The 144,179-nt window shown below is 45.0% G+C and overlaps 1 protein-coding gene, 1 long non-coding RNA gene and 1 pseudogene across 2 annotated transcripts; 1 reads left to right on the plus strand and 2 right to left on the minus strand.

Annotated features, from left to right (window-relative positions):
- The first annotated feature begins 7,438 nt into the window (after positions 1-7,438).
- Positions 7,439-7,839, plus strand: LOC118934453 (60S ribosomal protein L17-like; annotated as a pseudogene).
- Positions 7,840-11,992: 4,153 nt separating this feature from the next.
- LOC130681982 (uncharacterized) lies at positions 11,993-100,505 on the minus strand. Its single transcript, XR_008995290.1, has 3 exons — positions 100,181-100,505; positions 98,139-98,253; positions 11,993-12,803 (listed from the first exon to the last, which is right to left on the minus strand). It is a non-coding gene; the product is annotated as an uncharacterized LOC130681982 (long non-coding RNA).
- A 24,643-nt stretch (positions 100,506-125,148) lies between these two features.
- Positions 125,149-131,108, minus strand: LOC130681980 (uncharacterized). The gene is made up of 2 exons (XM_057495961.1): positions 129,767-131,108; positions 125,149-129,564 (listed from the first exon to the last, which is right to left on the minus strand). The coding sequence occupies exon 2, from the start codon at positions 128,746-128,748 to the stop codon at positions 127,765-127,767; it is 984 nt and encodes a 327-aa protein (XP_057351944.1). The 5' UTR covers positions 128,749-129,564; positions 129,767-131,108; the 3' UTR covers positions 125,149-127,764.
- Positions 131,109-144,179: the final 13,071 nt, after the last annotated feature.

Genomic DNA, 144,179 nt, shown 5'->3' on the forward strand with positions numbered 1-144,179 from the left:
TTTGTCACTTACTATTTATTACTAATTAAATGAAACAGATGCCAGGAGTATGGTCATTTATTCACCATTTGTATCTGCATCATGATGGCAAAATATTGTGTGTACCTCAGACCTACCCCAATACAATGTAGTTATGTATCCATAGGTAATAATACACTGTAACCTCACTCTGATGGAGTCTTGCAGGTACTAACAAGGCAGATCTATCTGGGATCACATTCAATAAAATCTACTTAATATTTTTCGGAAATAGCATCTTCTTTGGAAGCTTGGATACCTAAGCACCTTCACAGAAAGTACCAATGCAGCAAAATAAATAGCTAGATATTTGGAGAGGTGGAATGGTAGAGTTGGTTAGAGTTCTGGTGTCAGATTCCATCACTCACTAACTATGAAAATTTGGATGTTACCGAATCTCCCCGAGCCTTTAGTTACTTCATCCATTGAAAAATAACACCAATCTTGTAAGAATAAAGTGAAATAATGTGTTAAGCAACTAGCACCATGTCCTACACATAGTTGAAATAAAAAAGGGGTTATTTCCTTTCCTTTATCCTTGGGGCAATCAGATCAAAAATACAATTTCTATGTTAACAAGTGCAAATGTATTTTTCAGTATGCATAAGTTAAGATGATTTGTCTACTTGCATCACTGAATATGAATTTTGGAGACTCAAAGAATCTGTAAATGGAGTAATATTAACACAGAGATTTTACTTGTGAATCAGAAGGCTATTTATTAAAACAATATCTCAGAAGGACTGAAAAATTCTGTAATTATATAACTAAGTGGGGTTAATTGTAGAAGAGAAGCAACAATCCTAGTTTAATGTCGTGTCTAAAATAAATTGTAGCTTTAAGATTTCAGTTCTAGAACCCTAAAAGCCTCAAAAGTAGAGGTCTGTTCCATGAATGTATCTTTATGAATAACAAAAATAATAATAGCTAATATTTATTTAGTGGTTACAATAAAGGAGGACTGAGACAGTCCTGTGAGGTATGTCTGATCTACATTTTACATGTTTCCTCAGGTCATCAAATGCTAGGATTTAAAATAGAGTAGCCTCAGCAGTTTTCAATATAATTCTTTGACACATCACTACTCACTTTTGCAAGGACCTCTGGTCCTAAAAACATCAGCTCAATATTTGTCACTATTTATAATAAAAGTTTATTATGTGTCAGACACTATTTTATGTACTTTACATTCATTATATCTTGCAATCCTATTTCCATAGGAAATAATTTTTCTTATCCCAATGTCACAGATACAGAAATTCTAGTAAGAGGCAAGATCAAAATTGAACCCAGATGTGCTTGACCCCAAAGCACTTGCTCCTAACACCTACCTTGTCTTTAGATAAGTGTCTGTGTCTGTTAGAAAGGGCAGTGGAGGGGGAGGTAATGAAATCACATTGTTAATTGCCTGTCTTTAAAAGGATCTGTACAAAAGTGAGAGAGAATATCACATAGTCAAAGACAAAAACAAAAGCATGGCACAAACATTCACAAACAGTATCAACAGATCTAAATTTCTGTGTGAGCTGAAGCTAGAAAACATGTTAAAGACAAAAAAGGACCTCTTTATTTTGCTACATTTGGGACAAAAAGAACAAAAATTGGCAAGACTACTACTTAGGTCAAATAGTGTAATATTACCAAATGACAAAAAGCAAGCAAAATATTATTCAATTTCTATTTTTCTTCTTCCTTTTCTGTCAGAGTGGACTTCAATTTTAAAGAGTAGGAGAAATGTGGTTTAAAAGAGAATTTTAAGATAGAGAAATAATAAGAGAACTCCATGCCACTGTAAATTGGGTAAAATGTATGGACTCAAATGAATTCCATCTCAATGTGACAAGAAGTCTTATGGATGTAAACACAGGACTATCCTAGAAATCTCTCAATACAATTAAGCAAGCATATATGTACCAGGCATCATACTGGAATCTATATGGCAATACAAATGATGAAGTAAACAGTCTCTTCCCTCTAGGACTCATAATCTGGTTGATATATTTTCAAAACAGAACTATGAAGAGATTTGCAATGTATACAGGTAAAAATTGCTAGTTTTGGGTTATAGGAGAGAGAAGTTAATTCCTCCTATGAGATCTCAAGAGGGCTGATAAATGAATGTTTTATCTAATCCGGACTTTGAAAACAGGTAAGACTACAACAAGTAGAGATGGGATGGAAGAGTATTCTTAAGTCCATGAGAATGCCTCAGTCTTGTCTTTGGAGTATTAGAGTGGAGGAGTGCAGGGTTTACTTGGGGACTTATAAGTGGTGTTGGTTTTGGAGAAATCAAAAATGACAGAGATTATACAGGTCACTAGATAGTAAAACAGAGGTTGCATCTTTTTTCTATCAGTGTTTATCCAGCATGGTGTCTGGTAATGATTAGTACCCAATAAATACAATAAGGCACAGGAAATATGAATTTGAATATAAACAAATGTTGCCTTAATTTTCAAAACTGGAGAAAACTTAAATCATGGAACAGTTATAACAGATTTATTTTCAAACTTTTAAAAAGAAAACTAATATTCATGAAGAATGGGCATGGATTTATCAGTAGCTAATTCTGCTACAGTTTGCTCACTTCTTTTTTTTTTCCCTGACATTTTTATTGAAAAGTTGAAAAAATAATTCAGTGAAAACACATTTATCCTTCACTCAGATTCTCTAAATGTTAACATTTTGCCACATCGCTTTCTCCCTCTCTCAATGTCTTTCTCTCCCTCTCTCCCTGGTAGTCCCTCCTTATCCACGGTTTCACTTTCCACAGTTTCAGTTACCAGGGATCAATGGCGGTCAAGAAGCACATGATGCTCCTTCTGGTCAGAAGGATTGTCTTGCCAATGGGTGTCAGCCCCAAGCAAGTTCGCTATGGATTCAATGTGAACAAAGAAATTGACAGCAAAACGTTCTTGGGGTGAAAGGGTTATACCCAACTTTATTTCCAGGTGGCAGGTCAGTCACTAAAATCCTGTTCACTCAGAGCAAGTCTGCATGCAGCAAGCCGGTCTCTACCTCTGGGCCCTTCTGTATGCACAGCTGTCCTCTGGGCCCCTCTGCCTGCACAGCCATCCTCTGAGCCTCTCTGTCCCACACAGCCATCCTCTGGGCCTCTCTGCACAGTCGTCCCGACAGCCGTCCTCTAGGCCTCTGTCCTCAGCACTGCCACCACTCCAGCCTTTGCTCTGCTCTCCTGCAGCCTTGCAGCCATGCCACCATGTCACCCAGAGCACTGGGCGGAACTTTTTACAGAGTCAACAGCCATGTATTGCCCACAGGTGTGCAGTGAGCTAGTCAACCAGGGCCAGGTGAGAATTCTGGCCACAGGAACTCTCATTTTATCCACAAGGATCAATAGAAATTTAACACTATATAACAATGCCTAGGTCATTCACATCACTTCATCTCATACTAAGCATTTTATCACCTGCATCATCATGAGAAGGGTGAGTACAGTACCATAAGATATTCTGAGACACACATTCACATAATTTTCATTACAGTATATTTTTATAGTTGTCATATTTTATTATTAGTTATTATTATTAATCTCTTACTGTGCCTAGTTTATAAATTAAACTTAGGTATGTATGTATAGGAAAAACATTGTATGTATAGGGTTCAGCACTATCCACCATTTTAGGCATTCACCAGGAGTCTTGGAACATATCCCCAATATATAAGGGGGATTACTGTGTGTGTTTGTGTGTGTGTATATACACACACATACGTATGTTTTCCTTTTTTTTTCTGAACCATTTTAAAGTAAGTTTCAGATATCATCACTACCTTTTATAATAAGGTTACTAAATGGCAGTAATAAGTATAATGTATCTGAACTTTCCCAAAGCATTTGGCAAAATATTTCCTGACACCTTCATGAATGAAATAGAAAAATATGTTAGTTGATATAATCAGGTGAGTTCACAGTTAGTTAAATTAACATACTGAAGAGTGTTGATTACCATTAATCAATTTCACCCTGGAAGGAGGTCACTAGCATTGTACTACAAACCTCTGTACTTATTGCAGTTGGAGTAAACAGTTTATCTCCTATTGAGAATTTATTCCTGGATAATACATAATTCAGCTCTTTCCAGCTTTAGTTTATAGACATTTAAGGTTTTTAAAAATATATTTTTTATTGCCTAAGCCCAGAGATTCTGGCTTGACATGACTGGGGAAGGGCTCCCGGCATCTGTGGCACACATCTACGAATAAGAATCATTGATTTAGGCTAACTCTCTTCATCTGATTGAATCTCTAGTTATCCCTACCTCATTACAAGTAATTTAGATTTAAAAACCATCAGACACCTTACCACAAAGAATTGACTGAGCATAGTGTACTTCTGTTAGGCAGAAAGACAGAAATGAGTGGGATCAAAAAGGAGAAAGGGCCCCCCAAAGATGACTCAGGGAGTTGATCAAATAGAACCAGAAAGCCAGAAATGACTCAGAGTTAATCAGATGAAGCCACAGGGTCCAAGAGTGACTCAGGAAATGTCCAGGGTGCCCCCAGATAAGAAACATCAAAAGCACAGGCACAGCACAGCCCCTGTCCGCATTTCACCAATCAGAACAAGCCTAGAGATCTGACAGCTGTCAATCAAGGACCTCTCTGCCCTGCCAAAACCACATAAAAGGAGCCCCAGAATGAGCATTTGCCTGTCTTATCTTAGGCGGGCCTGCTCTGTTACTCTCTGCAGAGTGTATTGAAACTTACTTTCCTTTCTTGACTTTGGTCTCTCGTCGCACTGTGACTTCCCTGCGACACCGAGCTGAGTCCTTTCCTTCCTAACACTTTCACCTGAATGAAATAGATTTGCCAGTTTCAGGTCATCTCATTCAATCAGCAGCTATAGTTTCAACAAAAGACTAAAAGAAATTCATAGTTTTATCTTCTAGACAAGGTAGGCAGAGGCCTTTTTTTATATCTTCTAATGACTAAGTCTTTACTCCTTGAATGGGGCTAACCTGGGCCTTAAAACATAAAAATTCTATCATGAGCTTTTCCTATGAGTTTTAGTATAACATGTTTGAAAGGTAGATATATTTTATAAAATGAATTTATATCTTTTCAAGGCTTTTAGACATCTTACATTCTACATATAAGATGAAAATGTTAGTAGAAGACCAGACACTAAGTAGAAACATCATGGACTTGTGCAGCAAGAACCTTTTCATTCTTGTTGTGATTAATAAATAATATAATATAATTTAAGGTTGTTATTTTCTCCTAAGGGCCATGCTGTTTTTAAAGATCTGACTAAGTTTGAAAATTCTTTAATCTCTATGAACTCTTTGTAAATTATAAGATAATAATCAGATGACTTCAACGTTGTAGTGAGTGGGAACATATCAAGACCTTGCACATGCACTCTGTATGGGCTGGGAGGTTGATTTCCCTATAAATCTGTCATCTAGGGCTAGCTATATAAATCAGAATGGGACAAGAAAAAAACTACTGAACTTAATTTTAAAAGACAGATTATGGAATAAATCTGGAACAAACTGCACACTTATCTGGATGCATCAGGTCAGTATTATTGGATTACAGCTTGCCTTTCCCTGCCAGGGTAAAGAAAAGTAGACCAAAGTGGGAATAAATTGTGTAAATAAAACAAAATCTTAAATCTATTATACTATTGAGAAGTGGAAGTTTCTCAATACCAAGAATATGTGAAAGGTAGTTTTCTTTCACAGATAACTTTTCAATATTGTTTATGAAATACTAAGAAAACTATCACCCCAACTTCTGAAGACTATGATAGTAACTAACACCTACCAAATGCTTAATATTTGCCAGGTGTTCTTACAATTACTTTGCATCTGGGGTTTTTAATCCCTAGCCTCAAATAAGAATCATCTGGGGAGCTATGAAATTCTAGATCATCAGGCCTCAATGGAAACCAATAAATTAGGATATTTGAGGGTGGTGTCAGTCCAAGAATTAGTTTTTTAACCTCACCAGGTGATTATAATATACAGCCAAGGTGAGAACTATTGTTTCTGATACATCAACTTATTTAATCCTCACAACAGTCCTTTGGTGGGGGGTACTTCTTATCATCACCATCCATCTTTAAATTACAGGTGAGAAAACTGTGACAAAGAAATGTGAATTACCCAAGTCTATCAGCTCGTAAGTGACAGAACAGGAATTTGAATCCAGGCAGCCTGACTCTACTTTGCTATTCTTTTATTATTGCAACCCATATTAAAAACCAGAGATTAACAAAATTTTTGTCAGCCCCCAAATTTCCAATCATAAATGTTGCCCTAGTAGCCCTTAAATGATTTTAACTTGCTTGGTTGAAAGTTAAATGTAGAGAAAATAATATCTGTTGAAAAAATTAATTCCTCTTTGTCAACATAATACAATGAAATTATCTGGCTTCTAAAGCATACCTATTGTTTTCCAGCAATGCCAGGCCCTCTCTAATACAGTTGCAAACTGAGTATACAGAGTTCCAATTTAAAACACCCCAGAAACTTAAAATTTATAGAAGATTGAAGCAAGGACCATTCTTCCAGATATTCTATATGACGCCTTCAATTAAGTGAATCCGGATGAAACCTTACAATTTGACTTGTCTTATTTTAGTCCCTTGCAGAGTTACCTTCACTTTAGTACTATAACTCCGGAGAGAGGAAATCCCCAGGGCAAAATACTTCTAAAACCAAAATTGGTCAAAGGGAGAAATAAAGTTTAAAACCCATTTATTGCTTACAAAGTACGGTCCGGGGGCCGTCGCTCTCCTCCTCCGATAGAAGCAAGCAAAGCCTCCCCCAACTTCTCAGGTTCAGATAAGCCCTTGGTTGCCCAGGTAATTACCCATTGATGTGGAGATGAACTACCTCTCTCCACCCCTTAGGAATGCCTGTTGATATGGAGATGCACTAAAGCCAGGCGAGAGATTCTGGAAATATTAAAATTTTACCCACAAGTATTTAAAGATTCATATTTATGGACTAACAAACTATTTCATGGTTTTTCATTGCAAGATGCTTCAAAATTTTTGAGGCAGGGTTATAAATAAATAATCAGACATACCACTTATATCAATTACTTGGGTGAAGGTATATATCTTGCCAATGGGTTTTATGCCTGGGCAAATTAACTCTTGATTTGGTGAGACCAAAAAAATGACAGAGCACTGGGTGGAGCTCTTTATATAGAATCAATAACAACATATTGCCCACACATGTGTAGTGAGCAAGCTGACCAGGGTCACATGAGAATCCTGGGCATAGGAACTTTCATTTTCTCTACAGCATACAAGGATTATTATGAATTACATGAATTTGGAAGGTATATCTAAAACGTCATATGACAGAATCCGAACTGAAAACAACATTCAAAGATTTCAGCAATCTGCACTCTTCTCCTAAGTGGCCTGAGGTGATCCCTGAAAATGGTTCGCTAATCATTTAACCCAGAAAACCCCACAAAACCTTGCAAATCAAAAAGTTCAAATCTTCGTGTTCACTTTAAGAACACTCATGAAACTGCCCAGGCCATCAAGGATATGCTTATCCAAAAAGCCACGAAGTATCTGAAGGCTGACCTTAAGGGTTTAGATGTAGATTATCTGGTCCTTGAGCACCTCCAGGTGAACACAGCCCCCAGGATGCAGTGCAGAATTTACAGAGCTCATGATCCAATTAACCCATTTATGACCTTTCACCCTGCCATGCTGAGGCGATCCTTACTGAAAAAGAGAGATTGTTCCTAAATCAGAAGAGGAGGTTTGCACAGAAGAAAAAGATATTCCAGAAGAAACTGAAGAAACAGAAACTTCTGGATCAGGAATAAACTCAGATAAGATAAATACAAATAAAAGCAGGAAAAAATATCAGCAATTGGCTGAAGCAAATAAGATTAAAATTTAACAATAGTGCATTTAGCGTCTTGCACTGTTTAAAAAAATATAAGACACAATATAACACTTTGAGTCAACTCTATATTTGGACAGAACTGGTTGTTTTAAAGTCTCTTCTTGTATTGAAATGACACTGCATCCTTGTAACTTTTATCCACTGATCTTAGCTTTTCCTACTCTATCACACAGCAAAACATCAATGACTTCAAATCACACTGCATAACGTCAAATATTTGAATATATCCATCATCTCAGGGAAGCAGGAGAATGCAGCAATTAGGAACCTGAGTTCAGGCTACAGATATATTGGATTCAGGTTTGAGGAGGATGACCAACCATCCCAGTTCACCCAGAAATGAGAGGTTTCCTGGGATACAATATTTTTAGCAGGCAGTATGTGAACAAGCACCAATAAAAACCCTGGACACCAAAAGTGCCAGTCAGCTTCCCTGGTTGGCAATATTCTTTGAATATTGTCATACATTGGTGTTAGGAGGATAGTATGCCCCAAAGGAAGATGAAAGCTTCACGAGGAACCTTCCCAGACTTAACCCTATGTATTTTTTCCTTTGGCTGGTTCTCATTTATATCCTTTTGTTATAACAAAGCTGTAATCATAAGTATAGTGTTTTCCTGATTTGTAGTAAATTTTGAACCTGAGAATGATCATGGGAACCCCAAAATTTGTGGCAGTTGGGATTCCCAAACTTCTGCATCTCAAGTCAGAGCACTCTTTGGGGACCATTCTCTTAGACTGTGCAGGTTTGCCTAATTCTTTACCTGCCCTGTAACAGAGTTTCAGAATACAAAAAGACAAAATTGATATTGACAAAATCAAAAAAGAAAAGTTGACAAATTCACAGTCATCACTGTTGAACATCGTGCATACTATAATACAATCCCTCAAAACAGCTCATGGAACAAACAGGGGAAAAAAATCTATAAGGACATAGGAAATGTAAAAAACACAATTAACGAACGTGACCCCATATATAGATTTTATGTGAAAAAGAAATTAATTTAATTTATACTTCATAAAAACTACAACAGAATATACATTATTTTTAAGTACACATGAACTATTTTCCAAAATTAAAGAAATATGATTGTAAAATGAACCTCAGCAAATATTAAATGTTTTAAATCATTCAGAATATGTTCTTTGAACACAGTGGAATTAAACTAAAAATAATATAAAGTTCAATTAGAATACTACTAAATGTTTGGAAATTAAGGAATACACTTTTAAACATCTTATGCGTCAAAGAAGAAATCAGAATGGAAATTAGAAAATATTTTGAGCCCAACGACAGTAAAAATATGACAGAGTTTGAGGTATGCAGCTATAGCCATGTTTAGAAAAATATATATAGCTTTAAATGTGTATATTAGAAAAGAAGAAAGACTGAACTTTAGTTATCTAAGTTACCATCTCAAGATAGAAATAGCAGCAAATCATGGCAACCATAAAATAGAAGGGAATAATAAGTAATAAAGATAAGAACAGAGATGAATGAAATAGAAAAAGTATATGTATCAGAGGAAATCAACAAAGTTTAAAGTTCAATCTTTAAAAGATTAATAAATTTATATACTCTACTAAGACTGAGAAGAGAACAAATTACCGTCAGAAAAGGAATGGGAGAAAGCAGTACAGAAACCAGACATTAAAAGTATACTAAGAGGACATATCTACTTCCAAAATTTCAGCATATGGGGGGAAAAAACACAACTGGCAAAAAGTATGTTTTTATAAAGCCACCATTTAAAGTCTCTAGAAATTTTCCTAAGGGTATATGTCAAGTGAAAAAGCACTTATTCAAGAAAATCTACTGAATATACTTAAGAATAGTGGAGTCTGTGGCAATTGAGCCATGACTCACACCCTTCTGCCCCCTCCTCAGAGCTGCTTGACAGAAGCTCTGCATGGGAAAGGTGTAGCCAAGATGAGGCCCATCCCCCACAGCTCCCAATCCAAAAAGAAAAGCATAGGACTAAATGTTTTTACTGATGAATTCTACAAAACATTTCAAGAAAAATTAATATCAATTCTACACAATCTCTTCCAGAAAATAGAGGAGGAAGAAACACTTTCTAACTCATCCTGATATGTGGATCTGATGAGTATGGGCTTGGAGGCTGTGTTTGCAGGGCCTGGCCTGAAGACTGGGGTCTGTGGGGCTGATCCAATCCTGGGGTGGGTCTGGTACCTGGGCCCACAGGAATGGGCTTTGTATTGAGCCCACAGGGGCCAGTCTGGTGCTGGAGTCCACTGGAGCTCATCTGAAAGCTGAGTCTACAAGTTCTTGTCTAGTGCCTGGAACTGTGGAGGGCAGACTCTTTCCTCCCCATCTCCTATGGCCTCCTGCAAAGCAGATTCTCCTGCTGCCTCCTCCCTCACTGCTAATGTATCTTCCAGGAGTGTGACCAGCCTTCCCAATAACTGTCTCTCTCTTAAGGGCATCCCATAGATCATTGCCCAGCTCCACCAAGCAATGGTGAAGTGCATCTCTCTCCTGCTGAAGTCTCTCTCTCTCCTCAATAACCCTCTCTCTTTCCTTGATAACACTTTCCACTATCTCAAGGAAAAGGCATCCCACAATCCTGGCTGCTACATGGCCACTCAGGGCCTCTAAGCAGTCTTCTACCTCACGAGGGCTAATTCCACAGCTTCTGGTGTCTCCACCTTCCCCAATTCTGGGGAAGGCCCCACTCCTCTAGGAGGTGCTTTATCCTAGACCAATTCCCCACTAGGGGCTCCCCACTTGGAAGCTCCACAGATAGGGGCCTCCCGAGTGAAGCTGCATCCTCTACCACGGAAGCCACTGGAGCCTCCCCACCATCCACAGTGGGGGTTTCCAGGCATCTCCTCACCATCTCTAGAGGCAGCCTGCCCAAGGGTCACATCCATGTAGACAGATTTCCAGTTCAGAAGTCATGCTGACTACTGCCAGATGTAACTCTGCGGGAAAATACCAGGGGAAAATACCTTTGAAATGGAAATCAGTCAAAGGGAGAAGTAAAGTGGGAGAAACCCGTTTATTGCTTACAAGCGGTTGTCCATTTCTGCTCTCCTGTGTCTCTTGCGACCCGGCTGCAGAAGAAGAGACCCCACCAACCTCTCAGATCCAGATATGCCCTGGCTCACCATTGTAATTACCTACTGATATGGAGATGGACTACTTCTCCCCACCCCTTGGAAACACCTATTGATATAGAGATGCACTAAGGCCAGGTAAGAGATTCTGGAAATATTGATATTTTACTCACATGGGGAAAAGAGGTGGGAATAAAGCAAATTCATATACCACTGACCGAATGAGAGTCACCAGTTCTTCTCAACTAAATAGGCTTTGGATTTCTGCAAGCCTTTGGTTAATTTCCAGAGTTCTGAAAAGATATTTTTCAATTCCTACAAATGGACTTACGACTTTTATGTAGGATTGGATTCTCTGAGGTCTTTACTCTGACATTCTGGAAGTGCTCTTCCTTTAATTATTAATGCACAGAATATAATTTTGGAGATATGAATAAAATAAACATGAAATAAAATTATAAAATATCTCAGGGAATAATACATACCAACTCCAAATTAGTGGTTACTTCTGGAATAGGTGGGTCTCTTTAGCTTTATCTGAACCCTTTATTACTCTAAAAGAGAGAGAATGGAAATACAGAGAAAGCTCTGAAGCAAAAATGGCACCTATTTTAGTGTCTATGTTAATGTTTATTAAGTCTAGGTGGTGGAAATATTGATGACTGTTATATTATTTTCTATATTCTATGAATGCTTGAAATTTTCATAAAATAAAAGTTTTAAATTGTTCACCATAGGTGAAAAATAACAATGTACTGATATTCAGAAACTATTGTTTGTATTTTTCCCATATACCTTTGCTACTCAAAGTGTTTTCTATAAACCAGCATTATTAGTATCACATAGAATTGCAGAAAAAGGCTACATCCCAGACAACTTGATCAGATCTTTAATTTTAACAAAATTTCCAGATGATTTATGTACACATTAGAGTTAGAGAAAGATCATATATGCTATTTAATCATTTCTTCAAATAGTGGTGCCAAGGCTTTAAATAAGATAATAAATGTGAAAATGTTCTATACATTGTGATGTCCTTTGCAAATGTAAATCAATACAGCCTGGTTAGTAAATACTGGGATCCAAGCCCCAGAAGATAAGTACAAATCCAGTCTTGGCTATTTGCTAATCAGTGGTTTGGGGCAAGTTACCTAAGTACTCTGCAACTCTTTCCTCAGTTGTAACATGAAGTTAATATTAATACTTACCTCAGAGTTGCCAGGATTCAAGGAGATAGTGCATGTGCAGTGCTTAGCATAGTGCCTAGTTCCTAGAGAATGCTTAATACATGATATTTGTTATAATTAATATTAATAACTACCAAACCTTGACTGAGGGCAGATATAGACTTTATCTTGGATAACTGTTTTCACCTTAAAATCCTTTGGCTTATTGAAAATTAAGAAATAACAAAAGACAAATTATTCTAACGATGGTTGGAGATGTTAAATTGCAGTTTTTGGTTTACACTCTTTTATGTCTCTATTATTACCATTCTTTTACTGAATTTTCTTCGTTCTCTCATCCTGTGGATGTTTATGAAGACATTGACTCTTTCCTGATTTTTCTGTCTATGCTCAGCATTTTGTTGAGCTCATTTACTCCCATGGCTTCAAATACCAATATTATGTTGATGATTCCATGTTCTACATTTCTAGAGAAATCTCGTGTGTTCAGTTCTATAGCACCAAGTTCCTGAAGGATTCCTTTTCCAAGTTCCTTCTTCACATAGGTATTACCCATGACCTCAAACTTGCCAGATGCAAGGAACAGCGCAAATTCTTCCCAAAACTCCTCGTCCTAGGCATATGAGAATAACACAAATTATATACTTACACCAAAAAGACATTTAAGAAACAAATACAAATACAATTTATATAACAAAATGATACAAGTGATTTAAAAAATATCCCTCTCTTAATGAAATTTTGGTCTCATAAATGGAAAGATGAATAATAGATATTATAACATGTAATTAAAAGTATTAAACAAATTTACATGCTCTTTGGTTTACTAATTCTACTTTGAGGAATTTATCCTAACAAATAATCATTCACAAGTGCACATAAATTTTTTCAGAAAAGTATGTTCATCAAAAATTATTTATAATACCAAAAATTGAAATCAACCTAATTTCCAACAATAGGGATTAGGTTAATGGATACATATATAAGAAAAAGTAGTTTAGAGCTATATTAAATATATCATCAGATTGTATAATGGGAAAAAAACAATCATCAGATTGTATAATGGATGATATTGAATACAATGTCATTAAGGTTACCAATTTTAGTAAATAAAAATACAGGACTCCCAGTTATATTTGAATTTCACATAAAAAACAATTTCTTTAGAATATTGTATGTCCTGGTCCTAAGTCATTTATAGCCCAAATAGAGACAAATTAATATATATTATCAATACAGTTTTATGAATGATAATATAAAAGACGATATAGAGTACTATGAGAACACTTAAAAGAATTACCTAGCCTATGTTGGAATATTTCTGGGAAGGCTTAATGGAAGAGATAACACCTTGAAACCAAAACCAAGTATGAATAAAATATATTAGCTAAGCAGGGAGAAATAAGAAGAAACCTGAGGTAAAATAAAGCATGGCTCATATAGAAAACTAAACAACATGTTCCAAAACAAGCAATGGGTTACAGAAGAAATCAAAAGTGAAAAAATATTTCTTGAGAAAAATGAAAATAGAAGCAAAACATTATCAGACAATTAATACATGACAAAGGAATCATGAATATACAATGGAGAAAAGACAGCCTCTTCAACAACTGGTGTTGGCAAAACTGGACAGCTACATGTAAGACAATTAACCTCAATTACTGTCTAACTCCATATACAAAAGTAAAATCAAAATGGATCAAAGACCTGAATGTAAGTCATGAAACCATAAAACTCTTAGAAGACAACATAGGCAAAAATCTCTTGAACATAAACATGAGCAACTTTTTCCTGAACACATCTCCTTGGGAAAGGTAAACAAAATAAAAGATGAACATGTGGGACTACATCAAAATAAAAAGCTTCTGTACAGCAAAGGACACCATCAGCAGAACAAAAAGGCGTCCTACAGTATGGGAGAATATATTCATAAATGACATATCCAATAAGGGGTTAACATCGAAAATATATAAAGAATTCATACACCTCAACACCCAAAAAACAAATAACCCAATTAAAAAATGAGCAGAGGATCTGAACAGACACATCTCCAAAGAAGAAATATGGATGGTTGACAGGCACATGAAAATATGCTCCCCATTGCTAATCATCAAGGAAATGCAAAATAAAACCACAATGAGAAACCACCTCACACCAATTAGGGTGGCCAATATCCAAAACACAAGAAAAAAACAAATGCTGGTGAGGATGTGAAGAAAGAGGAACCCTCTTACACTGTTGGTGAGAATGTAAATTGGTTCAACCATTGTGGATAGCAATATGGAGGTTCCTCAAAAAATTAAAAATAGAAATACCATTTGACCCAGGAATTCCACTCCTAGGAATTTACCTGAAGAAAACAAGATCCCTGATTCAAAAAGACATATGCGGGGGAGGGGCGGAAGATGGCGGCGTGAGTAGAGCAGCGGAAATCTCCTCCCAAAACAACATATATCTATGAAAATATAACAAAGACAACCCTTCCTAGAATAAAGACCAGAGGACACAGGACAATATCCAGACCACATCCACACCTGAGAGAACCCAGCGCCTCGCGAAGGGGGTAAGATACAAGCCCCGGCCCCGCGGGAGCCGAGCGCCCCTCCCCCCAGCTCCCGGCGGGAGAAGAGCAGGCAGAGCGGGAGGGAGACGGAGCCCAGGGCTGCCGAACACCCAGCCCCAGCCATCCGGGCCAGAGTGCAGGGCCCTCGATACTGGGAAAACAGGGCAGCAAGAACAGTGAGCAGGCACTGGAGGCTGGGCGACAGAGGACATAAGAAAAGCGCGCGACCATTTTTTTTTTTCTTTTTGCTTTTTTGCTGCTTTGTTTTGGCGAGCGCTTTTTGGAAGTCTTAAAGGGACAGGGACCCCAATACTAGGGAAACAGGGCAGAAAGACCGGTGAGCAGAGGCCGGAGGCTGGCACCAGAGAATAAAGAAAAACGAACGACCACCTTTTTTTTTTAATTAAAAAAAATTTTTTTTTTTAATTAAAAAAAAATTTTTTTTCTTGTTTTTTTTTGTGGTCGTTGTTTTGTTTTGGCGGGTGCTTTTTGGAAGTCTTAAAGGGGCAGGGCGGGTCACTTAATCCAGAGGTAGGGAATCCGGGATCTCTGGGCACCCTAACCCCTGGGCTGCAGGGAGCAGGGAGGCCCCTTACGGAGATAAATAGCCTCCCAGCAGCTCCTGCTCCAAAGCGACTCCACCATTTTGGAGTAGCTGCCCGAGCCAGGCCACGCCCACAGCAACAGCGGAGATTAACTCCATAGCAGCCGGGCAGGAAGCAGAAACCCTGTCTGCGCACAGCTGCGCAGCACAAGCCACTAGAGGCCGCTGTTCTCCCAGGAGAGGAGGGCCACAAACCAACAAGAAAGGAAGTCCTTCCAGCCGTCACTCGTCCCAGTTCTGCAGTCTATTCCTATCATCATGAAAAGGCAAAGCTACAGGCAGACAAAGATCACAGAGACAACACCAGAGAAGGAGACAGACCTAACCAGTCTTCCTGACAAAGAATTCAAAATAAGAATCATAAACATGCTGACAGAGATGCAGAGAAATACGCAAGAAAAATGGGATGAAGTCCGGAAAGAGATCACAGATGCCAGAAAGGAGATCGCAGAAATGAAACAAACTCTGGAAGGGTTTATAAGCAGAATGGATAGAATGCAAGAGGCCATTGATGGAATTGAAATCAGAGAACAGGAACGCATAGAAGCTGACATAGAGAGAGACAAAAGGATCTCCAGGAATGAAACAATATTAAGAGAACTGTGTGACCAATCCAAAAGGAACAATATCCGTATTATAGGGGTCCCAGAAGAAGAAGAGAGAGGCAAAGAGATGGAAAGTATCTTAGAAGAAATAATTGCTGAAAACTTCCCCACACTGGGGGAGGAAGTAATCAAACAGACCACGGAAATACACAGAACCCCCAACAGAAAGGATCCAAGAAGGGCAACACCAAGACACATAATAATTAAAATGGCAAAGATCAAGGACAAGGAAAGAGTGTTAAAGGCAGCTAGAGAGAAAAAGGTCACCTATAAAGGGAAACCCATCAGGCTAACGTCAGATTTCTCAACAGAAACCCTACAGGCCAGAAGAGAATGGCATGATATATTTAATACAATGAAACAGAAGGGCCTTGAACCAAGGATACTGTATCCAGCACGACTATCATTCAAATATGACGGTGGGATTAAACAATTCCCAGACAAACAAAAGCTGAGGGAATTTGCTTTCCACAAACCACCTCTACAGAACATCTTACATGGACTGCTCTAGATGGGAGCACTCCTAGAAGGAGCACAGCACAAAACACCCAACATATGAAGAATCGAGGAGGAGGAACAAGAAGGGAGAAAAGAAAAGAATCTCCAGACAGTGTATATAACAGCTCAATAAGCGAGCTAAGTTAGGCAGTAAGATACTAAAGAGGCTAACCTTGAACCTTTGGTAACCACGAATTTAAAGCCTGCAATGGCAATAAGTACATATCTTTCAATAGTCACCCTAAATGTTAATGGGTTGAATGCACCAATCAAAAGACACAGAGTAACAGAATGGATAAAAAAGCAAGACCCATCTATATGCTGCTTACAAGAAACTCACCTCAAACCCAAAGACATGTACAGACTAAAAGTCAAGGGATGGAAAAACATATTTCAAGCAAACAACAGTGAGAAGAAAGCAGGGGTTGCAGTACTAATATCAGACAAAATAGACTTCAAAACAAAGAAAGTAACAAGAGATAAAGAAGGACACTACATAATCATAAAGGGCTCAGTCCAACAAGAGGATATAACCATTCTAAATATATATGCACCCAACACAGGAGCACCAGCATATGTGAAACAAATACTAACAGAACTAAAGGGGAATATAGACTGCAATGCATTCATTCTAGGAGACTTCAACACACCACTCACCCCAAAGGATAGATCCACTGGGCAGAAAATAAGTAAGGACACGGAAGCACTGAACAACACAGTAGAGCAGATGGACCTAATAGACATCTATAGAACTCTACATCCAAAAGCAGCGGGATATACATTCTTCTCAAGTGCACATGGAACATTCTCCAGAATAGACCACATACTAGGCCACAAAAAGAGCCTCAGAAAATTCCAAAAGATTGAAATCCTACCAACCAACTTTTCAGACCACAAAGGCATAAAACTAGAAATAAACTGTACAAAGAAAGCAAAGAGGCTCACAAACACATGGAGGCTTAACAACACGCTCCTAAATAATCAATGGATCAATGACCAAATCAAAATGGAGATCCAGCAATATATGGAAACAAATGACAACAACAACACTAAGCCCCAACTACTGTGGGACGCAGCAAAAACAGTTTTAAGAGGAAAGTATATAGCAATCCAAGCATATTTAAAAAAGGGACAACAATCCCAAATGAATGATCTAATGTCACAATTATCGAAATTGGAAAAAGAAGAACAAATGAGGCCTAAGGTCAGCAGAAGGAGGGACATAATAAAGATCAGAGAAGAAATAAATAAAATTGAGAAGAATAAAACAATAGCAAAAATCAATGAAACCAAGAGCTGGTTCTTCGAGAAAATAAACAAAATAGATAAGCCTCTAGCCAGACTTATTAAGAAGAAAAGAGAGTCAACACAAATCAACAGTATCAGAAACGAGAAAGGAAAAATCACGACGGACCCCACGGAAATGCAAAGAATTATCGGAGAATACTATGAAAACCTATATGCTAACAAGCTGGGAAACCTAGGAGAAATGGACAACTTCCTAGAAAAATATAACCTTCCAAGATTGACCCAGGAAGAAACAGAAAATCTAAACAGACCAATTACCAGCAACGAAATTGAAGCAGTAATCAAAAAACTACCCAAGAACAAAACCCCCAGGCCAGATGGATTTACCGCGGAATTTTATCAGACATACAGGGAAGACATAATACCCATTCTCCTTAGAGTTTTCCAAAAAATAGAGGAGGAGGGGATACTCCCAAACTCATTCTATGAAGCTAACATCACCCTAATACCAAAACCAGGCAAAGACCCCACCAAAAAAGAAAACTACAGACCAATATCCCTGATGAACGTAGATGCAAAAATACTCAACAAAATATTAGCAAACCGAATTCAAAAATACATCAAAAGGATCATACACCATGACCAAGTGGGATTCATCCCAGGGATGCAAGGATGGTACAACATTCGAAAGTCCATCAACATCATCCACCACATCAACAAAAAGAAAGACAAAAACCACATGATCATCTCCATAGATGCTGAAAAAGCATTTGACAAAGTTCAACATCCATTCATGTTAAAAACTCTCAGCAAAATGGGAATAGAGGGCAAGTACCTCAACATAATAAAGGCCATCTATGATAAACCCACAGCCAACATTATATTGAACAGCGAGAAGCTGAAAGCATTTCCTCTGAGATCGGGAACTAGACAGGGATGCCCACTCTCTCCACTGTTATTTAACATAGTACTGGAGGTCCTAGCCACGGCAATCAGACAAAATAAAGAAATACAAGGAATCCAGATTGGTAAAGAAGAAGTTAAACTGTCACTATTTGCAGATGACATGATACTGTACATAAAAAACCCTAAAGACTCCACCCCAAAACTACTAGAACTGATATCGGAATACAGCAAAGTTGCAGGATACAAAATCAACACACAGAAATCTGTGGCTTTCCTATATACTAAAAATGAACCAACAGAAAGAGAAATCAGGAAAACAACTCCATTCACAATTGCATCCAAAAAAATAAAATACCTAGGAATAAACCTAACCAAAGAAGTGAAAGACTTATACTCTGAAAACTACAAGTCACTCTTAAGAGAAATTAAAGGGGACACTAACAGATGGAAACTCATCCCATGCTCGTGGCTAGGAAGAATTAATATAGTCAAAATGGCCATCCTGCCCAAAGCAATATACAGATTTGATGCAATCCCTATGAAACTACCAGCAACATTCTTCAATGAACTGGAACAAATAATTCAAAAATTCATATGGAAACACCAAAGACCCCGAATAGCCAAAGCAATCCTGAGAAAGAAGAATAAAGTAGGGGGGATCTCACTCCCCAACTTCAAGCTGTACTATAAAGCCATAGTAATCAAGACAATTTGGTACTGGCACAAGAGCAGAGCCACAGACCAATGGAACCGACTAGAGAATCCAGACATTAACCCAGACATATATGGTCAATTAATATTTGATAAAGGAGCCATGGACATACAATGGTGAAATGACAGTCTCTTCAACAGGTGGTGCTGGCAAAACTGGACAGCTACATGTAGGAGAATGAAACTGGACCATTGTCTAACCCCATATACAAAAGTAAACTCAAAATGGATCAAAGACCTGAATGTAAGCCATGAAACCATTAAACTCTTGGAAGAAAACATAGGCACAAACCTCTTAGACATAAACATGAGTGACCTCTTCTTGAACATATCTCCCCGGGCAAGGAAAACAACAGCAAAAATGAGTAAGTGGGACTATATTAAGCTGAAAAGCTTCTGTACAGCAAAAGACACCATCAATAGAACAAGAAGGATCCCTACAGTATGGGAGAATATATTTGAAAATGACACATCCGATAAAGGCTTGACGTCCAGAATATATAAGGAGCTCTCACGCCTCAACAAACAAAAAACAAATAACCCAATTAAAAAATGGGCAGAGGAACTGAACAGACAGTTCTCCAAAAAAGAAATACAGATGGCCAACAGACACATGAAAAGATGCTCCACATCGCTAATTATCAGAGAAATGCAAATTAAAACTACAATGAGGTATCACCTCACACCAGTAAGGATGGCTGCCATCCAAAAGACAAACAACAACAAATGTTGGCGAGGCTGTGGAGAAAGGGGAACCCTCCTACACTGCTGGTGGGAATGTAAGTTAGTTCAACCATTGTGGAAAGCAGTATAGAGGTACATCAAAATGCTCAAAACAGACTTACCATTTGACCCAGGAATTCCACTCCTAGGAATTTACCCTAAGAACGCAGCAATCAAGTTTGAGAAAGACAGATGCACCCCTATGTTTATTGCAGCACTATTTACAATAGCCAAGAATTGGAAGCAACCTAAATGTCCATCAATAGATGAATGGATAAAGAAGATGTGGTACATATACACAATGGAATACTACTCAGCTATAAGAAAAGGGCAAGTCCAATCATTTGCAGCAACATGGATGGAGCTGGAGGGTATTATGCTCAGTGAAACAAGCCAAGCGGAGAAAGAGAAATACCAAATGATTTCACTTATCTGTGGAATATAAGAACAAAGGAAAAACTGAAGGAACAAAACAGCAGCAGAATCACAGAACTCAAGAATGGACTAACAGGTACCAAAGGGAAAGGGACTGGTGAGGATGGGTGGGTAGGGAGGGATAAGGGGGGGAGAAGTAGGGGGGTATTAAGATTAACATGCATGGGGGGGTAGGAGAAAAGGGAGGGCTGTACAACACAGAGAAGGCAAGTAGTGATTCTACAACATTTTGCTATGCTGATGGACAGTGACTGTAAAGGGGTTTATAGGGGAGACCTGTTATAGGGGAGAGCCTAGTAAACATAATATTCGTCATGTAAGTATAGATTAGTGATAACAAAAAAAAAAAAAAAAAAAAAAGGGCAGTTCCTGTGTGGTAACCTCCAACGAGTTCTACACAAGGGTATAAAGGGCATATAAAAGTGTAGGCAAAGGGTCTGTTTGTGTTTATACAGAGGATCAAAGCCTAATTGGGCTACCCCGAAAATGAACTAAGATACGATATGAAAAAGAACTTCCATCATCTGCACTCTCTGGAAGACTCATGCCAGAAGATGATCATCAAAAAACCCCAACAAAGATACACGCACTGCTACAGCTGTAGATGCACTCATCCCACCAGTTCCTGGACTTGCCATGGGAATGAGGAAGGAGATATCTAAGCTGGCCTGTGCATACAGTAAAACAACAAAATTGGACTGGATCTATACTGTTGGAACTCAACCAAGAATTTGGAGAAGTGCAAATTGTAGCGCTCCAAAGTCTTACAACTACAAACTATTTACTGTTAAAAGAACATATGGCATGTGAACAGTCCCCAGGAATGGGTTGTTTTAATTTGTCTGATTTCTCTCAGACTGTTCAAGTTCAGTTGGAAAATATCCACCATATCATAGATAAGTTTTCACAAATGCCTAAGGTGCCTAACTGGTTTTCTTGGTTTCACTGCAGATGGCTGGTAATTACAGATATGCTTTGGTTATGTAACTATACTCCTATTATGTTAATGTGTGTGTGCAATCTAAGTAGTAGCTTAAAACCTATACATGCTGAAGTTACTCTACAAGAAGATATGTCAAAGAAATAATCAATCTCCCCATGTTTTCTTCCGCCTGCTACTTCTATAGCTTTTCTTCTTCCTTCCTAATTACAACCCTTAAATAGAATTCGTGCCTCATATCAAATTTACCGAGTATCATAATTCTTCCAAGTGGTAAAGATACCTCAAGACAAATGCTGGGCATAGAAGCCACAGGGCATAAATATGCAAAGAAGTAAAAAGCTAACTTTTTCAAACAATAAGGCTTCTCTCTCACTTACCAACTTCACATTTCCCTGTATGGCCCCGGAAGATGACTGGTTAGCCAGAGACGGGTAAGATTCCTCAAGGGAGGAACAACCTAAGACAGGCACAGTCGCAGGGGGGCCATCAGGTGAGAAATTGGGGATCAACAGAGGTGAGGCTTAGAACCTCACCCCCCCGTTCTGAGAGAAATCTTCTGCATACGTGGATGTTTTATTGCCCTGGTCTAGTTTGGATTAACACAGAGTCTACAGGCACACACCTGATCATCTACATGTGCTCTCTTACAACACTAAACTATGTTTTCTACCTTTATCTTGTATCTACCTACCACTTCAGCATTTTATTAAAAATAATAATAATAAAGAGAGAAATGTGGTATCCACATATAAATCAAGTATAAAAACCAAATGAGTATTCATATTTGAACTGACTGTTTATAGTTCATAATGCATGAGCAAAACCGAAAGTTTCTGTGATGACTGCCCTTGTACTGTTCACTGTGTAACTTATTCATTATGTAAGAATTTGTTCTACATGTAAAAACTTGTTTGTTATGCCTCAGAAGATTGGAGACTGACAAAAATTAGGCTTGGGGTGGATTAATGATTGTGCATTGAGCACTGACTCCCCTATACAGAATTTTATTGTCGTTAACAACCATTTGATCAATAAATATGAGAGATGCCCTCACAAAAAAAAAAAAAAAAAAAAAAAGAAGGACAGACTTCCAATGGTAAAATAAATTAGTAACCGGGATGTAATGTATAGCATAAGGAATATAGTCAAGATATTGTAACAGCCTGGTAGGGTGATAGCTGGAACCTAGAATTATGTATATAAATGTTCTACCACTGTGTTGTACACTTGAAACTCATGTAATGTAATACTGTGTGTCAACTACCCTTCAATAAAAAATAGTTATTAAAAAAAAAAAAAAAAAAAAAAATAAAAGACATATGCACCCTTATGTTTATCACTGCACTATTTACAATAGCCAAGACATGGAAGCAACCTAAGTGTCCATCAACAGATAAATGGATAAAGAACAGGTGGTACATATACACAATGGAATATTATTCAGCCATAAAAAGAAATGAAATCCTCACATTTCCAACAACATGGATGGATCTATAGGGTATTATGCTCAGTGAAATAAGCCAGGTGGAGAAAGACAAATACCAAATGATCTCATTCATTTGTAGAATATAAAAACAAAGCAAAAGAGAAGGAACAAACAGCAGTAGACTCACAGACCCAGAGAAGGGACTAGTAGTTACCAAAATGGAGGGGTTGGGGATGGGGGGCAGGGAGAAGCAGATTAAAGGGCACAATAATTCACAATCACAATATAGGTAGATCACAGGGAAGGCAGCACAGCATGGAGAATACAGTTAATGATCCTGTAACATCTTACTACATTAATAGACAGTGACCACACTGAAGGGGGTGAGGCCTTGATAATATGGGTGAAAGTTGAACCACTGTGTTATGTATTTGAAACCATTGTAAGATTGTATATCAATGATACTTTAATTCAAAAAATTCCTAAAGGTGTAAGTAGGCATAATTGGTTGAAAATAAATTAGATATTTAAAAATACCAAAATATGTTAGAATAAATTCCAGCTTTTCTTTTAATGTTCTAAATATTATTTTTTCCTATTTATGATCATTGGACCAAAAAATATATTAAAAATAAAACACACAGAACGAGCATGAAAGAAAAACACTATCAGAGCTTATAAGATGCAGCAAAAGCAATACCGAGGGGTTTATAGCTTAACACTTACATTTTAAAAAGAAGAAATATCTCAAATAACCTAATTGCAAATCTCAAAGAACTATAAAAACAAGGCAAACTAATCCCAGAGTTACTAGAAAGAAGGAAATAACAAAGAGCAGAAATAAACGAAATAGACAAAAACATTAGAAAAGATCAAGAAAACTGAGAGTGGGTTTTTGAAAATATAAACAATACTAACAAAACATTAGCTAAATAAATACATAGAAAAGAGATGATGGAAGTAAAATCAGAAATGAAAGAGGGGAGTGATACTGTACAAATAAAAAGGATCATAAGACACTACTATAAATAATTACATTCCAACAAATTCAGTAACCTAGAAGAAATGGATAAATTCCTAGAAACATACAATGTACCAAGATGAAATCATAAAGAAATAGAAAATCTGAATACAACAATGAGTAAGAAGATTGAATCAGTGATCAAAAATCTCCCAACAAAAAAAAAGCCTAGGAGCCAATTCCTTTAGTGATGAATTCTACCTAACATTTAAACAATTAATACCAATCCTACTCAAACTTCCCAAAAAACTGAAGATTAGGGAACACTTCCAAATTCATTTGATAAGACCAGAATTACCCTCATAGCAAAGTCAGACAAGGACACTACAAGAAAAAGAAAATTATAGCCCAATATATGTGATGAACACAAATGCAAAAATGCTCCAAAAAATACTAGCAAAATGAATTCAGTGGCACATTAAAAGGATCATAAACCACACTCGAGATTTAGCCCAGGGAGGCAAGGATGTTTCAACATATACAAATCAACAAATATGATATGTCACATCAATAAAAATCATATAATCTTAAATGATACAGAAAAAGCATTCGACAAAATTTAATACCTTTTCATGATAAAAGTTCTCAAATTTGGTATAGAGGTAATATACCTCAACATAGTAAAAGCCAGATATGACAGGCCCACAGCTATACTCAATGGTGAAAAACTACAAAAAAACATTTTCCTCTGAGACCAGGAACAAAACCAGGGTGCCCACTTTCACCACTTCTACTCAGCATAGTACTGGAAGTCCTGGCCACAGCAATTAAGCAGGAAAAAGAAATTAAATATATTGAAATCAGGATGGAGGAAGTAAATTATTTCTGCAAATGACAAAACTTGTATAAAAATACTCTAAAAAGGGGGCTCAAGATGGCAGCATGAGTAGGGCGGTGGAAATCTCCTCCCAAAACCATATGTATTTTTGAAAATACAACAAATACAACTATTCCAAAAATAGAGACCAGAAGATACAGTACAACAGCCAGGCTACATCTACATCTGTGAGAAATCAACATCTCATGAAGGGGATCAGATACAAAGCAGAGACCAGGCAGGACCCAAGTACTCCACACACCCAAGCTCACTGGCAGGAGGAAAAGAATCAAGAGTGGGGAGGGAGTGGAAGCACAGGACTACCAAATAACCAGCCCTAGTAATCTGCACTGGGAGCACAGACACACATTGCATGGTGAACTGGATATTAGAGAAACAGAAAAGCAAAATCTGAGATGGAGACTGTGAGCAGGTCCCCACAGCCGGCGCCTGTGGGAAAAAAGAAAAGCAGGCGCTTTTTAGAAGTCTTAAAGGGACAAGGGCTCATCAGTTGGACAAAATTGTCCCGGCACACTCAGCCCAGCAGGCTGGAAATCTTGAGGAACTTTGGGCCCCCTAACCCCCTGGGGAGTAATGCAGCCTCAAAGCTGCTAACAGCAGTGATAAGAAGCCTGCCATTCATTCCCCCCAGCCGGGGCTGCAAGTGGACTGGCTGACCTGCCATAGCTGCGGAGTAGGTGGGGCACAGCCCCGCCCAGAGCAACCACACAGAATCTCTTCCTAGTGTGCAGCTAACTGGCACAGACAGAGGAAGAAGCCAGAGTAAGGTCTGGAAGGTATGAAGGGGTGCCACTCTCACAGGAGAACACACATGGCATGTCTGCCATCCCCCACAGTGTGCTACACTTTCCCAAGGGCCAGCCCAGACATGGCAGCTCAGGAAATTATCCCAGAAACTGCTCTCGGGGTGCGGGAAACTGGCACAGGCAGCAGAAGCCAGAGCAAGGTGCGGAAGGCAAGAAGGGGTGCTGTTCTTGCAGGAGAACACACCTGGGATGGCTGTGACCCCCAGCAATGTGCTGGGATATCCAGAGGGTGGCCCCACCCACAGCAGCACAGGAGATTATCCCAGAGACTGCAGCCGGTGTGTGGGTAGACAGCACATGCAGTGGAGAAGGGCAGGGTGACCAAAAAAAGAGGAGGAGACTTTCTTCTCCCAGCTGACAATTGCACCGCCTGATTGCGACCACTTCCATCTCCATGAAAAGGCAGAAGAATCTGGTCCAGTCAAAAATCACTTGGATAACTCCAGAGAGAGGGCCTGGTGAGACAGATATAACAAATCTTCATAAAAAAGAATTCAAAATAAAAGTCATAACCAAGCTGATGGACCTGCAGAGAAATATGCAAGACCTAAGGGATGAAGTCCGGAGGGAGATAACAGAAATGAAACAATCAATAGAAGGTCTTAAGAGCAGACTGGATGAGGTGCAATAGACAGCTAATGGAATAGAAATCAGAGAACAGGAATACAGAGAAGCTGAGGCAGAGTAAGATAAAAGGATCTCAAGGAATGAAAGAATACTGAGAACTGTGTGACCAATCCAAAAAAGAACAATATTTGCATAATACGGGTATGAGAAGAAGAGAGAGAAAAAGGGATAGAAAGTGTCTTTGAAGAAATAATTGCTGAAAACTTCCCTTCCTCAACCTGGGGGAGGAAATAGTCTCTCAGACCATGAAAGCCCACAGATCTCCAAGCACAAGGGACCCAAGGAGAACAACACCAAGACATGTAATAATTAAAATGGCAAAGATCGAAGACAAGGACACAGTATTACAGGCAGCAAGAGAGAGAAAAAAGATCACCTACAAAGGAAAACCCATCAGGCTATTATCAGACTTCTCTACAGAAACCTTACAGGCTAGAAGAGAATGGAATGATATATTTAATGCAATGAAACAGAAGGGCCTTGAACTATGAACACTGTATCCAGCACAATGATCATTTAAATTTGAAGGAGGGGTTAAACAATTTCCAGACAAGCAAAATTTGAGGGAATTTTCCTCCACAAACCACACCTACAGAATATTTTAAAGGGACTGCTATAGATGGAAGCACTCCTAAGGCTAAATAGATGTCACCAGAGAAAATAAAATCACAGCAAAGAAAGCAGACCAACAAAATACCAACTAAAGTCAAAAAACAAAATCAGGTATCCACAAAAGCAGTCAAAGGAAACACAAAAGAGTAGAGAATAAAAAACATAATATATAAAGAATGGAGGAGGAAGAATAAGAATGGAGAGAAATAAAGAACCATCAGACTGTGTCAATAATAGCTTAAAAAGAGAGGTAAGTCAGATGGATAGATAGTAAAGAAGCCACCCTTGAACCTTTGGTAACAACAAATCCAAAGCCTGCAATGGCAACAAGTACATATCTATCGATAATCACTCTAAATCTAAATGGACTGAATGCACCAATCAAAAGACACAGAGTAATAGAATATATAAAAAAGGAAGACCCATCTATATGCTGCTTACAGGAGACTCACCTCAAACCCAAACGCATACACAGACTAAAAGTCAAGGGATGGAAAAAGATATTTCACGGAAACAATAGGGGGAAAAAAAGCAGGTGTTGCAGCACTTGTATCAGACAAAATAGACTTCAAAACAAAGAAAGTAACAAGAGATAAAGGACATTACATAATGATAAAGGGGGCAGTCCAAAAAGACGATATAACCATTATAAATATATATGCACCCAATACAGGAGCACCAACATATGTGAAACAAATACTAACAGAATTAGAGGAGGAAATAGAATGCAATACATTCATTTTACAACACTTCAACACACCACTCACTCCAAAGGACAGATCAACCAGACAGAAAATAAGTAAGGACACTGAGGCACTGTACAACACACTAGAACATATGGACCTAACAGACATCTTCAGAACTCTACACCCAAAAGCATCAGGATTCACATTCTTCTCAAGTGCACGTGGAACATTTTCCAGAATAGACCACATATTAGGCCACAGAAACAATCTCAGTAAATTCAAAATGACTGAAATTCTACCAACCAACTTCTCAGATCACAAAGATATAAAACTAGAAATAAATTATACAAAGAAAACAAAAAGTCTCACAAACACATGGAGGCTTAACAACATCCTCCTAAACAATCAATAGATCAATGACCAAATTAAAACAGATCAAGCAATATAAGGAGACAAATGACAACAACAGCACAAAGCCCCAACTTCTGTGGGACGCAGTGAAGGAAGTTCTAAGAGGAAAGCATATAGCAATCCAGGCCTAGTTAAAGAAGGAAGAACAATCCCAAATGAACATGCTAAAGTCACAATCATTGAAACTGGAAAAAGAAGAAATGAGGCCGAACGTCAGCAGAAGTAGGGACATAATAAAGATCAGAGAAGAAATCAACAGAATTGAGAAGAATAAAACAAAAGAAAAAATTAATGAAACCAAGAGGTGGTTATTTGAGAAAACAAACAAAAGAGATAAACAACTGGCCAGACTTATTAAGAGGAAAAGAGAATCTACACACACAAACAGAATAAGAAATGAGAAAGGAAAAATCATGAAAGACCCCACAGAAATACAAAGAATTATTAGAGAATACTATGAAAATCAATATGCTAACAAGGTGAAACAGGTAGAAGAAATGGACAACTTCTTATAAAAATAGAACCTCCCAAGACTGACCAAGGAAGAAACAGAAAATCTAAACTGCCCAATTACCAGCAACAAAATTGAATAGATAATCAAAAAACTACCCAAGAACAAAACCCCCGGGCAAGATAGAATCACAACTGAATTTTATCAGACATATAGAGAAGACATAATACCCATTCTCATTAAAGTTTTCAAAAAAATAGAAGACAAAGGACTACTTCCAAACTCATTCTATGAAGGCAGTATCACTCTAATACCAAAACCAGGCAAAGACCCCACCAAAAAACAAAATCACAGACCAATATCCCTGATGAACATAGATGCAAAAATACTCAACAAAACTTTAGCAAATCGAATTCAAAAATACATCAAGAGGATCATACACCATGATCAAGTGGGATTCATCTCAGGGATGCAAGGATTATACAACATTTGAAGATCTATCAATATCATGCACCACATCAACAAAAACAAGGACAAAAATCGCATGGTCATATCCATAGATGCTGAGAAAGCATTCAATAAAATTCAACATCCATTCATGATAAAAACTCTCAACAAAATGGGTATAGAGGGCAAGAACTCAACATAATGAAGGCCATATATGGCAAACCCACAGCCAACATCATACTTAACAGCAAGAAGCTGAAAGCTTTTCAGCTAAGATAGGGATCAAGACAGGGATGCCCACTCTCCCCACTGTTATTCATCATACTACTGGAGGTCCTAGCCATGGCACTTAGACAAAAATAAGAAATACAAGGCATCCAGATTGGTAAAGAAAAAAGTCAAACTGTCACTATTTGCAGATGACATGATATTGCACATAAAAAACCCTAGAGACTCCACTCCAAATCTACTACAATGAATATCTGAATTCAGCAAAGTTGCAGGATACAAAATTAATACACAGAAATTGGTTGCTTTCCTAAGCGCTAATGATTAGCTAGCAGAAAGAGAAATCAGGAAAACAATTCCATTCACAATTTAATCAAAAAGGATAAAATCCCTAGGAATACCTAACCAAGGAAGTGAAAGACCTATACCTTAAAAACAACAAGACACTCTTAAGAGAAATTAAAAAGGACACTAACAAATGGAAACTCATCCCATGCTCTTGGCTAGGAAGAATTAATATTGTCAAAATGGCCATCCTGCCTAAAGCAGTCTACAGATTCAGTGCAATCCCTATCAAAATACAAACAGCATTCTTCAATGAGCTGGAACAACTAATTCTAAAATTCATATGGAACTACAAAATATCCCAAATAGCCAAAGCAATCCTGAGAAAGAAGAATAAAGCAGAGGGGATCTCGCTTCCCAACTTCAAGCTCTACTACAAAGCCACAGTAATCAAGACAATTTTGGTACTGGCAAAAGAACAGACCCAAAGACCAATGAAACAGAATAGAGAGTCCAGATATTAACCCAAACATATATGGTCAATTAATATACAATCAGGGAGCTATGGATATACAATGGGGAAATGACAGCCTCTTCAACAGCTGGTGTTGGCAAAACTGGACAGTTACATGTAAGAGAATGAAACTGGATCATTGTATAACCCGATGCACAAAAGTAAATTTGAAATGAATCAAAGACCCGAATGTAAGTCATGACACCATAAAACTCTTAGAAAAAAACATAGGCAAAAATCTCTTGGAGATAAACATGAGCAACTTCTTCATGAATATATCTCCCTGGGAGGGAAGGGAAACAAAAGCAAAAATGAACAAGTGGCACTATATGAAGCTGAAAGCTTCTGTACAGCAAAGGACATGATCAATAGAACAAAAAGACATCCTATAGTATGGGAGAATATATTCATAAATGACAAATCCGATAAAGGGTTGACTTGCAAAATCTATAAAGAGCTCATGCACCTCAACAAACAAAAGGCAAATAAGCCAATTAAAAATGGGCAGAGGATCTGAACAGACATATCTCCAAAGAAGAAATTCAGATGGCCATCAGGCACATGAAAAGATGCTCCACATCGCTAATCATCAGAGAAATGCAAATTAAAACCACAATGAGATATCACCTCACACCAGTAAGGATCACCACCAACCAAAAGACAAACAACAACAAATGTTGGCGAAGTTGTGGAGAAAGGGGTACCCTCCTACACTGCTGGTGGAAACGTAAATTAGTTCAACCATTGTGGAAAGCAGTATGGAGGGTCCTCAAAAAACTAAAAATAGAAATACCATTTGACCCAGGAATCCCAGTCCTAGGAATTTACCCTAAGAATGCAGCAGCCCAGTTTGAAAAAGACATATGCACCCCTATGTTTATCGCAGCACCATTTACAACAGCCAAGAAATGGAAGCAACCTAAGTGTCCATCATTAGATGAATGGGTAAAAAAGATGTGGTACATATTCACAATGGAATATTATTCAGCCATAAGAAAACGTCCTACCATTTGCAACAACATGGATGGAGCTAGAGGGTACTATGCTCCATGAAATAAACCAGGCAGATAAAGATAAGTATCACATGATTTCACTCATATGTGGAGTATAAGAACAAAGAAAAAACTGAAGGAACAAAACAGCAGCAGACTCACAGAACCCAACAGTAGACTAACAGTTACGAAAGGGAAAGGGATGGGGGAGGATGGGTGGGAAGGGAGGGACAAGGGGGAAAAAGCGGCATTACGTTTAGCAGAAAAAATGTAGGGTGGGGCACAGGGAGGGCTGTACAACACAGATAAGACAAGTAGTGATTCTATAGCATCTTACTACACTGATGGACAGTGACTGTAATGGGGTATGTGGTGGGGACTTGATGATGGGGGAGTCTAGTAACCATAATGTTGCTCATGTAATTGTAGATTAATTATACCAAAATAAAATAAAATAATGAAGAAAAAAAGAATACTCTAAAGATTCCATCAAAAAGTGTTCAAACTAAGAAATGAATTGAGTAAAGCAACAGGATACAAATCAAAATATAAAAATCAGTAGCATTTCTATACAACAACAATAAATTATCCAGAAAGGAAATTAAGAAACCAATTCCAAAAAAAAAGAAAGAAAACAGTTCTACTTATAGCATCAAAAACAATAAAATGCTTAGGAATAAATTTAAGGAGGTGAAAGATCTGTACACTGGAATGATAAAACCTTGAAGAAAGAAATTGAAGAGGTCACAAATAAATGGAAAAGATACTTTGTGTTCATGGATTGGAAGAAATATTGTTAAAATGTCCACTCTTCCCAAAGTGACCTACAAATCCAATGCAATCCTTAACCAAATTCCATGGAGTTTTTTAAGGAAATAGAAAAGCAATTATAAAATTCATATAGAACTACAAAAGTCCCTGAATCTCCAAAGCAGTCCTAAGAAGAAAGAACAAAGCTGAGGCATCACACAACCTAATTTCAAATTATATTACAAAGCTACTAGAACAGTATGATACTTGCATAAAAATAGACATATAGATCAATGGAACAGAATAGAGAACCCAGATATAAACCCACACATATACAGTCAGTCTATGTCAAGAGTGCAAAAACCACAAAGGGAAAAGGATAGTCTCTTCAATAAATGGTCTTGTGATAACTGAATATCCACATGCAAAAGAATGAAATTGGATACTTATCTTACACCACACAGAAAAATATCAACTCAGAATGGATTAACCACTAAACCTAAGACCAGAAACCACAAAACTCCTAGAAGAAAACATGCGGTAAATTTCTTGACATTGGTCTGGGCAATGAAATACTTTTACGAAGTCTGCTTTTTCTGCAAATGTAGCAATCCTGAGAAGGATGATTGTATTTATAGAATTTCCAGCTCTCCAGTCAGTGTCTTGAGACTTCTTGCTAGTAATCCAATGTATTCATCCTAAAGGAATATATCTAATATATTTATTCAGACTAAGATTTTAATGATAGACTTTTTTTTACCATTTTAAAAGAGGGCAAAGGATTGGGAAAGGACAATGCTTAACTTAAAGAAATTAATATTTTTGGAGAACAGATAAAGGTATTGTGAGGGACAGCTCAAATCATACCTCAAGGCACCAGTTTACAAATCCTGTGAGTGAGCCTGTCCCTTAGTAATGGAACCACTGCAAATCTAGAGGAAAGGAAGACTTCAGATGATATACACAATCCTCTGAGTTAAAAATGTTTCCAGAATGGCAGAATGAACCTTAACATTATGATCAATGAACACAAAATTGACTTATCCATTTAAAGGAAGTTAATAATGAAATGTATGCACTAGAATCAGATAAGGTGCCTTTGAAAATGCATGCCCATGATACTGTTGACTATATAACCATACTGAAGAGTATATATTATTGGATGAGAAGTCAGTAGTTCTATACCGTAGAGCTTTACATTGTATCTGTCATAGTTATTATTAACATACATTAATGAAGGCTTAGACCCTCAGGTTTCCCTTAAGAGTATCCAGTCCTACTTTCTCTGGATGTAATTTGCAGCAATAGTTCCTAGTATACCACATATATCACAATTAACTGTAATGATTTTTTCTATAGTTACCATGCAACATTATATTCTTTTTAGGTATATAACATAATGATTTGACAATTACATACATTATAAAATGCTCACAACAATAAGTATAGTTATCACATGTCACCATATGAAGTTATTAAAATACTGACTATATTTTTTGTGCTATACTTTTCATCCCCATAATTTATTTATTTTATACTTAGAACTTTGTATCTCTTACTCTCCTACAATTATTTGGCCCACATCCCCACTCCCATCTTCTGGCAACTACCAGTTTGTTCTCTGCATTTCTATGTCTATTTCTGTTTTCTTTGTTCATTTGTTTTGCTTTCTATATTTCATATGTAAGTGAAATCATATGGTATTTGTTTTCTGTGTCTGAATTATTATTTCACCTGGGATAATGCCCTCTAGATCCATTCACGGTGTCACAAATGACAAAATTACATTCATTTTTATGGCTGAAAAATATTCAATTGAATATATATGAAAGAAAGAAAGAAAGAAAGAGAGAGAGAAAGAGAAAGAAAGAAAGAAAGAAAGAAAGAAAGAAAGAAAGAAAGAAAGAAAGAAAGAAAGAAAGAAAAGAAAGAAAGAAAGAAAGAAAGAAAGAAAGAAAGAAAGAAAGAAAGAAAGAAAGAAAGAAAGAAAGAAAGAAAGAAAGAAAGAAAGAAAGAACGAACACTGGTAAAGAAAACTATGTATGTAAATAAAAAAGCTAGTACTATTGTACATTTGTAACTCCTCCTTTTTTACCCTATATGACTTAAAAGAAAAATAACACAACCATAAATCAATGTTAATGGACACACAATGTATAAAAATGTACTGTATCAGTAAAGTGGTGGCAATGGAATTTCTACTGCTCAACACACCTCCCCAAAGAAATATCAATTTGAACAAATATCTGTGCACAAAAATATCACCACAAGAACAAGAGATTCTAGGTGAAGGATTATAGCACCTGAGTGAAGCACAGAAATAAAAAATGATGTACCGAAAGACCCAAGTAAGGGGTGGCATAAGAGGTGAGACAGAGGCTACCTCCCCAAACCACATATAATATGAAAATACAGTTAATACAACTAATCCTGAAAGAGCAACAGGAAAGAAGGCTGTGCTAGACTGCATACACCTGGAGAAAAGAACAGACCTCATGGAACAGGGTAACATACCAAACCCATGATCCGGCAGGACCAATGCACTTTCCCACCACAACTCACCAGAGGGAGGAAGAGAAACGGAGCAGGGAGGGGATGGATGCCCAGGACTGCTGAACACCCACGCCTGGAGATCTGCTCTGGGAGCATGAACCTACATTGCATGGTGCTCTGGAGTTTGGTGGAGTTGGAAAGCTAAGACAGGCAGAATACCTGGAGAGACTGAGATTCCAGCAGCTTGTGGAAAACAGGGATCCACATCTGGCTGCCGTGGGACAAAAGAAAGGTGGGCAGTCTGACAGACTTCCTAACAGCGAGAGGGCTGCTGAAGGGGCAACGACTGCACAGAGCTTCCTGCTCAGGAGAAAGGACAGGTAGACAAAATTGTACAGGTGCACTCTGCCGAGCAGCTTGGGAATGTTCCAGATCTTCAGGCCCTCCATCCCCCTGACTGGCTATGTAGCTCCAAGGCCCCCCACCATGATACACAGCCTGCTGCACTTTCCTCCTGGCCAGCCAGCACAGGTTCACAAACCAGCAGCCAATGTTCTGGTGTCAGGCCAGCCAGAGGGAGACCCCGCCTATGGCAGCTACAAACACAAGGCATAGAGGCTTAAACAGTGTGCTCAGCCCACTGGTTCTGGCAGTGGAGACAGGCACAGCAGCCGGGAAGCAGGGAACAGCTCTTTCCTCCCCACAGGTACAAGTGCAGTTACCCTGCAATCCCCGACATCACTCCACGGGCTGATCAGCTCCAGAAAGCAGAGATTCTGGGCATCAGAGGGTGCCACATACAAATAGGAAATGTCAAAGGAAACTGGTTCAAACCAAAACCCCACAAACACAAGAAAGAGAGCCAACTGAAACTGAACTCATCAATCTTCCTGAAAGAGATTTCAAAATAAAAATCATAAACATGTTCAAAGAGGTTCAGAAAATATTCAAGAACTGAGGGATGAATTCATGACTGAAATTCAATCATTAAGGAATTCACTATCTGAAATAAAACATACAACAGAGGGATTTAAAAGCAGATTAGATGTAGTAGAAGAGATGGTAAATGGAACAGAAATTAGATAAGAGGAATACAAAGAAGCTGAGGCACAGAGAAAAAAAAGAATTTTGAGAGAACTGTGTGAGCAGTCCAAAAGGAACAAAATATGAATCATAGAGGTACCAGAAGAAGAAGAGAGAGAAAAAGACATAGAAAGTGTCTTTGAGGAGGTAATTGCTGAAAACTTCCCCAATCTGGGCAAGGAGATAGTCTCTCAGGCCATGGAGGTGCACAGATCTCCCAACACAAGGGACCCAAGGAAGACAACATCAAGACATATAATAATTAAAATGGGAAAGATCAAGGATAAGGAAAGACTGTTAAAAGCAGCCAGAGACAGAAAAAAGATCACTTACAAAGGGAAACCCATCAGGCTATCATCAGACTTTTCAATAGAACCCTTACAGGCCAGAAGGGAGAAGCATGATATATTTAATGCAATGAAGAAGAAGGGCCTAGATTCAAGAATACTCTACCAGGCAAGATTATTATTTAAATTTGAAGGAGGGATTAAACAATTTCCAGATAATCAAAAGCTGAGAGAATTTACCTCCCACAGACCATCTCTACAGTGTATATTGGAGGGACTACTATAGATGGAAGTGTCCCTAAGGCTAAATAGCTGTCACCAGGGGAAATACAACCACAGGAAAGAAAGCAGAACAATTCATTACTAAGCAGATGCAAAATCACATCAGCTATGCCCAAAATCAGTCAAGGGATAGACAAAGACTACAGAATATGATACCTAATGTATAAAGAATAGAGGAGGAAGAAAAAGGAGGAAAAAAAAAGAACCTTTAGATTGTGTTTGTAATAGCATACTAAGTGAGCTAATTTGACTGTTAGACACTAAGGAAGTTACCCTTGAACCTTTGGTAACCACGAACATAAAGCCTGCAAGGGCAATAAGTACATACCTATCGATAATCACCCTAAATGTAAATGAGCTGAATGCACCAATCAAAAGACATAGAATTACTGAATGGATAAAAAAACAAGACCCATCTATATGCTGCACTAAAGAGACTCACTTCAAACCTGAAGATATACACAGACTAAAACTGAAGGGATGGAAAAAGACATTTCATGCGAACTAAAGGGAGAAAAAAACAGGATTTGCAATAATTGCATCAGACAAAATAGACTTCAAAACAAAGAACGACATTACATAATGATAAAGGGGTCAGTCCAACATGAGTATATAACCATTATAAATATCTATTCACCCAACACAGCAGCACGTACATATGTGAAACAAATACTAATAGCATTAAAGGGGGGAATAGCATGCAATGCATTCATTTTAGGAGACTTTAACACAACTCACTCCAAAGGACAGATCAACGAGACAGAAAATAAGAAAGGAAACAGAGGCACTGAACAACACATTAGAATAGATTGACCTAACACACATGTACAAAACTCTACACCCAAAAGCAGCAGGATACACATTCTTCTCAAGTGCACATGGAACATCAGAATAGTTCATATACTAGGCCACAGAAAGAGCCTCAGTAAATTAAAAAAGACTGAAGTTCTACCAACCAGCTTCTCAGACCACAAAGGTATGAAACTAGAAATAAATTACACAAAGAAAGCAAAAAGGCCCACAAACACATGGAGGCTTAACAACAGGGTCCTAAATGATCAATGGATCAATGACCAAATAAAAACAGAGATCAAGCAATATATGGAGACAAATGACAACAATAACTCAACACTGCAAAATATGTATGATGCAGCAAAGGCCATGCTAAGAGGGAAGTATATTGCAATACACACCTACTTCAGGAAAAAACAATCCCATATGAACAGTCTAAACTCACAATTAACAAAAATAGAAAAAGAATAACAAATGAGGCCCAAAGTCAGTAGAAGGAGAGACATAATAAAGATTAGAGCATAAATAACTAAAATCGAGAAGAATAAAACAAAAGAAAAAATCAATGAAAGTAGAAGCTGGTTCTTCAAGAAAATAAACAAAATAGATAAAACCCTAGCCAGACTTACCAAGAAAATAAGAGAGTCTACAAACAAAAACAGAATCAGAAATGAGAAAGGAAAAGTCACTACTGACACCACAGAAATACAAGGAATTATTAAAGAATAACTGTGCAAAATTATATGCTAACATACTGGATAACCTAGAAGAAATGGACAACTTTCTAGAAAACTATAACCTTCCAAGCTGACCCAGGAAGAAATAGAAAATCTGAAGAGACCAATTACCAGCAATGAAGTTGAATCAGTAATCAAAAAAGGTACCTAAGAGCAAAATCCCTGGACCAGATGACTTCACTGCTGAATTTTATCAAACATTTAGTGAAGAACTAATACCCATCCTCCTTAAAGTTTTCCAAAAAGTAGAAGAAGAGGGAATACCTCCAAACTTATTCTATGAGGCCCGCATCAGTCTAATACCAAAACCAGGCAAAGACACCACAAAAATAAAAAATTACAGACCAATATCGCTGATGAATATAGATGCAAAAATACTCAACAAAACATTAGCACATCAAATACAAAAGTACATCAAAAAGATCATGCAGCATGATCAAGTAGGATTTATTCCAGGGATGCAAGGATGGTACAATATTCAAAAACCATCAACAAAAAGAAGGGCAAAAACCACATGATCATCTCCATAGATGCCGAAAAAGCATTGGAAAAAAATTCAACATCCATTCATAATAAACACTCTCAACAAAATGGGTAAAGAAAGCAAGTACCTCAACATAATAAAGGCCATATACGACAAACCCACAGCCAACATCATACTTAACAGCAAGAAGTTGAAAGCTTTTCCTTTAAGATTGGGAACAAGACAAGTTTGCCCATTCTCCATGCTTTTATTCAACATAGTACTGGAGGTCCTAGCCATGGCAATCAGACAACACAAAGAAATAAAAGGCATCGAAATTGGTAAGGAAGAAGTCAAACTGTCACTGCTGGCAGATGACATGATATTGTACATAAAAAACCCTAATTAATCCACTCCAAAACTAGTAAAACTAGTATCTGATTTCAGCAAAGTTGCAGGATAGAAAATTAATACAGGGGCTCTCTTGTCCCCTCCTGGCATGAGCCGAGAGCTCTGTCCTTTCACCTTATCTCTAAATAAAAGCCTTCACCTTGCTCTCCTAAAAAAAAAAAAAAAATTAATACACAGAAATCTGTTGCATTCCTATACACTAATGATGAACTAGCCAAAAGAGAAATCAGGAAAACAATTCCATTCACAATTGCATCAAAAAGGATAAAATACCTAGGAATAAACCTAACAAAGGAAGTGAAAGACCAAAACACTGAAAACTACAAGGCACTCTTAAGAAAAATTGAAGAGGACACTAACAAAGGGAAATTCATCCCATGCTCTTAGGTAGGAGGAATAAACATTGTGAAAATGGCCATCCTGCCTAAAGGAATCTACAGATTCAATGCAATCCCTATCAAAACACCAACAGCATTCTTCAACCAACTAGAGCAAATAGTTCTAAACATCATATGGAACCATAAAAGACCCCGAATAGCCAAAGCAATCCTGAGAAGGAAGAATAAAGCTGGGCTGATTATACTTCCCAACTTCAAGCTCTATTACAAAGCCACAGTAATTAAGACCATTTGGTACTGGCACAAGAACAGACTGACAGACCAGTGGAAAATAATAGAGAGTCCAGATATTAACCCACACATATATGGTCAACTAATAGATGATAAAGGAGCCATGGACATACAATGGGGGAAAAGACAGCCTCTACAACAACTAGTGTTGGCAAAACTGGACAGCTACATGCAAGAGAATGAAACTGGATTATTGTCTAAGTCTATGCACAAAAGTAAACTCTAAGTGTATCAAAGACCTGAATGTAAGTCATGAAACCATAAAACATTTAGAAGAAAATACAGACAAAAATCTCCTGAATATAAATATGAGCAACTTTTTCCTGAATGCATCTCCTCGGGGAAGGGACACAAAATAAAAAATGAACACATGAGAATACATCAAAATAAAAAGCTTCTGTACAGCAAAGGACACCATCAGCATACCAAAAGGGCATTGTACCGTGTGGGAGAATGTATTTGTAAATGACATATCCGACAAAGGGTTAACATCCAAAAGAACCCACATGCCTCAATACCCAAAAAGCAAATAATCTGATTTAAAAATGGGCAGAGGATATGAACAAACACTTCTCCAAAGAAGAAATTCAGATGGCCAACAGGCAAATGAAAAGATCCTCCACATCGCTAGCCATCAGGGAAATGCAAGTTAAAACCACAATTAGATATCACCTCACAACAGTTAGGATGGCCAACATCGAAAAGACTAGGAACACAAAATGCTGGTGAGGATGTGGAGAAAGGGGAACCCTCCTAACCATTGGTGGGAATGTGAACTAGTTCAACTATTGTGGAAGCAGTATGGAGGTTCCCTAAGAAACTAAAAATAGAAATACCATTTGACCCAGGAATTCCTTCCTAGGAATTTACCCAAACAAGTTCTCAGATTCAAAAGGACATATGCAACCCTATGTTTATTACAGCTCTATTTACAATAGTCAAGATATGGTAGCAACCTAACTGTCCATCAGTAGATGAATGGATAAAGAAGATGTGGTACATATACACAATGGAATATTATTCAACCATAAGAAGAAAACAAATACTACCATTTGCAACAATATGAATGGAGCTAGAGGGTATTATGCTCAGTTAAATCAGTCAGGCAGCGAAAGATAAATACCAAATGATTTCCCTCATTTGTGGAGTATAACAATGAAGCAAAACTGAAGGAATATGACATGCAAAATATATAAAGAGCTCATGCACCTCAACAAACAAAAAGCAAATAATCCAATTGAGAAATGGGCAGAGGAGCTGAACAGACAGTTCTCCAAAGAAGAAATTCAGATGGCCAACAGGCACATGAAAAGATGCTCCACATCGCTAATCATCAGAGAAATGCAAATTAAAACCACAATGAGATATCACCTCACACCAGTAAGGATCGCCACCATCCAAAAGACAAACAACAACAAATGTTGGCGAAGTTGTGGAGAAAGGAGAACCCTCTATACTGCTGGTGGGAATGTAAATTAGTTCAACCATTGTGGAAAGCAGTGTGGAGGTTCCTCAAAAAACTAAAAACAGAAATACCATTTGACCCAGGAATTCCACTCCTAGGAATTTACCCTAAGAATGCAGCAGCCCAGTTTGAAAAAGACATATGCACCCCTATGTTTATCGCAGCACTATTTACAATAGCCAAGAAATGGAAGCAACCTAAGTGTCTATTAGTAGATGAATGGATAAAGAACATGGGGTACACATACACAATGGAATATTATTCAGCCATAAGAAGAAAACAAATCCTACCATTTGCAACAACATGGATGGAGCTAGAGGGTATTATGTTCAGTCAAATAAACCAGGCAGAAAAAGACAAGTATCACATGATTTCACTCATATGTGGATTATAAGAACAAAGAAAAAAACTGAAGGAGCAAAACAGCAGCAGACTCACAGAACCCAGGAATGGACTATCAGTTACCAAAGGAAAAGGGACTGCGGAGGATGGGTGGGAAGGGAGGGATAAGTGGAGGGGGGAGAAAGGGGGCACCATGATTAGCATGTATAATGTGGGGGGGGCAAGGGGAGGGTTGTACAACACAGAGAAGACAAATAGTGATTCTACAGCATCTTACTATGCTGATGGACAGTGACTGTAATGGGGTATGTGCGGGGGACTTGGTGATGGGGGGAGTCTAGTAAACATAATGTTCCTCATGTAATTGTAGATTAATGATACCAAAAGAAAATAAATAAATAAATAAATAAATAACTGAAGGAATAAAACAGCAGCAGACTCAAACTCCAAGAAGGGACTAGGGGTTACCAAAGGGTTGGGGTGGGGGAGGGCAGGTGGGGATTGAGGGAGAAGGGGATTGAGGGGTATTATGATTAGTACACATGGTGTGTGGAGGGGATCATGGGGAAGACAGTGTAGCACAGAGAACACAAGTAGTGACTCTGTAGAATCTTACTACACTGATATTGAGTGACTGCAGTGGGGTACGGGTGGGGGGACTTGACAATATAGGTGAATGCAGTAACCACATTGGTTTTCATGTGAAACCTTCGTATCAGTGATACCTTAAGAAAAATAAATAAATAAACAATTTTACCATGAAAATAAAAAGGGTGTTTTGAGGAGGGTAGCAAAGACAGATTCACACTATCCCTTATCTTTCCCCCAAGTCCAAGCAGCCCAACATAGAGAGAGACACCATCCTCATGGGAAAAGGAGAGTAAAGTGAGCACCTGACTTCACTGCAGATCTCAGAGCCAGCCTACACCAGCACCGGGCTGACTCCCACAGCCTTAGGTAGCTCCCTGTAGTCTCCCACAAACCTAGGTCCCCAATCACCCTCCAGTAAACCAAGCGGCATCCTAGGCAGTAGGCTCCTGGTGGGCTCCCTTGAACTCAAATCCAGGTTCACCCTGGCACCTGCCTACTCCAGCAGAGACCTCCCACACCCCAAGCAACTTACACAAAAGAACTCCCTGCAGGAGCTTGGACTGTAAAGTAATGCAGCCACTGTGAAACAGTTCAGCATGGAATTACCATATGATCTAGCAATTCCACAACCAGATATATACCCAAATCAATTGCAAATAGGTCCTCAAACAAATCCTTGTACACAGATATTCATGGCAACAGTATTTATAATAGTCAAAAGGTGGAAACAACCCAAACACCCATCAATGAATATATGGATAAACAAAATATCATAAATACATACCATGTAATATTATTTTAGTGATACTACTACACACTACAATATAGATGAACATTCAGTGCATTATGTGAAGTTAAAGAAGCCAGACACAAAGAATCTCATTTTGTATTATTTCATTTATATGAAATATACAGAATAGATAATCTCAAGTAGCGGAAAGTGGGTTAGTGGTTGCCAGGGGCTGGAAGAACTGGGGAATTGGGAATGACTAATTGGTAGAGTTGTCTTTTAGGGTGATCAAAATATCTGGAACTTGAAAAAATTGTGGTTGTACATTTTCAATGAACTACATGCCACCTACTTTTACACTTTTAAAATGGTTAATTTTATATGTGAATTTCACCTCAACAAAAAAAATTTGAATTTGCATTGAAACCACCATCCATAGAAGGCAAACAGAACTTTTGGTCTTTATCTGCTAAAACAAACAAAATTAATATTCTCTAGTGGATTTTAATAGTGGACTGCAGTCTCAAAACAAAATTCTAAAAATTTCCCAAAATGCAATACCAACTTTTGTCATATAAGGTGGAACTTCCAGAATAATGAGAAAATATGAAATGATGATAAAGATAACAGATTTTAATGTAAATGTCTTTAATTTTTCACTATCAGATATAAATTCAGGTATTAACTAAAGAAAATTGTATCACATTATGTAAATACACTTTTATTCCTAGCCAAGAGTTTAGTTTTTTGCTTCTTTAAATTCAGGAACAGATGTAAATTTTTAATTGACTATCTTTTTAATACATTTTTGTATTATTGTGATGAATCTTATTAAATTTCCTGATTCTGAAATACCAATGCCCTTCATAAATACAACCTCCTCCATTACAGTGTGTTGTACTCTTAAAATAACACAGTTAACAATTTTCTGATAAATCATTTGGGATTTTTCCATAGATATTCACAAATAAGATTGGTTTGTTTTTTTGTTCTGCTGCATTTGTCAGATTTTTCTAATAGGGTTACACAAACTTTGTAAGCATAACTTAAGAAGCTTTGAATCTTGTACTTATCCCTGAAATTGCTTATTTAGGAAATGATTATTTCTTCCATGAAAGTTTGGAAGGGATGCAGCAAAGTCATAAACCTGTCTCAATCTTTTATGAACATCAGAATTTGAAAGCTTTTCTGTATCTTTGATGTATTATTGGTTTGTTCATATTTTCCAATGTGACCGAGCCAGCATTGATCATTTTATACTTTCTTACAAATTTTTTAATTTCACCAAGATCTTCAAATTTTAAAATCTTTTTTAAAAAACCTTACCTATATTTACATCTCAATGGTAATCCCTAATCTTAATTTTTCTTTTTTTCTTTATTTGATGTGCTTAAACTGTGTCTCTATGAGCGTGTGTGTGTGTGTGTACACTTCCATGCAAATGGACTTTGGGTTTTTTTAATCAATCCTACAACACTTCTGTTTTCTAATTTATAATTTCCAAGTTTATCTTTTTAATGTCTTCTCTCCTACATTCCATACATTTGTTTGTTCTGAGTTCATAAATTGAATGCTTCATTCATTTTTTTCCTTCTTCTGATTGAATCACTTATAATTATGAATTTCCTTGGGAGTTTGGCTTTGTTTCCAGTAAGTTTTGATATGCTTAGTTCTCATTATTGATATTTTCTAATCACTATAATTTTAATTGTAGTTATGATTTCCTCCTTAACTTGAGGGTTATGAATAAACTCCTATATGAATGAGTAGTTTTAATGTCTAACTTCTTGGACAACAGAAGAGTAAAAAGGGAGGTGAGGGTTATGTAATTTATTGCATGATGAACAGAGAATGTAGCATGCATAAAATGTACTTTGTAGAATGTGCAGAGCTTTTATTTGAAGCCTTCCATATCATCTGACTGTAAATGTCTCATGTACATTTAAAAATTAGATTTAGTCTAGGTAGCAAATTAACTATATTATACCACATTATATTTTAGCACATTCCTATATAATTATGCACTGCATAACAGTATCATTAATTATAGTGTATTAAGTATATTAATCATAGTCTCTTTATTTTATTTTATTTTACTATCTTCAGTATGGATCTGGGCTTAGATGGCTAGGGGAATAAATATAAATTGTTGGTCATCACCATGTAGTTAGCAATCAAAGCCACAAAGGCACCAGAGATTAGTACAAAATATGGTTAGTGCAATATTTGTTTATAAAAGCAGAATACTGGACACAACCTAAGTGCCAAGAGTAGGGGAAATAGCTAAATATGTCATATTCAGACTGGCTGCTTAAATAAACCACAGTGTTTCCATATTGACAAACTAAATAAACAATAGCATATATATATACTATCTACAGCTTATGAAGAATAAGGTAGATCTATGTGTGTATTAATACCAAAATACATATAATACATAGAGAGAAGAAGTAATTTGTCTAATACTGTGTATATTTGATACCATGTATATATTTGCTTCCATTTATGTATATATATGTATATATATATGTAAATATATAATATTGTAGATTTTCTATGGAGATATATATAAATATTTGGAAAGATAATCACCAAATTGGTAAATGTAGTCACTTGTAGGGAGGGAGAATGACATTAGAGTTCAATGTGATGCCAAAAGAACTTTAGACTTACCTTTAATGTTTGAATTTTGCATTATTTGTATGATTAAGATTAATTTTAATGTTAAAAATTTAATGTTAAAAAAATTACATTGGTCAATAAATATTTTTGAACTTGCACAGAAATTCAACACCTTTCATAATAAAAACACTCACAAAACTAGAAACAGAAGGGAACTTCCTAAACCTGATACAGGGCACCTTTGAAAAACCACAGCTAATACACTTAGAGGTGCAAGAATGAAAACAGTCCAATAAATTCAGATTAATACCAATATTTTTGTTTAATTAACATGTTTTTAAAGTATAATATCCAATGTTTGCAAGGGTGAGGGATGTACAGGCAGTTAAACACCTTACCGGGAGTATGCAAATTGATACAATCTTTCTCTTCTAATTATATCTATTAAAATAATCACACAATTTGACCCATCAATTCCATTTCTGGAGTTGACCAAAGGAAAAAATTATAAACATGTACAAATACATATTTATTGTAATAATATTTATAATAGTAAAATTTAGAAATCATGAAATATCTAAAATTGTGTATTAGTTACATAAATTAGTGTATTCATATATTGTAGCCATATGTAGCCATGAGAAAAAAATGTTTCTGAAGATTTTTTAATGGTATGTAAAAATATTCATAATGTATTCAGTGAACAATTAACTTACAAAATAGTATATACATTATCCCAATTTAAGAGAAAGAGAAAGAGACTAGAGTGTTAACACTGATCATCTTTAGAATTACGTATCAATTTTATTTTATTCTGTTTGTTCTTCTATCTTTTCCAAATTGTCTACAATGAACATGTTAACTTTCCAATGAAAGCAAACATGTCAATTCTAAAAATCAAGTTCACCCAGAAGAACAAAAACAAAAAGTCTTGAAAATGTTCATACACTTTGACTCAACTGACACAATTCAACTTTGAAGAATGTGTCCAAATCAGAATTTAGGACCTGTCTATCTAATCAGAGATGACTATAAAAATGTATATACAACGTTGATTGTTATGGCATAGTTTGTAACAGGGAAATTTAAAAACTTGAGGTCTAACAGAACAGTATTGGTTAAATTAATTATGGTTTACCTTCTTTATAAACACCAAGGAATCTTTAAAGGCCATGTTATAGAAAAAATTCCCTCACATTATTAAGTGAAAAATTAGGTTGTGAACAATAGGAAAAAAAACATTATTATAAAAAAAAGTTCATATTCAATAAAGTTGGGTAGCTAACTACTTATAAATGTGGAATGTTTTCAAGCTGAAACCACATTGGACTGGGAATGTAGGAAAAATTCTCTTACTTCTAGACCTGCCCAACACAACATAAGCATTCTATAGTATTTGTCAAATTAGATTCTCTTCCATTCTTCTCTCCCCATCCTCATGTGCTACTCCTTATAGACAACTATTGTTGGGAGTTTCTTGTCTATTTTTTGGGAGGATTTAAGGCCAAGGGTTGGGGCAGCACTCCCTGAAGAGGTTTAACATGTAAGGTTTAACATCCCATTTATTGTGAAATAAGGATTTCAGAGGGCAAATGAGAAAATATCATCAGCAATGGAAAGTAGAGCATAGGGTAGAAAGTACAGCATAGTACACCCCTATGTTTATCGCAGCACTACTTACAATAGCCAAGAATTGGAAGCATCCTAAGTGTCCATCAGTAGATGAATGTATAAAGAAGATGTGGTACATATACACAATGGAATATTACTCAGCCATAAGAAGAAAACAAATCCTACCATTTGCAACAACATGGATGGAGCTCAGTGAAATAAGCCAAGCGGAGAAAGAGAAATACCAAATGATTTCACTCATCTGTGGAGTATAAGAACAAAGGAAAAACTGAAGGAACAAAACAGCAGCAGAATCACAAAACCCAAGAATGGACTAACAGGTACCAAAGGGAAAGGGACTGGGGAGGATGGGTGGGTAGGGAGGGATAAGGGGGGAAGAAGAAAGGGGGTATTATGATTAGCATGCATAATGGGGGGGTGGGAGAAAGGGGAGGGCTGTACAACACAGAGAAGACAAGTAGTGATTCTACAACATTTTGCTATGCTGATGGACAGTGACTGTAAAGGGGTTTGTGGGGGGGGACCTGGTATAGGGGAGAGCCTAGTAAACATAATATTCTTCATGTAAGTGTAGATTAATGATAACAAAAAAAAAGAAAGAAAAGGGGGATTACTCTCTGATAGGAAAAAACTAACTGTAAATCAACGATAAATGCATGCTTTAAATATCCTTAATTTTGATCATTTAAAGGGTGTCAGATGACAAGCTATGGAAATACATTTTTCTGATAATATTCCTTTGTCTTAAAAAAAAAAAAAAAGCAGTTCCTGTGTGGTGATCTCCAATAGGTTCTTCACAATGGTATAAAGGGCATATCAAAGTGTGGGCAGAGGGTTTGTTTGTGTTTATACAGAGGATCAAAGCCTAATTTGGCTACCCAGAAAACCAATTAAGATACGATATGAAGAAGAACTTCCAACATCAATATTCTCTGGAAGAGTCATTCCAGAAGATGATCATCAAAAAACTTCAACAAAGATCCTGGTGCTGTTGCAGTTGTAGCTGTATTCATCCCACCGGTTCCTGGACTTGCCATTGGAGTGAAGAAGGAGATATCTAAGCTGGCCTGTGCATACAGTAAAACAACAAATTTGACTGGATCTATACTGTCGGAACTCAACCAAGAATTAGGAAAAGTGCAAGTTGTAGCGCTCCAAAATCTTGCGACTACAGACTATCTACTGTTAAAAGAACATATGGGATGTGAACAGTTCCCAGGAATATGTTGTTTTAATTTGTCTGATCTTTCTCAAACCATTCAAATTCAGTTAGACAATATCCATCATATCATTGATAAGTTTTCACAAATGCCTAGGGTGCCTAACTGGTTTTCTTGGTTTCACTGGAGATGGCTGGTAATTGTAGGTCTGCTTTGGTTATGTAGCTGTATTCCTATTATGTTCATGTGTGTGCACAATTTAATTAGTAGTTTAAAACCTATACATGCTGAAGTTACTCTACAAGAAGATATGTCAAAGAAATAATCAATCTTCCCATGTTTTCTTCCATCTGCTACTTCTATAGCTTTTCTTCTTCCTTCCTAATTACAACCCTTAAGTACAATTAAGCCTCATATCGAAATTACCGAGTATCATAATTCTTCCAAGTGGTAAAGACAAATGCTGGGCATAGAAGCCACAGGGCATAAATATGCAAAGAAGTAAAAAGCTAACCTTTTCAAACAATATTGCTTCTCTCTCACTTACCAACTTTACGTTTCCCTGTATGGCCCCGGAAGACGGCCGGTTAGCCAGAGACGGGTAAGATTCCTCAAGGGAGGAACAACCTAAGACAGGCACAGTCACAGGGGGGCCATCAGGTGAGAAATTGGGGATCAACATAGGTGAGGCTTAGAACCTCACCCCCCCTGTTTTGAGAGAAATCTTCTGCATCCGTGGATGTTTTGTTGCCCTTGTCTAGCTTGGATTAATACTTAGTCTATAGGCACAGACCTGATCATCTACATTTGCCCTCTTACAGCACTAAACTATGTTTTCTACCTTTATCTTGCATCTACCTATCACTTCCGCATTTTATTAAAAATAATAATAATAATAATAATAATAATAACGGAGAAATGTGGGATTCACATATAAATCAAGTATAAAAATTAAACAAATATTCATATTTGACCTGATTGTTTATAGTTCATAATGCGTAATCAAAGCCGAAAGTTTCTGTGATGACTACCCTTGCACTGTTCACCATGTAAGAACTTATTCACCATGTAAGAATTTGTTCACCATGTAAGAACTTGTTCATTATGCTTCAGAAGATTGGAGACTGTTGAGAATTAGGCTTGGGGTTGATTAATGATTGTGCATTGAGTCCCCTATACAGAATTTTATTGTTGTTAATGACCATTTGATCAATAAATATGAGAGATGCCCTCTCAAAAAAAAAAAAAAGAAAGTACAGCATAGTGAAAAAAGAGCTGGATATTTGCATTTGGAACAATGGTGGATGGCAAGAATGAAACTCATGTTGGGGCTGATGCATTGAGGTTGTAAGTCTGTCAAAAACGTAATGAGGCCTGTAAAATGTCAACTTTGAACATTTAGGGGAGGAAAATTTTTTCCTTTACCCTTATAGGTTCTTTTGGCTGGTCTATTAATTAAATTCTTATGAAACAGTTTAATAGGAGAAAAATAAATTTAACTATGTACATACGGGAGCCCCATAAAAATTATGAGATCCAAAGACATGTCAGGCAGTTGAGGCTTACATGTCATCCTGAGCTCAGAAGAAGCGGGTAGGGGTCTGGGTCTACAAAGGGAAGGAAATCAAATCACAGAAATATGGGAATAGCAAGTGTTTGGAAAACAAAAGTTTGTCATGCCATGAAGAAACAATGGGACATAGAGAGGAATTTAAACTCTAGGACTTGCTGACCTTACAACAGCTAGCCCATTTTTGTGATATAACTCTTTGTGGTTATCTCTGGTGATAGCTCTCTTCCTGGACCAGACCCTCTATCTAAACTCTTAGAGGCAGTAAAAGGGGAGGTAAAAAGGTCTTCCTGAGTCATTTGGACCTTGCTTGCCTTCAGCTCAAAATAATCCACATGCTAGAGTCGTATATCCTTCACAGTATTCAAATGGAACGTTGCAGACTTCAGGGTTTTCCTCAAGGCTAAGTGGCAGACAGAATCAGCAAACTCCAAGAACTGATGAATTTAATGGCAAACAGTATGTAAGAGGTCTCAGATAAAACCTAGTGGAACTATAGAATCTTGGAACACTTGTAAAGGACACTGAGGATGAGTTCCAGAAACACAGGAAGATATCACAAAGGACAGAGAGGAAGAATTTCAACAAAAGAGCAGTCAACTCTGTCAAAAACCATAGAACTTAAGTGGGATTTAGGCTAAAATTAGGCCACTGAAATAAGGACAGCAAAAACTAGTAATATAAAAGAAAAGTTCAGAACTCTAAAGAATAAGACAGTACATCCATAAATCTACTAAAACGGTGAATTGCCAGGATATGAAAGTCAGAAAGATGTGTTCTGTGTTGTTTTTATGGTTTTCCTAATTTTTTGAACCAAAGGCCTATCCCAAAGAATTAACACAATTGTCAACCTTTTTTAAAGGTTTGAAATTATTTGTATTTTTAAGTGTGCTTAATCCCACTTTTTCACTGAAGGTCAAATAAATAAAAGTCAGGTACTGGACAAGGTTGGAATGTCCCACCATGTAAGCAAACCTTTGCCTGGAATTTTACTTGGGAAGCCAGAAGGGCTTCTTTTGCAGAATCCCAGGTCCCCTTTCTTAAGAAAAAGAGGATCATCCTGAGTATGTTCCTCCCACAGTCATTTATTTTTTCTCAAGCCAACTGCATGCTTCTCTGTCAGAGGGCTCCATATTTCCATCCAAAGGAATTATAAACACATTTCAGGGGTAAAGCAGATGTTGCCTTGTATAAATGCAGATGTTACTTTAAATCAATAAGCTTGTAACTTTCCTCTGTATTCTTCAGTTCTGGATTACAATTATTGAAAGTCCCATCAGAGATTATTTATTTTACCATGCCCTTTCTACTTGTGCTTTAATTTTACTATTTCTCAACAAATGCTAAGATTTGGACCAATAGACTTTTTATATGCAAAAAAAGGTGACTAATCTTTAGCTAACTAACAAAGTTTAGTGTAAATCCTGGAAAGATTATATACAGTATTACATTATTAAGGATACAAATTAGCTCTCAGTCTTCACACCTCTTATATCTATCCTTTCCAAAGAGATCAATCTCTAATCCTTCAATGACTTCAGTTATTTTCTTTGCATGACATAAAATATCCATCCTCATATAGCCATCCAGTCCTTAGCTTCCTCTTAGTCTCATCCTGGCCTCTACTGCACTGGAATGGTATATCTCTACCAAATCAAGCTATTCAAAACTCCACAAATGTGATAAAATGTCTCACTTGTCTACAAATTTGAGTGAACTATTTTCTCAACCACAAATGCCCTTTCACAGATCTTCAACTGACTAACCCATTCTGATTTATTAAAAGTTGGTCAAGGATTATTTTTATCCCTGGAAATCAATCAATCTCTCTTTCTCTTCCTCTCTCCCTCTAACCTTGAGATAGGTACTTCAACCTTATATTCCCATGTGCTCCTATTACATGGGTCATCCTGTATGAGAATCTTTTACCAATCCTATTGAGGTATTATGTCCAGAAAATAAAATACACTTTTTAAATATGCAGTTTGGTGAGTTTTGACAAGTGTATATATCTGGGTAATCACCACCTCAATCAAGATACAAAGCATTTCCATCACCAAAGAAAATTCTCTTATCCTCATGTCCCTTTGTAGTTAATCCCACCCCCACAGACAGACACTGATCTTATTTCCATAAACACAGTTAGTTTTTCTTATTCTAGAACTTCATGTGAACACAGTATGTTCTTCTTTTTAGATTGGCTTCTTTTGCTTAACATATTTTTAAGACATTTATATTGTTGCATGATTGATAGTCCATTTGTTCTTATTGCTTCAGCATATTCCATTGTATGGATATAACGTGCTTTGTTTATCCACTTACCTGTTGATAGAAATTTAGGCTGTTTCCAGTTTGAGGCTATTATGAAAAAATCTGCTAACAACATTTGTACACAAATCTTGGATACATGTTTTCATTTCTCTTAGGTAAATAATTAGAAATAGAATTTCTGGGGCATATGGTAGGTATATGTTTAATTTTATAAGAAACTGCCAAACTATTTTACAAATTATTTGTTCCATTGTACATTTTCACCAGCAGAGTATGAGTGCTCCAATTACTCTGTATCCTGGACAATACTTGCTATGGTCAGATTTTTTATTTTTGCCATTCTAATGAGTATGAAGGGTTACCTTATTGTGGCTTTAATTTAATTTTCATTTCCTTGATGACTTACAAGGAACATCATTTCACCTGCATGGGAACCTACTTCTTTACATGTTTGGAGAGTCAGCACATCATCTCTGAAAGAATCTGATTTTGGAATCAAATATCCATGTTTGAATCCCAGATCTGCTATTTGCAGTTGTTTGATCTGGGACCACTATTCAACCATCTGAGCCACAGTCAATTTATCTATAAAATGGGGATAATGCTGTCTCACAGGTAGATCTCACAGGTAGGTAATATATGTGAGGTGCCTAGCACAATGCTTCTTGTATAGTAGATATTAATAAATTGTAATTATGATTATTTTTATTGAAACTGGCTTAGAACCCTTACCAGTTTTCCTTCCCAGGACATAATCAAAGCTGCAGGAAGCTATTAGCCTTACTTCTAATCATGGTGTTGTAGCTCAGGGATTTACTATATACTTTATCCCTTGATTTTGTCTACAGTTTTCAAATTTCAAAATTTTAATGATTTCCCTAGCTTCTGTCCCACTGACTCAGTAAAATGTAAGCTCCATAAGGGAAGTAATACATCTGTATTGTACATGCCTGTGTCCTCAGTAATTGCAACAATGCAATAAATACTTGTGAATGGAGAAAGGAATGAATACTTGCATCCTCCTGTTGTGGGTCAAGTTTGTTCTCCTCGGTTCTTGTCCCCACTGGAACAAAGAATTGAAAGGCAGAGACACAATAGCAAAGCTGGGAAACATTTTAATTCAATACATTCCAAGGGAGCAGCGTCCAGAGTCAATGTAGACAAAGGCCTTGATCCATTAGGTAGGAGGCCTTTTTATTACATTCTGGATAAGAGGTACCTCTTTGATTGACAAGGTGGGGTCATTTGATTGATAGGTCCATTTATACAGCCATCCTTCTCAGTGCACATGTCCCTTCCTATGCTGATGTGTGGTTTGGGGAGTTCTTAGTTCTGTTCAATTGTCCCTGCATTGTGATCTGGTCGGGACCTGTTTAGCCTGGTATAGATAGGCAAGGAAGTTATCTCCCTGCAAAACTTTGTTGTCTTCATGTGGGACCTCCTACCTGGGCAGAGTTTGGGCAGTATTTCCTTGAACCTTATCTTCTTCCCCAACTGCTCATATCTATCTTTCTAACACTACCTCTCTGTCTCATTTCCATGCATTGATACACCCATTCATTGATCTGCCTGATTTTCTATTTTAATCTCTCAAGGAATCATAAGATGCTTTCTTTTGTAATAGTCCATGAATGAATCTTGCCTCACCACCACCCAGCCTAGAAACTCTAAACACTGTACCCCAGCCTAAATCAACCTTCTAGGTCCATGCTTATCTGGACGAAGGCACTATCTGTAGGCGTAATTCTCTGATCACCCAGTCCACAATGACTTTTGCTCATTCTTATCATGGGGCTTCTAACCTAAAGATTCCACAAGCTGTAGTAAACACATTAGCATAATTAACTCAAGTGCAAGATAGCACTGTGGTAAAAAAAAATGAAAATGTGAGTTGTAGCATAGAATGAACCTATGATAGAGACCAACCTCTACCTCTTATTGGCTATGTGACTTTTGGCAAGTTACTTAATTCCCTTAAGCATCAAATTTCTCCTCTTTAGTGTAAGTAAAATAATTAGGTAATATCAGAGATCAAAGAATTTTCTCAAAGTTACACAGACAAGAAGTGGCAGAACTGGCATATGATCCCAGGTATTCTGGCTCCAGATCTTAATTTCTTAACCTCAAGTACAACCCCCTCTAGTGCATAATGTTAGCAATGTTAGTGTTGCTCCAGGATGAGGGGGATTCCCCACTCCCAGTCAAGTTCACTATGAATTCAGTGAGACCGAATAAAGAACAAGGGCAAGTTGCAAGTGTTAAAAGGGGTTCACCCCATGTTTATTCTCACTGCGGATAACTGGCTTTGTACACATGGCTGGCTCGAATGCATTCCCCAGCCCAGCTACAGGTTCTGCTTCCCAGCGCTGCTTTCTGCTGGTGACTCAGTCAACCTGCTGCTTCTGTTTAGCAGCACTGGGGCTCTGCAGCTTCTCTCCCTGCTTTCTCTCTCTGCCCCCTAAGCTCTCCACTTCTCCTGTTCTCTCTTCCATTCTCTCTTATTCTCCCAGCTTCCCTATCTTAGCAACAGGAGGAACTCTGTGGGCAGGTCTCTATGGTGAATGGCTGACACCAGACCCACTAAGTACCAGGAACAAGGAGAGGAGAGAATGGGTGTTTCCCCTCCACACCTCCCCTGAGCCAGCCCTCCCATGACTGACCAGCGCTCTGTCCCTGGTAAGCATCCTGCTGCCCAGAGATAGGCAGACTCTCTATGTACATAATGGGTGATATCAAGGCCAGGTGAGTATCCTGGTCAGAAATTTTCATTTTCTCTACAGTTACATAGAAATATGGATATGAGCAGCCAGAAAAGAGGAAGGTAAGGCTCAAAGAAGAAGCCTCCCAGATAAGGTTCAAAGAAAAAGCATCCCAAACTCTGCCCAGGTAGGGGATCCCATGTAAAAGACAAAGACTTTGCAGGGAGATAACTTCCTCCCCAACCAGATCCCAATGGGGACGCAATCGAAGGGAACTAAGAACTGCCCAAATCACAGCTCAGCATGGGGGAAACACATGCTCACTGAGAGGGATGACTACACAGAAAGACCTGTAAATCAAATAACCCTCACCTTGTCAGTCAAAGAGGTGCCTTCTAACCAAAATGCAATATATAAGCCTCCCACCTAACAGATTGGGGCCTTTGTCTACCTTGACTCTGGCCCACTCCTCCCCCAGAGTGTTTTCAAATAAAACTTTCACTCTGCTTTGCTATTGTGTATCTGCCTTTCAATTCTTTGTTGCAGTGGGAACAAGAACCCAGGAGAACGAACTCAACCCATAACAATAATACATTTGCAAGAATGTATTATTTTAGTATGAAGAGATCGTATATCAGAATATGACCACATGAGCAGATAAGAGAGGTACTCAAATTTCAGGGAAATGTAGAAGCAAAGAAAAGATGTAAAACATACAATTATTCCTATGAGAAATGGTACTCAATGATGTTCAGGGGCTAAGACTTTGGGATCCCTACAAACTCGGGTTCAAATTACAGCTCTAGTACTAATTTAGCTTTGCAACTTTGAGCAAATTAACAAATCTCTGAGTCTGTTTCCTCAACTGTAAAATATGGATATTAGAACCTATATTAAATGGCAGTTGAGAAGATTACATAGTGCAAGTAAAGCCTATAATGCAGTGTCTGGAACACTGCAGATGACAATCATATTTGCTGTTATTATATTGTTATTATCATTGTTAATATTCTAATTTCCCAATTGTACAATAAAAATAGAGATGGCAAATTATTTTGACATTTCAAGATATCTGTAATATTTGGCCTGGCATTGATATATCCTAAAATTTAGATCAAGCAAAAATTTATTCAGCCTCAAGGAAGTCAAAAATCAAACTAATCAAGATGATCTAATGAGGATGGGAATATTTTAACTTATAAGTAAAGAGACAATCACAATTATGTGCTATTTCTGAAAACAATAAAGTGGTGGATTAAAAGTAAGAAGCATATTCTGCTGAAACCCACTGATTTGTTCAGGAACCATCCATTCCTTGAAGGTCTATCTTCTAATCACCAAGGACTACAAAGCCATGATTAATAAGAAGGCTAGGATGCAAGATATCATCTACAACACACATACATACATACATCCCACTCAACTTAGAAGATGGCTCCTCATCTAGAAATCATCATAAACCAGAATACACACTATGTCCAGGCAAATGATGCGGTGTTCTAACTTCACCAATCTTTACCCTGACTCTGATGTTTAATTAAAGTTATAAAGGTTGCTGGTTACAGGGCAAGATTTTTGATCATGTAATATCTAGCAAGAAAAACTGGGGAGAAGCACAGTTGAACAGAGCAGACATGGATTTTTCTGCTTATATTGTTTCAGGTGCCACAGAAAATCAGCAAATACATGACACACCAGGCAGTAAGACAGTATGTGTCAGGCAGGCAGCCAGAGACAGACAACAAGATCCAGAGCCAGAGATAGAATGGGTGGAGGGCAGGTCACGAGCAGATCAGGCAGCCTCTCAGGAGCAAGTGTGAGCATGAGCTAGATAAGCAGTGAGTCGTGGTGAAATAGGCAAGCTGGAAGCCCTACAGGGTCAAGCAAGTCGTCTACTTCAGGAACCTGAGGGAGGGGGAGGGCAGGGCTGGGGGAGGCCTGCAGGGATAAGGAACAAAGCTAGATGCTGAAAACCAAAAGAAGAACAGGAACAAATTACAAATGGAGAATGCAGTCACATTGCGTCAGAATCAAGTGGACTTTGGCAGCTAAGGCAGCTCACTCTTCCAGCTTCAGCTGTTCTCCTTCCCCTCCTGCCACGTGAACCTGGCCTGGGGGCTTGCAGCGAAGGCGGAAACAGCTGGCTAAGTGAAAGAGGGGGACACAGGGGTGAAGAGCTGCAAACAGTTCCTGCAGAGTTTGTTTTGCTTATAAATGAAATTAGAAATGTGCAAAAGAAGGTATTTGAATATGAATGAGGTATTTGGGTATTTAAATATCCAAAAGAAAATCACTCAATAGCAAGAATGCCTAAACTTAAAAAGATTTAACAGAACACACGCTCACACTTCAGTAAATGAGTTAATAAACCATACAGCTAAACGTGCTTGGCATTTTCAGTTCATGCCTCATCTCCTCCTCTTTTTAAAGGGCAGAGAGCTGTTTAACAACCCTTCAGTGTCCCAGGCAGCAAACAGGCTCTTAACTATTAATGGCAAAGCTGCCAGAAGCCAGACAAACCTGGGAACAGATGAAAGGTTTCGTTTTATTCGCCTCCAATGTTAGACTAGTTCCTACTCAGGAGCTCTGAGCACATTACTGGAAATTTTTAAAACGCACAGTTCCTGGTGTGAAGAGGTTTCTGAAAACATACAAAGTACACATTCAACAAAAAGGTCTGCCTGAAAATCCTGTGAGGGCAAACTGGATTGGAACATTACAACATGCCTGTTCTTATTTACAAAGACCAAAGCAAGTTCAAAGACTGAAACTTTCTTGAAAATGATAGAAATGTTATGGCAAATTAGGTTTCATCTCTCATGCAAAATCCAACAGATGGTAGTTGCTTCCAGAAGCCCCATCCTATACCTGATCAAATTAGTGCTGTCTGCCATGGCCTAGGGAGGAGGGGGGAGGTATTCACCATTGCTTAAAAGTCTGTCTTGCTTTGAGTCTCAGGTCATCTGGGCATGCTACTGTCTATCCTAGAGGGACATGGGACAAGCATTTTTTCATCGTAGGCAGGAAAAATTATGATGCTTGTCCCATGTCCCTGTTCTACATGAAAACATATTTTCAGTGTGAACCCAGTCCACAGGATGCCAGTTTGCACCTCTAGGATAGACAGTAGCATGCCCAGATGACCTGAGACTCAAATAAAGACTTCTCCTGCTCAACTTACTGCGTTTTGTCTCTGCACTCTTCCAGTGGTAAGCGTCTTTGTTACTTTGCTATTCCATTCAATTTTCTAGACTTAAGCCAAGTATTCGCTCTCTGTTCTGCTTCAGACAAGTAGGGAAGGGCTACTAAGATTTGGGCTTGCAAGCTCCCATTGCCTGGGTGACCTGGACGGGACTGCAGCCATACGATCATGCTCTTTAGCAGCCTGCCTGAAAATCTCCTTTCTTTGCCTTTGGGAATTCTCAGAACATAATCTCACTCCATCCAGTGCTCTGCAGCTCCCCAAAATCCTGGGGTGGTAGGGGATTAGTTCCCATGCAGTGCAGATTCAAACTGACACTGGATGCCAGATGACCCTGGCTTTAGGAGTTGGCAAGAAGGAGTTCAATAAGCTTCCCTTTCCTCCCTCTGTTCTTCCTTGCTCTCTGCTGCCTTGCATGGCTGCTGCCATTCACTGCTACTCTCACTTTATTGAATTCATTCCTTAACTACACTCATCCCACCTGACTTTTTCACAGAGTCAAGAACCCTCCCCCATCTGGGCTGAGGTTTCACCTAGTGCACAGTGAGAGACCTCCCCAGATGCAGCTGCCTGACAACACTTTGGCCCTCATAGAATTTTTTAAAAATTAGTTGCCAATACTTGGAAATGGAGGATTTCACATTTTTTAAAAGGATTTTGAAGTTTCTTTTTAAAAATGGAAACATCTAGCAATTTTAGCCCTATCTTTCCAAATGGCAACTGTCACCTGGAGCTAAGTAGGTAATGTCCCCTTTAGATGGAATGCTCTCTCTTAAATTTGCCTTCTTTCACTCCTTTACATTGCCTGTCTGGCCTCTCTGGATATGTGTTTGTGACTCCCTACTCTCTTCCTCTGTATTACTGTTACTTAATCAAGCTCTTCCACATTAATGAGGACTTTGAGGTTCACTTTTTCCTTTCTCACTTCAATTCTGTCATTAAACCAGAGTGACTTTAACTCCTGGGCCTCATAGTTGCTGGCCTTGCTCAACTTCAGTAAGTCTTACCTCCACTTTAGCAATGACTCTTCAGCAACAGAAATAGTCTACCTTCAAACTTTTCAATTCCCATAACCTCATTTTTTGTTTTATCATAACTTCATATTACTACAGATACTTCTCCCTTTATTTCCAAGACGTTCACCATTACAGTTGACCCTACAACAACACAGGGATTAGGAGTACAGACCCCTATCCCTCACAGTCGAAAATCTGAGTATGACTTTCAACTCCCCAAAACTTAACTCTAATAGCTCACTGTTGACCTGAAGCCTTACTGATAACATAAACACTCAATTAACATCTACTTTGTATATGTATTTTATACTGTATTCTTACAATAAAGTAAGCTAAAGAAAAGAAAATGGTTTTTCAAATTGTTGCAAGTCTCCAAAAAAATTTTCCAATATTTTTATTGAAAAAATATCTGCATATATGTAGACCTGCACAGTTCACACCCATTTTTTTCAAGGGTCAATTGCACTTCTCCACTACATGTTTAGTCCCTTTACCCTTTCCATATTTTCTAAACATATCAGCCCCTTTCTGGATCTACTTTGTTCCTATGGCCCATTATGTCACTTCCTCTCTTGAAATTAGTTTCATTTGTTTTGTTCCTTTCTCCTTTCCTCATAACTTACTCATCAAACCTCATCCCTGATCAATCCAACAACTCAGCTTCTGCAGGGTGACAAACAATGCTGGATAAAATCACACTACAAATTTATGGTCTCCAGTCTCCATGAGCCTTATGTCCCCAAATATCACCCTTTTCTATGCCTCTCAATGGCTACTTCAAAGAGTTGCCACTCAAATTACATAGTTTAGTTCTTCCTGCCTTACCTTCAGAGACAACTTTTGCTTTCTACTCTGAGAAAATAAAAGCCTTCGGATGAGAGAGGTTACTCAGCTTGCTCCTCCACCACCTATGAGCTTACTTGAATTTCCATGCATTCTGACCTCATGTCTTAGTGGGACAAATGTCCCTTCTCCATTCAAGACTAATTCTTCCCTCCTAAGAATACCCATCCCCTAGATAGTAGCCCATCATCCTCTTCCTTAGCTCTGACTTTATTCCATCACTTATACCCCTTCTCTCTTATCTTCAATAATTCTCTGCTCCTACTTCATTCCTCTCAAAATATGAACATGCTCAAGTGTCCAACCTAAAAACAATCCTCCTGCAACTTCATCTACCCTCCTGACTGCAATCCTATTTACTGTTCCTCTTTCACTGCCAAATCTCTTAAAGAGCACTCTCCACTTCCCTGCCTTCCAGTTACTCCTCAATCTACTGATTTTTGGCTTTTATCATTACTTCTTCATTGAAACTTTCTTAAAGGTCACCAGAGTATCCACACTTCTGAATTCAGTAAACACTTTTTTGCCCTTATATTATTTGACGTCAGCAGCATTTGCCCAGTTTCCAGTGTTCCCTATGCCTCCAAACTCTCTTGTCTTGGCATCCATGGTTTTGTGCCTACCTTTATGGCTCTGTCCTTTAACATGTTTGAAAACACAGCTATACCCCATCACTAAATGTTGTCTGTCATTACCCAGAATTCCAATCTCAGCTCTATGCCCTCCATATATTACATTCTCCCCTGTGACCTTGTGCACTTACATAAAACTTCAACTATTACCTATAAGCTGCGCTTTCAACCCAGGCCTCTGTCTCAAGCTGAAAATCCATATATCCAAGTGTGTCCTGGATATTTCTATTTGGATAATCTAAAGGCACTGCAAAGTCCACATGCAGACTAAACCCCTCCCTTTCCAATTCTGATTTCCCTTTCCATTGATGATATCACTACCTACCCAGTCTCTCAAGCCAGAAATTTGATGATTCTGAAGGTCATCCCCCTCTTCCTCACCCAAGTCCTATAATTACAGATCTTAAATGTAAGCAGTACAAAAGAGAAATAGTGAAGATACCACCTTGGCAATAAAAGCAGCAAGATCACCCTGTGAGACCTGATTGTAGTCTGGCCCTGGGAAATCCATTCTCCCACAGAGTTCCTACTTGAAATTTCTGATATACAAATATGATCATATCACTTCCCTTCAGTGACTTCTCATGGATTTCAGAATAAAGGTAAACCACTAATTTAGAGCATAGGCCCTTCCTGAACCAGTCCTTATCAACCTTGCCAGCCATTTTTCCTGTCTCTCCTCCACATGCCTCTATGCATTAGCCATACTGAACTGCTTGTACTTTCCTAAGTTCATTGTGGTGTTTCATATCTGTACTTTCATTCACACTGTTTCTTCTGCCTAGAATTAGTCCACACTTCTAATCTTTTTTTTTTTTTGTCTTGTCTGCTTGGCTAACTCTTAATCTTTCCTCAAGACTTAACTCAAACATAACCTCCTCCAGGAAGATTTTCCTGACTCTTGAAGGGGAGCAGAACTTGCCACTTCAAAATATGTCTCTTTCACATAAAGATTATTTTAGGCTGATTACTTTTAAGAAACAACAGATACAGGAAAAGCTCTGAAAACCTATTAGTTACCCTTGTGGGTAAGAGACATTTACATTTATAAGGGAAATCTCTATTTGCAAGGATGTCTCCATCTCTGTAACCAGAAGAGAAGAATGACTAAATCTCTAGAAATTCTAATCAAGGAGAGGGCACTGACTTCAATCTGCATAACAGTCCTTCCCTTGTTTACTGTGCTTTTTCTGGTGAGTTCTTATAACTGGCTCCCCATCCCTCAACTTCTTTTGTCTTTAGTTGGAGCAGGTATTTAAGGTGATGGCCACTTGGGGGAGTCACTTAGTTTTCCTGGGTCTCTCCCATGTATACAGGAGGTATACATGTTATTAAACTCCTGTTTGTTTTCCTCCTATTAATCTATCTTTTTATTACACAGTGATCTCAGCCAAGAACCTAGAAAGATAAAGGGAAAATTATTTTTTCCCTCCTATACTCTCCTTTTCTGCACCTCCACTACTTTATGTGTATCTTTATCATAGCACCTTATCACACTGACTTATGAATATCGATTTAATTACATGATTCTTCTATAAGGCCATAAAGTCCCAAAGACAGGGATTGATTGATTGATTGATATTTATTTCTGTATCTCTAGTGTCTAATACATTATTTTATATATAGTAGATGCTTTAATTAATATTTGATAAATAAAAAATGAATGGACAAATGAATGGAAAGTTAATTAGGGAAATTAGGTAGTTAGGGAAAGTTAATTAGAAGACACTAAAAATCCATGCTGCAATGATTTCTTTTTTATACTAACTTCAAATGTGTATTTTAATTAAGGGGCTTTTGTTTCAGTTATGAACCTATGGTAGGTAATTGAGGATTTATAAGAATTCATACCTCTGGTCCCCTTTGTGTTACTTTATCATGAGTAAGTTAGACTGTACTTTGTATAATTGAACTACTTCCTGACTAGATGCTGGTGGGTCCTGTTAGAATAAGTAGACTATATTATGTCACCAAGGATTTCTCTTTCATTTGCCCAACCTCTACTGTCTTATAAAGAACTCTACACAAACTGGGCCCCAGCCACCATGCCTCTAGGACTCTTCTGCCACAGCTCCGCCTGCCTTGCCTCATGAGTGTTGCTCATACTTGTTGCTGTTTACAAATGCTACTTTAATGGAATGAGCTGACCAGACTTCCCAAGCAAAGTGAGTTTCCCAGAAGAGCAAAATAATATTAAACCACAGGCTTTGCAGATCAAAATTGCTTCTAACTCACTCAAAGCCTCCTTTTGTGCCTACAACAAATTTAAATAGCTGTGCTTCTGCTGCCTTTACTAGAAGCTCCCTACATGCCATACCTCCAAAATCAACACCTTCTTGTCAGTGAATAGCCTAATTCAGACTTCTCTTTCCTTCTCAATGAATGGGTCAGGAGATACACTCTGATACACTCTGTTCCCTTCCCACCTATTCCTAGGCTGGTGTACCCTGTCCAATTATGCTACAGGCCCTCCCTAGAATGAGAATGTGGTGGCTGTCTAGGGAGGAAAGTTTACCACTGTTATGCAGCCAGTAAGAACTAGAACAAAGGAATCCTGGAATATTCCTCTGAGATAGCCCTTGCAACACAGGTAAGCCTTGTCAGCCCACAGTAGAAACAAGCTACATGTCACACACTGACAAAAATCCAGTCTAGTGACTCAACCCTCCAAAATGACCTAGCTTATAATTTATGCATTACCTTGTGTGTGGTGCCTTCCTACATTTATTTATGTGCTCCTAACTGTAATACAAGTATTTTTAGAAGGTATTACTCTCCATTAAAAAAAAAAAGTTAGGCATCCTGCCACCAAAATAGTTATATCTATTATTTCTTTAAATCACATGAATATTTTTACCAGTTACATGGTCCTCCACCGGACTCCCCTTCACAATCTTTGCTTGGACCACACTGTGTTGATGTTCCTTTACTGTGGATCATTTAATGCCCTCAAGATTTCAAGAGTTCCATTTGAGCAAAAATTCTCTGTTGACATATCTCCATGTTACTACCTTAAATGATCTTTTAAAGCAAATCAATCACGCTAGTTACCATGAAATCTTTCTTTTTGCATTTTCAAATCTCTTTTCCAAAATTCTTAATTAATTTTCTACTCAGATATTATACATTCCCATGAGTCTCCAAAATTCTCAAATATTGCCAGTCTCTTCACAAAGTCAATCAATTACATTGAAGCCATAGGGAAACATTTTTTTAAAAAGTATCTGTAAATATTCTCTCAAACATTCCTGAATATATTTAGATATAGATAATTCAAGCTGAGACATGCAGCCTATTAAAACTCATGCTTTTCATGTTAAATATAAGACATGAACAAATCACTAAGTTTGTTAATTAGATTTTCTATGATTTGATCAAGCTAGAGAGTTCAAATCTTAATACTAAGTAAATTGTCAGAATTTGTTCCCTTTTGAACAATGTGATGAGAGAAATTTAAATCTGAACAGAAAAATGAGTCCTGAAAATTACCACTTTACGTTTTCCCATCTAATAGAAATCATGTCTCTTCTCTAGGCAGAAGTAACTGAAGTGGCTGTGCAAGGACTTTATCTTCTGACCCCCAAGTCTACCTAACCTTTTCAAAGCTCCAGTTCCTGGAACTGTGCCTCCATTGGCTGGGCTGTGTCAGTGGAGGGAAGGCATAGGAGAGGAATTGTGCCAAACTATTTAGTGTCACCCATTAGGTCTGACTCAGGACTTTACCAGCACCTTCTGTCTTTCTGACTGGTAAATTAAGATGAATAGAAGGACATCTACACAACCATGGCTTCCATTCTACCTGCTGCTGCTGACAGGTTATTTATTATTGCCTTCACCTGACATGTATGGCATTAGAGCTGAGGCATAGCAACCAACCTCACTTGAATGTGACAAATATTTTATAATTTCTATGTTTCTTTCAAGAATCACTGGGAAAGTAAAACATACCCCCATCATTTTATTTTAACAATAAGAAGCTTTGTTGGACAAGGAAACTTAAATTATTTGAAAACCATCAATAAGTAATTTAGTGACTCTTTGCAAATGTTAGTTCTCAAGATTCACTTGTATCACACAGCATAACACCTGGAATAGCATACATTTGAATGGACCCAAAATGAATGGTATATAATTTAATCCTGTTTCATTTTTGTGTTGCTAAAAACTAGGGCTTGAATAATTACAAATCATTAGTCAAAAGAGGCATTTCTCTCTAGTCAGTTATTAAAACAAGAACTTCCAGAGAGACACTGAGAACATATGTTGCCTTCATAATATCCCAGGAAAGAGGGCTAGAAGCACTCTGAGAAGAGTGGAGTCAGAGCAAAGAAAAGTGGGGCTAGGCACTGAACATAGACACCAAATGCAGGGCAGGATATTATACTCCCAGAAAAAGGAAAGGGCATGGTCATCTTACAGGCTCTGAGTTTATAGCAGATCATACACTGTCCCCCTTGTACTTCCCCCTTCCCGTGTATATCCAAGTGAGATTGAATAGTTAAACATCAAGGCCAATCCAAAGAAAGGTGATACTACCATCTGTATCCTATAGAAATATGGAGAAAGGCACTAGTGACTACTAGCCCCAAAGATCTCAGGGGAGTCTTAGGAATCTGCATCTGTCACAAGCACTTCCAGATGATCCACAGGCATGGGGGTTCCATAGGCCATGCTTTAAGAGGTACTGCCTCAGAGAACAATAAAACAATCATAATCTTAGAATCCTAGAGCTGGAAGGCCCTCAGAGACTATCAAATCACTTCCAACAGCCATTGCCAGACAAGAAATGGTGTGGACCACTTTTAGGAGTTAGTAAACTGCCTATTGCTGAAGGTATTCCAGGAGAAACTCAATAACTACTTAGCAGGAATATTGTAGTGGGATTTCAATGACCACACAGGGAAGTTTGACTAGGTGATCTTTAGGACAGTTTCAAGTCTGAGGTTATATTATCTCTAGCTCTGGGAAAAGACTGAATTCTCATTCCCAGAAGTAGAAATAATACCAAGATATGTTCCAACTTATCAGATCATGGGGGTGATTTTTTAAAAAACATTAAAATGCAAACTAAAATAATGCCAAATGCTCTGAGAAACAAAACTGTGTATGGGAGTCCATGGAGAGAGAGAGGGAACAGGATGCTTGGTGTAACTTGAAGGAGCAAGGGAAGAAAAGCTACTATGGCTGAGTATTTCTGAGCTGTATCTGACAAGCTTAAGTGCTTGGTATTAGTCTTCTGCATGCATAATGGGGTGGAGGTTAGAAAGCAGGATGACGAGATAGCAAATGAAGGAGTGAGAGCAGAAAGGAATAATACTGGCCCACAAAGTGAATCACTAATGAAGATATTCCATATATGATATCTGTTGGGGGACAGGTTGCAGCACAAAGCCCAAATTTAATGATTCAGGCAATTTGTGTGTTGTCTGGTCAGGGGTCTCGGATGGTGAGGATGGCAATGCCCCCCAAAAGCAGGCACCGGAGACGAGGCTCATGGCGCAGGTCTAATTTTATTGAGGTGGGGTTACAGCTTATATAGTGGGCTCCTTCCTGGTTCCTGGAACTACACCACTCAGGCAGCCTCCAATCACAGCAGCACTAGCTAACCACACTATGGGGGAGTACGGTAGGAGAGGGAAGGTCTCCGTGCTCAGAGCTTGTCTTCTGGGTACAGTGTGCTGTGACCTATTCCGGTGAGGTGGGTTTTCCCAACCAGTGGGCCTTGGGGCCGGGGAGCTCAGTAGTCCTGATCTCTACCCATACCAGGTCCCACTGGTACCTTCACCATTTTGGTCCGGGCATGGCTGTGTTCTCAGGCGTCCCTGAGGAAGGTTACAAAGGCAGCTGCTGCTTGTTGTCTACCCACATCTGTGGGTATAAACACTGTTCTAACTCAGGGCAAGATTCCTGGGGGCCATTGTAACCATTATCAAACAAACTCTTCCTACCATCCATAGTAATGGAAATAAGGAAAAAGGCTGGAAACTAGCATTTATGGAGACCTTCCTGTATTTGGGTACTTCTATTTTGATATGCCATTTAATCCTAACAACAGCTCTACAAGATAGGTATTAGTCTTACGCCCTTTTTAACACATGCAAAAACTGTCTCAGAGACACAACAATTAGTAAGCAGGAGAGACAGGATTTGAAGGCACAACCCTGATTCTAAAATCCATACTGCTACCACCACTTTTAATGTGCACATTAAAATCATCTGAGGAGCTTTTAAAAATTACCACAGCCTAGGTCCCATTCTCAGAGATTTTGATTTAACTATCTAATTGGGGAGAGGGTAAAGATAGGCATCAATATATTTTTCATAACATACAGCAAGAAAAATGTACAAAACAAACATATGGTTGTATAAATCAATGGTCCATTCCTTTTCTACTGTGTAGTATTTTAGTTGTATGGATATACCACCATACTTTTACCCATTCACCAGTTGATGCATACTTGGATGTTTGCAGTTTGGGGCAAATATGAATAAAACTGCTAAGAACATTCTTATATGTGCCTTTTCATGAACATAGGCCCTTATTTGTCAGCTTTAAACCATGCTTTATCTAGCACAGCAATAGCACTGTCAAGGGGATAAAAATTGGTTCTTGGTGAGGTGAAAAATTTCTTAGATATTACAGTGGTTTGTGGCTCTCCAAAAGGCCCCAATACATAAACAGATATACACCATACCTGGAGCACTAAAATTCCATGGAGTGATGGGTGTAATAAGGTACAAAATGTCTGAAAAGACTCTTGGTGGTGGGTTGGAGAGGGTGATAATGAATAGAAGTTTGTGAAACACTGCTTTCTATTTAGGAGTGTAATTGCAGTGTATATATGAATGTTCAACTATATACAGATTGCCAAAGAGTTTTCCAGAATGGTTGTATTTTAGAAGCATTAGAGGTGATTCTAATGTTTATCTGGGATTGAGAACAATAGGACTCTACCATGTAGTTCAGAGTAGGCAGAACAAACAGTAACATCAGACCTAATATTTGGGTTGACAAGGTCCTATCTCCTGGCCTCCCATCTTGCTTGGTCACCATCACGGTTCCTAACCAGCAAGCAGCCTCTCCTCCAGGTTTTGAAACTAATTCTGTCAAGAAGAATATAAAGAGCTCTAGGTGATTTCATCAATAGATAAGTATCAAGTCATCCTCAAGAAATAATAAATGTTGACGAGGATGTGGAGAAATGGGAACCTTCCCACACTGTTGGTGGGAATGTCAATGGGTGCAACCACTGAAGAAAGCATTGGTTGGTTACCCAAAGATGGAGGTTCCTCAAAAAACTAAAAATAGAAATACCATTTCACCCAGTAATTCCACTCCTAGGAATTTACCCAAAGAAAACAAAATCCCTGATTCGAAAAGATATATGCATCCCTATGTTCACTGCAGCACTATTTACAATTGCAGCATTATTTACAATAGTCAAGATACGGAAGCAACCTAAGTGTCCATCAGTAGATGAATGAATAAAGAAGAGGTGGTACATATATACAATGGAATACTATTTAGCCATAAGAAGAAAACAAATCCTACCATTTGCAACAACATGGATGGAGCTAGAGGGAATTATGCTCAGTGAAAATAAGCCAGGCAGAGAAAGACAAGTACCAAATGATTGCACTCATCTGTGGAGTATAAGAACAAAGCAAAAACTGAAGGAACAAAACAACAGTACACTCATAGGCATTGAGAGTGACTGGTGGTTACCATGGTAGAGGGGTTGGGGTGAGTGGGTGGGGAGGTTGAGGGGGATGAAGGGGCACAAAATTCTCAATCATAATATAGGTTGGTCATGGGGATAGTATTACAGCATGGAAAATACAGCCAATAATTCTGTAACATCTTCCTATGTTGACAGATAATAGCTGTACTAGTGGGTGGGAAGATTCACTAATATGGGTAACTGTTGAACCACTGTGTTATATATTTGAAACTAATATAAAATTGTATATCAACTATACTTCAATTAAAAAATAATAAAAATACATACCACATCATCCTAACTACAAATTCTAACTCTGATGCTGTGCCCCAGTTATTAACAGCTACTCTAAGATTCCTGTTGTTGTTCTCTGTCCACCCCTTGGAACATCTTTTGCTTGAACCCATACTTTCCATGTCTACAGCCTGCCTTGACTACACCTGTCACTGCTATTCTGCATACCATACTCCTAGAAACTCAGTTAAGGAAAGAAGAGAAATGCATTCTCCTCAAGTGATGCTTTTTCAACAATATTTTTAAGGTGCTATATTGACATGGTTGTTTTCAAGTTTTGCAATACAAAGAAAGTAGTCAGTGAGTATTGTCCTTAAATAAAAAACAAGCCTGCTTACTGTGCTATCAGCCAACCCTGCACCCACTCCCATACAAATCCAACTTTTGACACCTTCCCTCTGTTAGAAATAAGGCAGGCCTCTGTACCTCTGCCTTCCCAGCCAGGCTTCTTTTTATTACTGGAAGCTGAGTCTTTCTTCCAGCACCTGTCCCATTTCAGACACCTCAGGTTCTAGCCTCACCTTAGTTAAACATTTTGGTGTCCCAAATTGTCTTACTGATAAAAGGAGCAAAGGCTTCCTGCACTTTCTGAGTCTCAGACCAGTTCTACATTTAAAATGCACTCTAATTTACATTCTTAAACTGAAGGTTATGAATTTTTCTTTTGGACCTTCCTATGTGCTTTATTTTCTAGACACAGCTATATTTAGATAATCAAATAATGCCCTCTAACAGAGACAAAATCATTTCAGAATTGCAAAATCCTTATTTAAAAAAAGAATCAGACTTTGCTTTCCCACTGCATTTAGAAGATTATTAAATTCTGACATATGTTGAACTAAAACAGCATTTCTTGGACAGTAACTGGAAAAACCAAACTTTCCTTCGCCACTAGCTGCCTCACTCAATCCAGGCTGAACCACCTACAGCAATAATGTTAGTGTGTGTGTCTGTGAGGGGAAAGGAGACTCTTGTAGCTCAAACAGCCAGATGGCACTTCCAGGGCTACCAGTTTAGAAGGACGCAGCTACAGCATAGTCATTAGCATCTCTGGTGACTAATCAGCATATGAAGCTATGTAAACTTCGTAGCTTCCATTATGTCTGCAGGCACAGACAGATAAATCCTCTAAAACATATGGAGACTTTCAGAGCCTCTGAACCAAGTAGGAGGACAGTATTCCCTGGAAAGAAAATATGGTTCAGAGTAGGAAAAATGGAAAAAACAGGTCCACTTTTAAAAGTTGCATTTTCAATAGAGTAAAAATGAATCGGTATCTCCCTCTAGTGACTGAAAGAAGAGCAGCCACAAGATTATCTTGAGTTCTTTTTTTTTCTCAACAGGCCAAGGTTTTTAAGTGTAAAATGTTCATGTTTATCCTTAACAACTACACACACACACACACACACACACACACACACACACACACACACGGCATATATATGTCTCTGTTTGTTTCTTTATGACCAGATCATGAGACTGTGCTTGGAGCAGGATCCGAACACATATTATGGATGCCATAATTTGGATAGCAGCTACATATACACTAATTGCTTTATTGCTAAGCATAGGCTGCCTCATAAAATTTTAAAATCTTGGGAACTGGACAAGTCCATGTATGGTAAACTAGTGTCTGAAAGAAGAAGAAAATATGAGTTTCTTGCTATTGGACTAAATGAATTGACATTGATGGATAAGCTTTTGTAAAATGCCTAGAATCAGATAATACTTCAGATTTCTTCTTTGTTTTTCCTGTATCCACTAAGTGCTTTCTATTGAACAGTGTTTTCTTCTATTGTTTAAAAGTTATGGTTTTTTAAAATGTTTTATGGTGTTTGCCCTTAAATTAAGAATCATACTCATGTATTTGCTTTAATTTCTTAAAGATTTTAATATCTTTACTTCTTTCTAATACAAGATTTCAGCATGGCCTCTAATTTGGTCACCTCTTAATCCCATTATGTTACGGTCTATAATTTATTTATGGGTTTTAATGAGTATATGTTCACTTTTTCTTCTCTTTAGTCCTGAAGTTACTTTTATTTGAAAGGCATCAATAAGCTTGGCGAAGAAATTTGATCATCCTAACTTGCTATATTTATAGAACTATTGTTTGGATTTGTTTCTATTCTCACTTAAGTACTTCTTCTGATCGAGTTTTCAATGTGGGTTCTTATGTATCAAACCCCTTAAGGCCATGTACTCCAAAGAATATGTTTATTATTCTCTCATATTTGAATAACACTATGGCTAGATAAAAAGTCTAGGTTCAAAATTCTTTTCCTCGATATTTAAAAATTGATTGCTCCATTGCTTTCTTGATTCCAGAATACTATTAAAAAGTCAGATATCAATCTAACTTTGGTTCCTTTATTGTTGCTCTATTCTTTCTTCCTAGCTCCTTTTTAGGCTGGTTGAGTTTTTAAAAATTAATACACATTACTTTTTAGAGAAGTTTTAGGTTTATCTAAAGACTGAGCGGGATATACAGCTTTCATATATCCCAACACCTCTACCCGCACCCCCCCCCACACACACACAGAGGTTCCCCTATTATGAATATCTTACAATAGTGTGGTTGTAACTCCAGGGGAGAAAATCCCAGAGCAAAATACCTTTGAAACTGAAATCAGTCAAAGGGAGAAATAAAGTGGGAGAAACCCATTTATTTCTCACATGCAGTCCACTTCTGCTGTCCCATGTCTCTCACGACCTGGCTGCAGAAGAAGAGGCCCTACACAACCTCTCTGGTCCAGATATAGCGTATCTCGCCCTTGTAATTACCTATTGATATGGAGATGGCTACTTCTCTCCACCCCTTGGAAACACCTACTGATTCTATATGCACTAAGGCCAGGTGAGAGATTCTGGAAATGTTGCAATTTTACTCACAGTGGTACATTTGTTATAACTGATGAGGCGATATTCATACATTATTATTAAGTAAAGTTCATAGTTTACATTAGGGTTCACTTTTGTGTTGTACATTCTATGTACATTCTATACATCTTTGACAAATGTATAATGATATTATCCACCATTACAGTACCATGCAGAATAATTGTTTCATTGACCTAAACACCCCTGTGCTGCACCTACTCATCACTCCCTACCTCTCTCGATTGCCATCATCATCAGTATCACCATGATTATCAATATCATCTTCAGCATTATCATGCACGTCACCATCTCCAGCAGCAGCAGCAGATCACCATTATCAAGCATATCACCAACTTGACCATCATTGCCACGACCATCATCATCATCATCATCATCATCATCATCACCCTTCACTGTCATCTTCATTACCATTGTCACCATCTGTTGTGGACTGAATTGTGCACCCCAAATCATGTTGAAGTCCTAACTCCAAAATGACTTTATTTGGACATAGGGCCTTAAGGAGCTAGTTAAGGTTAAATGAGATCATAAAGATGTGGCTCTATTCCTACTGGACTTGTGTCCTTATAAGAAGAGGAAGGGGCACCAGAGCTCACTCTGCTCTTGTATAGAGAAAGGTCATGTGAGGACAGAGTGAGAAGACACCATCTGCAAGCTGAGGAGCGAAGCCTCACCAGAGACCAACCCTTCTGGCACTTTGATCTTAGACTTAAAGCCTCTAGAACTATAAGAAAATAAATTTCTGTCATTTAAGCCACCAAGTCTGTGGTATTTTGTTACGGCAGTTTGTCATAACCATCTTTACCATCTAAACCACCACAATTGTCACTTTAATGATCAGAACCATCACCTTTTTCACCTTCACCACAATCATAATTACCACCATCATCACCCTTAGTATCATCATTATCACCATCATCATCATCTCTGGAATCATGACCATATTTACCATCTGCATTACCATTTTCATCATCATCATCATTATCAATCATCATCATCTTCATATTTACCATCATCATCCTCATCCTTTAATCAACATAACCATCATCATCATCTCCATCAGTATCATCTCTATCATCTCCATAATTATAACCATCATATCACTATTATCAATATTATCAAAATCATCACCACTTTCATCATCAACATCATCGTATCACTATCTTCATACCTATCATAACATTCAACATCATCAGGCTCATCATCACCAGAATCATCACCAACATCATAGTCTTTACTATCAACATTATTTTCCCAATATTTCTCACCATCATGACTATCATCACCAACACGCACATTGCCATCATCTCATTTGATCATCGTTATTTTTATTATCTTTACACTCATTGTTACCATCCTTATCATCACTAATAAAGTCACCATCATCATCAATAGCATCATCACTATCACTGATTATCACTATGTCCATCACCTTTATTATCCTGAATATCATTACCATCATTATCTTCCTCTTCATCTTCATACCTTTAAGCATCAATATGATCACCATCCTTACCAGTGTAATCCTCACCATTGTCACCATCATCATCTTCATTGTATCATGTCTATCACCATCATTACCAGCTTCATTCTCAGAAGCATCACTCTCAACATCTTCATAATTAATTTCACCATTATCATTGCCAAATTTACCATCTTTATAAATACCATAACTATCATCATCAGTTTCATCACCATCATTTTCATCAATAATGCCATCATAATCAATAACTTTATTATCATTATCATCATTATTAATTTCATTATCTGCATCATCACCATCATAAAAGTCATCATCACCATCTTCATAACACCATTATCATTACTGTCATTAACCTACCCATTAATATTACCACCATCACCATCATCATATCACTATCATCATCATCATCACTATATCATCATCTACAGTATCTCCATCATCACCCTCATTGCTCTAATCACCAGCATGATGAACATCATCAACCTCACTTTATCATCATTACCATCTTCATTTTCATCATCTCCATATTCCTCACATCAGCATCACCATTATCTTCCTATTTAGCATTACCATCATTTTCAACATCTTTGAACTTTATTGCCATCATCATCAATAGAATCAAAATCACACCTATATCTCACCATCAGCAGCAGCTGATTATCTTCATCATCATCATTTAATCATCATTTTCACTATCCTCATAACCATCATCATCTCAAATATCATTGCTGTTATTGTTATCACAATTATCATTATCACCACCATCATCAATCTCTCAATCATCATGATTATCATTTTCATTGTCACCACCATTATTTTCAAAGTCCTCATCGCTATCATCTCCCCCACCATTATCACCATCATGAACATGATCATTTCAACTTTATTTTCTTCATCATAACCATCATCTTCATTATATCTTCACCATTCAAATCACTATTATCATCTCTATCATAAACATTTGATCTTTACATTCTTCATCAGTATCCTCATCTCCAGAATCATCATCTTTTTCATCACCATCATTATCTACATTATCATCATCACCATTCTCATCACAATCATCTTCATCACCATTATCATTACCAACATAATCAAAATCATCATTACAATCATCTGCAATATCTCCATCACCATCATCACCATCATCTTCCTCATAGCATCATTACCATTCTCATCATTTTCATCATTAATGTTATCTTCATCAACTTTGCACTCATCGTCACTATTTACCTTCATTCTTACCATCACCATCATCTTCATCATAGTCATGATTATCAACATAATCTTAATTATTTCTATCATCATCTCTATCATGTTCATCATCTTCATTACAATTACCATTACCATCATCCTCATCTTCATCAATACCATCATCATCACCATCATAACCCTTCTCATTACCATTATCATCACCATCATATCCATCTTCCTCATGTATTTCATCACTGTCATCATCAGCACCTTCAGTATCATAATTGTCCCCATCTTCACCACCTTCATCACAATTATCACTGTCATTGTTACCACTTTCATTGTGATTACCATGATCATCAATCTTATTCATTATCACTGCCATTATCACTTTCATCAGCCTCATCACCATCATTTTCATTATTATTCATCACAGCCACTACTGTTACCTTCAGCAGCCTCTTCGTCAACATCTTCACTCTCTTCATCTCATCATAATCACCATCATAATCCTGACCAAAATCTCCATTGTTACCAGGTAAGCAGTCAATCAATTACAGAGAAAAACTTGGCAGACAACTTGATAGTTGCATGGCTTAATGAACAACTAATATTTTTCTCTAAGATCTTGCACAAGTCTATATAGTGGTCAACTATCTCTATCAAATTTAACTTCCTTCTTTATTAGAAGTATGGGAGTGTTACATAGTCTGTATCTTTTTACAATTACCCCTTGTTTAATATTAACTCTTTTATAACTTTCTATTTGAGCTCTTGACAAAGGAAATTGTTTTACACATGGCCATGGTTTACCACTTTGGTAAATTTTAAAAAAATTTTTTAATTGAAGAATAGTGGACATACAATATTATACAATATTATATTAGTTTCAAGTTTACAACATAGTGATTGGACAATTATATACATTATGAAATGCTCACCATATTTAGTTACTCTCTGTCACCATGCAAAGTTATTAAAATATTATTGACTATATTCCCTAGGCTGTAATTTTCATCCCTGTGGCTTATTTTATAATTGGAAGTTTGTACCTCCTTACCTCCTTGCCGCTACCCCTCTCCCATATGGCAACCAACAGTTCTCTGTATTTATGTCTATTTCCACTGTTTTATTTTTTCATTTGTTTTGTTTCTTAGATACCACATATAAGTGAAATCAGATGATATTTCACTTTCTCTGTCTGACTTATTTTACTTAGCATAATACTCTCTAGGTCCATCTATGTTGTTGCAAAGGGCAAAATTTCATTCTTTTTCTAAGCTCAGTAATATTCCATTGTGTATATGTACTACATCATCTTTATCCATTCATCTATCAATGGACATTAAGTTGCTTCCATATCTAGGCTGAGATATGTATATGCTGCAATAAGCATGGAGGGAGGATATGTCTTTTTGAATTAGTGTTTCTTTTATTCTTCAGGTAAATATTCAGAAGTGAAATTACTGGGTTTTATGGTATTTCTATTTTTAATTTTTTAAGGAAGTCCCATATTGTTTTCCATAGTGGTGCACCATTTCACATTCCCATGAACAGTACACAAGAATTTCCTTTTCTCCACATCCTCTCCAATACTTGTTGTGCATGTCTTTTTGATAATACTCATTCTAACCAGCGAGAGGTATTATCTCATTTGATTTGCATTTCCTTGATTAGTGATATTGAGCATCTTTTCATGTGTCTGTTGGCATTCTGTATGTAATCTTTGGAAAAATGTCTATTCGGGTCCTCTGCCCAGTTTTTGATTGAAAATTTGGTTTTTTGGTGTTGATTTGTGTTCTTTATATATCTTGGATATTAATCCCCTACTGAATTTATCATTCACAAATATATTATCGCATTTGGTAGGCTGCCTTTTCATTTTGTTGGTGGTTTCCTTTGCTGTGCAGAAGCTTTTTAGATTAAATTAGTCCCACCTGTTTATTTTTGCTTTTGTTTCCCTTGCCTGGGAACACATACCTAGAAAAAATTGCTAAGGCCAATGTGCAAGAGTTTACTTCCAATGCTTTCTTTTAGGAGTTTAATGATTTCAGGTTTTACATTTAGGCCTTTGATCAATTTCAAGTTTATTTTTGTGTATGGTATAAGACGGTGGTCTGGTTTGATTCTTTTGCATGTAGCTGTCAGTTTTCACAGTACCATTTATTGAAGAGACTCTCTTTTCCCAATTGTATGTTCTTGCCTCCTTTGCTATAGATTAATTGACCATATAAATGTGGGTTCATTTCTGGACTTTTTATTCTGTTCCATTGCTCTATGTGTCTATTTTTTGTGCCAGTATCATACAGTTTTGATTACTACAGCTTTGTATAGTTTGAAATCATGGATCATGACACCTCCAGCTTTGTTCTTCTTTCTTGATTGCTTTGGCTATTTGAGGCTTTTTGTGGGCCCATATAAGGTTAGATTATTTATTCAGGAATTTTCTTATTTCTTGAGGTAGGCCTGAATTCCTAAAAAATTCACACTTACAACTGCTTTTGCTGCATCCCAAAGACTTTGAACTGTTGTGTTTCTATTTGCATTTGTCCCCAAGTATTTTTTTATTTCCTCTTTGATATCTTCATTGAGAAAAACAAAACATTTACTTTAGTTTAGTAGCATGCTATTTAGTCTCCATGTGTTGGTGTTTCTTCCGGTTTTTTTTCTTGTAATTGATTTCTAGTCTCAGACAGCTGTGGTTGGAAAAGATGTCTGATATGATATCAATTTTCTTAAATTTATTAAGACTTGTTTTGTGGCCTAACATGTGATATGTCCTGGAGACCGCTCCATGTGTACTTGAAAAGAATGCATTCTGCTCCTTTGGGATAGAATGTTCTGTTTATATTTATAAGTCCATCTGGTCTAATGTATCATTCAAAGCCACTGGCTTCCATAGTGATTTTTCTGTCTGAATGATCTATCCATTGATATAGGTGGGGTGTTAAAGTCCCCTACTCTTATGTTATTACTGTCAATTTCTTCCTTTATATCTATATATTTGCTTATATATTTAGGTGTTCCTAAGTTGGTTGCATAGATACTTACAATTGCTATATCCTCTTGTTGGATTGACCCCTTTATCATTATGTAATGCCCTTCTTTGTCTCTTGTTACAGTCTTCATTTTAAAGTCTATTTTGTCTGATATAAGTATTGCTATCCCAGCTTATTTTCACTTGCACTGTATGGAATATCTTTTTCCACCCCTTTACTTTCAGTCTGTATGTGCCTTTAGGTCTGAAGTGAGTCTCATGTTGGCAGCATATAGATAGGTCTTGTTTTTTGTCCATTCAGTCACCCTATGTCTTTTGAATGGAGCACTGAGAGCATTTATATTTACAGTAATTATTGATAGGTATGCACTTTTTGCCCTGCTGCTGTTTTCTGATATTTTTGCAGCTCTTCTCTGTTCCTTTCTCCTGCTCTTGCTCTCTTCCCTTGTGATTGACAACTTTCTTTAGTTTTATGCTTAGATTCCTTTCTCTTTATTTTTTCAGTATATATTATAGGTTTTCGGTTTGTGGTCACCTTGGGGTACATACATAACATCCTCAGTATAGAGCAGTCTATATTAAGTTGATGGTTGCTTAAGTTCAAACACATTCTAAAGGCACTACATTTTTAATCCCTCTCCTCCACATTTTATGTATATGATGCCACATTTTACATATTTTTATTTTGTGAATTCCTTAACTAATTTTTTAAATATAATTGATTTTACTCTTTTTGTCTTTTAACCTTCATACTAGCTTTTAAATGGTTAATCTACTACTTTTACTATATGTTTGCTTTTACCAGTGAAATTTTTCCCTTTCATATTTTTCTTACTTCTAGTTATGGCCTTTTCTTTTCTACATAAAAAATCCCTTTGCCATTTCTTGTAAGGCCAGGTTTCTTCACTTAACTTTTGTTCATTTGGGAAACTCTTTCTCCTTCCATTCTGAATGAACACCTTGCTGGGTAGAATATTCTTAGTTGTAGGATTTTTCCTTTCAACATTTTGAATATCTCATGCCATCACTTCCTTCTGCTAAAAAACTTAGCTGATAGCCTAATGAGGTTTCCCTTGTATGTAACTAGTTGCTTTTCTCTTGTTGCTTTTACAATTCTATCTATGGACTTTGTCATTTTAATAATTATGTGTCTTTATATGGACCTCTATGGATTCATCTTGTTTGGGGCTTTCTGTGCTTCCTGGACATGGATGTCTATTTCTTTCCCCAGGTTAGGGAAGTTTTCACTTATTATTTCTTCAAATAAGCTTCTACCCCTTTTTCTCTCACTTCCTCTGGGACCCCTGTAATGTGAATGTTAGTATGCCTAATGTTGTCCTAGAGGTCCCTTAACCTATCCTCATTTTTTTAAACTTTTTTCTTTTTGCTGTTCATTGAGTGCTTTCCACTACCCTGCATTCCAGATTGCTGATCCTTTCTTCTGCGTCCTTTAATCTGCTGTTGATTCCCTGTAGTGTATTTTTTATTTCAGTTACTATATTCTTCAGCTCTGATTCTTTTATATTTTCTCTTTGTTGAAGTTTTCACTGAGTTCGTCCACTCTTTTGTCAATTCCAATGAGCATATTTGTAACCATTACTTTAAACTCTTTATTAGGTAGATTGCTTAACTCTGCTTCATTTAGTTCTTTTCTGAAAGTTTAGTCCTGTTCTTTTGTTTGCAGCATATTACTGTCTCCTTATTTTTTTTGACCTTCTGTGTTTTTTTCTACAAATTAGGTGAAACAGCTACCTTGCCCAGTCTTGAAGGTGTACCCTTGTGTAGATACATCCCCTGTAGAGACTGCATGTGCCTGGTGGCCTTGACTGGCTGGTTGGAGCTGCAGTAGATGTAGGCCAGGGGGGTCCCTGGGCATTCTATACTGGGGCTGCCTTGGCAGGATGGCTAGAGACAAAGCAGGGGCAAGCTTGTGGGGGAGGGGGGCCTGAGCACTTCACACCAGGGGCAACGTGGTAGAATGGCTGGAGCTGACCAGGGTGCAGGCCCAGGGTGTTCATACAGGGCCACTCTGTTGGGACTGCTAGAGCTGAAGTGGGCATAGGCCAGGTGGTTTCTGGGGTTCTCCATCTAGGGTATGCATGCCCTATCAAGATTGCTGGAGGTGAAGAAGGCATGGGCCAGGGGTTCTCAAGGTGCTCCTCATAGGGACACATGGTGGGACTGCAGGAGCTGAAGGGAACATTGGCTGGGGTTATTCCACTGTACACCATGCCAGTGCTGCCTTAAAGGGACTGATGGATCTCAGGCAGGTGTGGGTAGGTGCAGGGGTGGAGGCTGCCTTTGGAGGACATCTAGAACCAGTCTGTGCTAGAGGACCAGGGCGTTTTGAGGCAACAGCCGGGATAGTGTGCCCAGACTCTGCTCCCATTTGTACTATCAAGGTGGAAGAAGAATGTTAACACTGTGCTCACTAGCACCTCCAACCCTGGAGAGAGTTCTGACAGTTCCCAACATCTTGGCAGATACTGTCAAGTTAATAAATGGGTTCCCCTCACTTACATTCTAGTTGCTCTTTAAAACATGGGTTTTTTGTTCTGCACCGGGGCAGGCAAATCTGCATACAGGTCCCTCAGTGATATCCCTCCCTACTGCAGTTCCTAGCATTGGGGGTGGGGTCTCATCATTGCCATGTCTCCATCTCCCCTGCCATTCTCTTTGTGGTCTCTCTATACTTGTGCTGAAGCTGTTCAGTCACCCCTTAGGGTTTCAGGAAGAATTGTTCTCTGTGTAGGTGTAATTTGAGGGAAGAGATGTATGAGGAAACAGATGAGTTCAGGCTCTTCCTACACCTCCATTTTGGACCAATCTCATAAAATATTTTAATGGTTTCTATGCCTTGGATGTAACAAGAATCATTATTTTTTAGGTCCAAACAATGCATTGATTTGCTTCAACTCAGGATGATTTCCTACTATATTGTGAGACTGCCACTCTTTACCCTACCACCCACCTTTCTTTCACTGGACAATAGTAACCAATTCCTATACATCCTCAAGAGGAGCTCCACAGATACTCCATTCAGAGTACAGAATATCGTAGCCTTTAAGTTGCATATCTGGACTCTCCCTAATAGGTGTACAGATAAATCAGGAGAGAGTAAGAAATCATGTTCCTCAGTCAGACCTGTCAGTATGGGAACCACGGAAGAAAAGGAACAAATATGAAAAGGAAAAAGGAAAAATGCTGATCCAAGATACCAAGGTCCTATATTAGTCTATCACCAAATAGAACATGAGTAAATTATAGAATAAGTAGCACCAGTACCACCATTTCCCAACCGTGAGATTCCATAAATCTGTCCATTTAAAGCCATTTGCCAATTATTCCCTGCCTTTCTGGGCTTCCCTGATTCCCTGTTTATGCAATTCCTGCATCTTCCAGAGTCTCTTTCTACAATTCCACTCTAATACACTGAATTCTGGCAATATTGACATACAATTTCCCTTCTTTATTTGTCCCTTTCATAGGTTTCTAGAGTAAGAGTTATTTCTTTTAGAAAACACTTCTGTGTAACTAACACAGTAGTTTTAAATTTTCTTCATTTTTTCTTTATTTTTCTCTGAAGTATGCCAAAATTAAGTAGCTGCTGCTAAGAGGTGAAAAACAGTCTGTCCTTGACTTACTACATTTTCCCTAAAATGAGTTTTAAAAATCAGCAAAAGAGCCAAGACAAAGGTAGTTAGCGTCAAAGGTGAATTTGATCTGTCCTTAGAGCCATGCCAAGAAATATAGAAAAAACATCAACAAATCACTGATTAAATCAGTGGAGGGCTCAACCCATCTTCTGAGTACACTAGTGCAACTTCTGCCAATGGAAAGGGTTCACATACAGCCGTTTTCAACCCCTACTGATGGGTCTCCAAAGTCCTTAATTCTTGCATACTTGCAAAGGGTCAGTAGACAGACATCTTCCCTTGGCCACCATAACACTTTATGTGATCTTTCAGATACTGAAGTGTTTGATCCATCAAATGAAGTCTTCTGTTAGCAGAATTCCATGCAGTCACCAGTTACATAATTCCAGGCAATAGCCAGTGCACAATACCATGCATGGGGTTGAATACTGAAAACATTCTGTGGAGTACTTCTGCAAACTTCTGGGTCCTGAAGAAAGAGCTTGAAATGAGTATTATCAGCTGGCAAAAAAGAAATTTGAATTAAATGGGAATCTGGGTTAGCTTCTCAAAGGCATCAGCTTTGTTGCTGATCCAAATAGGAAGGACTGTTTTTCTTCACACTGACAAGAAAAATGTAAATTATATCGCACTTTGGTCTACTTTCCTATATTGACATTCATCAGCTTAATAACTTCTTTGTTTGCTTTTTCCAAGTAACCAGCAAAGCTACTTTCTATCCTGCTGCCTTCATAAGGGTACAAAGTACTTATCCAAGCTCCAAGTTATTCTCAAATCATGTCCCTCTACCATGTTTGCTTTCCTAACTACATAGTATGTGGATAATAAGAGACTCTTGGAAATATAATCTGGGATAATACATGGAGTGGACTTAGGGCTAAACCATAATACACAACCATTTGTCTTCAAATAGAGCAGGTAATTCATTACTAGCTAAAGAAGTTGAGCCCTCATCCTTCTTTGCAGGGAAATATGCTAACAAAGGAAACCACTTATGTGAAGGATTATCATCTCCTTCTCTGGAGTAAGTTTGAGGCAGGGAGATATAAAGAGATGTGGGGGAAGAAGAAGGAATGACAACAGCAAAGAAGAGGACAAAAGTGCCTTTAATTCACACAATTCAGCTTCCATTCATCTTAATCTTATTTCCCAAAATCCAAAATATTTTTGAAGTTTTTCTTAGATTACTATGCATTCAATAAATGCTAATTCATTTTCATGGGGTAAGTAAGGCCTGTGTAAGAACTCCAGGAAAAATATTAATTTATCCAAATCAAAAGAATCATCCTTAAGCAACTGCAGTACTAGATTCTTATATACCCAACCAAAATATGATAAAGAGATATCCCTTTAAGAGAGAGACCCACAGGAAGCATTTCCATCTTCCAATATTTTACAACTGTAGAGTAATCTTGACTAGATTTTCGAGCTCATTTTATTCATGCTTCTTCAACAGTAAAAACTTGAGTTTAGGGAGGGTTGTTTATCTGGCTAGTATTCCAAAAGAGGAGAGCTAGAAGGGAAAGTTTTCATAATTCACGTTCTCTTATCTGACTGTTGTGTGGTCACTGAACTGTAGCTGATCTGCTCAACTGAAGAACAGCAAGATAATCTCATCTTCATCAGCAAAACCATTGGATAAATGCAATTTAAAACAAAATCTCCTTCCAGCCCAGAAAAACCTACCCAGAGAGGTAGAAGAGGACAAAAACAATTTTATTATGGAATAAGCGTTAAACTAAAATGTGATGGACATCACATACAACCCACTAAAGGGATTGCAAAGACAAAAAGAAATCTCACTTTCCTATATAGCTAAGTGAACACAACCATTACTCTAGGTAGGTTTTGGTATGAGAAGTCAGGTAATAAGTTAAGTTCATCTTCTCCCAGGACACTGCAGGATTGGGTGCAAACTTCCTTGATGATTACATTTAAGGGAGGACTCCCATGTCCTTAATGAAACACTACTGAGTTTGGAGACTGACAAGCAGTTTATTTGGGCATTAACAAAATTTACATATATTTGAAAAGAACAAAGAAAGAAACTCTAAAAGAAAAGGGGCAGGAGAGAAGTCTCTTCCTTGATTTTCAACAGAGGGAATCAAACCTCTTTTATTTAATTTCTATTTTCCCTTACATGATCCTCAAAATCCTTGTCATTTTCATCATGATGACAATCATTATCATTACAACTATCATCAACACCATCATCACCCTCATTATTCTTATAAACTTATCCTCCTACATCTCATCTTCATCACCATTCCTATCACCATCATTACCAACTTCATTCTAACCATCATCTTCATAAGCATTTTTAATATCTTATTCATCACCAACACTATCATCTCCTTTATTATCTTCAATAACATCTCCAATTTCAACATCATCTACACCACCCTTTCCAACATAATAACAACTATCACCAAATTTATCGCTATTAATATCATCATAATCAACATCATATTCATTATCACCACCAGTGTTTTCTTCATAAATATCAACATTATCAACTAAAATATTCTGGTGGTTAAAATTTAATGTGTCAACTTCACTGGGACACATGTTGCCCACATATATGGTCAACATTATTCCGGGTGTTTTTGTGAAGGTGTTTTTGGGTGAGTTTAACATTTAAATCTATGCACTGAAAATGAGAAATGAAAGACTTCAAGGAACATGAAAAATTGAGGAAACATGACACCACCAAAGGAACACAATAATTTTCCTGTAACCGACCCCAAAGAATTTGAGATCTATGAATTGGCTAATGAGAAATTCAAAATAATTGCTTTAAGGAAGCTCAGCAAGCTACAAAAGTACACATAAATACAACTAAACAAAATTAAGAAAATAATGCAAGAACCAAATGAGAAATTCAATAAAGAAATGAAAATGATAAAAAAAAAAAAACTGAAAATAAATCCTGGAGCTGAAGACTACAATGACTGAATTGAAAAATTTAATAGAGAGCTTCAACAGCAGATTTGATCAAACAGAAGAAAGAATCATTAAAGTCAGACAGGTAGAGAAACAAAAAGAAAAAATAATTTAAAAGAATAAAGCATGCAGCACTAACATGACACAATCTACAGAAATAATATACACATTATGAGAGTACCAGAAGGTGGAGAGAGAGAAAAGGACAGAAAGTTTATTTAAAGAAATATGGCTGAGCTGAAAATTCCCCAAACCTAGAGAGGGAAATGGACATCCAGTTTCATGAGGTCCAAAAGTCCTGACGTAGGTATAATCTAAAAAGGTCTACACTGAGACACATTGATGCAAATTGTAAAAAGTCAAAGACAATGAGAAAATTTTTAAAGCATCAAGATAAAAGTGACTTGTCAAACAGGGAACTTTATAGTGTTTTATATATTAAAAAAGAAGAAAGATCTCAAATAAATAACCTAACTTTACTTCAAGGAACTAGAAAAAATCTAAATACAAAATTAACAGAAAGAAAGAAATAATAAAGATTAGATAGGTAAATAAAGATAATGAAATACAGAATAGAAAAACAATTTAAAAATTGATGAAACTAAGAATTGGTTTTTTGAAAGAGTTTGGTATTTTGTTTGATAAAATTGGCAAAGCATTATACTAAGAAAAAAAGAATACTCAGATGAGTAAAATGAAAAGAATCATTACAACTAATTCAACAAAAATAAAAATGATCATAAGGATTATGAACAATTGTAAATCAAGAAATTGGACGACCTAGAAGAAATGGAGCAATTCCTAGAAACATACCTACCAAGCCTGAAATGAACAGTAACAAATACAGAGATTGAAGAAGTAATCAAAAACCTACCAACAAAGAGAAGCACAGGACCACATGACTTTATGGGTAAATTCTACCAAGCAGCTAAAGAAGAATTAATATCAAATTGTCTTGAACTCTTCCAAAAATCAGAAGGAACATTTCTGAACTCATTCTGTGAGGCCAGCATCACCTTGATATCAAAGCAAGATGATGACTGAAGACACCACAAGAAAACTACAGGACAATATGTCTGATGAACATAGATAAAATCATCTGCAAAATTCTAGCAAGCTGAATTCAAGACCACACTAAAAGAATTGTACTCTAAGAACATGTAGGATTCCTCCCTGAAAGTCAAGGAAACATGCAAATCAGGAGAGGAGACCAAAATGGATACATAAGAGAACTCAGCTTCCATGTACCCCTACAAAGATCAATGATCAGACAGCTATCCATGAACAAAAACACCTCCAGGAAATCACCAGCATCCACTTAGGAAATTTTGGCAACACAGTGGAACAAAAACCCTGAGAATAATTGCACAAGAAGAGAAGGAAGACAACTTCATTATGCCGGCATCATTCCATCCCCCAAAACCAGAATTGCTCATTGCCAAGAGGGAACTTCCCAGAGAAAGAGTTCCTAGGAAAGGAAGAGTGGGGTGAGCACTAGCTTCTGAAGTACCTTGGGAAGGGCATGAAGACCATACTTTGATTTCTCCTGACCCAGATCAACAAAGCTGAGATTTATAGAGCTGGCTAGGAACAAAGAAAACAATTCAGGGCTATTATTAGCAGATATGCAGAAAGAACCATACTCCACAGGTTTTTGCATTCACTGACACCAGCCACCTGAGTCCCTCCTCCTAACCCCTGCTAGAGTTGGGAACTGCATAAGCAGCACCCCCAGGGATCTCCAGCTGTGCAAGTGTAAGACACCAGATGCCTGAGTCCTTTGCTTCTGCCAGAGTCTGAGGCCCACACCAAGAGCCAGCTCAATCCTCAAAGGCTACACAAATACAAAACAGGCCACATAAACCTAGACTCCCTAGCTGAACTCCATTGCTGTGCCCATGTTTGGGGCTATCTCCTCCAACTATGCACCTGCACACCACCAGCCAGATGCGCATCATCAACCTCCACTGCAGCACACACACCTGCAGGGAGTGTGCAGTCATGAGAAAGCACAGACAGCCAGGCCTCCACAGCTGCTTATGAGCCTTGATCAGGCCCTGCCTTCTATCAAGGGCCAGCGCCACGATGCCAACCTGTAGCTAGCCCCTTTGTGTATCTGCATGCCCCCAGCCCAACCCCAATCATTGGCCTCTCCTGCTGTGTGCATGCCTAGTGGGAAGTGTGCAGCAGCAAGAGAGCACACCAAAAGTCAGGAGCTCCACAGCTGTCACTGAGTCCATATTTAGCCATAGTTCTTGTTGCTGGCCCTGGCATCCATCACTACATGGGTGTCTATAACTGGACCCTGCCACTACATAAACACCTGTAGCTGGCCCCTGCAGCTGAGTATGTGCACACCACTGGCTCCAGCAAACACTGATGGATGCTCTGGTTAGTGCCCAACAGAACTGGAGGTGGTGTTGAAGACAACAGCCCTTGCAGCCACTGTGGATGCCATAGTGCTTGCCAAGGACCACACAATTGTTGATGCTGTGCTCCAAATAGACATCATGCACCACCAGAGATGGAAAACAAAAAAGAGCCAAACAGAAATTTTAAACCTAAATAATACAATGACTGAACTGAAGAATTCAACAGAGAGCTTCAACAACAGACTTAAGCAGAAAAGAATCAACAGGCTCAAAGATAGATTAATTTAACTTACCCAATCAGAGGAGCAAAAATCAAAAAGAATGAATATACAAGAAGAGCATCTATGGGACTTATAGGACACCATAAACATAAATAGTATAACCTTCATTGGAGTCCCAGAAGAAAAATGGGAGAAAGGAATACCAAGCTTATTTAGAGAAATAATGGCTGATGCACCAACATAGGAGCACATAAATATACAAAGCAAATATTAACAGACCTAAAGGGAAAAATAGAGAGCAATATAAAAATAGTAGGGGACTTTAATACCCTACTTACATCAATAGATAGATCATACAGACAGAAAATCAATAAGGAAACATTGGTCTGAAAGCATGCATTAGACCAAATGGACTTAACAGACATATATGGACAATCCATCCAAAAGCAACAGGTTATGCATCCAGGATAAATCATATGTTAGGCCAAGAAACAATTCTTTATGCATTAAGACAGTGGAAATAATACCAGCATCTTTTCTGACCACAACTGTATGAAATTAGAAATCAATTACAAGAAAATGAAAATTCACGAATATGTGGAGATTAAACAACATTCTGTTGAACAACCAATGGGTCAAAGAATAAAAAGAGAAATCAAAAAATATTTGGAGGAGAGGGAGCCAACATGGCGGCGTGAGTAGAGCAGCGGAAATCTCCTCCCAAAACCACATATATCTATGAAAATATAACAAAGACAACTCTTCCTAGAATAAAGACCAGAGGACACAGGACAATATCCAGACCACATCCACACCTGAGAGAACCCAGCACCTAGTGAAGGGGGTAAGATACAAGCCCCGGCCTGGCGGGAGCCGAGCGCCCCTCCACCCAGCTCCCAGTGGGAGAAGAATAGGCAGAGCGGGAGGGAGACGGAGCCCAGGACTGCCGAACACCCAGCCCCAGCCATCCGGGCCAGAGTGCAGACACAGTGCGTGCGCGGAGGGCCCTGGATACTAGGGAAACAGGGCAGCAAGAACAGTGAGCGGGCACCGGAGGCCTGGCGCTGGAGGACACCAGAAAAGCGAGCGGACTTTTTTTTTTTTTTTTTTGCTGTTTTGGTTTGGCGAGCACTTTTTGGAAGTCTTAAAGGGATAGGGACCCCAATACTAGGGAAACAGGGCAGCAAGACCGGTGAGCAGATGCCTGAGGATGGCGCCGGAGAATAAAGAAAAACGAGAGGCCACTTTTTTTTTTTAATTAAAAAAATTTTTTTTTTTTTTTGTGGTCGTTTTGTTTTGGCGGGTGCTTTTTGGAAGTCTTAAAGGGGCAGGGCGGGACACTTAATCCAGAGGTAGGGAATCTGGGGATCTCTGGGCACCCTAACCCCTGGGATGCAGGGAGCAGGGAGGCCCCTTACGGAGATAAATAGCCTCCCAGCCACTCCCCCTCCAACGTGACTCCACCACCTTGGGGCAGCTGCCGGAGCCAGGCCACGCCCACAGCAACAGCGGAGATAAACTCCATAGCAGCCGGGCAGGAAGCAGAAGCCCTGTCTGTGCGCAGCTGCCCAGCACAAGCCACTAGAGGTCGCTGTTTTCCCAGGAGAGGAGGGCCACAAACCAACAAGAAGGGAAGTTCTTCCAGCCATCACTTGTCCCAGCTCTGCAAACTATTCCTATCAATATGAAAAGGCAAAACTACAGGCAGACAAAGATCACAGAGACAACACCAGAGAAGGAGACAGACCTAACCAGTCTCCCTGAAAAAGAATTCAAAATAAAAATCATGAACATGCTGACAGATATGCAGAGAAATACGCAAGAGATATGGGATGAAGTCCGGAGGGAGATCACAGATGCCAGAAACGAGATTACAGAAATGAAACAAACTCTGGAAGGGTTTATAAGCAGAATGGAGAGGATGCAAGAGGCCATTGATGGAACTGAAACTAGAGAACAGGAATGCATAGAAGCTGACATAGAGAGAGATAAAAGAATCTCCAGGAATGAAACAATATTAAGAGAACTGTGTGACCAATCCAAAAGAAACAATATCCGTATTATAGGGGTACCAGAAGAAGAAGAGAGAGGAAAAGGGATGGAAAGTATCTTGGAAGAAATAATTGCTGAAAACTTCCCCAAACTGGGGGAGGAAATAATCGAACAGACCACGGAAATACACAGAACCCCCAACAGAAAGGATCCAAGGAGGACAACACCAAGACACATAATAATTAAAATGGCAAAGATCAAGGACAAGGAAAGAGTTTTAAAGGCAGCTAGAGAGAAAAAGGTCACCTATAAAGGAAAACCCATCAGGCTAACATCAGACTTCTTGACAGAAACCTTACAGGCCAGAAGAGAATGGCATGATATATTTAATACAATGAAACGGAAGGGCCTTGAACCAAGGATACTGTATCCAGCACAACTATCATTCAAATATGAAGGTGGGATTAAACAATTCCCAGACAAACAAAAGCTGAGGGAATTTGCTTCCCACAAACCACCTCTACAGAACATCTTACAGGGACTGCTCTAGATGGGAGCACTCCTAGCAAGAGCACAGAACAAAACACCCAACATATGAAGAATGGAGGAGGAGGAATAAGAAGGGAGAGAAGAAAAGAATCTCCAGACAGTGTATATAACAGATCAATAAGCGAGCTAAGTTAGGCAGTAAGATACTAAAGAGGCTAACCTTGAACCTTTGGTAACCACAAATTCAAAGCCTGCAATGGCAATAAGTACATATCTTTCAATAGTCACCCTAAATGTTAATGGGCAGAATGCACCAATCAAAAGACACAGAGTAATAGAATGGATAAAAAAGCAAGACCCATCTATATGCTGCTTACAAGAAACTCACCTCAAACCCAAAGACATGTACAGACTAAAAGTCAAGGGATGGAAAAACATATTTCAAGCAAACAACAGTGAGAAGAAAGCAGGGGTTGCAGTACTAATATCAGACAAAATAGACTTCAAAACAAAGAAAGTAACAAGAGATAAAGAAGGACACTACATAATGATAAAGGGCTCAGTCCAACAAGAGGATATAACCATTCTAAATATATATGCACCCAACACAGGAGCACCAGCATATGTGAAACAAATACTAACAGAACTAAAGGGGGAAATAGACTGCAATGCATTCATTCTAGGAGACTTCAACACACCACTCACCCCTAAGAATAGATTCACCGGGCAGAAAATAAGTAAGGACACAGAAGCACTGAACAACACAGTAGAGCAGATGGACCTAATAGACATCTACAGAACTCTACATCCAAAAGCAACAGGATGCACATTCTTCTCAAGTGCACATGGAACATTCTCCAGAATAGACCACATACTAGGCCACAAAAAGAGCCTCAGAAAATTCCAAAACATTGAAATCCTACCAACCAACTTTTCAGACCACAAAGGCATAAAACTAGAAATAAACTGTACAAAGAAAGCAAAGAGGCTCACAAACACATGGAGGCTTAACAACAAGCTGCTAAATAATCAATGGATCAATGACCAAATCAAAATGGAGATCGAGCAATATATGGAAACAAATGACAACAACAACACTAAGCCCCAACTTCTGTGGGAAACAGCAAAAGCAGTCTTAAGAAGAAAGTATATAGCAATCCAAGCATATTTAAAAAAGGAAGAGCAATCCCAAATGAACGGTCTAATGTCACAATTATTGAAATTGGAAAAAGAAGAACAGATGAGGCCTAAGGTCAGCAGAAGGAGGGACATAAAAAAGATCAGAGAAGGAATAAATAAAATAGAGAAGAATAAAACAATAGCAAAAATCAATGAAACCAAGAGCTGGTTCTTCGAGAAAATAAACAAAATAGATAAGCCTCTAGCCAGACTTATTAAGAGAAAAAGATAGTCAACACACATCAACAGAATCAGACACAAGAAAGAAAAAATTACGATGGACCCCACAGAAATACAAAGAATTATTAGAGACTACTATGAAAACCTATATGCTAACAAGCTGGAAAACCTAGGAGAAATGGACAACTTCCTAGAAAAATACAACCTTCCAAGACTGACCCAGAAAGAAACAGAAAATCTAAACAGACCAATTACCAGCAACAAAATTGAAGCGGTAATCAAAAAATTACCCAAGAACAAAACCCCCGGGCCAGATGGATGTACCTCAGAATTTTATCAGACATACAGAGAAGACATAATACCCATTCTCCTTAAAGTTTTCCAAAAAATAGAAGAGGAGGGAATACTCCCAAACTCATTCTATGAAGCCAACATCACCCTAATACCAAAGCCAGGCAAAGACCCAACCAAAAAAGAAAACTACAGACCAATATCCCTGATGAATGTAGATGCAAAAATACTCAACAAAATATTAGCAAACCATATTCAGAACTACATCAAGAGGATCATACACCATGACCAAATGGGATTCATCCCAGGGATGCAAGGATGGCACAACATTCGAAAATCCATGAACATCATCCACAACATCAACAAAAAGAAGGACAAAAACCACACGATCATCTCCATAGATGCTGAAAAAGCATTTGACAAAATTCAACATCCATTCATGATAAAAACTCTCAACAAAATGGGCATAGAGGGCAAGTACCTCAACATAATAAAGGCCATATATGATAATCCCACAGCTAACATCATACTGAACAGCGAGTGGCTGAAACCTTTTCCTCTGAGATCGGGAACAAGACAGGGATGCCCACTGTCCCCACTGTTATTCAACGTAGTACTGGAGGTCCTAGCCGTGGCAATCAGACAAAACAAAGAAATACAAGGAATCCAGATTGGTAAAGAAGAAGTCAAACTGTCACTATTTGCAGATGACATTATATTGTACATAAAAAACCCTAAAGACTCCACTGCAAACCTACTAGAACTAATATCAGAATTCAGCAAAATTGCAGGATACAAAATTAACACACAGAAATCTGTAGCTTTCCTATTCACTAACAATGAACTAATAGAAAGAGAAATCAGGAAAACAATTCCATTCACAATAGCATCCAAAAGAATAAAATCCCTAGGAATAAACCTAACCGAGGACATGAAAGACCTATACCCTGAAAACTACAAGACACTCTTAAGAGAAATTAAAGAGGACACTAACAAATGGAAACTCATCCCTTGCTCCTGGCTAGGAAGAATTAATATCGTCAAAATGGCCATCCTGCCCAAAGCAATATACAGATTCGATGCAATCCCTATCAAATTACCAACAGCATTCTTCAATGAACTGGAACAAATAGTTCAAAAATTCATAGGGAACTGTCAAAGACCCCGAATAGCCAAAGCAATCCTGAGAAGGAAGAATAAAGTGGGGGGGATCTCGCTCCCCAACTTCAAGCTCTACTACAAAGCCACAGTAATCAAGACAATTTGGTACTGGCACAAGAACAGAGCCACAGACCAGTGGAACAGAATAGAGACTCCAGACATTAATCCAAACCTATATGGCCAATTAATATACGATAAAGGAGCCATGGACATACAATGGGGAAATGACAGTCTCTTCAACAGATGGTGCTGGCAAAACTGGACAGCTACATGTAAGAGGATGAAACTGGATCACTGTCTAACCCCATACACAAAAGTAAATTTGAAATGGATCAAAGACCTGAATGTAAGTCATGAAACCATAAAACTCTTAGAAAAAAACATAGGCAAAAATCTCATGGACATAAACATGAGTGACTTCCTCATGAACGTATCTCCCCGGGCAAGGGAAACAAAGGCAAAAATGAATAAGTGGGACTATATCAAGCTTAAAAGCTTCTGTACAGCAAAGGACACCATCAATAGAACAAAAAGGCATCCTACAGTATGGGAGAACATATTCATAAATGACAGATCCGATAAAGGATTGACATCCAAAATATATAAAGAGCTCACACGCTTCAACAAACAAAAAACAAATAATCCAATTTAAAAATGGGCAGAGGAGCTGAATAGACAGTTCTCTAAAGAAGAAATCCAGATGACCAACAGGCACATGAAAAGATGCTCCACATCACTAATCATCAGAGAAATGCAAATTAAAACCAAAATGAGATATCACCTAATCCCAGTAAGGATTGCCATCATCAAAAGAGAAACGACAACAAATGTTGGTGAGGTTGTGGAGAAAGGGGAACCCTCCTATACTGCTGGTGGGAATGTAAACTAGTTCAACCATTGTGGAAAGCAGTATGGAGGGTCCTCAGAATGCTCAAAATAGAAATACCATTTGACCCAGGAATTCCACTTCTAGGAATTTACCCTAAGAATGCAGCACTTCAGTTTGAAAAAGACAGATGCACCCCTATGTTTATCGCTGCACTGTTTACAATAGCCAAGATATGGAAGCAACCTAAATGTCCATCAGAAGGAAGTGAAAGGCCTATACTCTGAAAACTACAAGACACTCATGAGAGAAATGAAAGAAGACACAAATAAATGGAAACACATCCCATGCTCACAGATAGGAAGAATTAATATTGTCAAAATGGCCATCCTGCCTAAAGCAATTACAGATTCAATGCAATCCCTATCAAAATACCAACAGCATTCTTCAAAGAACTAGAGGAAATAGTTCTGAAATTAATATGGAACCACGAAAGACCCCGAATAGCCAAAGCAATCCTGAGAAGGAAGAATGAAGCTGGGGCAATTATGCTCCTCGACTTCAAGCTCTACTACAAAGCCACAGTAATCGAGACAATTTGGTACTGGCACAAGAACAGAACCATAGACCAATGGAACAGACTAGAGAGCCTAGATATAAACCCAAGTGTATATGGTCAAGTAATATATGATAAAGGAGCCATGGATATACAATAGGGAAATGACAGCCTCTTCAACAACTGGTGTTGGCAAAACTGGACAGCTACATGCGAGAGAATGAACCTGGATTATTGTCTAACCCCATATGCAAAAGTAAACTCGAAATGGATCAAAGACCTGAATGTAAGTCATGAAACAATAAAACTCTTAGAAGACAACATAGGCAAAAATCTCCTGAATATAAACATGAGCGACTTTTTCCTGCACGCACCTCCTTGGGCAAGGGAAACAAAAGCAAAAATGAACACACGGGACTACATCAAAATAAAAAGCTTCTGTACAGCAAAGGATACCATCAGCAGAACAGAAAGGCATCATACAGTATGGGAGAATATATTTGTAAATGACATATTCGACAAGGGGTTAACATCCAAAATACATAAAGAACTCACACACCTCAACAACCAAAAACCAAATAACCCAATTAAAAAATGGGCAGAGGATCTGAACAGACAATTCTCCAAAGAAGAAATTCAGACGGCCAACGGGCACATGAAAAGATACTCCACATCACTAATTATCAGGGAAATGCCAATTAAAACCACAATGAGATATCACCCCATACCAGTTAGGATGGCCAGCATCGAAAAAGACTAAGAACAACAAATGCTGGTGAGGATGCGGAGGAAGGGGAACCCCCCCTACACTGCTGGTGGGAATGTAAGCTAGTTCAAGCATTGTGGAAAGCAATATGGAGGTTCCTCAAAAAAGTAAAAATAGAAATACCATTTGACCCAGGAATTTCACTCCTAGGAATTTACCCAAAGAATACAAGTTCTCAGATTCAAAAAGACATCTGCACCCCTATGTTTATCGCAGCACTATTTACAGTAGCCAAGATACGGAAGCAACCTAAGTGTCCATCAGTAGATGAATGGATAAAGAAGAGGTGGTACATATACACAATGAAATACTATTCAGCCATAAGAAAGAAACAAATCCTACCATTTGCAACAACATGGATGGTGCTAGAGGGTATTATGCTCAGTGAAATAAGCCAGGTGGAGAAAGACAAGTACCAAACGATCTCCTTCATTTGTGGAGTATAACAACGAAGCAAAACTGAAGGAACAAAACAGCAGCAGACTCACAGACTCCAAGAAGAGACTAGCGGTTACCAAAGGGGAGGGGTGTGGGAGGGCGGGTGGGGAGGGAGGGAGAAGTGTATTGAGAGGTATTATGATTGGCACACGTGGTGTGGGGGGGATCATGGGGAAGACAGTGTAGACAGAGAAGGCAAATAGTGACTCTGTGGCATCTTACTACACTGATGGACAGTGACTGCAATGGGGTATTGGGGGGGGCTAGATAATATGGGTGAATATAGTAACCACATTATTTTTCATGTGAAACCCTCCTACGGGTGTATATCAACAATACCTTAGTAAAAAATATGTTGTGAGAAGTTGAAATGCATTGCCAAACCAGAGCGATCATCTCAATGGTAGACATTCTTCTGCTGTGACCTGCCAATCAAGTCTTTATACAAGTCCAAACAAGCCTGAATATTTCGTGTGACCACCACCTAAGTCCAGCTAAAGAAAGACCATATTTACATCTTATTTTACCTTTGTTGCAATGTTAACTTAAGTCATTTCAGGAGGCTAATACACATAAACTAACAATGGTACTTCTGTTTCTAAAAGTGATATATCTTCTGTTCTAGAATTGTCTTTAACTTACGTGGAACAATAAAAAATACTTTCACCATTAATAAAGATTCATTCTCACAGCATACTTGACCTTTAGAAATTATAAAAGATACAACTTTTCGAATAAAATTTCCATTCAAATGCAACTCTGAAGAAAGAGGAGGAGAGCAACATGAATAATAATAACAATGATTGGGGTCAAACCTGAAATACTACTTAATAATTGTTTTATTTATTCATACCCAAGTCCCTGGAAAATGTCCCCCAGTGACTGATTCAAATCTTCCCTAGTTTCTTTAAGTTTCAAACCCTCCCCAAACCCTTCATGATCGATCAGTGACCTGGTTTTCTAGTTCACCAAGATACGAGCTTGTTTGACTTCACTACCATCCATGTGAAGATTTCTCTGAATCTATACTCCCATCATCCCTCCTAAAATTAGCTTCTCTTCATGTACTTTTTGAGCGCAGAGCCCACACAAGTGCACTGTCCACAATTTCCTTCTTAAAACGGTTCATTGCTACATTTGCAGAGAGGCACTCAATCTTTCAGCTTGCAATTTAAAATTAACTGCACATTGAATCGAAATCACACACATGTGAAGTACGTGAGCAGGAAAGAGGTCTTTTTAGAAATCCACTTATCTTATCCTCCACTTGTAAGGATAAAGAAGCTAAGATCCAAGGAGTGTGACCTATTTAAAGCCCAGCCAATTAGCAGCAGAGCTGAGATCAGATCTTACTGATTATCATTATACAACTTTTTTTTATTGCTTTATATTGCTTCTGTAAATGATTCAGAACAAGAGAGGGAATATAGATAGTCATTGGGAGAACATCCATAGTTTCATTCGGAATGGTGAGGAGAATAAAGCATCAGACACTGATGTCTTTGTTATTATTTTTCAGTGTTCCCTTTCCCAAAATACATGTTTACAGAAAGCTTTCACAGATGTTCACAATTTTCTCCAGTGCTATGTGACTGGTCAAAGTGTCCAAAAGCACGTGGATTCTAAGATTCTCAAAATGAGTTTTGAATGTGCTACTTCAAACAAGAACATTAGACACATACAGGTCTATTAATCAAAAAGCATGCATTTTTTTCACCAATAAAACTGATAATTTCACACAAAGATTTCATGCTCAATCTCTTAGAATCTACTCTAGTAACAGAAAGAGCAAAGGCATTTCTTCAGAAACTCTGAAGAAGTTAGTAACTTCTGTGATGCTCTATAATGTCTGGAGTGATACAGGAAAAGTGATTATCTAGATTCCAAGGAAACTCAAGATTGAAGAGACAGCAACTTGAGAGCACTTTAGTTTCTTGTCAAAGAGCTCAAAACAAGAATTTTGGCTTCCGCTTCAGTGCTTCTCCATTTCACCAACAGGAGAGAAATACTATGCTAAAGATCCATGGCACTGTAGAATGAAAAGGAATGAAACTTTGGGTGGAACTTGATATAATTGTAGCTATGCGTTCATGAAAGCAGCAAAAGACAATGTAGGCATCCCAAAGTTGGCAACTGCTCAAAAGCATTTATGTAAGACTTAAATACGAAAGAAAAGGCATCCTCGAATTTCATCAAGCTTCTATGAAGTAGGAGTATCACTTGAAAAATGTGAAGTAGAAAATCCAAAGAAGCTAACTGAGCTCACTCAAAGCAGCGAGAGTCGGGGATTGCTATTTGTTTTTTGTTGCTATCAAGAAACTGAAGAGACCATAGCAGCTAGAATGAGGTAACCGTCTCACAGGTCTCCGAAGAACCACCTATTGCAAGGAAGCGAAAGCTGAAGGAAAGCAGTGGGGATTTAGCGAGGTTGCTTGCTACTAACCACATGCTTTCTGCAACCTAATTTCCTTTCATTTCGTTGATCACTTTAATATAAAAAGGCTACTGTTTTACTTCTATATGTATTAAAGGTGATGAGGAAGGAACTGTGGGTTATAGTAAGCTTATTTTATAAGGAAAAACAAATCAATATTTGGTGGTTATGTTCTGCATCCAGAAACATAAAATATTGTGTGACTGACACAATATTTAAAATGACTTGCAAAAGACAAAGGAAAGGATATGTAGTGTGAGTAAATTATTAAGTAAAATATTATATCTAATATTTAATGAGCCTTACTTTATTGAAATTTTCATTGCTATCTTGGTTTGGTTTTCTCAACTATTGCCTAGTCCACAAAAAAAATCTATTAAGATTAAACAAAAGTGAACAGCAATTATCGCATTCTCTTAAGCAAAAGGTAGCTGTCAACCTATAAATCTATATGCAAACTATCTTTTTTTAATTGTGGTAAAATAAAAGTAACAAAATATACCATTTTGTAGACTGTCATTTTTATGTCAATTGCAATTACAGAAAAATTAACATATGCCATACATAAAACATAAGTTACTGTATATTCTTTCCTCAGCACGCTTAGTGAATTCAACATTAGACTTGTCAAGGCCCAGAGCCAACCATCCATAAATATATTTGACCCAATTATCAACATTAAGGGAATCCAAATAATTTTCAAATTTATGACTATAGAATTATTTTAAATTTCTTTATTGATTTATTATGGGTGGAAATGTACCAAAGACTTTATGTTTAACATGATTAAAAATCAAAAGGCCTTTAAGCCAAAAGCAGTGGTAGGAGGATACACAGTAACACTCATTAATTCAGGATTCCCACTGAAAGATTATTCTTAAGTAACATTTGATATGGGGCAGAAAATACCAAATGCATAAGGGAAGAAATTTCTCAGGTACATTCAAATTCCCAGGTACATGTTTTCTTAATACATATGTAATTACCTTCGTAATAAATTATCCCTAGTTAACATGAAATAAAAAACTAAGAACCTCTTTGGAACACAACGTACTTTTCACTACTTATGTATATACCAAGGAGAACCCAAAACTTTGGGGTGTAATGGATGTGTTCGCTATTTTGAGTGCGGTGATCATTTCTCAGGCATAACATAGGTCAACATTTATCAAATTGTGTACTTAAAATAGGGCACTTTATATTTTGTCAATTATCCCTTCTTTAATAAAACTTAATCAATAAATTTTTTAAAACCTTGTTTCAAGGCAAAGAAACCAAGGAGGAAAGTGCTGAAGTGATCAGTGCAAAAAGTGGCCAGATCTGGTTCATTGTTGGCCATGCTTGGTAATTATTTTGATTCCAACTTCAGTGGAAAATTATCAGAGTCAGGCAGGGGCCTGCTATCATTTGAGTGATGGAAGGCACTAGAATTACAGTGTGTAAATTGCAACACTGAGCTCCCTAAGCCCAGAGAGAGGCCTATAGGTTTCCTTAAAGTTCTTGAAGTGTCTGCTGATTTGTGGATATACGTGCACATGTGCATTTCTAAAAATTAATTTCCACCCTATTCATCACCTTATCAAAAGGTCCCTGACCATAAATTTTTAAGAACCTCCCATTTATTTGACCCACATATTAGTTGAAGATTGAAACCTGAAAAATAAAATGATTTGTTCAAATTCAGAGATGACAGGCTGATGAGATTATAAGGAGTTTATGATGCTGACTACCCTCCCTCCACTGGATCCCTGACTTCTCCGGGTCGCAACTGCTGATTTATAGAACACAGTCCTGAGGACCTGGCACACAGCACATGATGCTGATATCTGCTGAACCCTGACCTGCTCACTCACATCAAACAGGAGCATGACCATAAGAGGCGATGAGCTAGTACAACTGTTGGAAAATAGTACCTTATGACTCCCTCATCAAACTTGTGTAACTTTCTAAATCATTTATTATATGTGTGTATTACTATTAAAATCACAAAAGAACAATACATCATAAATAAGCTATTCATCTTTCAATATTACTCTGAGGCTGTCCTGCGCTGTGGACCAAAAGAGTAACATAGAATTGGCATTTGATAAGCTGTAGTTTCTTCCGTAGAAGAAATGACAGATGAGTTCATGCTTCATCCTTCTCAAGAGAGATTTCAATTAGTCATACATAAAGCGGCTTAAACAGAAGACCCTATAGCAGACTCCATTTCACAAAGGAAGTTTCACATCATCCTTCAAAGATCCCAAGGCAGGACGATAGAAGGTCCCTCAGCAATCCTGGGGGATGAAAAGGACCACCCCAAATTCTTCCTTAGCTCTAAGGTTTATGAAAATATCAGGCTACCCTGATGGCTTCAAAAGGTCTCAGGTAAACAAAATAGCCCTGCGTTTTTTGGTCAATCTTGAGCATTAAGAACAGCTGTAATACTAATCAGAGCCTAATACACACACCGTTTCTACAAAACCTCCACGGCACCAGTATAAACTGGATTAAAACATTTCCAGAAGTCATGCTTGTGAAAATCAAAGGGGTAAAACACAAAGTACAACTAAGAGTTCTATTACATACCTATCAGAAGTGTGAAATCAGGGTCTGGTCTTCTTCTAAGCTTGATCTCTGGGTCCACACCACTGCAGGGAGCAGGAACTGTATGTAGATCATGAGCTTCAATTTTCTCTTAAAACTGTGACATGAAAAGGAAAGAAAGCAGTGCTGAATACCTTTGCCACGGATAAAAAACAATTTCTCTAAGTAAAGACTTAGCGTGAAAAAAAGGAAAAAACATATCTTTTTCTAACTCTGGAGAAGAAACCCTTCCATTCACTCCACACCCTTAGGAGAAATAAGCCTTAACCTAAAGATGGTCTGAACTTTATATACTGCAAACCCATTGTGATGTAATCGACTGTGACCATTTAGTGACCACACCAACTTGCTCAGATTCAGGCTTGTGGTCAAAGATACTGATCAGCTTTCTGCTTGCTTAAGATACTACCCCTGAGGCTAATAAATAAACAACCTGTTGGCCATACATTCACGGATACAGAAATGTTCTTCCACTCGTAACTTACTGATGCCAATCTACTTCTACTATATATATATTCACGTATGATAAGACTAGTTCTACCAAGTATAGTTGTTCATTGTCATAACTCTCCCGGATATTCCTGTCTGTTTACATTCCAATCAGGGATGAGTATCCTGGCAAGCCACGCATCATAATGTTTTTAAGGTTCACCCATGTTTTCGCAAGAATCAGTATTTCATTCCATGTATAACTCAATAAAATGCGGTGGTATGGATTTTGTCCAAACATTCATCAGTTGATGGGCATTTGGGTTGTTTCCCCCTTTTGGTTTTATGAACAATGCTGCCATAAACATTTATGTGCAAGTTTTTGTTTGAATAGCTGTTTTCAATTCTCTGGAATATAAGCCTAGGAGTGGAATTGCTGATCATGTGGTCACTCTATGTTTACCTTTTTGTGGAAGTGCAAAACTGTTTTCCACAGTGTCTTTGCCATTTTATATTTTCACCAGCGTGTGAGGCTTCCGATTTTTCCCCATCCTTATCACACTTGTTTTCCACTTTCAAATTACAGCTGTACTGCACATATGAAGTGGTATCTCTCCTGTGATTTTAATTTTGATTTCCCTAACGACTAATGATGTAGAGAGTCTTTTTGGTGAGCTTAATGGCCATTTGCGTGGAGAGAGCAGTGACCAGAGAGCAGGGCTAGGACAAAGCCCCTCAGAGTCCTCACTGTCCTCCACTCTCCTGCCCTGAAAATCCCCTGCCACCTCTGCCCAAACAGCCAGGGATTGGGTGAGAAAAAGGGTTTGGGAGTCAGAGCCTGAGCCAAGGCTGGAAGTAGCTGGACAGCAGGTGGGCGTGGGGGGGGGGCTATGCAGGTCTGGGCAGAGATGACTGCCGTTCTCACTCGAAACACTTCTGTATCCGGGAAGATGCTTTTCTTTAAAAAAAAAAAAAAAAGAAATCCATCAAGGATTACATGTGTCAATGGAAATAAAGTCAACAAAAATATCTTCACAGTCAATTGTTTGGTTATCAAAAACTGGGGGTTACCCATGGGCCTAGGGAGCTCCTCCCACAATTGTTTTTGAAGACCTTTATTTGCATCTCTCTCCCCACTAAGGGAACAACCTGCTGGGATGATACACGCCCCAAATTAACACCCCTCATCTCTGAGTGGCAGCGTCAGCTGTTAAACTTCATTTTCGTCTACACTACACGTGTCTCCATTATGGGGATTTTGCAGGAGGAACGTGTTCCCTTTTTCAACAGGAAGGAAGAAATAAATCAAGTCACCGGACAGACAGGTGAAACCTGCGAGTCGCCGTGACTCTCTCGGACCCAGCACATCCCCGCCCACCTAGGCGGTGTGGACACCACGTGCAGGAGCCCCGGGAAGGCCACGGAAAAGGCACTGGCTCCCTAGGTCCCTGGCAGAGAGCGGGAGGTGATGGGGCTACGGGCGTGCCTGCTTTTCACCTCCCGCCTCTCACCGGGGGATCCAGCAATTAAAATTTTTAATAACCTCGGGCATGTGAATGATGCAAATGTATAACACCGTTTGAAAGTGTACTTACTTAAACTATTTTTCCTCTTAATAGTTTGGCGACTTTGAACGGTGTATTTTCCGTTATATTGTTCAATCTTATTCATCGTTTGCTCTCCTGCCGGGAAGGACCCTACAAGGTGGACAAATTGGCTCTCCTGAGTAAATGGCGGAAGACAGGTTTGCCCTCCGACTTTCCCAAGCCCACCTCTCCCCGCCCCTTCTTGCTCCTGGGGCCCTCTGAGGACGTCCCACCCCTCCCTCGGGCGGGGCCGACACTGCGGAACCCGGATGCTCACGCCATTCCCTTCCTACCCCCACCCCGTTTCTTCAGCCCCCACCCTATCCGGGGAACAAGAGAGTCGCAGACGTTGGGAGGAGGGGGCGGGCTACCCGGGAACCTCGCGGGCGACGCTTTACGGCAAGGGGGGGGGGGCGGGGGGCGCAGTAGAGTTCCGGCCGCCTCTGCTCGAAGGTCGTTCTATACCAGGGTCTCTTCTCGGTGCGCGGCCTCAGCCAGGTGGGTCCCTCCGCGGTCCTTCCTTTCCTCGCCTTTCCCTGACTCGGGACGCGAGGCTGGGTGGGGGAGGTGGGAGATTGGGCGCTGGGCCTGGGCGGCCTTTCCCGCCCCGAGGGGCCTCCCGGGTTTCCGGCTCCCGCGGGTTGGGAAGGGCCGGGAGGGGTCGAGGCGGGTCGCGTGGGCCCGAGTGTGGCGTCTTGGCGAGGCTGACTGAGCGTGGGCGCCGGGATGGTACCGCTGCCTGAGTTCGTCGCCTTGGCGCGCGTGTAGGCCGAGCCCCCAAGTAGAGCCCCTCGGGCCTCCCACGTCGGAGGGTCTGCGAGCGTTTCCCTGTGGGCAAAGGGTGAGCCCGCGGACTCCTTCTCCCCCTCCTTTTTCTCCTCATTTACGTGGCCGCAGGAGGGTCTGTTGGATCGAGTGCGCTGCCGACCGGGACCAGGCTCCCCGGAATGTGTCCCGAGAGAAGTAACATTTTCTGTAAGGAATAATGCTGCTTCTAGGGACAGAGGGAAGAATAGGTGGTGCTCTTGCTGGTGTTTTCAGATCAATTTCAAGTTAATTCCTCTATTTCTGATAGACTTTCTTGCAAGAAACCCAGTGCAAATGACTGGCCTAGGAACTATTCCTTTCTATAAATTGTTAAAGTGAAATCAGCAGATTCACATAATGAGTTGCAAGGGACTATGAAGAGATACCATACGCGTCATTTTAAATGCAGTGATGGGACCTGTGAGACTTAAGGTTAATTTTCACAAGTCGTTTGGGCCCTCCTCATTTGAAATTTAGCAGGGGGGCTAAGTTGAAACGGTATATTTATCTGAAGAAATCCAGCCTCTTACATTACTGTTTATTTAAAACTTTTAAGGGTTCGCTATTAGCCCTTAGACCTACTGTATTTCACTTATTACAGGGTGCCTATTCTGTAGCAGCCCGAACTGCCACATACTCTTTCTGTACACGTTTGGTTATTTACGACAAACGTTTTTGCATCGTGTTCAGCCACTAGAGAAATCTGTAAAGAAAATGTAGGTTATATAATCATATCTATAGACATGAGCCAAAGACGAAAGGTTGCTTTATACACGTTTTTGTTTGTCGCATGTATATCCAGATATTCAAGTCCTCTTGGTCATTTATTTTTGTTAAATGCATGTAGAACGACCTTGCAGTTGGTGATGTTTACTACTAACAAGTGGAATTTAGAGGAGGCTCTTTCAGACTGTATTTTAACCAAACCACCTCTCTGTGATTTGATTAAGACTTCTTGTAGACAAAACAGGAATTTCAATTATGATTTGTAAGCATTAAGGTTTTGGGGGAAAATGATGGCTTACAGAATAGCACAGAGCTTAAAGATGACTTTTTTTGACCCCAAATAGTTAAAGGTCTGTTCCTACATATGCATTTAATCAAGCCTCCACATTTTCAGGGGCTTTCCCCAAGTAATGGGAATACTGGTGGCTTATGCTTTCATCTTTCTGCGGTTTCTTGCAATAGGGTCATCTGAAAGGAGGATGGTTATTAATGAAAGAAACAATGGAGATTTTTAAAGAAATGATTTCAGGTTGTCAAAGATAATAAAAGATAGGGCAATGCAGGTTTTTGCCACTATCTGAAAAAAGGAACATTCCTGTGAAAGCTTTCCTAAGATGAAATGGGATAAAGTGAAGAGTATCTCCCATGAAGCTTCAGAAAGCGGGGGATACCTGTAATACGAAAAAAAAAGTATTAAGTGAACCAGTTAGATACACAAAAGTACACAAGGAGAGAAAACACGTTTATGCTGCATGTTTCTAGACAACAGTTTTAGAGAGGTGTGAGCATGCCTGCTTGTGTTTTTTGTTACTGATACTGGGGCAGAAGTTTGGTCATATTTCCAAAATTTAAAAGCTCATATAACAAATTCTGCAAAGGCGATTGTATATAATTAGAGCAGTTGATATGTAGGGGCCAGGGATTCTCATGTAAGGGACTGCACCCTGTTTACAGTATGATTATTTCCATTTTAAGGGATCAAAGAGATTGGCCCCACACCCTGTGTAAAAACATCTGCCTGTGAGGTGGAGTTTGGCTCTGCGTGTATAGAACCAATCCTTGCATGAAAATAGCAAGTGATGACTTGGGACCCCTGAAGACGAGCTAGATCCAAGGCAGCAAGAAATACCAGGTAATACGGGCCCCTCAGAGGCATGGGTCATGGTTAGAAACCCATGATATGAAAGAAATTGTATAACACCGTAATTTTTTTTTTCAGATTTTCCTGATTATGAGTGGATGGGTAATCTTTATATTTAGGGCCCTTTTGTTTTTTGTGTGTGAACTGTTAATGTCTTTTTTTATTGGGTTGTTGTTACTCTAAAGTGATTTCTGGAGCTTGCTCTCTATGTATTAGGAAGACGAGCGGTGTGAGTTGAAAATACTTTTTCCTATTTATCATTGCTTTTCTGAGTTTGATTATGAGGGTGTTTTTAATATGGTGAATTTTATCTGTTCCTATTTATCCGTGATTTCTTTGATGGGTTTTGAGTCAAAGAGAGAAAGGCTTTCCTTGCTCCAGGTTTATAAAGGAATCAGTCCATGCTTTCTTTTACTAGTTGTATAATTCTGTTCATTGTAAATTTAATTCTTGGATCTGTGTAGAGTTTATCCTGCCTTATTGGGTGAGGTGTGGCACTAAAGAAACTTCTAGATGGTTACCCCTTTGTCCCAAATCAGTCTTTATCCCCACTAATTTGAGAGGCTACCTTGTCACGTACTAAATTCTTGTATGTCTTTGGGTCTGTTCTTGGGCTTTGTGTTCTACCATATATATAGTAGAGCTAGTGATTCTCCTACATGGCTATTCATTGTCAAAACTCCTAGATGTCCTGCCCGTTAATTTTTTTTTTGACTCTTGAACAATGGAAAACAACAGCAAACCTTTAAAAATAAAGCCTTTGAATTTTTCTCGTGATTAGAATAGATTGATTAATTGATGATGAATTAACATATTCAAGACGTTGAGTCTTTTTATTCAAGAATATAGTATATCTTTACTCTTGTTGAAGTAGGCTTTTCTGTTTTTCAGGACACTTGAAAGTTTTCCTCATGTAAGTTTTTCACATTTTTGTTAGGTTATTCTGAGGTGCATACGATCTTTAATCGTTAGTGCTATAAATCCCTCCATTCTGCTTAGTAACAGGAAGTTTGTCCATGGAACTGGACTGAAAAAATACTGATAGAGCCACTGATTATTAAGAATTTTATTAACTTTCCAGGTATCAATGAATAGTATAAATATAGTCCATACTGGTGCTTATCAACCCTAGGAAAACTGAGAGGATTTTAGAGCATATACATCTGAGTGTTGGATTTTTGAGTTCTGGATGGGTAAAAGTTAGGTAAAAAGAAGTTATAAATCAAATTCCCAGAACTGTTTTTTTCTCGTATACGCAGTGTTACAAGCAGAATTCAAATGTCACCACTTTTTTTTTTTAACGTCTCGTTGTAAGGTGTTGAAAACCTTGCATTTCCCCTTCTTTACATACTCAGTGAGATTCCAAAGATTTTGGAAGCTGATGTTAATATGGGAAAGATACTGACCGAGACCTTATTTATTGAGCACAAGCCAACATCCTGACCACACAGTCTCAGATGGTCTCTATCCCAATGATATGAGCTTGGTGGTCTCAGTATGCCTTTTTAACCAGGGTTTTACACTGTGACATGATGAAGATAGAGTAGACCTCCTTGTTGAGGTTCCAGCTGTCTTTCCAAACAAGAGGATCTTGGTAATCTAACTGGAAGCCAAGGAACATGGACTGGCTTGAATAGTACAGATAAGAAATATAGAGAACAGACCTTGATCCAGTGACTCCAGAAGATGGCGTAGCTCTCGATTGGCTAATGTAAAAAGGGCACAGACACCCTTAGTTGTACTTGACAAGATAGGCTGAAGAGTACTGTGGAGGCTGCGACCCAGAATTTATTTAAGAGGATAAAAATAAAACAAAATCCTAAATTTAATGCACTTGTTTTGCCCTTTCTCTTCAGGGCCTAGTAAAAAAAGCTATACACAGCTACTCTCTTCAACCTAGGGGATATGCAGTGCTATTTATTTTCTTTAGGGTCTTCTGTCACTCCTGTTTGCGCTTTGGTGGTACATAGGCTTTTATGTGCTCATGAGAACTAAACTAAAATATATTTAAAAGTTTGAAAATTGGAGAATCTGGTTCAGAGCATGGCATGAAAGGAGGCTGTCTAAGCCTGATTAGAGTCCAGGCATTCATGAAGCTTTAGACTCATCAGTTGGAATCCATCTCAGTGTAAACCTACTTTAGCTCAGGAGACAGTCAGGCAAAATAACATACAGAACGGAGACAGATATGTACACATTCCTTATGTTATACCTTTTTTATTAACCTCAGTGAAGAAGGCTAGCCAGGTCTGTTAGAACGGGGCTTCACGTACTAGGCAGGCACGATGAATTTAGGTGCATGTCTCTTGGGAAACCATTTGGCCACATGGATCCAAAAATTGAACGTACATGAGAATTTTGATTCAACCTCTTGCTTGTCTAAAAACACCGAAGAGAATGACATTCACAAGTGAGCAAAGGAGTGTGTCCAAGAGAGAGTCATTCAGCCAGGCTTTTGTAGAATTAAAAAGTAAGAAGGGTCCAAAATGACCCTTTAGCTAGTGAATAGTGGAGTGTATTGTTACTCAGTGGTGAGAGATCATTTACACTGACTGCCATAGAAAATATGAGATGGTGGTTTTTTGGGTCTGAATCCTTGGGAGAAGTGTGTCCTCTTCTGAGAGAGAAAAGCAGAAAGGTTCCTAACGGGTTGAAGATCTATGAGTCTCATACAGTGTGAAACCAGATAGATGGGTGTAGATAGATGTACACACAGACGGAGGTAGAAAAAGACATTCACCTTCCATGTGAATGATTTTCTCCTGTTGTGCATACAACAATCTTTTGAAAATGGAAAGGATAACAAAACTGTGACTTGACTTTCCTCAGTGGTCTCTGCCATGGGATGTCAGCTCGTTGGGATATTAATTGATGCTTCTCAGTAGATCTAAAGTTTTCTAACAGCTTTCAGTGAGTCAGACCTGTGTTTGGAGCAATACACTAATGTGTGGACCAAGAGAACAAAAAACAGAAGAAAACGTAATTTGGCTGGATATTGCCAAACAGAAAAATGTGCGGGATGCTGGGGAAATCAGACATGGAGACACCAACAGAATGTATTCCTTTCCAATTATACTGTCCTCTGGCACTTTTACCTGGATAGGGTGTTCCTTCACTACATGATGAAAGTTATTCCCCTCTTCCAGCTACCACAGTCATAAAAATGGCATCAAAAAGGTGTATTTGACATTGTGCTAAAATCGTTCTTACACCATGAAGTAGATGATGACAAACAGGACCGAGGACTCCTGCTTTCATATGAAATCCTCCAAACTGAAACACGTGAATTCTAAAAAATACAAGGAAATCACATTTTTACTTAAAAACTTTATAGTAACCATTGAGAGATTGAGCAGATTGGCACATACAAGGACAGGTGGCCTTCTTACCATTTACTTCTATTACTGAGCACTTTACAAGTATAGTATTCAAAAAACCATGAGAAGCCATGTGCCATAAAGGGGGTACAAAGAATAATGTATTACACTGAAGAGGTACATCATGATCACCCATACCTGTGACTTTTGACAGACACGTTGTATCAAGACACAAGAGGCCTTGTGAACAGAAGGTATTGTGAGGAGGTAAAAAATCAAACTCATAAAGATACAGTTATACAATTTCCAGTGCCATGGTAAGATAAATTGAAAGGCAGGAATTGCTTTCCTGTCACAAAGGCTGGGTAAAAAGAATTTGCAGAAAACACGCCAACTGGAATTAAGAGGTAAAACTAAGACAAAAATTAAGACATAAAAGCATGATATACCAAACTGGCCACAATGGCGAGAAAACAAGGGGCAGCCTTTTCCTAACACTCCAGCAAGAAAAAGTGATGAGGATAAAGGTACGGATAAGGCGGGCTCCCGCGCTAGGGTGGTCCTCTCCGAGGGGGAGTCAGGAAGCCAGTGCTTGCGTTTTTGCTGTTTGTTCGTTTTGTGGTCGCAGAGGCAGGCTGAGAGGACCCGGCAGAGACTTAAGCCCTGCGGGAGGGAGCGCCAGATTTTGAGGCGGCCCCCACCGCCACCCCCAGCTGGCCCCGCTGGCGATGGCGAGCCGGCTCAGAGCTCAGCCTGGGTGGAAGCAGGCTGGCGTTTTTTTCCTCAGCAAAGGGCGGCGGGGCGAGGGCCTTGGGGGAGGCGGAGGAAGCGCAGGTTGGCATTTCTGGTGCAATACTGCCATCAAGAGGAAAAGGTTTTGCCAATCCCGCGAGCCCTGCACCCTCCCTTCCTGGCGAGGGGCGACAAGGGAGTGAATGAAGTGTGGAGCCAAGGGACAGTATCCTTGGGAGGTCAAGAGCTCCGCCAGGCGTTGTTTGGGGGCGGGAAGCGGGGTCAGGCCGCGGAAGGTGTCGAGACAGGCCCCGGGAGCGGCTCCGGGACCTGGTGGCCGCCATGTCCCATGTCCGGGCGGGACTAGAGGAGGCCGCTCCGGTGGAGCCCCCGGCCAGGGGCCGAGGGCACTTGTCCGGGAGGAGCCCGTCTCGCCCGAGCTGAAGAATCTCGTCGGCAGCCGCGGCGCCGTCTCCCGGGGTCGCCAGGGCTCTGGCACAGGTGCCTGTCTGGACGGAGGACACCGGGCTCCCGGACCCACCTCCCCGAGAGCAGAGACGCCGGGCAGAGCAGCGCGGAAGCCCAGGACGTGAGCCTGCAGACTTTGGCTGCCTTGGCCACCTTGCCCCCCAGAGGCCCCGAGCCTCACCTCGGCGACGAGGAGGAGGACCCGACCCTGGCTCCCGTTCACTGGGTCGAGAGAACGAACGTGTGCTCTCTCCCGCCGCCCGCCCCCCCCCCCCCCACAACTGTCCGGCACCGGTCAAGCACGTTCTGCCAAGGCCCGGGACGGGGCGCCTAACTCCTGGGCACACGGCCGTTCCTTCTATAGACATTGCAGCCGTCCCGTTAGCCCGTTTCTGGGAGAGCCTCCGGGTGGGCTCATACCCTGTACCTCGCTACCCTCCTACCTGCCGGGGGAGCGTGGGGGGTGGGTCAGCGGCTGGGTGGAGGGGGGAGCGGATAGGATAGGAATGTCTGCCAAAGAAGCCGTCGCACAAGCCTCTGAGCAAGTCTCCAGGTAGCAGCACCACCCTGCCCCCCACCCCCCACCCCCTTGCTGTCGGCCCTCCTGGAAGAGCGCTGAAACCCCCCTCCCTGCCCCGCCGTTTCACACGTGCGTGCGAGTCAGCCCCCAGCTTTGCCAGGCGTTTCTCACGTGGGCGGAACCTTTCGGGGGCAGGCCCTGGCCTAGGCTGTGTGCTTGGTCCCCAGCCCGAGGTGGTCGCAGCGTGCGCACACCCTGTGGCCAGGGTGGACGGCCGCGCCCGCACCGCAGAACGGCGGACCCCGTGCAGGAAGGATCCCAGGAGTCTCCCCAGACGGGAGGACGCGGGCCAGTACGCCGTTCGGCCGGGAGGGAGGCCGAGGAATAGGGCGTCCCGGGGCCGCGGCGCCCCCGACGAGAAGTGCAGGAAACAGAGACCGGGGTCCCCCTCACCCTGGAGGACGATGATGTCCACCTCAACCTTGGTCCTGGCCCTGTCCGCTCCTGGCAGCCGGCACGGGACACCCTCTGCCGTGTGGGACAAGGGCCGGCCGGGCTGCGGTTGGGGCCTGGGACCCAGGCTCTCTGGCCGGCGCCAAAGTAGAGCAGAACACACACAGCCCTTAAGTCTGGCCTGCAGCACACCGGCGTTGACTCGTCCTGGTCTGGGTCTAGTAGCAGACGCTCAGGACGTGCTCCGGCCTGTCTGCCAAATGCTGCCCCCTGACAGGATGGCCGCCGTTGCCTGGGTGGCCGCGGGGCCTCTGGGGCCCTGAGGCCCCAGGGACCCCACGGGCCAGGTGCCCTGGCGTAGGAGCCTCAGCTCCTTGCCCCCCCCCCCCCCAACAGGGTGGCTGCCGGGGCGACGCCCCCACAGCCTCGGGGAGCCGGGCAGGCCTGGCAGCCCGCCCTGGGCTCCTGGGTCCGGGAGGCCTGCGCCGGCTCCGTCCACCGTCCACCGAGTGTCTTGTCGTCGCCTCCCCACCGAGCCTGGAGGTGTGCCCCGGCGTCCGGGTCCCCCGCGGGATCTTCTGAGTGCCCCAGGCCCGGGCTTCCTCCCGTCGCAGGCCTTCCTCGCGCGACCCACAGACAGCGGAAGGACCAGGCCGCGCTCAAAAAGCTTCCGCTTGGTGGCACTGTTGCTCCAGAAATGCCAACCGCCTCTTGCGTGCGTGGCCTCTCCCTCCGCCCCTTGCAGATCAAAAAACACCCAGGGAGGCCCAGAAGCTGTCCGAGCGCTGCAAGTGGGGTTGCCCGCCCTGGGGTGCTGGCTTTGGGCCTGGGGGGGCGGGGGTTGTCTCCTCTTTGGGGGCTGCTTCCCGGGACTAAGGGCGCGCACGTAAAGGCGTGCGGAGGAATATATTCATCTGCGGGGCCCTCTCCACACACACACACACACACACACACACACACACACACACACACACACACACACGCCCCCGCCCCCCGTTTGCTCTGCGCACTTGTGGATGGATATCCGCACTTATGGATGGATATCCGTACGGGTGTTCCTCTGGGGCAGAATCCCGCCTTTGCCAGGACATTGATCCGTGGCCAGAGGCGTGGCGGGGCTGACCGGGATTTCCCCCTCTTCTCCTGGCGTCATTGCTTTGCTCCTGGGCTGGGCTCATCCAGCCCAAGAGGCCAGCAGTGGGCCCAAGAGGGCAGTAAGGCCATTCATTCTGGCAGCAGCAGGAACTGGCACGGGCCCCGTTGGTGCCGGGGTTCTTGCTCACGAAAGCCAAAGAATGAGCTTCACAAACACTCAAGGTAGGAGAACAAGGTACGTACAGGCCAGGCTTTTATTTAGAGAGAGAAAGCGAGAGGACAGAGCTCCCGGCTCACGCCAGGAGGGCACAAGAGAGTCCGTGGTTGGCTCACTGCCTAGGGGTTTTATGCGCGGTTGAGGATTTTCAGGAATGACGGGTAAAGGGTTAGGGGTGCAGACTTGTTGAGTGGTCCCAGAATGCTCATTCTTGACGAGCAACAGAAGAAATTTTCTGCTCTGATTCTTTCTCGAGAGAGCAGTTTCCCTCTGGGACCATGTCAATTAAGACCGCCTGCCCTGCCCCCCAAGGTGGGCTGGGTTGTTGCCTGTTTGCTGAAGTAAGTTGAGAATCTTCCTTCTTAACTTCTTGGGCTGTTTATACTTGGGCTTGCTTACTAAATTAGTCTTTTTCCTAGGTTGCGGATCACTTGGTTAGGATCAGAGAAGGAAATACAGCACATAGGTACGGTTAAAATAAGCAGGGCCTTTTAGCAGGCTAAGGTAAATTTTACAGTGAAGTCACGGGTTATGCTGAGACACTTTTCTTTATCTGCGGAACACTCAAAGCATTCCAGGCCAAGGTGCTGCTGGCCTTTTGAGTTTTAAGCGATCTCACTGAAGATGCCTGCCTATATTCCTAGTCTGGTGTCTTTACCCTAGAGAATTAGTGTGAGTCTGGCTTTGCGTAATGCTTATCACAGAGTTTCAGTAGGGACTTCTTTGCACATGGCCGCGTTGTTCTGACTGTAATTATCTTGCTGTGCTTTTTCTCCGGAGGCCCTCCCTCACCCTACGCTGACTACACCCACGGTCCCTGTCTCACCGTCAGGTGGCAGGGAACGGAGGTGAGTCGCCCCGGCTCGCCGCCGGGGGTCTCGGGCAGCGTCTGTGCCACGGACTGCCCCGGTTTGGTTGTGGACAGGTGGCGGTGCTTGGTTCGGGGCCGGGTGGCGGTCACGGCACGGGGGCGGAGAGCCCCGTGGCTCCATCTTCACAGTCAGGTGGCCTCGGTGAGGGCCATTGGTTCGGCAGCCCCCCGCTGGGAAGCTGTCCTTTGGGGGGAGTGTATCTGTACTCGACTCTCAGACCCCTCGTTCGTTCACTCGTAAACGTGTACACGCGGACACAGACGTGCGTGTGTACGTGTTCGTACACTTCCGCTTCTCTCGCACTTTCCCCGTGACCGCCTTGGAGGTGCCACCGCGGATAGGAATGTCTGCCAACCAAAGCAAAAGCCCAAACGGTTGCACGATGACAGCTCCCGAGTTGTCCCTCTGTCCCCCCCACCACCACCACCGCCACCGCCGCCCTTCACGGGAGCCACGTGCAGCGTTTCCTTGGCATCTGCCCCCGTGGCCGAATGCAAGTGAAACGCCGGAGAGGCAGAGGGCCGTCTTCATTTGGCCTGCTCTCTGGGCCCACAGGGCTCAGGAATTAATACGCAGTCCGTTGCATTTGTCTGCTGTCACAGCGAGTTAAGTCCCCCCGGCGCCTTGGCACATCCGCGCAGAGGAAACGTCCTGCCCTGCTCGACCCCCTCCGTTTTCTTTTCTGACGGCTGCCCGGGCTAGGGTGCCCTCGTCTCTCCCTGGCGGCAGCGGGAGCATAGGTTACTGCACGTGCCCCTTCTCTTTGGACGCTGGGTTTCTCTCTCCTTTCTTCCTCCCCTCCTCTTCTCTCCCCCACCGGCGTACGGTTCGGTTCTTAGCAAGGCGCTCGTGTGCGTGACCGGGATATGTTTCCCGGCACGTGGGTACGACGTCCTAACTCAACTCGGCCACACCCTAGAGCAAATGCCCTCATTTGTCCCCGGAGAGTCAACGCGGTGGGTCTGTGTGCGGCCAGAGAGGAGATGAGGAGATAGCTGGTGCCCGTCTTCCCCAGAGTCAAGAAAGGAGCTCCTGAGTCAGTTGAGGGTACCCGTTATGCCACTCATGCCATTTGTGTGGGAGGACGCGGGCTTGCCCGCGGTTAAGTCCCTCGGTGTCCCGCCGTAGTCACAGAGGTCCAGGGCCGAGGAGGAAAGCTCTGCGAGTCTACACGCCGGGTCGATGGGCTGGTGGCTGTGGTCCCCACGGGAAAGAGACTGTGGGAGAAGGGATCTTAAGGTCTCACCCGACACGGTTCTGTAGGAGCTGCTGCTGCCTTGTCAGGCCCCGGAGTGGCATCCGCGCAGTTTCTGAACAGATGAGTGGAGTTGGTTTTCACGCTGTGCTTTTTATTCAGGAGGTTTGGGTCTGGCTGCCCCCAAGAGCTGGTGTGCATGGTAACCGAAAGCACCCCCGAGGTTGCCTGGGCGGGGGGCATCCGCCGCCAGCCGCCTGCCGCCTGCCGCCACCGCGCCGGGGCACTGGGGCACCTGGGCGGTTCCATGCCCGAGTGAAGGACGTTTGGCTCTCTCGTTGCAGAGGAGGCAGCGCAGTCGAGGAAAGGAGGAGAAAGGAGGACGGAGATGGCGCTCGCCTCTAGGCGCTGGTGTTCTGGGTGAGTGAGTGCTCTTTGTTCTCTCCTTCCACCCCTCCTCCCCCTCCACCTTTTCCAATAGAATGTATTTCCTCGCCGGGGGGTGGGGGAGGTTGTGGGGGGAAGGCAGAGCAAGCCTGAAGAAGGAGGGACTCCTCAGGTGGGTTCGGGGCACCGGAATTCCGGACTTGTGTGAGCGACAGGTAGAAAAGGCTCTCCAGTCAGGTCCTGTTTGTGGAACCGGAAAAAGAGGGCGCACAGGCGTGCATCGAGATCATCTGCGTACGTTGCTCGAGGCGCTTGCTTGGTACGTGGAATTTGAGGTCGGTGTCTCCTGCAGTTTTGAAAAGGGAGAGTAGAAAGGGATTGGGGCCTGGGCCTGGTTTGGGCCGGCCCCCAGCGCCTGTGAAGCCAAGTGCCAGTGACAGGGCTATTCGGCTCCCCACCTGACCCACAGGAAGGGGCAGTGCCAGCCCCACTCGGGGAGAGGTTGTTGGAGACCCTTTGAGAAGAGCCAGGCCTGTAAGCAGGGCATTCTGGCCGTCCCCGCCCCCAGCTGTGAGCGGAGCCCTCCACACCTCTTCTTCCCAGTCTTCTCCTGCTCGCTCTTGGGCCCAGCTCGCTTGTACCCCGGCCCTCCGCTAGGCCAGGGAGGACTTGGGAACGTGCTCTTGCTGTTCCAGGGACTACTAAGAGGGGCCACTCGGGTGGGGTGGGGTGGGGGGGGGGGAGGTTTTGTGGGAGCGGGTTTGGTGGGAGTTGGGAGGCCCGGTGGCGTTATGCGGGGGCATCCTGCAGTATAGTATAGACCTGCCCGTGCTCCCCAAGTCTGTCTCTTGACAAACCAGGGCGACTTGAGAACAGGCATACGTCCCTTCTTCCGTGTGGCCAGAAACCAGGGGTGTTTTCCTTCCTCCCTTCCAGTCATTCTTTCTTCCTTCTGTCCCCTCCGTGTCGCTTCTGGAAACAAGTCCTGCCACGGGGAGGGACGCTTCCTACCCTGGCTCAAGATAATCAAGAGGCTTCTCCGGGCGGCCTGGCACCGTGCTTCAGCGAGGCCGGACCGCTGGTCTGGTCGGCCTTTCTTCATTGGCCGAGGGCAGGCAGGGGCAGGGTCCCGGCAGCAAGGGCAGGGTGGCATTTCTGCGGCAACTCCGTGTCCTCAGGAGGAACTTGTTCGGCAGTCCCAGGAGCCCTTCCCGGTAAAGTCCACAGGGCGGGGTGTCGCGGGCTGCCGTCGCCAAAAGGAGCCTTGGGCCGTGCGTGACCCGCTCTCCCTCCCCGGCACGGCTTTTGTGTAACAGCAGCCGAGGGGCAGGGACAGAACACGGTCGGTCCCTGCTCCCTGCTCCCTGCCTCGGGGTTGGGACCCGCGGGTGTGGTTTCCTCACGCAGCTCCTGCCCTATTGCGAGTGACCGAAAAAGTAGGTGGTCCCGGGCAGCGGGCGCCCGTGTGGAAGCGCGTCCAGCTCTGCCCCGCGGCCCGCGCACGCGTCTCTCGTGGAGCGTGGCTCCGGAAGGCCTCCTCTCGGGGTGAGGCGGCACTCGAGGGTTTTGCCCTGCGCCTGAGAGTTTTGCCAGCGCCCGGGAAGCGCGGCAGTCGGAGGGTTAGAGGAAGAGATGGATGTGGCGGTGGACCAAGTGCCCTCCCGCCCGCCCGGCCTCGCGTCCGCACCTGCCGGCGTCAGGAGTGCGTGCCCTCAGCCCGCGCGCGTGCGGAGACGGGCCCCGCCTGTCCACCCAAGTCGGAGGAGACCCGGGGCGCGCCGAGAGGCCGCTTCACGTCAGAGGCATGTGCCGGCGATGCCGCCTTCCCGGGTTCACGGGAAGGAAAGCAAGCAGGAGGCGTCTCCCGTGGCTGCCAGACCCTCAGAGGTGTTGAGGCACACGAGGGCTCGGGGAGCCTACCGGCACCTGGGCGTTTCCCATAGCCTGGCCCTGCCGTGGGAGCTGCGGAGAGATGGACCCTGGGTCCGGCACGTGGCCACCTCGGGGCTGGGGGTGGGGAATCTCGGGGGCGGAAGAGCCAGGTGCTGGCGGGCCCGCCCCGAGGAGGTCCACCTCCCTCTTGACGCCCCCCCCCACCCCCCACCCCCCCACCTCCCCGTCTCCCGGTCTCCCGCCCTGCCGGTGCCGGAGAGCCTGCGCAGACCTCTGTGTCCAGCTGCTTGGGGCCTCACGGCCAGCCGGGCCCCTGGGTGACTCGTGAGAGTGCCCCGGAGAGAACGTAGGTCCCGCGGGGCCCGGACAGTGTGCCCACAAGAGGCAGCCTTTTCCCGAGGTCCCGGGCAACGCTGGCGTGAGGAGTGAGGGAGGATACAGAAGGCGGGCTCCCGCGCTAGGGTGGTCCTCTCCGAGGGGGAGTCAGGAAGCCAGTGCTTGCGTTTTTGCTGTTTGTTCGTTTTGTGGTCGCAGAGGCAGGCTGAGAGGACCCGGCAGAGACTTAAGCCCTGCGGGAGGGAGCGCCAGATTTTGAGGCGGCCCCCACCGCCACCCCCAGCTGGCCCCGCTGGCGATGGCGAGCCGGCTCAGAGCTCAGCCTGGGTGGAAGCAGGCTGGCGTTTTTTTCCTCAGCAAAGGGCGGCGGGGCGAGGGCCTTGGGGGAGGCGGAGGAAGCGCAGGTTGGCATTTCTGGTGCAATACTGCCATCAAGAGGAAAAGGTTTTGCCAATCCCGCGAGCCCTGCACCCTCCCTTCCTGGCGAGGGGCGACAAGGGAGTGAATGAAGTGTGGAGCCAAGGGACAGTATCCTTGGGAGGTCAAGAGCTCCGCCAGGCGTTGTTTGGGGGCGGGAAGCGGGGTCAGGCCGCGGAAGGTGTCGAGACAGGCCCCGGGAGCGGCTCCGGGACCTGGTGGCCGCCATGTCCCATGTCCGGGCGGGACTAGAGGAGGCCGCTCCGGTGGAGCCCCCGGCCAGGGGCCGAGGGCACTTGTCCGGGAGGAGCCCGTCTCGCCCGAGCTGAAGAATCTCGTCGGCAGCCGCGGCGCCGTCTCCCGGGGTCGCCAGGGCTCTGGCACAGGTGCCTGTCTGGACGGAGGACACCGGGCTCCCGGACCCACCTCCCCGAGAGCAGAGACGCCGGGCAGAGCAGCGCGGAAGCCCAGGACGTGAGCCTGCAGACTTTGGCTGCCTTGGCCACCTTGCCCCCCAGAGGCCCCGAGCCTCACCTCGGCGACGAGGAGGAGGACCCGACCCTGGCTCCCGTTCACTGGGTCGAGAGAACGAACGTGTGCTCTCTCCCGCCGCCCGCCCCCCCCCCCCCCCCCACAACTGTCCGGCACCGGTCAAGCACGTTCTGCCAAGGCCCGGGACGGGGCGCCTAACTCCTGGGCACACGGCCGTTCCTTCTATAGACATTGCAGCCGTCCCGTTAGCCCGTTTCTGGGAGAGCCTCCGGGTGGGCTCATACCCTGTACCTCGCTACCCTCCTACCTGCCGGGGGAGCGTGGGGGGTGGGTCAGCGGCTGGGTGGAGGGGGGAGCGGATAGGATAGGAATGTCTGCCAAAGAAGCCGTCGCACAAGCCTCTGAGCAAGTCTCCAGGTAGCAGCACCACCCTGCCCCCCACCCCCCACCCCCTTGCTGTCGGCCCTCCTGGAAGAGCGCTGAAACCCCCCTCCCTGCCCCGCCGTTTCACACGTGCGTGCGAGTCAGCCCCCAGCTTTGCCAGGCGTTTCTCACGTGGGCGGAACCTTTCGGGGGCAGGCCCTGGCCTAGGCTGTGTGCTTGGTCCCCAGCCCGAGGTGGTCGCAGCGTGCGCACACCCTGTGGCCAGGGTGGACGGCCGCGCCCGCACCGCAGAACGGCGGACCCCGTGCAGGAAGGATCCCAGGAGTCTCCCCAGACGGGAGGACGCGGGCCAGTACGCCGTTCGGCCGGGAGGGAGGCCGAGGAATAGGGCGTCCCGGGGCCGCGGCGCCCCCGACGAGAAGTGCAGGAAACAGAGACCGGGGTCCCCCTCACCCTGGAGGACGATGATGTCCACCTCAACCTTGGTCCTGGCCCTGTCCGCTCCTGGCAGCCGGCACGGGACACCCTCTGCCGTGTGGGACAAGGGCCGGCCGGGCTGCGGTTGGGGCCTGGGACCCAGGCTCTCTGGCCGGCGCCAAAGTAGAGCAGAACACACACAGCCCTTAAGTCTGGCCTGCAGCACACCGGCGTTGACTCGTCCTGGTCTGGGTCTAGTAGCAGACGCTCAGGACGTGCTCCGGCCTGTCTGCCAAATGCTGCCCCCTGACAGGATGGCCGCCGTTGCCTGGGTGGCCGCGGGGCCTCTGGGGCCCTGAGGCCCCAGGGACCCCACGGGCCAGGTGCCCTGGCGTAGGAGCCTCAGCTCCTTGCCCCCCCCCCCCCCCAACAGGGTGGCTGCCGGGGCGACGCCCCCACAGCCTCGGGGAGCCGGGCAGGCCTGGCAGCCCGCCCTGGGCTCCTGGGTCCGGGAGGCCTGCGCCGGCTCCGTCCACCGTCCACCGAGTGTCTTGTCGTCGCCTCCCCACCGAGCCTGGAGGTGTGCCCCGGCGTCCGGGTCCCCCGCGGGATCTTCTGAGTGCCCCAGGCCCGGGCTTCCTCCCGTCGCAGGCCTTCCTCGCGCGACCCACAGACAGCGGAAGGACCAGGCCGCGCTCAAAAAGCTTCCGCTTGGTGGCACTGTTGCTCCAGAAATGCCAACCGCCTCTTGCGTGCGTGGCCTCTCCCTCCGCCCCTTGCAGATCAAAAAACACCCAGGGAGGCCCAGAAGCTGTCCGAGCGCTGCAAGTGGGGTTGCCCGCCCTGGGGTGCTGGCTTTGGGCCTGGGGGGGCGGGGGTTGTCTCCTCTTTGGGGGCTGCTTCCCGGGACTAAGGGCGCGCACGTAAAGGCGTGCGGAGGAATATATTCATCTGCGGGGCCCTCTCCACACACACACACACACACACACACACACACACACACACACGCCCCCGCCCCCGCCCCCGCCCCCGCCCCCCGTTTGCTCTGCGCACTTGTGGATGGATATCCGCACTTATGGATGGATATCCGTACGGGTGTTCCTCTGGGGCAGAATCCCGCCTTTGCCAGGACATTGATCCGTGGCCAGAGGCGTGGCGGGGCTGACCGGGATTTCCCCCTCTTCTCCTGGCGTCATTGCTTCGCTCCTGGGCTGGGCTCATCCAGCCCAAGAGGCCAGCAGTGGGCCCAAGAGGGCAGTAAGGCCATTCATTCTGGCAGCAGCAGGAACTGGCACGGGCCCCGTTGGTGCCGGGGTTCTTGCTCACGAAAGCCAAAGAATGAGCTTCACAAACACTCAAGGTAGGAGAACAAGGTACGTACAGGCCAGGCTTTTATTTAGAGAGAGAAAGCGAGAGGACAGAGCTCCCGGCTCACGCCAGGAGGGCACAAGAGAGTCCGTGGTTGGCTCACTGCCTAGGGGTTTTATGCGCGGTTGAGGATTTTCAGGAATGACGGGTAAAGGGTTAGGGGTGCAGACTTGTTGAGTGGTCCCAGAATGCTCATTCTTGACGAGCAACAGAAGAAATTTTCTGCTCTGATTCTTTCTCGAGAGAGCAGTTTCCCTCTGGGACCATGTCAATTAAGACCGCCTGCCCTGCCCCCCAAGGTGGGCTGGGTTGTTGCCTGTTTGCTGAAGTAAGTTGAGAATCTTCCTTCTTAACTTCTTGGGCTGTTTATACTTGGGCTTGCTTACTAAATTAGTCTTTTTCCTAGGTTGCGGATCACTTGGTTAGGATCAGAGAAGGAAATACAGCACATAGGTACGGTTAAAATAAGCAGGGCCTTTTAGCAGGCTAAGGTAAATTTTACAGTGAAGTCACGGGTTATGCTGAGACACTTTTCTTTATCTGCGGAACACTCAAAGCATTCCAGGCCAAGGTGCTGCTGGCCTTTTGAGTTTTAAGCGATCTCACTGAAGATGCCTGCCTATATTCCTAGTCTGGTGTCTTTACCCTAGAGAATTAGTGTGAGTCTGGCTTTGCGTAATGCTTATCACAGAGTTTCAGTAGGGACTTCTTTGCACATGGCCGCGTTGTTCTGACTGTAATTATCTTGCTGTGCTTTTTCTCCGGAGGCCCTCCCTCACCCTACGCTGACTACACCCACGGTCCCTGTCTCACCGTCAGGTGGCAGGGAACGGAGGTGAGTCGCCCCGGCTCGCCGCCGGGGGTCTCGGGCAGCGTCTGTGCCACGGACTGCCCCGGTTTGGTTGTGGACAGGTGGCGGTGCTTGGTTCGGGGCCGGGTGGTGGTCACGGCACGGGGGCGGTCACGGCACGGGGGCGGAGAGCCCCGTGGCTCCATCTTCACAGTCAGGTGGCCTCGGTGAGGGCCATTGGTTCGGCAGCCCCCCGCTGGGAAGCTGTCCTTTGGGGGGAGTGTATCTGTACTCGACTCTCAGACCCCTCGTTCGTTCACTCGTAAACGTGTACACGCGGACACAGACGTGCGTGTGTACGTGTTCGTACACTTCCGCTTCTCTCGCACTTTCCCCGTGACCGCCTTGGAGGTGCCACCGCGGATAGGAATGTCTGCCAACCAAAGCAAAAGCCCAAACGGTTGCACGATGACAGCTCCCGAGTTGTCCCTCTGTCCCCCCCACCACCACCACCGCCACCGCCGCCCTTCACGGGAGCCACGTGCAGCGTTTCCTTGGCATCTGCCCCCGTGGCCGAATGCAAGTGAAACGCCGGAGAGGCAGAGGGCCGTCTTCATTTGGCCTGCTCTCTGGGCCCACAGGGCTCAGGAATTAATACGCAGTCCGTTGCATTTGTCTGCTGTCACAGCGAGTTAAGTCCCCCCGGCGCCTTGGCACATCCGCGCAGAGGAAACGTCCTGCCCTGCTCGACCCCCTCCGTTTTCTTTTCTGACGGCTGCCCGGGCTAGGGTGCCCTCGTCTCTCCCTGGCGGCAGCGGGAGCATAGGTTACTGCACGTGCCCCTTCTCTTTGGACGCTGGGTTTCTCTCTCCTTTCTTCCTCCCCTCCTCTTCTCTCCCCCACCGGCGTACGGTTCGGTTCTTAGCAAGGCGCTCGTGTGCGTGACCGGGATATGTTTCCCGGCACGTGGGTACGACGTCCTAACTCAACTCGGCCACACCCTAGAGCAAATGCCCTCATTTGTCCCCGGAGAGTCAACGCGGTGGGTCTGTGTGCGGCCAGAGAGGAGATGAGGAGATAGCTGGTGCCCGTCTTCCCCAGAGTCAAGAAAGGAGCTCCTGAGTCAGTTGAGGGTACCCGTTATGCCACTCATGCCATTTGTGTGGGAGGACGCGGGCTTGCCCGCGGTTAAGTCCCTCGGTGTCCCGCCGTAGTCACAGAGGTCCAGGGCCGAGGAGGAAAGCTCTGCGAGTCTACACGCCGGGTCGATGGGCTGGTGGCTGTGGTCCCCACGGGAAAGAGACTGTGGGAGAAGGGATCTTAAGGTCTCACCCGACACGGTTCTGTAGGAGCTGCTGCTGCCTTGTCAGGCCCCGGAGTGGCATCCGCGCAGTTTCTGAACAGATGAGTGGAGTTGGTTTTCACGCTGTGCTTTTTATTCAGGAGGTTTGGGTCTGGCTGCCCCCAAGAGCTGGTGTGCATGGTAACCGAAAGCACCCCCGAGGTTGCCTGGGCGGGGGGCATCCGCCGCCAGCCGCCTGCCGCCTGCCGCCACCGCGCCGGGGCACTGGGGCACCTGGGCGGTTCCATGCCCGAGTGAAGGACGTTTGGCTCTCTCGTTGCAGAGGAGGCAGCGCAGTCGAGGAAAGGAGGAGAAAGGAGGACGGAGATGGCGCTCGCCTCTAGGCGCTGGTGTTCTGGGTGAGTGAGTGCTCTTTGTTCTCTCCTTCCACCCCTCCTCCCCCTCCACCTTTTCCAATAGAATGTATTTCCTCGCCGGGGGGTGGGGGAGGTTGTGGGGGGAAGGCAGAGCAAGCCTGAAGAAGGAGGGACTCCTCAGGTGGGTTCGGGGCACCGGAATTCCGGACTTGTGTGAGCGACAGGTAGAAAAGGCTCTCCAGTCAGGTCCTGTTTGTGGAACCGGAAAAAGAGGGCGCACAGGCGTGCATCGAGATCATCTGCGTACGTTGCTCGAGGCGCTTGCTTGGTACGTGGAATTTGAGGTCGGTGTCTCCTGCAGTTTTGAAAAGGGAGAGTAGAAAGGGATTGGGGCCTGGGCCTGGTTTGGGCCGGCCCCCAGCGCCTGTGAAGCCAAGTGCCAGTGACAGGGCTATTCGGCTCCCCACCTGACCCACAGGAAGGGGCAGTGCCAGCCCCACTCGGGGAGAGGTTGTTGGAGACCCTTTGAGAAGAGCCAGGCCTGTAAGCAGGGCATTCTGGCCGTCCCCGCCCCCAGCTGTGAGCGGAGCCCTCCACACCTCTTCTTCCCAGTCTTCTCCTGCTCGCTCTTGGGCCCAGCTCGCTTGTACCCCGGCCCTCCGCTAGGCCAGGGAGGACTTGGGAACGTGCTCTTGCTGTTCCAGGGACTACTAAGAGGGGCCACTCGGGTGGGGTGGGGTGGGGGGGGGGGAGGTTTTGTGGGAGCGGGTTTGGTGGGAGTTGGGAGGCCCGGTGGCGTTATGCGGGGGCATCCTGCAGTATAGTATAGACCTGCCCGTGCTCCCCAAGTCTGTCTCTTGACAAACCAGGGCGACTTGAGAACAGGCATACGTCCCTTCTTCCGTGTGGCCAGAAACCAGGGGTGTTTTCCTTCCTCCCTTCCAGTCATTCTTTCTTCCTTCTGTCCCCTCCGTGTCGCTTCTGGAAACAAGTCCTGCCACGGGGAGGGACGCTTCCTACCCTGGCTCAAGATAATCAAGAGGCTTCTCCGGGCGGCCTGGCACCGTGCTTCAGCGAGGCCGGACCGCTGGTCTGGTCGGCCTTTCTTCATTGGCCGAGGGCAGGCAGGGGCAGGGTCCCGGCAGCAAGGGCAGGGTGGCATTTCTGCGGCAACTCCGTGTCCTCAGGAGGAACTTGTTCGGCAGTCCCAGGAGCCCTTCCCGGTAAAGTCCACAGGGCGGGGTGTCGCGGGCTGCCGTCGCCAAAAGGAGCCTTGGGCCGTGCGTGACCCGCTCTCCCTCCCCGGCACGGCTTTTGTGTAACAGCAGCCGAGGGGCAGGGACAGAACACGGTCGGTCCCTGCTCCCTGCTCCCTGCCTCGGGGATGGGACCCGCGGGTGTGGTTTCCTCACGCAGCTCCTGCCCTATTGCGAGTGACCGAAAAAGTAGGTGGTCCCGGGCAGCGGGCGCCCGTGTGGAAGCGCGTCCAGCTCTGCCCCGCGGCCCGCGGCCCGCGCACGCGTCTCTCGTGGAGCGTGGCTCCGGAAGGCCTCCTCTCGGGGTGAGGCGGCACTCGAGGGTTTTGCCCTGCGCCTGAGAGTTTTGCCAGCGCCCGGGAAGCGCGGCAGTCGGAGGGTTAGAGGAAGAGATGGATGTGGCGGTGGACCAAGTGCCCTCCCGCCCGCCCGGCCTCGCGTCCGCACCTGCCGGCGTCAGGAGTGCGTGCCCTCAGCCCGCGCGCGTGCGGAGACGGGCCCCGCCTGTCCACCCAAGTCGGAGGAGACCCGGGGCGCGCCGAGAGGCCGCTTCACGTCAGAGGCATGTGCCGGCGATGCCGCCTTCCCGGGTTCACGGGAAGGAAAGCAAGCAGGAGGCGTCTCCCGTGGCTGCCAGACCCTCAGAGGTGTTGAGGCACACGAGGGCTCGGGGAGCCTACCGGCACCTGGGCGTTTCCCATAGCCTGGCCCTGCCGTGGGAGCTGCGGAGAGATGGACCCTGGGTCCGGCGCGTGGCCACCTCGGGGCTGGGGGTGGGGAATCTCGGGGGCGGAAGAGCCAGGTGCTGGCGGGCCCGCCCCGAGGAGGTCCACCTCCCTCTTGACGCCCCCCCCACCCCCCACCCCCCCACCTCCCCGTCTCCCGGTCTCCCGCCCTGCCGGTGCCGGAGAGCCTGCGCAGACCTCTGTGTCCAGCTGCTTGGGGCCTCACGGCCAGCCGGGCCCCTGGGTGACTCGTGAGAGTGCCCCGGAGAGAACGTAGGTCCCGCGGGGCCCGGACAGTGTGCCCACAAGAGGCAGCCTTTTCCCGAGGTCCCGGGCAACGCTGGCGTGAGGAGTGAGGGAGGATACAGAAGGCGGGCTCCCGCGCTAGGGTGGTCCTCTCCGAGGGGGAGTCAGGAAGCCAGTGCTTGCGTTTTTGCTGTTTGTTCGTTTTGTGGTCGCAGAGGCAGGCTGAGAGGACCCGGCAGAGACTTAAGCCCTGCGGGAGGGAGCGCCAGATTTTGAGGCGGCCCCCACCGCCACCCCCAGCTGGCCCCGCTGGCGATGGCGAGCCGGCTCAGAGCTCAGCCTGGGTGGAAGCAGGCTGGCGTTTTTTTCCTCAGCAAAGGGCGGCGGGGCGAGGGCCTTGGGGGAGGCGGAGGAAGCGCAGGTTGGCATTTCTGGTGCAATACTGCCATCAAGAGGAAAAGGTTTTGCCAATCCCGCGAGCCCTGCACCCTCCCTTCCTGGCGAGGGGCGACAAGGGAGTGAATGAAGTGTGGAGCCAAGGGACAGTATCCTTGGGAGGTCAAGAGCTCCGCCAGGCGTTGTTTGGGGGCGGGAAGCGGGGTCAGGCCGCGGAAGGTGTCGAGACAGGCCCCGGGAGCGGCTCCGGGACCTGGTGGCCGCCATGTCCCATGTCCGGGCGGGACTAGAGGAGGCCGCTCCGGTGGAGCCCCCGGCCAGGGGCCGAGGGCACTTGTCCGGGAGGAGCCCGTCTCGCCCGAGCTGAAGAATCTCGTCGGCAGCCGCGGCGCCGTCTCCCGGGGTCGCCAGGGCTCTGGCACAGGTGCCTGTCTGGACGGAGGACACCGGGCTCCCGGACCCACCTCCCCGAGAGCAGAGACGCCGGGCAGAGCAGCGCGGAAGCCCAGGACGTGAGCCTGCAGACTTTGGCTGCCTTGGCCACCTTGCCCCCCAGAGGCCCCGAGCCTCACCTCGGCGACGAGGAGGAGGACCCGACCCTGGCTCCCGTTCACTGGGTCGAGAGAACGAACGTGTGCTCTCTCCCGCCGCCCGCCCCCCCCCCCCCCCCACAACTGTCCGGCACCGGTCAAGCACGTTCTGCCAAGGCCCGGGACGGGGCGCCTAACTCCTGGGCACACGGCCGTTCCTTCTATAGACATTGCAGCCGTCCCGTTAGCCCGTTTCTGGGAGAGCCTCCGGGTGGGCTCATACCCTGTACCTCGCTACCCTCCTACCTGCCGGGGGAGCGTGGGGGGTGGGTCAGCGGCTGGGTGGAGGGGGGAGCGGATAGGATAGGAATGTCTGCCAAAGAAGCCGTCGCACAAGCCTCTGAGCAAGTCTCCAGGTAGCAGCACCACCCTGCCCCCCACCCCCCACCCCCTTGCTGTCGGCCCTCCTGGAAGAGCGCTGAAACCCCCCTCCCTGCCCCGCCGTTTCACACGTGCGTGCGAGTCAGCCCCCAGCTTTGCCAGGCGTTTCTCACGTGGGCGGAACCTTTCGGGGGCAGGCCCTGGCCTAGGCTGTGTGCTTGGTCCCCAGCCCGAGGTGGTCGCAGCGTGCGCACACCCTGTGGCCAGGGTGGACGGCCGCGCCCGCACCGCAGAACGGCGGACCCCGTGCAGGAAGGATCCCAGGAGTCTCCCCAGACGGGAGGACGCGGGCCAGTACGCCGTTCGGCCGGGAGGGAGGCCGAGGAATAGGGCGTCCCGGGGCCGCGGCGCCCCCGACGAGAAGTGCAGGAAACAGAGACCGGGGTCCCCCTCACCCTGGAGGACGATGATGTCCACCTCAACCTTGGTCCTGGCCCTGTCCGCTCCTGGCAGCCGGCACGGGACACCCTCTGCCGTGTGGGACAAGGGCCGGCCGGGCTGCGGTTGGGGCCTGGGACCCAGGCTCTCTGGCCGGCGCCAAAGTAGAGCAGAACACACACAGCCCTTAAGTCTGGCCTGCAGCACACCGGCGTTGACTCGTCCTGGTCTGGGTCTAGTAGCAGACGCTCAGGACGTGCTCCGGCCTGTCTGCCAAATGCTGCCCCCTGACAGGATGGCCGCCGTTGCCTGGGTGGCCGCGGGGCCTCTGGGGCCCTGAGGCCCCAGGGACCCCACGGGCCAGGTGCCCTGGCGTAGGAGCCTCAGCTCCTTGCCCCCCCCCCCCCCAACAGGGTGGCTGCCGGGGCGACGCCCCCACAGCCTCGGGGAGCCGGGCAGGCCTGGCAGCCCGCCCTGGGCTCCTGGGTCCGGGAGGCCTGCGCCGGCTCCGTCCACCGTCCACCGAGTGTCTTGTCGTCGCCTCCCCACCGAGCCTGGAGGTGTGCCCCGGCGTCCGGGTCCCCCGCGGGATCTTCTGAGTGCCCCAGGCCCGGGCTTCCTCCCGTCGCAGGCCTTCCTCGCGCGACCCACAGACAGCGGAAGGACCAGGCCGCGCTCAAAAAGCTTCCGCTTGGTGGCACTGTTGCTCCAGAAATGCCAACCGCCTCTTGCGTGCGTGGCCTCTCCCTCCGCCCCTTGCAGATCAAAAAACACCCAGGGAGGCCCAGAAGCTGTCCGAGCGCTGCAAGTGGGGTTGCCCGCCCTGGGGTGCTGGCTTTGGGCCTGGGGGGGCGGGGGTTGTCTCCTCTTTGGGGGCTGCTTCCCGGGACTAAGGGCGCGCACGTAAAGGCGTGCGGAGGAATATATTCATCTGCGGGGCCCTCTCCACACACACACACACACACACACACACACACGCCCCCGCCCCCGCCCCCCGTTTGCTCTGCGCACTTGTGGATGGATATCCGCACTTATGGATGGATATCCGTACGGGTGTTCCTCTGGGGCAGAATCCCGCCTTTGCCAGGACATTGATCCGTGGCCAGAGGCGTGGCGGGGCTGACCGGGATTTCCCCCTCTTCTCCTGGCGTCATTGCTTCGCTCCTGGGCTGGGCTCATCCAGCCCAAGAGGCCAGCAGTGGGCCCAAGAGGGCAGTAAGGCCATTCATTCTGGCAGCAGCAGGAACTGGCACGGGCCCCGTTGGTGCCGGGGTTCTTGCTCACGAAAGCCAAAGAATGAGCTTCACAAACACTCAAGGTAGGAGAACAAGGTACGTACAGGCCAGGCTTTTATTTAGAGAGAGAAAGCGAGAGGACAGAGCTCCCGGCTCACGCCAGGAGGGCACAAGAGAGTCCGTGGTTGGCTCACTGCCTAGGGGTTTTATGCGCGGTTGAGGATTTTCAGGAATGACGGGTAAAGGGTTAGGGGTGCAGACTTGTTGAGTGGTCCCAGAATGCTCATTCTTGACGAGCAACAGAAGAAATTTTCTGCTCTGATTCTTTCTCGAGAGAGCAGTTTCCCTCTGGGACCATGTCAATTAAGACCGCCTGCCCTGCCCCCCAAGGTGGGCTGGGTTGTTGCCTGTTTGCTGAAGTAAGTTGAGAATCTTCCTTCTTAACTTCTTGGGCTGTTTATACTTGGGCTTGCTTACTAAATTAGTCTTTTTCCTAGGTTGCGGATCACTTGGTTAGGATCAGAGAAGGAAATACAGCACATAGGTACGGTTAAAATAAGCAGGGCCTTTTAGCAGGCTAAGGTAAATTTTACAGTGAAGTCACGGGTTATGCTGAGACACTTTTCTTTATCTGCGGAACACTCAAAGCATTCCAGGCCAAGGTGCTGCTGGCCTTTTGAGTTTTAAGCGATCTCACTGAAGATGCCTGCCTATATTCCTAGTCTGGTGTCTTTACCCTAGAGAATTAGTGTGAGTCTGGCTTTGCGTAATGCTTATCACAGAGTTTCAGTAGGGACTTCTTTGCACATGGCCGCGTTGTTCTGACTGTAATTATCTTGCTGTGCTTTTTCTCCGGAGGCCCTCCCTCACCCTACGCTGACTACACCCACGGTCCCTGTCTCACCGTCAGGTGGCAGGGAACGGAGGTGAGTCGCCCCGGCTCGCCGCCGGGGGTCTCGGGCAGCGTCTGTGCCACGGACTGCCCCGGTTTGGTTGTGGACAGGTGGCGGTGCTTGGTTCGGGGCCGGGTGGTGGTCACGGCACGGGGGCGGAGAGCCCCGTGGCTCCATCTTCACAGTCAGGTGGCCTCGGTGAGGGCCATTGGTTCGGCAGCCCCCCGCTGGGAAGCTGTCCTTTGGGGGGAGTGTATCTGTACTCGACTCTCAGACCCCTCGTTCGTTCACTCGTAAACGTGTACACGCGGACACAGACGTGCGTGTGTACGTGTTCGTACACTTCCGCTTCTCTCGCACTTTCCCCGTGACCGCCTTGGAGGTGCCACCGCGGATAGGAATGTCTGCCAACCAAAGCAAAAGCCCAAACGGTTGCACGATGACAGCTCCCGAGTTGTCCCTCTGTCCCCCCCACCACCACCACCGCCACCGCCGCCCTTCACGGGAGCCACGTGCAGCGTTTCCTTGGCATCTGCCCCCGTGGCCGAATGCAAGTGAAACGCCGGAGAGGCAGAGGGCCGTCTTCATTTGGCCTGCTCTCTGGGCCCACAGGGCTCAGGAATTAATACGCAGTCCGTTGCATTTGTCTGCTGTCACAGCGAGTTAAGTCCCCCCGGCGCCTTGGCACATCCGCGCAGAGGAAACGTCCTGCCCTGCTCGACCCCCTCCGTTTTCTTTTCTGACGGCTGCCCGGGCTAGGGTGCCCTCGTCTCTCCCTGGCGGCAGCGGGAGCATAGGTTACTGCACGTGCCCCTTCTCTTTGGACGCTGGGTTTCTCTCTCCTTTCTTCCTCCCCTCCTCTTCTCTCCCCCACCGGCGTACGGTTCGGTTCTTAGCAAGGCGCTCGTGTGCGTGACCGGGATATGTTTCCCGGCACGTGGGTACGACGTCCTAACTCAACTCGGCCACACCCTAGAGCAAATGCCCTCATTTGTCCCCGGAGAGTCAACGCGGTGGGTCTGTGTGCGGCCAGAGAGGAGATGAGGAGATAGCTGGTGCCCGTCTTCCCCAGAGTCAAGAAAGGAGCTCCTGAGTCAGTTGAGGGTACCCGTTATGCCACTCATGCCATTTGTGTGGGAGGACGCGGGCTTGCCCGCGGTTAAGTCCCTCGGTGTCCCGCCGTAGTCACAGAGGTCCAGGGCCGAGGAGGAAAGCTCTGCGAGTCTACACGCCGGGTCGATGGGCTGGTGGCTGTGGTCCCCACGGGAAAGAGACTGTGGGAGAAGGGATCTTAAGGTCTCACCCGACACGGTTCTGTAGGAGCTGCTGCTGCCTTGTCAGGCCCCGGAGTGGCATCCGCGCAGTTTCTGAACAGATGAGTGGAGTTGGTTTTCACGCTGTGCTTTTTATTCAGGAGGTTTGGGTCTGGCTGCCCCCAAGAGCTGGTGTGCATGGTAACCGAAAGCACCCCCGAGGTTGCCTGGGCGGGGGGCATCCGCCGCCAGCCGCCTGCCGCCTGCCGCCACCGCGCCGGGGCACTGGGGCACCTGGGCGGTTCCATGCCCGAGTGAAGGACGTTTGGCTCTCTCGTTGCAGAGGAGGCAGCGCAGTCGAGGAAAGGAGGAGAAAGGAGGACGGAGATGGCGCTCGCCTCTAGGCGCTGGTGTTCTGGGTGAGTGAGTGCTCTTTGTTCTCTCCTTCCACCCCTCCTCCCCCTCCACCTTTTCCAATAGAATGTATTTCCTCGCCGGGGGGTGGGGGAGGTTGTGGGGGGAAGGCAGAGCAAGCCTGAAGAAGGAGGGACTCCTCAGGTGGGTTCGGGGCACCGGAATTCCGGACTTGTGTGAGCGACAGGTAGAAAAGGCTCTCCAGTCAGGTCCTGTTTGTGGAACCGGAAAAAGAGGGCGCACAGGCGTGCATCGAGATCATCTGCGTACGTTGCTCGAGGCGCTTGCTTGGTACGTGGAATTTGAGGTCGGTGTCTCCTGCAGTTTTGAAAAGGGAGAGTAGAAAGGGATTGGGGCCTGGGCCTGGTTTGGGCCGGCCCCCAGCGCCTGTGAAGCCAAGTGCCAGTGACAGGGCTATTCGGCTCCCCACCTGACCCACAGGAAGGGGCAGTGCCAGCCCCACTCGGGGAGAGGTTGTTGGAGACCCTTTGAGAAGAGCCAGGCCTGTAAGCAGGGCATTCTGGCCGTCCCCGCCCCCAGCTGTGAGCGGAGCCCTCCACACCTCTTCTTCCCAGTCTTCTCCTGCTCGCTCTTGGGCCCAGCTCGCTTGTACCCCGGCCCTCCGCTAGGCCAGGGAGGACTTGGGAACGTGCTCTTGCTGTTCCAGGGACTACTAAGAGGGGCCACTCGGGTGGGGTGGGGTGGGGGGGGGGAGGTTTTGTGGGAGCGGGTTTGGTGGGAGTTGGGAGGCCCGGTGGCGTTATGCGGGGGCATCCTGCAGTATAGTATAGACCTGCCCGTGCTCCCCAAGTCTGTCTCTTGACAAACCAGGGCGACTTGAGAACAGGCATACGTCCCTTCTTCCGTGTGGCCAGAAACCAGGGGTGTTTTCCTTCCTCCCTTCCAGTCATTCTTTCTTCCTTCTGTCCCCTCCGTGTCGCTTCTGGAAACAAGTCCTGCCACGGGGAGGGACGCTTCCTACCCTGGCTCAAGATAATCAAGAGGCTTCTCCGGGCGGCCTGGCACCGTGCTTCAGCGAGGCCGGACCGCTGGTCTGGTCGGCCTTTCTTCATTGGCCGAGGGCAGGCAGGGGCAGGGTCCCGGCAGCAAGGGCAGGGTGGCATTTCTGCGGCAACTCCGTGTCCTCAGGAGGAACTTGTTCGGCAGTCCCAGGAGCCCTTCCCGGTAAAGTCCACAGGGCGGGGTGTCGCGGGCTGCCGTCGCCAAAAGGAGCCTTGGGCCGTGCGTGACCCGCTCTCCCTCCCCGGCACGGCTTTTGTGTAACAGCAGCCGAGGGGCAGGGACAGAACACGGTCGGTCCCTGCTCCCTGCTCCCTGCCTCGGGGATGGGACCCGCGGGTGTGGTTTCCTCACGCAGCTCCTGCCCTATTGCGAGTGACCGAAAAAGTAGGTGGTCCCGGGCAGCGGGCGCCCGTGTGGAAGCGCGTCCAGCTCTGCCCCGCGGCCCGCGGCCCGCGCACGCGTCTCTCGTGGAGCGTGGCTCCGGAAGGCCTCCTCTCGGGGTGAGGCGGCACTCGAGGGTTTTGCCCTGCGCCTGAGAGTTTTGCCAGCGCCCGGGAAGCGCGGCAGTCGGAGGGTTAGAGGAAGAGATGGATGTGGCGGTGGACCAAGTGCCCTCCCGCCCGCCCGGCCTCGCGTCCGCACCTGCCGGCGTCAGGAGTGCGTGCCCTCAGCCCGCGCGCGTGCGGAGACGGGCCCCGCCTGTCCACCCAAGTCGGAGGAGACCCGGGGCGCGCCGAGAGGCCGCTTCACGTCAGAGGCATGTGCCGGCGATGCCGCCTTCCCGGGTTCACGGGAAGGAAAGCAAGCAGGAGGCGTCTCCCGTGGCTGCCAGACCCTCAGAGGTGTTGAGGCACACGAGGGCTCGGGGAGCCTACCGGCACCTGGGCGTTTCCCATAGCCTGGCCCTGCCGTGGGAGCTGCGGAGAGATGGACCCTGGGTCCGGCGCGTGGCCACCTCGGGGCTGGGGGTGGGGAATCTCGGGGGCGGAAGAGCCAGGTGCTGGCGGGCCCGCCCCGAGGAGGTCCACCTCCCTCTTGACGCCCCCCCCCACCCCCCACCCCCCCACCTCCCCGTCTCCCGGTCTCCCGCCCTGCCGGTGCCGGAGAGCCTGCGCAGACCTCTGTGTCCAGCTGCTTGGGGCCTCACGGCCAGCCGGGCCCCTGGGTGACTCGTGAGAGTGCCCCGGAGAGAACGTAGGTCCCGCGGGGCCCGGACAGTGTGCCCACAAGAGGCAGCCTTTTCCCGAGGTCCCGGGCAACGCTGGCGTGAGGAGTGAGGGAGGATACAGAAGGCGGGCTCCCGCGCTAGGGTGGTCCTCTCCGAGGGGGAGTCAGGAAGCCAGTGCTTGCGTTTTTGCTGTTTGTTCGTTTTGTGGTCGCAGAGGCAGGCTGAGAGGACCCGGCAGAGACTTAAGCCCTGCGGGAGGGAGCGCCAGATTTTGAGGCGGCCCCCACCGCCACCCCCAGCTGGCCCCGCTGGCGATGGCGAGCCGGCTCAGAGCTCAGCCTGGGTGGAAGCAGGCTGGCGTTTTTTTCCTCAGCAAAGGGCGGCGGGGCGAGGGCCTTGGGGGAGGCGGAGGAAGCGCAGGTTGGCATTTCTGGTGCAATACTGCCATCAAGAGGAAAAGGTTTTGCCAATCCCGCGAGCCCTGCACCCTCCCTTCCTGGCGAGGGGCGACAAGGGAGTGAATGAAGTGTGGAGCCAAGGGACAGTATCCTTGGGAGGTCAAGAGCTCCGCCAGGCGTTGTTTGGGGGCGGGAAGCGGGGTCAGGCCGCGGAAGGTGTCGAGACAGGCCCCGGGAGCGGCTCCGGGACCTGGTGGCCGCCATGTCCCATGTCCGGGCGGGACTAGAGGAGGCCGCTCCGGTGGAGCCCCCGGCCAGGGGCCGAGGGCACTTGTCCGGGAGGAGCCCGTCTCGCCCGAGCTGAAGAATCTCGTCGGCAGCCGCGGCGCCGTCTCCCGGGGTCGCCAGGGCTCTGGCACAGGTGCCTGTCTGGACGGAGGACACCGGGCTCCCGGACCCACCTCCCCGAGAGCAGAGACGCCGGGCAGAGCAGCGCGGAAGCCCAGGACGTGAGCCTGCAGACTTTGGCTGCCTTGGCCACCTTGCCCCCCAGAGGCCCCGAGCCTCACCTCGGCGACGAGGAGGAGGACCCGACCCTGGCTCCCGTTCACTGGGTCGAGAGAACGAACGTGTGCTCTCTCCCGCCGCCCGCCCCCCCCCCCCCCCACAACTGTCCGGCACCGGTCAAGCACGTTCTGCCAAGGCCCGGGACGGGGCGCCTAACTCCTGGGCACACGGCCGTTCCTTCTATAGACATTGCAGCCGTCCCGTTAGCCCGTTTCTGGGAGAGCCTCCGGGTGGGCTCATACCCTGTACCTCGCTACCCTCCTACCTGCCGGGGGAGCGTGGGGGGTGGGTCAGCGGCTGGGTGGAGGGGGGAGCGGATAGGATAGGAATGTCTGCCAAAGAAGCCGTCGCACAAGCCTCTGAGCAAGTCTCCAGGTAGCAGCACCACCCTGCCCCCCACCCCCCACCCCCTTGCTGTCGGCCCTCCTGGAAGAGCGCTGAAACCCCCCTCCCTGCCCCGCCGTTTCACACGTGCGTGCGAGTCAGCCCCCAGCTTTGCCAGGCGTTTCTCACGTGGGCGGAACCTTTCGGGGGCAGGCCCTGGCCTAGGCTGTGTGCTTGGTCCCCAGCCCGAGGTGGTCGCAGCGTGCGCACACCCTGTGGCCAGGGTGGACGGCCGCGCCCGCACCGCAGAACGGCGGACCCCGTGCAGGAAGGATCCCAGGAGTCTCCCCAGACGGGAGGACGCGGGCCAGTACGCCGTTCGGCCGGGAGGGAGGCCGAGGAATAGGGCGTCCCGGGGCCGCGGCGCCCCCGACGAGAAGTGCAGGAAACAGAGACCGGGGTCCCCCTCACCCTGGAGGACGATGATGTCCACCTCAACCTTGGTCCTGGCCCTGTCCGCTCCTGGCAGCCGGCACGGGACACCCTCTGCCGTGTGGGACAAGGGCCGGCCGGGCTGCGGTTGGGGCCTGGGACCCAGGCTCTCTGGCCGGCGCCAAAGTAGAGCAGAACACACACAGCCCTTAAGTCTGGCCTGCAGCACACCGGCGTTGACTCGTCCTGGTCTGGGTCTAGTAGCAGACGCTCAGGACGTGCTCCGGCCTGTCTGCCAAATGCTGCCCCCTGACAGGATGGCCGCCGTTGCCTGGGTGGCCGCGGGGCCTCTGGGGCCCTGAGGCCCCAGGGACCCCACGGGCCAGGTGCCCTGGCGTAGGAGCCTCAGCTCCTTGCCCCCCCCCCCCCCAACAGGGTGGCTGCCGGGGCGACGCCCCCACAGCCTCGGGGAGCCGGGCAGGCCTGGCAGCCCGCCCTGGGCTCCTGGGTCCGGGAGGCCTGCGCCGGCTCCGTCCACCGTCCACCGAGTGTCTTGTCGTCGCCTCCCCACCGAGCCTGGAGGTGTGCCCCGGCGTCCGGGTCCCCCGCGGGATCTTCTGAGTGCCCCAGGCCCGGGCTTCCTCCCGTCGCAGGCCTTCCTCGCGCAACCCACAGACAGCGGAAGGACCAGGCCGCGCTCAAAAAGCTTCCGCTTGGTGGCACTGTTGCTCCAGAAATGCCAACCGCCTCTTGCGTGCGTGGCCTCTCCCTCCGCCCCTTGCAGATCAAAAAACACCCAGGGAGGCCCAGAAGCTGTCCGAGCGCTGCAAGTGGGGTTGCCCGCCCTGGGGTGCTGGCTTTGGGCCTGGGGGGGCGGGGGTTGTCTCCTCTTTGGGGGCTGCTTCCCGGGACTAAGGGCGCGCACGTAAAGGCGTGCGGAGGAATATATTCATCTGCGGGGCCCTCTCCACACACACACACACACACACACACACACACACACACACACACACACACGCCCCCGCCCCCGCCCCCCGTTTGCTCTGCGCACTTGTGGATGGATATCCGCACTTATGGATGGATATCCGTACGGGTGTTCCTCTGGGGCAGAATCCCGCCTTTGCCAGGACATTGATCCGTGGCCAGAGGCGTGGCGGGGCTGACCGGGATTTCCCCCTCTTCTCCTGGCGTCATTGCTTCGCTCCTGGGCTGGGCTCATCCAGCCCAAGAGGCCAGCAGTGGGCCCAAGAGGGCAGTAAGGCCATTCATTCTGGCAGCAGCAGGAACTGGCACGGGCCCCGTTGGTGCCGGGGTTCTTGCTCACGAAAGCCAAAGAATGAGCTTCACAAACACTCAAGGTAGGAGAACAAGGTACGTACAGGCCAGGCTTTTATTTAGAGAGAGAAAGCGAGAGGACAGAGCTCCCGGCTCACGCCAGGAGGGCACAAGAGAGTCCGTGGTTGGCTCACTGCCTAGGGGTTTTATGCGCGGTTGAGGATTTTCAGGAATGACGGGTAAAGGGTTAGGGGTGCAGACTTGTTGAGTGGTCCCAGAATGCTCATTCTTGACGAGCAACAGAAGAAATTTTCTGCTCTGATTCTTTCTCGAGAGAGCAGTTTCCCTCTGGGACCATGTCAATTAAGACCGCCTGCCCTGCCCCCCAAGGTGGGCTGGGTTGTTGCCTGTTTGCTGAAGTAAGTTGAGAATCTTCCTTCTTAACTTCTTGGGCTGTTTATACTTGGGCTTGCTTACTAAATTAGTCTTTTTCCTAGGTTGCGGATCACTTGGTTAGGATCAGAGAAGGAAATACAGCACATAGGTACGGTTAAAATAAGCAGGGCCTTTTAGCAGGCTAAGGTAAATTTTACAGTGAAGTCACGGGTTATGCTGAGACACTTTTCTTTATCTGCGGAACACTCAAAGCATTCCAGGCCAAGGTGCTGCTGGCCTTTTGAGTTTTAAGCGATCTCACTGAAGATGCCTGCCTATATTCCTAGTCTGGTGTCTTTACCCTAGAGAATTAGTGTGAGTCTGGCTTTGCGTAATGCTTATCACAGAGTTTCAGTAGGGACTTCTTTGCACATGGCCGCGTTGTTCTGACTGTAATTATCTTGCTGTGCTTTTTCTCCGGAGGCCCTCCCTCACCCTACGCTGACTACACCCACGGTCCCTGTCTCACCGTCAGGTGGCAGGGAACGGAGGTGAGTCGCCCCGGCTCGCCGCCGGGGGTCTCGGGCAGCGTCTGTGCCACGGACTGCCCCGGTTTGGTTGTGGACAGGTGGCGGTGCTTGGTTCGGGGCCGGGTGGCGGTCACGGCACGGGGGCGGAGAGCCCCGTGGCTCCATCTTCACAGTCAGGTGGCCTCGGTGAGGGCCATTGGTTCGGCAGCCCCCCGCTGGGAAGCTGTCCTTTGGGGGGAGTGTATCTGTACTCGACTCTCAGACCCCTCGTTCGTTCACTCGTAAACGTGTACACGCGGACACAGACGTGCGTGTGTACGTGTTCGTACACTTCCGCTTCTCTCGCACTTTCCCCGTGACCGCCTTGGAGGTGCCACCGCGGATAGGAATGTCTGCCAACCAAAGCAAAAGCCCAAACGGTTGCACGATGACAGCTCCCGAGTTGTCCCTCTGTCCCCCCCACCACCACCACCGCCACCGCCGCCCTTCACGGGAGCCACGTGCAGCGTTTCCTTGGCATCTGCCCCCGTGGCCGAATGCAAGTGAAACGCCGGAGAGGCAGAGGGCCGTCTTCATTTGGCCTGCTCTCTGGGCCCACAGGGCTCAGGAATTAATACGCAGTCCGTTGCATTTGTCTGCTGTCACAGCGAGTTAAGTCCCCCCGGCGCCTTGGCACATCCGCGCAGAGGAAACGTCCTGCCCTGCTCGACCCCCTCCGTTTTCTTTTCTGACGGCTGCCCGGGCTAGGGTGCCCTCGTCTCTCCCTGGCGGCAGCGGGAGCATAGGTTACTGCACGTGCCCCTTCTCTTTGGACGCTGGGTTTCTCTCTCCTTTCTTCCTCCCCTCCTCTTCTCTCCCCCACCGGCGTACGGTTCGGTTCTTAGCAAGGCGCTCGTGTGCGTGACCGGGATATGTTTCCCGGCACGTGGGTACGACGTCCTAACTCAACTCGGCCACACCCTAGAGCAAATGCCCTCATTTGTCCCCGGAGAGTCAACGCGGTGGGTCTGTGTGCGGCCAGAGAGGAGATGAGGAGATAGCTGGTGCCCGTCTTCCCCAGAGTCAAGAAAGGAGCTCCTGAGTCAGTTGAGGGTACCCGTTATGCCACTCATGCCATTTGTGTGGGAGGACGCGGGCTTGCCCGCGGTTAAGTCCCTCGGTGTCCCGCCGTAGTCACAGAGGTCCAGGGCCGAGGAGGAAAGCTCTGCGAGTCTACACGCCGGGTCGATGGGCTGGTGGCTGTGGTCCCCACGGGAAAGAGACTGTGGGAGAAGGGATCTTAAGGTCTCACCCGACACGGTTCTGTAGGAGCTGCTGCTGCCTTGTCAGGCCCCGGAGTGGCATCCGCGCAGTTTCTGAACAGATGAGTGGAGTTGGTTTTCACGCTGTGCTTTTTATTCAGGAGGTTTGGGTCTGGCTGCCCCCAAGAGCTGGTGTGCATGGTAACCGAAAGCACCCCCGAGGTTGCCTGGGCGGGGGGCATCCGCCGCCAGCCGCCTGCCGCCTGCTGCCACCGCGCCGGGGCACTGGGGCACCTGGGCGGTTCCATGCCCGAGTGAAGGACGTTTGGCTCTCTCGTTGCAGAGGAGGCAGCGCAGTCGAGGAAAGGAGGAGAAAGGAGGACGGAGATGGCGCTCGCCTCTAGGCGCTGGTGTTCTGGGTGAGTGAGTGCTCTTTGTTCTCTCCTTCCACCCCTCCTCCCCCTCCACCTTTTCCAATAGAATGTATTTCCTCGCCGGGGGGTGGGGGAGGTTGTGGGGGGAAGGCAGAGCAAGCCTGAAGAAGGAGGGACTCCTCAGGTGGGTTCGGGGCACCGGAATTCCGGACTTGTGTGAGCGACAGGTAGAAAAGGCTCTCCAGTCAGGTCCTGTTTGTGGAACCGGAAAAAGAGGGCGCACAGGCGTGCATCGAGATCATCTGCGTACGTTGCTCGAGGCGCTTGCTTGGTACGTGGAATTTGAGGTCGGTGTCTCCTGCAGTTTTGAAAAGGGAGAGTAGAAAGGGATTGGGGCCTGGGCCTGGTTTGGGCCGGCCCCCAGCGCCTGTGAAGCCAAGTGCCAGTGACAGGGCTATTCGGCTCCCCACCTGACCCACAGGAAGGGGCAGTGCCAGCCCCACTCGGGGAGAGGTTGTTGGAGACCCTTTGAGAAGAGCCAGGCCTGTAAGCAGGGCATTCTGGCCGTCCCCGCCCCCAGCTGTGAGCGGAGCCCTCCACACCTCTTCTTCCCAGTCTTCTCCTGCTCGCTCTTGGGCCCAGCTCGCTTGTACCCCGGCCCTCCGCTAGGCCAGGGAGGACTTGGGAACGTGCTCTTGCTGTTCCAGGGACTACTAAGAGGGGCCACTCGGGTGGGGTGGGGTGGGGGGGGGGGGAGGTTTTGTGGGAGCGGGTTTGGTGGGAGTTGGGAGGCCCGGTGGCATTATGCGGGGGCATCCTGCAGTATAGTATAGACCTGCCCGTGCTCCCCAAGTCTGTCTCTTGACAAACCAGGGCGACTTGAGAACAGGCATACGTCCCTTCTTCCGTGTGGCCAGAAACCAGGGGTGTTTTCCTTCCTCCCTTCCAGTCATTCTTTCTTCCTTCTGTCCCCTCCGTGTCGCTTCTGGAAACAAGTCCTGCCACGGGGAGGGACGCTTCCTACCCTGGCTCAAGATAATCAAGAGGCTTCTCCGGGCGGCCTGGCACCGTGCTTCAGCGAGGCCGGACCGCTGGTCTGGTCGGCCTTTCTTCATTGGCCGAGGGCAGGCAGGGGCAGGGTCCCGGCAGCAAGGGCAGGGTGGCATTTCTGCGGCAACTCCGTGTCCTCAGGAGGAACTTGTTCGGCAGTCCCAGGAGCCCTTCCCGGTAAAGTCCACAGGGCGGGGTGTCGCGGGCTGCCGTCGCCAAAAGGAGCCTTGGGCCGTGCGTGACCCGCTCTCCCTCCCCGGCACGGCTTTTGTGTAACAGCAGCCGAGGGGCAGGGACAGAACACGGTCGGTCCCTGCTCCCTGCTCCCTGCCTCGGGGATGGGACCCGCGGGTGTGGTTTCCTCACGCAGCTCCTGCCCTATTGCGAGTGACCGAAAAAGTAGGTGGTCCCGGGCAGCGGGCGCCCGTGTGGAAGCGCGTCCAGCTCTGCCCCGCGGCCCGCGGCCCGCGCACGCGTCTCTCGTGGAGCGTGGCTCCGGAAGGCCTCCTCTCGGGGTGAGGCGGCACTCGAGGGTTTTGCCCTGCGCCTGAGAGTTTTGCCAGCGCCCGGGAAGCGCGGCAGTCGGAGGGTTAGAGGAAGAGATGGATGTGGCGGTGGACCAAGTGCCCTCCCGCCCGCCCGGCCTCGCGTCCGCACCTGCCGGCGTCAGGAGTGCGTGCCCTCAGCCCGCGCGCGTGCGGAGACGGGCCCCGCCTGTCCACCCAAGTCGGAGGAGACCCGGGGCGCGCCGAGAGGCCGCTTCACGTCAGAGGCATGTGCCGGCGATGCCGCCTTCCCGGGTTCACGGGAAGGAAAGCAAGCAGGAGGCGTCTCCCGTGGCTGCCAGACCCTCAGAGGTGTTGAGGCACACGAGGGCTCGGGGAGCCTACCGGCACCTGGGCGTTTCCCATAGCCTGGCCCTGCCGTGGGAGCTGCGGAGAGATGGACCCTGGGTCCGGCGCGTGGCCACCTCGGGGCTGGGGGTGGGGAATCTCGGGGGCGGAAGAGCCAGGTGCTGGCGGGCCCGCCCCGAGGAGGTCCACCTCCCTCTTGACGCCCCCCCCCACCCCCCACCCCCCCACCTCCCCGTCTCCCGGTCTCCCGCCCTGCCGGTGCCGGAGAGCCTGCGCAGACCTCTGTGTCCAGCTGCTTGGGGCCTCACGGCCAGCCGGGCCCCTGGGTGACTCGTGAGAGTGCCCCGGAGAGAACGTAGGTCCCGCGGGGCCCGGACAGTGTGCCCACAAGAGGCAGCCTTTTCCCGAGGTCCCGGGCAACGCTGGCGTGAGGAGTGAGGGAGGATACAGAAGGCGGGCTCCCGCGCTAGGGTGGTCCTCTCCGAGGGGGAGTCAGGAAGCCAGTGCTTGCGTTTTTGCTGTTTGTTCGTTTTGTGGTCGCAGAGGCAGGCTGAGAGGACCCGGCAGAGACTTAAGCCCTGCGGGAGGGAGCGCCAGATTTTGAGGCGGCCCCCACCGCCACCCCCAGCTGGCCCCGCTGGCGATGGCGAGCCGGCTCAGAGCTCAGCCTGGGTGGAAGCAGGCTGGCGTTTTTTTCCTCAGCAAAGGGCGGCGGGGCGAGGGCCTTGGGGGAGGCGGAGGAAGCGCAGGTTGGCATTTCTGGTGCAATACTGCCATCAAGAGGAAAAGGTTTTGCCAATCCCGCGAGCCCTGCACCCTCCCTTCCTGGCGAGGGGCGACAAGGGAGTGAATGAAGTGTGGAGCCAAGGGACAGTATCCTTGGGAGGTCAAGAGCTCCGCCAGGCGTTGTTTGGGGGCGGGAAGTGGGGTCAGGCCGCGGAAGGTGTCGAGACAGGCCCCGGGAGCGGCTCCGGGACCTGGTGGCCGCCATGTCCCATGTCCGGGCGGGACTAGAGGAGGCCGCTCCGGTGGAGCCCCCGGCCAGGGGCCGAGGGCACTTGTCCGGGAGGAGCCCGTCTCGCCCGAGCTGAAGAATCTCGTCGGCAGCCGCGGCGCCGTCTCCCGGGGTCGCCAGGGCTCTGGCACAGGTGCCTGTCTGGACGGAGGACACCGGGCTCCCGGACCCACCTCCCCGAGAGCAGAGACGCCGGGCAGAGCAGCGCGGAAGCCCAGGACGTGAGCCTGCAGACTTTGGCTGCCTTGGCCACCTTGCCCCCCAGAGGCCCCGAGCCTCACCTCGGCGACGAGGAGGAGGACCCGACCCTGGCTCCCGTTCACTGGGTCGAGAGAACGAACGTGTGCTCTCTCCCGCCGCCCGCCCCCCCCCCCCCCACAACTGTCCGGCACCGGTCAAGCACGTTCTGCCAAGGCCCGGGACGGGGCGCCTAACTCCTGGGCACACGGCCGTTCCTTCTATAGACATTGCAGCCGTCCCGTTAGCCCGTTTCTGGGAGAGCCTCCGGGTGGGCTCATACCCTGTACCTCGCTACCCTCCTACCTGCCGGGGGAGCGTGGGGGGTGGGTCAGCGGCTGGGTGGAGGGGGGAGCGGATAGGATAGGAATGTCTGCCAAAGAAGCCGTCGCACAAGCCTCTGAGCAAGTCTCCAGGTAGCAGCACCACCCTGCCCCCCACCCCCCACCCCCTTGCTGTCGGCCCTCCTGGAAGAGCGCTGAAACCCCCCTCCCTGCCCCGCCGTTTCACACGTGCGTGCGAGTCAGCCCCCAGCTTTGCCAGGCGTTTCTCACGTGGGCGGAACCTTTCGGGGGCAGGCCCTGGCCTAGGCTGTGTGCTTGGTCCCCAGCCCGAGGTGGTCGCAGCGTGCGCACACCCTGTGGCCAGGGTGGACGGCCGCGCCCGCACCGCAGAACGGCGGACCCCGTGCAGGAAGGATCCCAGGAGTCTCCCCAGACGGGAGGACGCGGGCCAGTACGCCGTTCGGCCGGGAGGGAGGCCGAGGAATAGGGCGTCCCGGGGCCGCGGCGCCCCCGACGAGAAGTGCAGGAAACAGAGACCGGGGTCCCCCTCACCCTGGAGGACGATGATGTCCACCTCAACCTTGGTCCTGGCCCTGTCCGCTCCTGGCAGCCGGCACGGGACACCCTCTGCCGTGTGGGACAAGGGCCGGCCGGGCTGCGGTTGGGGCCTGGGACCCAGGCTCTCTGGCCGGCGCCAAAGTAGAGCAGAACACACACAGCCCTTAAGTCTGGCCTGCAGCACACCGGCGTTGACTCGTCCTGGTCTGGGTCTAGTAGCAGACGCTCAGGACGTGCTCCGGCCTGTCTGCCAAATGCTGCCCCCTGACAGGATGGCCGCCGTTGCCTGGGTGGCCGCGGGGCCTCTGGGGCCCTGAGGCCCCAGGGACCCCACGGGCCAGGTGCCCTGGCGTAGGAGCCTCAGCTCCTTGCCCCCCCCCCCCCCCAACAGGGTGGCTGCCGGGGCGACGCCCCCACAGCCTCGGGGAGCCGGGCAGGCCTGGCAGCCCGCCCTGGGCTCCTGGGTCCGGGAGGCCTGCGCCGGCTCCGTCCACCGTCCACCGAGTGTCTTGTCGTCGCCTCCCCACCGAGCCTGGAGGTGTGCCCCGGCGTCCGGGTCCCCCGCGGGATCTTCTGAGTGCCCCAGGCCCGGGCTTCCTCCCGTCGCAGGCCTTCCTCGCGCGACCCACAGACAGCGGAAGGACCAGGCCGCGCTCAAAAAGCTTCCGCTTGGTGGCACTGTTGCTCCAGAAATGCCAACCGCCTCTTGCGTGCGTGGCCTCTCCCTCCGCCCCTTGCAGATCAAAAAACACCCAGGGAGGCCCAGAAGCTGTCCGAGCGCTGCAAGTGGGGTTGCCCGCCCTGGGGTGCTGGCTTTGGGCCTGGGGGGGCGGGGGTTGTCTCCTCTTTGGGGGCTGCTTCCCGGGACTAAGGGCGCGCACGTAAAGGCGTGCGGAGGAATATATTCATCTGCGGGGCCCTCTCCACACACACACACACACACACACACACACACACACACACACACACACGCCCCCGCCCCCCGTTTGCTCTGCGCACTTGTGGATGGATATCCGCACTTATGGATGGATATCCGTACGGGTGTTCCTCTGGGGCAGAATCCCGCCTTTGCCAGGACATTGATCCGTGGCCAGAGGCGTGGCGGGGCTGACCGGGATTTCCCCCTCTTCTCCTGGCGTCATTGCTTTGCTCCTGGGCTGGGCTCATCCAGCCCAAGAGGCCAGCAGTGGGCCCAAGAGGGCAGTAAGGCCATTCATTCTGGCAGCAGCAGGAACTGGCACGGGCCCCGTTGGTGCCGGGGTTCTTGCTCACGAAAGCCAAAGAATGAGCTTCACAAACACTCAAGGTAGGAGAACAAGGTACGTACAGGCCAGGCTTTTATTTAGAGAGAGAAAGCGAGAGGACAGAGCTCCCGGCTCACGCCAGGAGGGCACAAGAGAGTCCGTGGTTGGCTCACTGCCTAGGGGTTTTATGCGCGGTTGAGGATTTTCAGGAATGACGGGTAAAGGGTTAGGGGTGCAGACTTGTTGAGTGGTCCCAGAATGCTCATTCTTGACGAGCAACAGAAGAAATTTTCTGCTCTGATTCTTTCTCGAGAGAGCAGTTTCCCTCTGGGACCATGTCAATTAAGACCGCCTGCCCTGCCCCCCAAGGTGGGCTGGGTTGTTGCCTGTTTGCTGAAGTAAGTTGAGAATCTTCCTTCTTAACTTCTTGGGCTGTTTATACTTGGGCTTGCTTACTAAATTAGTCTTTTTCCTAGGTTGCGGATCACTTGGTTAGGATCAGAGAAGGAAATACAGCACATAGGTACGGTTAAAATAAGCAGGGCCTTTTAGCAGGCTAAGGTAAATTTTACAGTGAAGTCACGGGTTATGCTGAGACACTTTTCTTTATCTGCGGAACACTCAAAGCATTCCAGGCCAAGGTGCTGCTGGCCTTTTGAGTTTTAAGCGATCTCACTGAAGATGCCTGCCTATATTCCTAGTCTGGTGTCTTTACCCTAGAGAATTAGTGTGAGTCTGGCTTTGCGTAATGCTTATCACAGAGTTTCAGTAGGGACTTCTTTGCACATGGCCGCGTTGTTCTGACTGTAATTATCTTGCTGTGCTTTTTCTCCGGAGGCCCTCCCTCACCCTACGCTGACTACACCCACGGTCCCTGTCTCACCGTCAGGTGGCAGGGAACGGAGGTGAGTCGCCCCGGCTCGCCGCCGGGGGTCTCGGGCAGCGTCTGTGCCACGGACTGCCCCGGTTTGGTTGTGGACAGGTGGCGGTGCTTGGTTCGGGGCCGGGTGGCGGTCACGGCACGGGGGCGGAGAGCCCCGTGGCTCCATCTTCACAGTCAGGTGGCCTCGGTGAGGGCCATTGGTTCGGCAGCCCCCCGCTGGGAAGCTGTCCTTTGGGGGGAGTGTATCTGTACTCGACTCTCAGACCCCTTGTTCGTTCACTCGTAAACGTGTACACGCGGACACAGACGTGCGTGTGTACGTGTTCGTACACTTCCGCTTCTCTCGCACTTTCCCCGTGACCGCCTTGGAGGTGCCACCGCGGATAGGAATGTCTGCCAACCAAAGCAAAAGCCCAAACGGTTGCACGATGACAGCTCCCGAGTTGTCCCTCTGTCCCCCCCACCACCACCACCGCCACCGCCGCCCTTCACGGGAGCCACGTGCAGCGTTTCCTTGGCATCTGCCCCCGTGGCCGAATGCAAGTGAAACGCCGGAGAGGCAGAGGGCCGTCTTCATTTGGCCTGCTCTCTGGGCCCACAGGGCTCAGGAATTAATACGCAGTCCGTTGCATTTGTCTGCTGTCACAGCGAGTTAAGTCCCCCCGGCGCCTTGGCACATCCGCGCAGAGGAAACGTCCTGCCCTGCTCGACCCCCTCCGTTTTCTTTTCTGACGGCTGCCCGGGCTAGGGTGCCCTCGTCTCTCCCTGGCGGCAGCGGGAGCATAGGTTACTGCACGTGCCCCTTCTCTTTGGACGCTGGGTTTCTCTCTCCTTTCTTCCTCCCCTCCTCTTCTCTCCCCCACCGGCGTACGGTTCGGTTCTTAGCAAGGCGCTCGTGTGCGTGACCGGGATATGTTTCCCGGCACGTGGGTACGACGTCCTAACTCAACTCGGCCACACCCTAGAGCAAATGCCCTCATTTGTCCCCGGAGAGTCAACGCGGTGGGTCTGTGTGCGGCCAGAGAGGAGATGAGGAGATAGCTGGTGCCCGTCTTCCCCAGAGTCAAGAAAGGAGCTCCTGAGTCAGTTGAGGGTACCCGTTATGCCACTCATGCCATTTGTGTGGGAGGACGCGGGCTTGCCCGCGGTTAAGTCCCTCGGTGTCCCGCCGTAGTCACAGAGGTCCAGGGCCGAGGAGGAAAGCTCTGCGAGTCTACACGCCGGGTCGATGGGCTGGTGGCTGTGGTCCCCACGGGAAAGAGACTGTGGGAGAAGGGATCTTAAGGTCTCACCCGACACGGTTCTGTAGGAGCTGCTGCTGCCTTGTCAGGCCCCGGAGTGGCATCCGCGCAGTTTCTGAACAGATGAGTGGAGTTGGTTTTCACGCTGTGCTTTTTATTCAGGAGGTTTGGGTCTGGCTGCCCCCAAGAGCTGGTGTGCATGGTAACCGAAAGCACCCCCGAGGTTGCCTGGGCGGGGGGCATCCGCCGCCAGCCGCCTGCCGCCTGCCGCCACCGCGCCGGGGCACTGGGGCACCTGGGCGGTTCCATGCCCGAGTGAAGGACGTTTGGCTCTCTCGTTGCAGAGGAGGCAGCGCAGTCGAGGAAAGGAGGAGAAAGGAGGACGGAGATGGCGCTCGCCTCTAGGCGCTGGTGTTCTGGGTGAGTGAGTGCTCTTTGTTCTCTCCTTCCACCCCTCCTCCCCCTCCACCTTTTCCAATAGAATGTATTTCCTCGCCGGGGGGTGGGGGAGGTTGTGGGGGGAAGGCAGAGCAAGCCTGAAGAAGGAGGGACTCCTCAGGTGGGTTCGGGGCACCGGAATTCCGGACTTGTGTGAGCGACAGGTAGAAAAGGCTCTCCAGTCAGGTCCTGTTTGTGGAACCGGAAAAAGAGGGCGCACAGGCGTGCATCGAGATCATCTGCGTACGTTGCTCGAGGCGCTTGCTTGGTACGTGGAATTTGAGGTCGGTGTCTCCTGCAGTTTTGAAAAGGGAGAGTAGAAAGGGATTGGGGCCTGGGCCTGGTTTGGGCCGGCCCCCAGCGCCTGTGAAGCCAAGTGCCAGTGACAGGGCTATTCGGCTCCCCACCTGACCCACAGGAAGGGGCAGTGCCAGCCCCACTCGGGGAGAGGTTGTTGGAGACCCTTTGAGAAGAGCCAGGCCTGTAAGCAGGGCATTCTGGCCGTCCCCGCCCCCAGCTGTGAGCGGAGCCCTCCACACCTCTTCTTCCCAGTCTTCTCCTGCTCGCTCTTGGGCCCAGCTCGCTTGTACCCCGGCCCTCCGCTAGGCCAGGGAGGACTTGGGAACGTGCTCTTGCTGTTCCAGGGACTACTAAGAGGGGCCACTCGGGTGGGGTGGGGTGGGGGGGGGGAGGTTTTGTGGGAGCGGGTTTGGTGGGAGTTGGGAGGCCCGGTGGCGTTATGCGGGGGCATCCTGCAGTATAGTATAGACCTGCCCGTGCTCCCCAAGTCTGTCTCTTGACAAACCAGGGCGACTTGAGAACAGGCATACGTCCCTTCTTCCGTGTGGCCAGAAACCAGGGGTGTTTTCCTTCCTCCCTTCCAGTCATTCTTTCTTCCTTCTGTCCCCTCCGTGTCGCTTCTGGAAACAAGTCCTGCCACGGGGAGGGACGCTTCCTACCCTGGCTCAAGATAATCAAGAGGCTTCTCCGGGCGGCCTGGCACCGTGCTTCAGCGAGGCCGGACCGCTGGTCTGGTCGGCCTTT

Source organism: Manis pentadactyla, chromosome X (assembly GCF_030020395.1).
Source record: "Manis pentadactyla isolate mManPen7 chromosome X, mManPen7.hap1, whole genome shotgun sequence".
In the NCBI taxonomy this organism is placed as follows: domain Eukaryota; kingdom Metazoa; phylum Chordata; class Mammalia; order Pholidota; family Manidae; genus Manis; species Manis pentadactyla.

Bases quoted from the DNA above. Each gene is read 5' to 3' on its own strand.
- LOC130681980 (XM_057495961.1), bottom strand. From the start codon at position 128,748: ATGCCACCCTGCCCTTGCTGCCGGGACCCTGCCCCTGCCTGCCCTCGG.